This window comes from Eleutherodactylus coqui, chromosome 6, assembly GCF_035609145.1.
Source record: "Eleutherodactylus coqui strain aEleCoq1 chromosome 6, aEleCoq1.hap1, whole genome shotgun sequence".
NCBI lineage: Eukaryota > Metazoa > Chordata > Amphibia > Anura > Eleutherodactylidae > Eleutherodactylus > Eleutherodactylus coqui.
The window spans coordinates 29,401,388-29,545,566 of NC_089842.1; the positions used below are offsets into that span (position 1 = coordinate 29,401,388).

At 47.1% G+C, this 144,179-nt stretch overlaps 3 protein-coding genes across 5 annotated transcripts; 1 reads left to right on the top strand and 2 right to left on the bottom strand.

Annotated features, from left to right (window-relative positions):
• Window positions 1-442: 442 nt before the first annotated feature.
• LOC136631989 (dual specificity tyrosine-phosphorylation-regulated kinase 1B-like) lies at window positions 443-74,242 on the top strand. Of its 3 annotated transcripts, none has more exons than XM_066606512.1 (11): window positions 443-629; window positions 52,344-52,486; window positions 53,727-53,846; window positions 55,309-55,497; window positions 56,522-56,669; window positions 58,698-58,984; window positions 62,558-62,704; window positions 62,968-63,108; window positions 63,320-63,623; window positions 69,100-69,203; window positions 71,360-74,242. In XM_066606512.1, exons 2-11 carry the CDS (start codon window positions 52,424-52,426, stop codon window positions 71,870-71,872), a joined length of 2,016 nt encoding a protein of 671 aa, XP_066462609.1. In that variant the 5' UTR covers window positions 443-629; window positions 52,344-52,423; the 3' UTR covers window positions 71,873-74,242. The 3 variants fall into 3 exon arrangements, with proteins under 3 accessions (XP_066462609.1, XP_066462608.1, XP_066462610.1); XM_066606511.1 differs by lacking the exon at window positions 443-629 and adding an exon at window positions 28,576-29,705; XM_066606513.1 differs by lacking the exon at window positions 443-629 and adding an exon at window positions 29,628-29,709.
• Window positions 74,243-89,277: 15,035 nt separating this feature from the next.
• Window positions 89,278-97,811, bottom strand: FBL (fibrillarin). The gene is made up of 9 exons (XM_066606514.1): window positions 97,664-97,811; window positions 95,132-95,329; window positions 94,931-95,029; window positions 94,752-94,846; window positions 94,083-94,253; window positions 92,925-93,057; window positions 92,727-92,839; window positions 89,922-90,067; window positions 89,278-89,827 (listed from the first exon to the last, which is right to left on the bottom strand). Exons 1-9 carry the CDS (start codon window positions 97,671-97,673, stop codon window positions 89,803-89,805), a joined length of 990 nt encoding a protein of 329 aa, XP_066462611.1. The 5' UTR covers window positions 97,674-97,811; the 3' UTR covers window positions 89,278-89,802.
• A 10,403-nt stretch (window positions 97,812-108,214) lies between these two features.
• LOC136631991 (cytochrome c oxidase subunit NDUFA4-like) lies at window positions 108,215-111,148 on the bottom strand. The gene is made up of 4 exons (XM_066606515.1): window positions 110,991-111,148; window positions 109,684-109,772; window positions 109,528-109,588; window positions 108,215-108,484 (listed from the first exon to the last, which is right to left on the bottom strand). Exons 1-4 carry the CDS (start codon window positions 111,030-111,032, stop codon window positions 108,428-108,430), a joined length of 249 nt encoding a protein of 82 aa, XP_066462612.1. The 5' UTR covers window positions 111,033-111,148; the 3' UTR covers window positions 108,215-108,427.
• Window positions 111,149-144,179: the final 33,031 nt, after the last annotated feature.

Sequence of the window (144,179 nt, forward strand, 5' to 3'; positions counted from 1 at the left end):
CACTCCCACAGTCTATAATACATGACACAAGTAGTGTACAACTGAGAAAGTTCCAAATTCTGAGCATAAAAAGGTATATGCCAAAATCTGCCGTTTTTTGATGCAATTTTATCTTTAAGTCTTCCCTACTTCAAACTTGGGATTCCCTAATTCTAACTTCACTCTTGCGGCTTTATGTTTCTGACTTCTGCCTGACTTCACAGTTACGACGTGATTGCCGTGACGTCATACTCCGCCCGGCTGTAACCAACGTTTCGGCTCCGTAGCTTGACTGCAGTACGAGCAGGGGGCGTGGCTAGTGGCCGAGGGCGGGGCTCTGGTCGCCAGGGGGCGGGGTCGCGCGTGTGACGCAGCCTCTAATCCCCACAGCGGAGGCGGTGGAGCGCTGGCTGCCGCTCAGCGGGGCTCTGCGCATGCGCACTCACGTGACTTCTCCTCAGCGGCTGTTGCGTCGGTTTGTTTTCGCAGCCATTTTGTGTTGCATTACTGGGAAAAAAAACCCTGAGCGGCGGAGAGCGGGGAGCGGCGGCGAGTGCAGAGCCGGGCCTCCCCCTCAGCTGCTGCCGGGGGGCGACACCCAACACAGCCCGCCAGGATGTGCGTCCGCCCGACCAGCCGCGGCGCCTGAGGTAAGAGCGCCGCATCCGGGGGCTGCAGAGTGCGGGACCGGCCGGGAGTGATATGGACAGGAGAGCGAATCCCAGATATGTGTAACGTGTGTGTGCTGTGTAATATATGGGGGGATGGAGGATACGGGCAGTGTGATATTAGAGAGGATGTAACTGTATATGACCTGTACAATATGTCTGCATGTGATATGTACAGCAGATATACTCACCATATATGTCATGTATGTGCTGTGTAATATATGGGAGGATACGGGCAGTGTGATATTAGAGAGGATGTAACTGTATATGACCTGTACAATATGTCTGCATGTGATATGTCCAGCAGATAGAATCACCATATATATGTTATGTATGTGCTGTGTAACATATGGGGGGATGGAGGATACGGGCAGTGTGATATCAGAGAGGATGTAACTATATGACCTGTACAATATGTCTGCATGTGATATGTCCAGGAGATATAATCACCATGTATATCATGTATGTGCTGTGTAATATATGGGGGGATGGAGGATTCGGGCAGTGTGATATCAGAGAGGATGTTACTGTATATGACCTATACAATATGTCTGCATGTGATATGTACAGCAGATATAATCACCATATATGTCATGTATGTGCTGTGTAATATATGGGAGGATACGGGCAGTGTGATATCAGAGAGGATGTAACTATATGACCTGTACAATATGTCTGCATGTGATATGTCCAGGAGATATAATCACCATGTATATCATGTATGTGCTGTGTAATATATGGGAGGATGGAGGATACGGGCAGTGTGATATCAGAGAGGATGTAACTGTATATGACCTGTACAATATGTCTGCATGTGATATGTACAGCAGATAGAATCACCATATATGTCATGTATGTGCTGTGTAATATATGGGGGGATGGAGGATTCGGGCAGTGTGATATCAGAGAGGATGTAACTCTATATGACCTGTACAATATGTCTGCATGTGATATGTACAGCAGATATACTCACCATATATGTCATGTATGTGCTGTGTAATATATGGGAGGATACGGGCAGTGTGATATTAGGGAGGATGTAACTGTATATGACCTGTACAATATGTCTGCATGTGATATGTACAGCAGATAGAATCACCATATATGTCATGTATGTGCCATGTAATATATGGGGGGATGGAGGATACGGGCAGTGTGATATCAGAGAGGATGTAACTGTATATGACTTGTCCAATATGTCTGCATGTGATATGTACAGCAGATATAATCACCATATATGTCATGTATGTGCTGTGTAGTATATGGGGGGATGGAGGATACGGGCAGTGTGATATTATAGAGGATGTAACTGTATATGACTTGTCCAATATGTCTGCATGTGATATGTACAGCAGATATAATCACCATATATGTCATGTATGTGCTGTGCAGTATATGGGAGGATGGAGGATAAGGGCAGTGTGATATCAGAGAGGATGTAACTGTATATGACCTGTACAATATGTCTGCATGTGATATGTCCAGCAGATATAATCACCATATATATATATCATGTATGTGCTGTGCAGTATATGGGAGGATGGAGGATAAGGGCAGTGTGATATCAGAGAGGATGTAACTACATATGACCTATACAATATGTCTGCATGTGATATGTCCAGGAGATATACTCACCATATATGTCATGTATGTGCTGTGCAGTATATGGGAGGATGGAGGATACGGGCAGTGTGATATCAGAGAGGATGTAACTGTATATGACCTGTACAATATGTCTGCATGTGATATGTACAGCAGATATAATCACCATATATGTCATGTATGTGCTGTGTAATATATGGGAGGATGGAGGATACGGGCAGTGTGATATTAGAGAGGATGTAACTGTATATGACCTGTACAATATGTCTGCATGTGATATGTCCAGCAGATATAATCACCATATATATCATGTATGTGCTATGGAGGATGCGGACAGTGTGATATTAGAGAGGATGTAACTGTATATGACCTGTACAATATGTCTGCATGTGATATGTACAGCAGATATAATCACCATATATGTTATGTATGTGCTGTGTAATGTATGGGGGGATGGAGGATACGGGCAGTGTGATATCAGGGAGGATGTAACTACATATGACCTGTACAATATGTCTGCATGTGATATGTACAGCAGATAGAATCACCATATATATATCATGTATGTGCTGTGTAATGTATGGGGGGATGGAGGATACGGGCAGTGTGATATTAGAGAGGATGTAACTGTATATGACCTGTACAATATGTCTGCATGTGATATGTCCAGCAGATATAATCACCATATATGTATCATGTATGTGCTGTGTAATGTATGGGGGGATGGAGGATACGGGCAGTGTGATATCAGAGAGGATGTAACTACATATGACCTGTACAATATGTCTGCATGTGATATGTCCAGGAGATAGAATTACCATATATATCATGTATGTGCTGTGTAAAATATAGGAGGATGGAGGATACGGGCAGTGTGATATCAGAGAGGATGTAACTGTATATGACCTATACAATATGTCTGCATGTGATATGTACAGCAGATATAATCACCATATATGTCATGTATGTGCCATGTAATATATGGGGGGATGGAGGATACGGGCAGTGTGATATCAGAGAGGATGTAACGGTATATGACCTATACAATATGTCTGCATGTGATATGTACAGCAGATATAATCACCATATATGTCATGTATGTGCCATGTAATATATGGGGGGATGGAGGATACGGGCAGTGTGATATCAGAGAGGATGTAACTGTATATGACTTGTCCAATATGTCTGCATGTGATATGTACAGCAGATATAATCACCATATATGTCATGTATGTGCTGTGCAGTATATGGGAGGATGGAGGATACGGGCAGTGTGATATCAGAGAGGATGTAACTGTATATGACCTGTACAATATGTCTGCATGTGATATGTCCAGCAGATATAATCACCATATATATATCATGTATGTGCTGTGCAGTATATGGGAGGATGGAGGATAAGGGCAGTGTGATATCAGAGAGGATGTAACTACATATGACCTATACAATATGTCTGCATGTGATATGTCCAGCAGATATAATCACCATATATGTCATGTATGTGCTGTGTAGTATATGGGGGGATGGAGGATACGGGCAGTGTGATATTATAGAGGATGTAACTGTATATGACCTGTACAATATGTCTGCATGTGATATGTCCAGCAGATATAATCACCATATATATATCATGTATGTGCTGTGCAGTATATGGGAGGATGGAGGATAAGGGCAGTGTGATATTATAGAGGATGTAACTGTATATGACCTGTACAATATGTCTGCATGTGATATGTCCAGCAGATATAATCACCATATATGTCATGTATGTGCTATGTAATATATGGGAGGATACGGGCAGTGTGATATTATAGAGGATGTAACTCTATATGACCTGTATGTCCAGCAGATATAATCACCATATATGTCATGTATGCGCTGTGTAATATATGGTGGGATGGAGGATACGGGCAGTGTGATATTATAGAGGATGTAACTGTATATGACCTGTACAATATGTCTGCATGTGATATGTCCAGCAGATATAATCACCATATATGTCATGTATGTGCTGTGCAGTATATGGGAGGATGGAAGATACGGGCAGTGTGATATTAGAGAGGATGTAACTGTATATGACCTGTACAATATGTCTGCATGTGATATGTACAGCAGATATACTCACCATATATGTCATGTATGTGCTGTGTAATATATGGGAGGATACGGGCAGTGTGATATTAGAGAGGATGTAACTGTATATGACCTGTACAATATGTCTGCATGTGATATGTCCAGCAGATAGAATCACCATATATATGTTATGTATGTGCTGTGTAACATATGGGGGGATGGAGGATACGGGCAGTGTGATATTAGAGAGGATGTAACTGTATATGACCTGTACAATATGTCTGCATGTGATATGTACAGCAGATATACTCACCATATATATCATGTATGTGCTGTGTAATATATGGGAGGATGGAGGATACGGGCAGTGTGATAGTAGAGAAGATGTAACTGTATATGACCTGTACAATATGTCTGCATGTGATATGTCCAGCAGATAGAATCACCATGTATGTGCTGTGTAATATATAGGAGGATACGGGCAGTGTGATATTAGAGAGAATGTGACTGTATATGACCTGTACAATATGTCTGCATGTGACATGTACAGGAGATAGAATCACCATATGTGTGTGTGTGCTGTGTAATATATGGGAGGATACGGGCAGTGTGATATTATAGAGGATGTAACTATATGACCTGTATGTCCAGGAGATATAATCACCATATATGTCATGTATATGCTGTGTAATATATGGGAGGATGGAGGATACAGACAGTGTGATATTAGAGAGGATGTAACTGTATATGAACTGTACAATATGTCCAGCAGATATAATCACCATATGTCATGTATGTGCTGTGTATTATATGGGTGGATGGAGGATACGGACAGTGTGATATTAGAGAGGATGTAACTGTATATGACCTGTACAATATGTCTGCATGTGATATGTCCAGGAGATATAATCACCATATATATCGTGTGTGCTGTGTAATATATGGGAGGGTGGAGGATACGGACAGTGTGATATTAGAGAGGATGTAACTATATTACCTGTACAATATGTCTGCATGTGATATGTCCAGCAGATAGAATCTTAGATTTGTATAACGTGTGTGTGTGTGTGTTATATTGTATTGTGAGTGTTATAAAATCTGTATTTAAGTGTGTCTATATAATACATATCGCTTATACAATATGTCTGCATGTAATATATATTTTCATATAGTGTGTGTGTGTGTGTATGTATATATGTCATATGCGCGTGACATAAAATCGGGATAGAATTGTGTGTATATCACTTAGTTTGTCTGCATGTAATATATGTACAGTAAATATAGTACACAGTAAGTGTATATAATGTACATGTTTATAATAAGTATGTATATATGAAATCTGATATGTGGTTGTGTGTGTATACAGTACATGTGGGTATATATAATACAGTGAATGTGTATCATACTGCTTATATGTAGTGTCTGCATGTAATATGTGCATGTCTTGTATATGGTGTGTTAGTTCATATATACAGTATATGTGGAGATATATAATACACGGCAAGTGTCTATATTTGCATGTTTTATAATAGATATATACAGTGAGATGTGTAGCTGATATATGTATTGTATGTGTAATATATTGTGTATACAGTACATGTGGGGGATATATAATATCTGGATTTATTGTATAGAAGGGCTCATTCACACGGCTGTATATGTAAAGCGAAGGTGTATATAGAGCGGTTCATAAACTCGGAGAAGAATAGGACTCTATCGCTTAATATGGGGCGACCCTGAAAATCAATGTATGTGAATGAGCCCTCAGCTGTATATGGTGGGTAAGCTACAGGTATACACAGTGTATACAGTATATGTGAGGATATATACAGTGTATGTCTATATAATACTCATTGTCAATGCCCCCGCCCCCCTAGAAGTTGTCATTTTGCTGCAGAGCCCGTCCTGCGGCTCCATCCCAGACAGATCTGTAAATGATGGGATTGTGGTGATTAGATGGACGGTCTTGTCACCGGAGGCCCTAAAAGTGACTCTCGGAGGCTCCTTGTGTGTAGTGACCTCTTCCGCTTGTGCAGAGCTTGTTTGCCACTAGACTCCTCTACGACGCAGAGAAGAGATTTTACCCCGTTACCAGAAGGGGGCGCATTATTGGGACGTGAGAAGCTGGATGGTCGCATTGATGAATTGTCCCCCACCGGGCCGTTGTGTCCAGACTGTTAGGAGGTGGTGGGACCAGTGGATGTGTGAGGGCACACAAGGTGACCAGGATCAGGACGCCCCCTACACACCACCAGTAGAGGAGCGTCTGACCAGACTGTTAGAGGTGATGGGACCAGTGGATGCGTGAGAGCACACAAGGTGACCGAGCTCAGGACGCCCCCTACAGACCACAAGTAGGGAGGAGCGTCTGACCAGACTGTTAGGAGGTGATGGGACCAATGGATGTGTGAGGGCACACAAAGTGACCGGGCTCAGGACGCCCCCTACAGACCACTAGTAGAGGAGCGTCTGACCATACTGTTAGGAGGTGGTGGGACCAGTAGATGTGTGAGGGCTCACAAGGTGACTGGGCTCAGGGCGCCCCCGACAGACCACCAGTAGAGAGGAGCGTCTGACCAGACTGTTAGAGGTGATGGGACCAGTGGATGTGTGAGGGCACGCAAGGTGACCGGGCTCAGGACCCCCCGACAGACCACCAGTAGAGAGGAGCGTCTGACCAGACTGTTAGAGGTGATGGGACCAGTGGATGCGTGAGGGCACGCAAGGTGACCGGGCTCAGGACCCCCCGACAGACCACCAGTGGAGAGGAGCGTCTGATCGTCAGACCTCGTGGTGAGCACCCAAATCCTGCCTTTGCTGTAGAGCGGCACACTGCCCGCTGCTGGTATGATGGTCTGGGAGGCCATCGCATACAACAGTCGATCACCCCTAATAGTAGTATGAGGGATGATGACAGCTCAGCGATATGTTCAGGACGTCCTGCAGCCACATGTGTTCCTCTCCTGGCGGCTTCCTAGAGGCAGCAGGATAATGCTCGGCCGCACACACAAGGGGGTCACAGGAGCCCCCACAACATTGTCACACTTCTGTGGTTGACCGGTCACCAGATATATAGCCAATAGCACATGTATGGGACCATCAGGGACACCAATTTCGACAGCCTATGCGTTTTCACGTTCTAGAGGCTCAGTTACAGCAAATGTGGAGCAATATGCCATATGTTACCATACAGAACCTGTATGCTTCCCACCCCCATATCGCATCTTGTATCCAAGCTAGAGGCAGTACAACAGGGTACTAGAGAGCTTCCCTGCTCCCGCTCCCCCGTATCACATCTTGTATCCAAGTTTGAGGCGGTACAACAGGGTACTAGAGCCTCCATGCCCGCCTGTATCACATCTTGTAGCCATGCTAGAGGCGGTACAACAGGGTACTAGAGCCTTCATGCCCCCCGTATCACATCTTGTATCCATGCTAGAGGCGGTACAACAGGGTACTAGAGCCTTCATGCCCGCCTGTATCACATCTTGTATCCATGCTAGAGGAGGTACAACAGGGTACTAGAGCCTCAATGCCCCCCACATCACATCTTGTATCCAAGCTAGAGGAGGTACAACAGGGTACTAGAGCCTTCATGCCCACCCGTATCACATCTTGTATCCATGCTAGAGGAGGTACAACAGGGTACTAGAGCCTCCATGCCCGCCTGTATCACATCTTGTATCCATGCTAGAGGAGGTACAACAGGGTACTAGAGCCTTCATGCCCACCCGTATCACATCTTGTATCCATGCTAGAGGCGGCACAACAGGGTCCTAGAGCCTCCCTACGAGGGGTCGGTTCTCCACAATATGTTCTCCTTTTGCTCTGATATGGTAATCACTTCTTACAATGTTACGATCGGCGTGTCGCCCGTCCGGCAGCTTCCAGGGGAGGGAGGTGACTGTTTCTCTGGATGTAATGTGTATATTTATTGTGTGCATATATATATATATAATATAGTATGGCCATATAATGGAGTGTATTCAGTACATATTATACATACAGGGTATGTAATGGATATTATACAATGTCCCTAGATATGTATACACCCCTCCATAGTGGTTATTTATACCCGATCACCCATTATGGCAGCGATATGTAGCATCATCCTTTTCTCGAATGATGTCAGTAGTTGGTAAAGCCACCCTGTGCCCGTCAGGCGAGTCAAAATGCCGGTGGCTGGCTTAAGTTTTGAGCACCAGTGTTGTTCGTGCCGTGGTTCGCCGCAATGAGAAGTTAATGGCGGCTGCTCTGAGCGCCTGCTGTGACTTGCGTACATCTAGTAGTAAAGCTTCTTGCCAGTATTCTTCGTGGTGAAGTATACGGTTCTGGTTCACCCTGTGTGTATCTTCTAGTGCCGGCCGTCTCTTGCCCGCAGCGCTGAGGTTACAAGACTGGGTGACTCCAAAATACAGCTGTGCATGATTGTGAAGGGTTTGCTGGCATGATGCATCCAATATGGCGGCGTTTGGTCACCGTGGCGCTGTAGGTATAACTGTAGCTCCCACTGAGGATGCGGGCAGCCCAGATCCTGGCAGGGGGCAGTGCCGCAGTCAGCCCGTTCCCCCAAAACGTTGTTGCTGGTCTCGTGCCTCGGCCCGCATTGGCTGAGGATGGGGACGACTCTGCTTCTTACTGGAGGTTGCTTTGGCATTGAGAATTAAAATGGGTTTACATGCCACCACTATGATGTTCAGATGTCTGTGAAGAAACTCTGTGGTTAGCGGGCATGGCGGGTGCGCAGCGCCCCCTATAGAGCTCCCTGCAGACTGGCAGGGACAGAGATAATACCTGGGTCTCATGTTGTGGCGCTGCTCCCGCACAGCCGGCTCAGCTACTCCAGGTGTAGTGCGCAGGATCGCAGCTTGTGGTGTTCTATTTGGTAACTCGTCAGTCTGTGTCCGCTCCAACGTGGGAGCAGGAACACTGGAGCCGTCTGATGCCAAATGGACCCCGCTGCTGGTTCTGGGGTCTGCGCTGCTCGGTCATTGGCCTCCGACGTCTGGTGTTGGAGGCTCCTGGCACAGATGACATATACTTCATATTCCTGCTGTCCTGTGGGCCACTTGTAGGTGGATGTGGGAAATGTTGGTTCTCGGATCTGTAAGGTTGTCGCTAGTAAGGATTCCGCTGTGGTCATTTTCTCCGAGGGTGAGGTCTTCACAAAGTCCCCTAAAGGGCAGCAGCCTTTCACTTCTCTTCCCATTGGCCTTTTGGATGGTTGGCAGATCCCCATAGCGGTCACCTGTGTAATGCCCACGGGTGGTATTACTTCCAACCCAACCGCTGGGCTGCCTTCTTGTGCCATCTGTGGACCTGGTGTTTGTTGTGCAGCGTATATGGAGGCCTCTTGCCGGGTAGCTGCCATCCACATCTCGCGGACTGGCACACCAAGATGCTGCAGGCCTTCACTGGTGATAAGTTTAAGGTTCTCTTTTATTGGAAGTGTTTTAACTTCAATTTCTGCTCTCTAAAACCTGTCTAGTCATCCTGGATTGATGCCGGCGGCCCGAAGTGGTAACATGCTGTGCCTGTTGCTGGGGTCCGACATGATCTGTGTCCCCACATAGGAGAATATGGACTCCTCACTTAGAGCTACCTATGTTGTATTGGAAGTCCTGCAGCGTTATATCTGACCTGTCTGTATTGGCGCCGGGGTCTCCTGACGGCGCTGCGTCTGTCCATACGTATTGGTTTGCATTGAGGAGTCCTGGACGCCGGGTCAGAATCCACATCCAAACCACCATGCGGTTTTTGCCACAGATCTGTAGCAGATTTCACCCTTTCAGTTGAAGAGGTGAAGCCTCCGGCTCCGTGAACGTTCCCTTGTGTCGGTCCGTGTCCTCCTCGCACAATTCTGATGTGTCTGGTGAAAACATATACAGTACCGCATATACTGAAGTATAAGCCGAGTCAATAAGTTTTACCACAATAAAACTGCTAAAACTTAATGACTTGAGTGTGAGCCTAGCTGTACTCGAGTATATACTAGATTAAAAAAAACAAAACGCAATACTGACCTCCCAGTCGGCGTCTGTGTCCCCGGTACGATTGTCTTCTTGGCGGTACAGCAAGCTGCTTGAAAATTCTCCCTGCTCGGCTTTGAATTCCCACGCCGTCAGCGCTGTGATTGGATCGAGCGCCAGCCAATCGCAGCCAGCGCTCGACTATTCACAGCCATTCAGTGAATTACATCATTGCCTGTGATTGGTTTATCAAGCGCCACCTGTGATTGGCTGGCGCTCAATCCAATCACAGCGCTGACGGTGGGGAAATTTAAAGCCGAGCAGGGAGCTGACAGCGGGAAGAAGTCTCAAGCAGGTTGCCGCACCGCTGAGGAGACCATCGCGTCGGGGACACAGACGCCGACAGATCAGTATTGCAGGGTTTTTTTTTCCTATTATATACTCTAGTATAGCTTGGCTTATACTCGAGTCTAAGTTGTTTTTTTTTTTGTTTTTTTTAGCAGTTGTCTAAAAAAATTTTGTGTGGTAAAACTTATTGACTCGGCTAATACTTGAGTATATATGGTATATCCCTCAGAGTGGCTTTATTTTTCTTGTGTCAATTACTTTGCTTTTCCCGGAGACGGGCAGCTGCCAGACTGTTGTGGCACTGCTTATCTCTGAAGTAACATGCTCACTTGGTGACCCGGTCTGATAACGGAGAGGCCGGGCTGGTGGCGCTAAACTTCTATGTTCTTAGTTGTCCATGGCTGCCCCCTCCCCGCCAGATCTTCACCGCGGATCCTTAAATCTGACGTTGGTCGGGGCAACTTTCGAGCGGGGGGAGGGGGAAACCATAAAGGTTTAATGAGGGTAAAGGGCAAATAAGAACGGAAAGACCAGCTAGTGCGGTGCAACCTCTTACCATGGCATGGTCCCATTATTGGCTGCTGCGGTGTGTAACCTCATGTAGGATTATTCCTCTGACCGGCTCCTGAGGCATATAACCTTGTACTACAGCATGATACTGTGTATGGAGGGGCATGTGACATTGGTTAGAGGAATATACCGCCGTTCTATGGAAGGAGGCTGCTGACTGAGGGGATGTACGGCTTCAGCAATTCAGAAGTATTAAACAGAACTTGTTTTGGTTTTATACATTTTGAGATTTAAAGGGGCTGCCCAGTTGTAAGCCACTGATGGACTAACATTGGAGGTCTGTTACCCGGAACCCCCTCTGATCAGGAGTTTGCTGGGGTGCTTGTGCATTGAGCTGATTTCTGTAGGAAACGGACAACTCCATTCTCACTGCAGTGGCCAGGCTTCATATTACAGGCAAAGTTCCTATTGATGGGAATAGGAACATCGCTTGCAATGCTATGCTCGGACACTGCAGTAGTAATGGCGCTGTCTGTTTCCTGCAGAAACTTGCTCAACGCACGAGCTCATCTGCAAAGGTCCCAGGTGGTGAACCCCTGCCTTCGAATGGGCTGCCGCTCGTTTACAACTGAAGAAACCTTCTAACCCTAAAGTGGCCAAACCCATTGAACTGTTCCTAATGAGTGAAATATAATTCACTGCAGCAGAGGGGTCTAATATAGTTATTTAGACCATCAGAAAACAGCTGACCCCTTTTACAACAAAAGTTTATTAATACCTCTGAAATGGAGCTAATGAGGAGTAACGGACAGGTGTGGGTATCTGTAGGATTAGGAAAAAGGTGCGAAGTACACAGGACAACCCAAAGATGACAAATATGGGTATGTCCGCCTACTAAGGCCTCCTTCTCACGAACGGATTTACGCCGCGTAAATCCGCGGCAAAAATCCGCTGCGTTGCCCCATGCTATTAGGTTCTATTGAACCTAATAGCACAATGCACACGATGCGTAATTCCACCGCGGAATTACGCACCGTGAAATCTCCCGTTCTCACCCGCAGCATGTTCTATTTGCTGCGGGTGTAATCGCGGACGGCTTCCATTGCAGTCAATGGAAGCCGTCCGTTCACGCTATCTCCCGCTGCAACCAGCGGAAGATAGCGTGAAAAAACGCTTCCCCGCCTACCGCCGCGCGTCATATGACGCGGCCGGTTGCGTCACGTGACGCGGTGGGCGTGTCACATGACGCGACGGCGGTGGGCGGGGAAGCGTCTTCACGCGATCTTCCGCTGGTAAGTATGGGGTCTCTGGGGGGCGCCGTGACGGGCTTCACTGCGTAATATTACGCGGCGGAGCCCGTCACACTCGTGGGAAGGAGGCCTAATTCTCAAGGAATGCCCAAATATGCACAGCACACACCAACAACAAATAGGGGGGGGGGAGGCCTTACACTATTCTGGTACATCATACACATGATATAGCACATTTTGTTGATTTTAATATTATTCCTAGTTCTAGTGAAGTCTTGGTCTTGATAATCCCGGTTCGACTCGTTTCCTTGGTATAACCAATTCATCAGGAACTCTGGTACTAAAAAATACACTAATCAGAGTCAACTAACACGTGATTACCCAAGTCAAAAAAGATACTTCGGACCCAACTGATGCATAGCCGGTGCCATAGCTTGATAAGGGTTAAGGTAACCAGCAGCAACCTGGGTACAATATCCAGAAAAAGGGCTAATAAAATGGGCCGACACCAAAAGTGGGTTCTAACAGACTTGGGAAACACCCCTGGGGCACGACCCACGGGCTAGAAAATAGAATATAGAGACATATCCCCTACCCCAAAAGAAAACCAAAACTGGGCATAAAACAGTCAGCCCTGATGGTGGACTGACGGCTGGTTCCTAACGAGTAATGTGGTTGTATATTGTGCTTTACTGCACCTGCTGTTGGGTAACCTCAGAGCTGGCTGCCATGTGTGTACATGAGGCACAACCTGTATCTGGGCATTGAAGCCTACATTTTTCACTGGGTTACCACTATGCCGGCTCCATTTCTTAGTCTAGGGCTACATGGTAATTTTGGTTGTGCGACCCATTTCAAGGCCAAAGATTGCAGTGTAGTCTTGTAATCTAATAGAAGTGAATGCGGTCATGTTGCGACTCACGAGCCACCGCCACCCACAGATTGCAAAACATCCAGCCTTGGATTATTTTTATGATCTGCGGGTTACAGCCGCAACTAGTTGTAATGTGACTGTTGGCTTTTATGAGATTGCAAGTTTGCATAGCTACCCTGTAAACTTTGGTCATGTGATCTGTGTCGTGGCCAAACTTGTAATGTAGCCCTCGTTTAATTTTCAGTTGTTCCTGAGCTGGTGGGTGTAGACTGTCGCTATATTCTGAAATATTAGAGAACAGGATCTCTCTTTCTCTGTAGCACACCCTCATAAGTCACAGTAGCGTGGAGAGCATTATACAGTAATACTGAGCAGTGTAGATGTGAATCCGATGGCTGTGACCAAGCACATGCTATTTGCTACAGCAGCATCCGTCTCTTCTTCATATCCCCATAGATGTCTGTGGGCAGCAGACGTTCTCACTCTACATTTCCCGTTCTGTGAACGGTTGACAGCAAATTGGGAGGAAGAGAGACCCCTAGTGGCCAGCACTTCAGAGGGATTTTCACCACAAGGGTCATATAAGTGATTTGTACTTTAGCTCATTATCAGATTGGCATAAGTTGTTTGAAAAGTCAGTGATCATTTAAAGGGAAGAATTCCACAGGCCTGAATAATACAGGGACCCACCGCTGATCCCTACGGCTGCTGTCACTGCAGGAAGCAGAATGTGCTCACCATAGCGCTGTGGCCTGGGTTGGTACTACAGCACAGCTCGCATTAAGTGCCTGTTGGTCGTCAATAAAATATAATTTTTTTTTTTTTTATCCTCTAGTCCCAGAAATCCCCTTTAATTGGGAGTGAGAAGCTGGACTGGTTAATTCCCCATCTGAGCAGTGCACCCATATTGTTCGCTATTAGACATACACTGCAAAGTGCCTACAATGATTGGAGAGTAGGGGTAAAAACTTTATTTCGTATAAGGAACACTATATGGTCTGTCCCTAGCCTGAAATGCTGATAACAGGGAGCAATAGATTGCATTCAACTGCACAAGTGGAGGTTAAGGCCAAGAGGAAAGAAGTCCTCCATAAAACCCAAGGAATTATAATTTTTTTTGCAGACTTCTCCCACCTTGTATGTGCAGTGTACTTATTACATGGTCTTGTTGGATCTGCTGTGTATCTCCTATGTATTATTATATGATCTTGTACTTGGGGTTTGTTCACATCAGTGTCAGGTTTAGTTGGACCCGCCATCGCTGATTTCTGCTAGAAAAGGGGTTGAAATGGCACCGCAGGCTGCACCATTGTATCCTGTAAACGCTGGTGACATGCCGGACTGCTGACTGGACATTGAATGGACCCCCATTATAGTCAAAAGGGGGCATTCAGGGCTGTTTTGTCATAAGAGCAGGAAAAAGGAATCCACTACCGCTGATGTGACCGAGCCCTTACATGTGGTGTATCTGCTGTGTGGTATATGGCCAGTCCCTTACATGTGGTGTATCTGCTGTGTGGTATATGGCCAGTCCCTTACATGTGGTGTATCTGCTGTGTGGTATATGGCCAGTCTGTGTTATAATCTTGTACCAGGTCTCTCGTATCGCGGCTCTGACTCCTGCCCTATGTTAGATGCTTTTTTTGCCGTCGTACCCCCTATGCACCCTGTAAAGTACCTTCTTTGTAAATGGCTCAGTGCGCTGACTGAGGATGGCGCCATCACCATTATTTGTGCTCTGTGATTAATTACTGCATTTAGCTTATAATGGATATGTTTTAATTTCCACCCCGTGTCCTTATGAAATAAAGATGTGAAGTATTTCCGAGTGTTGGCGATGCGCTTCCCTTGGACTATCAGATCGGGTCACTGGCGTTTATGGAGTCTGTTGGGGGCGGCACATATTGCCTTCCACACGGGTCTGATCGCGGTGGGGGTGACTTGATCGGGGGTGAGTTCTGTGATTGTCCTGAACTGCCCTTATTACACTAAATTCTGTTTCCTTTACGTTTAAGTGGGTAAAGTGAGGGCTGAGCGCTGGTGCTGCCAACTGGGAAGCAGCAGACAAGAAGCTCTGCCAATGGGCAGAAGGAATTTGGGTCCTTTTACATGGGACGACCTATTGGCCGCAGATGCTGACAGGTCACATCATTGATCGTTCCGATGCTTTTACACGGGAGCGATAACTGTGAGGGGCTGAAGGCGGAGTGCCCGGGCGTCGTGCCAGTCTACTTCCATTCATCAGCCAATTTGGTCATTTTGGGTTTTTAGTAATTCTGAAAGTTGGCGTTCCCCTTACCCGAGTTGGGGTCTGTATGGTGAGTGGGCATAAAGGCACACGAGTCTGGCATCTGCCTGGAAGCTGCTGATCTGATATTTAGCGGTTTCTTTGCAATTTGGGAGAATTTGTCCCAACTCTTCATGGCCATGATGGGAAAGCAAGACCTCTCTGCTCTGACCACCTGCCGGAAGAAGCCGAGCGCTTGGCGCAGCAATGCTTCCGTAACTCCCTTCCACTTCAATGAGCGCTACGGAAACGGCGCTAAGCGTTTGACTCTTTTTGTAGGCTGTAGCCGGATGGCCAGTAGCCATGGCAGTGGTTTCCCATCTCTGCTATGAACCCACAATCCCCCCCTTGATGTGTATGCAGGTCTGCTGCAGAAGATGCATGTCCATCCATCATTATCTGTATGTGATGGACCAGGACCGGACAAGTCTTCTAGCAACTTAATTTTACCATGTACTGAAGTCTGCCAAAGTGGTCTTCCTGGCACCTTACAGAGGTGTTCATGAGGGGTCCACCTGGCCCCTAAATCTTACTGTAGCCGTAGGACATTCTGTCCTTCTGTCCTGACATGTGTGCCTAGGGGTTCAGAGATAAGTGCCCATAGTAGCTGGTGTGCCCCCCACTATTACATTGGTGCATTGGTGGTTCTGCTGGCGCTGTATGTGGCGGTGGTGCCGAGCTCTTGTCACGTTGTATTATACGCGGAGCAGGAAGTCCTCGCAGATTCCCTGTTACTAGGGAATAATAGCCAGCGTTCTGTGCAGACTGCGTGCCTTTGATCTAGTGCGGTGTGGCGGTGAAGGAGTTAAGGCGAGCGCTGCTGCGGACTGTTGCTGGAAATAGATGTAGTTGCAGTGCATTTTGCAGCAAGTTCCAGTCCACGTGCTCAACCTGGTTTTCAGGATGGTGGAGGGGGGCGGGGGGGGGATACGGGAAGGAGGGGAGAAGGACACTTGATCTGAGAGCACTTTAACATGTCTGTTTAAGATGGCAACGTGCCAGTGGAAAATTTTGGCTGACAGGGCCACCTCGGATTGGTTTGGATATTGGTTACGGATCGGGATTGGTAACTGCAGTGCGTTATTTATATCTGCATGTTCCTGGAAGGAACGGTGGCTTTGAAAAAGAGGGGTATTTTTGGAGAGCCTGAACTGCTCCGGCTTCTCTCTTTGTTTGGGCATAATCATTCACTGCATCATATATAACCTAGCAACATGCATCACCGCCGAGCGGCTCCCGGGATTGGCTGGAAGTAGCATTTGTGGCAGCCAATGGGGAGCCTGTTACCATAGCAGAGGAAATGTTAGAGGTGAGTCTGCAGAGGCATGCACGGGAACATTCGTGCCCTTCTGCTCGGGGAATCTGCCATACTTACAAAAGGCTGATTGATAGTGCTCGGAGCCCAGCAAAATAAAAGGGGGCTACGTGCACGTGCACAGCGGCGAAAATATGGACCCCCACCCACCCTTCATCCTGTCTAATTATAGAAGAGACTTAACCCCCTAAACGCTGCCGCCTCTGTCCTGCCACCATGAAGCCCACTACTTTCTAGTTGTGATTATTACATGTTTTATAGGATGTGGCAAGGAAAAGGGGAGTAGTGAGGCTGTGTTTTATTAACCCCTGCCATGCCAGGAATAGCTTGGTGTGCCATACATCCTCCCCCTTTTTTACACTGATCTGTGCGGAGTGGACCGGTGACCTGCAGCTGTCAGGTACACTGCAAACCCTGTAAGCTTCAGGCGTCCTGCATGTCGCTGCCGTTGACAGAGGGGGGGTTGTGTGTATTTGATTTGCAGGGTCGGAGTCGCATTAGCTGCAGTGTGCAGAGGGGTGCTGCGCTGCTGCAACTGACTGAGCTAGTCGTCGTGTATTATACTCTGCTTGCATCATCTTTCTGAAGATACGGCAATAATGGTTACCTGTACACTGTTGGGTTTTTTTTGGGGGGGGGGGGGGGGGATCACTTGCCCGTTCCGAACTAACTGATCTGACGAACGACGCCGGTTGTTGTTAGGTGAAGAGGAAACGCGCCTGTGCTTCTAAATTGAAATGCACCAATAGAGCGCTCGCTCGCTTTTTTTTTTTTTAAGTACCACTCAGATTTTAGGAAATCCGATTTCAGTTTTCCAAGCCGTTTTCCTTTTGCTGGTTTCTGTCGGTCTCCCCTCAGGTCTGTAGTTTGGGGTTACAATAGACGAACGGATGAGATTGTTCTGCTCCAGTCTAGTAATGGGAACGCTGTTTTAGGTTCTAACTTTTGTAGTAGCGTTATTATTGACCATATTAACCATTCGTTGGGATTGTCGAGTCATGAAAGGTCTCTGGACTTTGCTATTAAGGGGGCCTGCCTTCTTCCCAACCTGCTGTGGTTTACAGAGCTAATCTCTGAGCCATTTGGCTGCTACTATAGACATATAGACATGACACAAAGTTTTGAGTGACACAAATTTTGGTTTCCACAAAGTTTGATGCTGAAGTTCTTCCAGCTTTTAGTCAGATGTTTCTATGGTTACTGAAGTACAATTATAAGCATTTAACATTTTATTAGCAAATATATCAGGCTTGGGCAAAGACTTAATATTTGTAGTGTTGGCCCATATTTTTAAAGACTTCTGCAGTTCGTCCTGGAATGCTGGATGTCCGCTTCTGGCCCAAATTCCGACTGATGGCAACCCATCCTTCCTAATCTGTGCTCAGACTTTGACCGTTTTTGTCTGCCTGCTTTTTGAGGATTGAGCACAGGTTCTCGAGGGGAAAGCATTGTTCATGACCAGGTTGCTCCTGGATGGTTGTTCTTGGAGGATGTGTTGATCCCATTCTTTAATTATGGCGGTGTTCTTGGGCTGTATGTGAGCCCACCTCCTTGGAAGGAAAGCAATCCCTCAGGATGCTATACTGTTGGCATGACACATGACACATGGTATGGCTCACCTTTTCTTCTCCACACAACCATTCTTCCAGATGTCCCAAAGAGTCTGAATGGGCTTCATTAGAGAAAATAACTTTTCCCCCAGTCCTCTGCCGGCCAATTCCTGTACAGCATTTTCTTTGAAAACCCGTTCAGCTCTTCAGATGCTATAATTCATTATTGGTCATCATTCTGGGGGGTCCAGTACGGTCCGAGGCTTCATCTGAGGTTATGACTCCACCTTATATTTTGACTGCTTTGCAGTCGTATTACTTGGTGGCTTGACAAGTCATTTACCAAATTTTGAGAGGTTGTGAGACGTTTGCTCTTCCAAGTGGGAGCCGAGATTGCAAACTTCAGCTTGGAGACTTGGGTTCGGTAAGCCAATAAATATGGTGACCCTTCCTCCTGTACAGATTTGCTGCCCCAGTTTTCATTTGACCTTACTATAACAGCACTACTACTCTGATATCTAGGCTACACAGCTGAGACCTAATCAAATAAGTGGGAAATTGTGGCATCTACAACACTAATGTGGCAATAGTACGGGAAATATTTGCTTCCACGGGTTAAGAAGCTGTATTTTGTATGATAAAATACTTAAGCACATTATGTTTAAGTTGATTGAAGAGCACCAAGGAAGTGTACAAAGTTAGGGCCCATTTACACACAAAGATGATCCCTTAAAAGATGGCTTTTGAGCGATCATTTTGCCTACACTACTACTTGGAACTAATGCCTATTAGTACCATTAGTAACCTGTGAGCCAACGGGAGCTGTATTCAGAGAACAGACCACCCGCTGTTTTCTGAATAAATTTCCTTTGTTCTGCCACGGGGCTGACAGCTGAGGCAATGTTATCAGCGCTCCCCGGGAAGAACACAGCGTGGTGTCCGTCTCATCAGCCCTTCTGACGAACTGTGGATTTCATGCCAACAGAAAATCATCGTTCGGCAGAAAATTGAAAGATGAGCATATTTACACCCAATGATTATTGCTGAAAAGATTTGTAAAAGGGCCTTCAAATTACACTTTGTTAAAAAGAAGAAAAAAAGCCCCTAGAAGAAGTTGCCATTTTGCTACAAGCCTAGGCATGCAGTTACATCTCAGGTAGATGAGTTTGGTGTAAACTGTCTTGTCACCGGAGGCCCTAAATATTACTCTTCTCTCCCCCCCCCCCCCCCCCCCCCCCCCCGGCCTATAAAAGGCTCTCTGAGGCTCCTTCTGTGTAGTGACCTCTTCTTCCGCTTGTGTGGAGTTTGTTGGCCACTAGACGCCTCTACGACGCAGAGAAGAGATGTTACCCCGTTACCAGAAGGGGGCGCATTATTGGGATGTGAGAAGCTTGGATGGTTGTATCGACTAATTGTCCCCACTGGCTGTTCTGACCAGACTGTTAGATGTTGGGACCAGGGAATGTGTGAGGGCACACAAGGCGACCGGGCTCAGGACGCTCCTGACAAACCACCAGTAGAGGGAAGCGTCTGATTGTCCGACAAGCACGAGCAGCTCCAACTGTTTTGCTGTCTGTCGTCCAGAGACGGGTGGCTCCATCGTTGCACCCCGGTGTCTCTTGGAACTGTTTCCAGGCGCTTGGCTGAAGGACATTTGTTCTCACAGGCCCCATTACGTTTACAGTCTTTGTCACCCACGGTTGCCTCAATGAGCAGTGGTGTCACGAACAATGAAACTGGATGCTACAGAGGCAACCAGGTTGTCTCCAGTGATGAATCCAGGTTTAGTTTGGGCGCTGACGATGGCCGTGTTCCTGTCTGGAGACCTCGGGGTGAGCTGCTCAATCCTGCCTTTGCGGTGGAGCGGCACACTGCCCCCTGCTGGTGTGATGGTCAGGGGGTCCATCACATAGGACAATCAATCACCCCTAATAGTGGTATGAGGGTCGATGACAGCTCAGCGATATGTTCAGGACATCCTGCAGCCACATGTGTTCCTCTTAGGACTGCTTCCTAGAGGCAGCAGGATAATGCTCGGCCGCACACACAAGGGGGTCACAGGAAGCCCCCACAACATTGTCACACTTCCGTGGTTGCCAGGTCGTCAGATTTATCGCCAATGGAACATGTATGAGACCATCTGGGACTCCAACTTCGACAGTTTGAGTTTGCACATGCTCAATTACTGTTAATGTGGATATATGTGATGTAAGATGCCATATGGACCCTATATGCCTCCATGCCCACCTGTATCACCTCTTGTATCCAAGCTAGGGTCAGTTTTCTGCAATAAATCATCCTTTTTCTCTGATATTGTAATTATATCAATGTTACAATCCACACAGAGAAAAACTTCATCCCTTTCTGACAACTTCTGGGTGCTAGACTTTTTTTCTGACAAGGAGTGTAGACCTTCTTCTTTTTTGGTTTCTAACCTTTTAACTAAGGATTGCTTTGACTCCCACAGTATGTAGTGGTATATAGCTAAAATTGTCCAAGAAAGGACAACTGTTGACAGGGTTGTGGGTGCCCAGATCTCATTTATGTGTTGGGTGAAGGCCACCCTTTTGATCCCATAGAAGCTAGTGTAGGGCAAATGACTGATCATGTTCCTGCTGGTGGTGGTAGAAAGTGTCGGTTCACACAGGGCATCACAGCTTGTGTATGGCATAGCAGACCAGTCAGAGTACTTGTATAACCCCTGAAAGTGCCTATAATGGGCACGTTAGCATCAGAACTGAATCGGGTTGTAATGGTAGAAGGTGGCCCGATGAGTCACATGTTGTATCATGTGGATGGCCAGGTGGGTCCCTTACCTGGGGAGGACAAGCCAGCAGTGGCAATGTTCTGCTGAGGACTTGGATCCTGCCATCATGTGGATGTGACAAACATTGTACCTCCTTCATGGCAACATGGTTCACTACTGGTCGTATCCCCGGCAGGTTGACTGCACTGCAGGAACATGACGGATGAAGGTGATGTTTCTCTCAGACGGATGAGACCTGGGAAGAGGACAAGTCCAATCCATGGAGGCCTATAGAATATGCTGCTGATACCACAGGACGCTGCAGAGTTTGGTTAAAGGGATTGTGGGTTTAAATAGGACTTCCTGTAGTAAAATAATAGATGTCATGACCCCTCCGCCAGGATCCAGCACTGCAGCCCCGCTGTGGTCCCGGTGTTTGTTGTGACAGATGTCACGGGAAATCGGGTGACCACAACTGCCAATCACAGGCCGCAGCATCATGTTTCCGAACCACTGGCATTGTAGTGCTGATGACAGGAGAACGAGCGATCACCTGATTACCTGAGACATCTGTCACAACAACCGCCGGGACCGCAGCTGGACTGCAGCGCTGGTTTCCGGTGGAGGCAGAGGGGTAAATACAGCTGTTTGTTCTATTACCATGGGCATCCCTATTGAAGGGTAACGTGACAACCCTTTTAAGTCTTGGCTCTGTCAAACGATAGTGATGCTAGACACATTGGATATGGCTGAAACTTTTGCTCTCATCTCCCTGACTCCCCATAAACAATTGATTGCACGTTTATTTCTATGGAGAAAGGGAGGTAAGCCATTGATAAATACCCTGGGCAACTCTTTTCTCCAGGTGGAACAATGAAGGTGCTGTACTACAACCTGCCTGAACCTTCTCTGTACCCACACGTCAGATGTTTGGTTGGATATTTAATATGCATGGCCATCCTATTTCAGATGAGTCAGTCGATGTGACGACTAAAGGGGTTTCATGGGTTTAAGAGAAACTGCATCTCCTCTTACAAACTGACGATCGCCGATGAACTTGCTAATACTTCAAGGATCTCCCTCAACCTCATGGGGTAAGGACACGGTCTGGTTCTGCGTATGATGTAAACACCACCACGGGTGGCCGAGGTTTGGGCGCAGCAAGGAAGTTTACATCAGAATTATCCCGAAGTTTACTGCACATAGAAAGTCGACGTCATTGATTGTCCTCTGGACCAAAAAAAACCCTTTGTTTTAAACAAACTGTTTTTCCTTTTATCCCATAACTCTCTGAACCTCTGACAATCCTGTAATGTAACTCATCAGCCATAATAGTAACACTCTTGTAGTATACACTGTTGTATCTGCGGTGATGACCCCCCATGTACATGGACCTAAAAGACCCAGAGGAGGGATGAGCTATATTAAGCCACAAGTTATTTGGCGACAGTCCTAAAGGTGTTTGAGGTGACTCTTAATACTATGAATGGGAGGCCGAGGGGGGGGGGGGGGGGTGTAAGCGTCCCCTTGTACACAGTATGCTCTCATAGGCGCCGGCAGTTCATGTCCCTACAGTCAGGCCTGGAATGGGATTCCAGTGCTACAAGACGAGAGTTTTAAAAGGGTTCTTTAAGATTCCTTGTAAACACATAAGGCAAAGTGGAAACCTTGCATCCATATGGACCCCTCAGGATGAGAGAGTGGAGAGTCACGGGTGAGCTGGGCAGAGTTCAGTGACCAACTGGCATCACCAACTTAAGCCATGTGACCTTTGCCAAGAAGCTGATTCAGTTTGGATAACCTTGAACACTTGTCGGCACCTACTTCCCATCCCTGGCATCTGTTTTCACCGGAAAAAAGGATGTGGGACATGTTGGATTTTAACATGGCTAATTCTATGTACCATGGGGGCATCTTATCGTCCACCCTGTGACGGTTATCACACATTTGAGCTTTCACATATATGAGGAGGTGGAGGAGATGGCATTTAGCATGGCGTTGTATAGTCGGCGCTGCAGACCTCAGAACCTAATTGGTTAAACCATGGTCAGTTCCATCTTTTCCAGCAGCATTGTGTGGGACCTGTTCACACCCGCATCATGGCTTCAGATCATAAGGAGTTGTGTTGGATCAGTTTTCAGACAAATCCAGATGGATCCCGTTGACTTCTAATGGGGTTTACGTTTGTGTTCTGGTTGTTTTTGCTGACCAGTAGTCCTGGAACCACGGTATTTTTTTCCTCTAAGTAACAAAAGGAAAGAGAAATGCCAGCGCGAACCAAGATTTACTCCTCGCATGTAGACATTAGTGGTTCTTTAAAGTCCTCTGCCCACAGGATAGGGGATAAATATCTGGAGGGAGCCCCCTGCTGGGAGCCCAGGGGGCCATAAGAATAGGGTTTTGAAAGTCGCTGAATAAATGGAGGCGCTGATCACTTGTGCAGTCCTGATGACGTTGTCGCTCTGGCAGTCCCATTGAAATGAGTGGAGCCGTAGCGTGTAGGTGTGATCACCTTTTCATTCATTGAGCAACCTTTGGAAGACCCATTCTCATGATTGGTGGAGGTCTGACCGCTACCACCAATCAGATGCTTATCCCCAGCCCTGTGGATAGGGGACCACCACTTTAATGCAGCAATGAACTGATGGTGGTTTGTGGACCGTGTACAGAGTCTTCTCATTAGTGGAAGGCTCCCATCAGGCACAACTTGTCTTTTACCCTGCGGTCGTTGAGGGGCCAGCTATTGGTTATACAGTATGGTGGTCCGCCATCCACACAAGATACCAGGAGGCGGGTAAAGCTGATGTCTGGCGGTTATTTGTGGATTGTCAGTCATAGGTGTCACTGCAGTGGGTGGCTTATAGTACATACTGCGTGGTTTGTAGAGTGCTAGTGTGCCTTACATGGGGGGAGGTGTTAGTGTTGTTTTTTGTTTTGTTTTTAAAGGGTGCCTCAGTGCTGATGCTCAGTACAAGTGTGCAGTGTTGGGGTGCAGTATTTGGGAGGGTCAGTGTATAATGATGGGGCGCGTCTGTTGTATATAATGCCATGCTTGCCAACAAATGTTGCATCATACATACAGGGGGGTGTAGTGTAGTAGCCGCCCTGCCAGGGTTGTGTAGGATAGTGAATAGCCTGACAAGGTTTAGCTCAGTATGGTATCTGCCTGGCAGTGTGGGGCTTCAGTATCTCTGGCCCTGGTAGTGTTGGGGTACGGAGTAGATTAGTAGTTGGATTTGGATTAATTTGTGGGATGCAGTGTATTAAACTACCTGGCAGTGGGGGGCTACAGTGTGAATTAGCAGTTGGATTCATTTATGGGGTGCAGTGTATTAAACTGCCTGGCAGGGTTATAGCACAATATGGTATGATCTTGGCAGTGCGGATTATCTGGCAGTGTGAGGGGTGCAGGATTAGAGCAAAATATGGTATCTACTTGGCAGTGACGGGGTCCAGTGTGGCTTCAGTGGCAGAAGCGAGGTCCAGTGTGGCTTCAGTGGTAGTAGCGAGGTGCAGTGTGGCTCTTCTCTGGCAATGGGAGGGTGCAGTGTGGCTCTTCTCTGGCAATGGGAGGGTGCAGTGTGGCTCTTCTCTGGCAATGGGAGGGTGCAGTGTGGCTCTTCTCTGGCAATGGGAGGGTGCAGTGTGGCTCTTCTCTGGCAATGGGAGGGTGCAGTGTGGCTCTTCTCTGGCAATGGGAGGGTGCAGTGTGGCTCTTCTCTGGCAATGGGAGGGTGCAGTGTGGCTCTTCTCTGGCAATGGGAGGGTGCAGTGTGGCTCTTCTCTGGCAATGGGAGGGTGCAGTGTGGCTCTTCTCTGGCAATGGGAGGGTGCAGTGTGGCTCTTCTCTGGCAATGGGAGGGTGCGGTGTGGCTCTTCTCTGGCAATGGGAGGGTGCGGTGTGGCTCTTCTCTGGCAATGGGAGGGTGCGGTGTGGCTCTTCTCTGGCAATGGGAGGGTGCGGTGTGGCTCTTCTCTGGCAATGGGAGGGTGCGGTGTGGCTCTTCTCTGGCAATGGGAGGGTGCGGTGTGGCTCTTCTCTGGCAATGGGAGGGTGCGGTGTGGCTCTTCTCTGGCAATGGGAGGGTGCGGTGTGGCTCTTCTCTGGCAATGGGAGGGTGCGGTGTGGCTCTTCTCTGGCAATGGGAGGGTGCGGTGTGGCTCTTCTCTGGCAATGGGAGGGTGCGGTGTGGCTCTTCTCTGGCAATGGGAGGGTGCGGTGTGGCTCTTCTCTGGCAATGGGAGGGTGCGGTGTGGCTCTTCTCTGGCAATGGGAGGGTGCGGTGTGGCTCTTCTCTGGCAATGGGAGGGTGCGGTGTGGCTCTTCTCTGGCAATGGGAGGGTGCGGTGTGGCTCTTCTCTGGCAATGGGAGGGTGCGGTGTGGCTCTTCTCTGGCAATGGGAGGGTGCGGTGTGGCTCTTCTCTGGCAATGGGAGGGTGCGGTGTGGCTCTTCTCTGGCAATGGGAGGGTGCGGTGTGGCTCTTCTCTGGCAATGGGAGGGTGCGGTGTGGCTCTTCTCTGGCAATGGGAGGGTGCGGTGTGGCTCTTCTCTGGCAATGGGAGGGTGCGGTGTGGCTCTTCTCTGGCAATGGGAGGGTGCGGTGTGGCTCTTCTCTGGCAATGGGAGGGTGCGGTGTGGCTCTTCTCTGGCAATGGGAGGGTGCGGTGTGGCTCTTCTCTGGCAATGGGAGGGTGCGGTGTGGCTCTTCTCTGGCAATGGGAGGGTGCGGTGTGGCTCTTCTCTGGCAATGGGAGGGTGCGGTGTGGCTCTTCTCTGGCAATGGGAGGGTGCGGTGTGGCTCTTCTCTGGCAATGGGAGGGTGCGGTGTGGCTCTTCTCTGGCAATGGGAGGGTGCGGTGTGGCTCTTCTCTGGCAATGGGAGGGTGCGGTGTGGCTCTTCTCTGGCAATGGGAGGGTGCGGTGTGGCTCTTCTGGCAATGGGAGGGTGCGGTGTGGCTCTTCTCTGGCAATGGGAGGGTGCGGTGTGGCTCTTTGGCAATGGGGGGGGTGCGGTGTGGCTCTTTGGCAATGGGGGGGGTGCGGTGTGGCTCTTTGGCAATGGGGGGGGGTGCGGTGTGGCTCTTTGGCAATGGGGGGGGGGGTGCGGTGTGGCTCTTTTCTGGCAATGGGGGGGGTGCGGTGTGGCTCTTCTCTGGCTAGGAGGGGGGGGGGGTGCAGTGTGGCTCTTCTCTGGCTAGGAGGGGGGGGGGGTGCAGTGTGGCTCTTCTCTGGCTAGGGGGGGGTGCAGTGTGGCTCTTCTCTGGCTAGGAGGGGGGGTGCAGTGTGGCTCTTTGGCTAGGAGGGGGGGTGCAGTGTGGCTCTTTGGCTAGGAGGGGGGGTGCAGTGTGGCTCTTCTCTGGCTAGGAGGGGGGTGCGCAGTGTGGCTCTTTGGCTAGGAGGGGGGTGCGCAGTGTGGCTCTTTGGCTAGGAGGGGGGTGCGCAGTGTGGCTCTTTGGCTAGGAGGGGGGTGCGCAGTGTGGCTCTTTGGCTAGGAGGGGGGTGCGCAGTGTGGCTCTTTGGCTAGGAGGGGGGTGCGCAGTGTGGCTCTTTGGCTAGGAGGGGGGTGCGCAGTGTGGCTCTTTGGCTAGGAGGGGGGTGCGCAGTGTGGCTCTTTGGCTAGGAGGGGGGTGCGCAGTGTGGCTCTTTGGCTAGGAGGGGGGTGCGCAGTGTGGCTCTTTGGCTAGGAGGGGGGGTGCAGTGTGGCTCTTCTCTGGCTAGGAGGGGGGGGTGCAGTGTGGCTCTTCTCTGGCTAGGAGGGGGGGTGCAGTGTGGCTCTTCTCTGGCTAGGAGGGGGGGGTGCAGTGTGGCTCTTCTCTGGCTAGGAGGGGGGGGGTGCAGTGTGGCTCTTCTCTGGCTAGGAGGGGGGGGTGCAGTGTGGCTCTTCTCTGGCTAGGAGGGGGGTGCAGTGTGGCTCTTCTCTGGCTGGGGAGGGGGGTGCAGTGTGGCTCTTTGGCAATGAGGGGGAGGGGTTTAGTGTGGTTCATCTGGCAGTTGTGGGGTGCAGTGTGGCTCCTCTCTGGCAATGAAGGGGGGGGCAGTGTGGCTCCTCTCTGGCAATGAAGGGGGGGGCAGTGTGGCTCCTCTCTGGCAATGAAGGGGGGGGCAGTGTGGCTCCTTTCTGGCAATGAAGGGGGGGGGCAGTGTGGCTCCTTTCTGGCAATGAAGGGTGCGCAGTGTGGCTCTTTGGCTAGGAGGGGGGTGCGCAGTGTGGCTCTTTGGCTAGGAGGGGGGTGCGCAGTGTGGCTCTTTGGCTAGGAGGGGGGTGCGCAGTGTGGCTCTTTGGCTAGGAGGGGGGTGCGCAGTGTGGCTCTTTGGCTAGGAGGGGGGTGCGCAGTGTGGCTCTTTGGCTAGGAGGGGGGTGCGCAGTGTGGCTCTTTGGCTAGGAGGGGGGTGCGCAGTGTGGCTCTTTGGCTAGGAGGGGGGTGCGCAGTGTGGCTCTTTGGCTAGGAGGGGGGTGCGCAGTGTGGCTCTTTGGCTAGGAGGGGGGGTGCAGTGTGGCTCTTCTCTGGCTAGGAGGGGGGGGGTGCAGTGTGGCTCTTCTCTGGCTAGGAGGGGGGGTGCAGTGTGGCTCTTCTCTGGCTAGGAGGGGGGGGTGCAGTGTGGCTCTTCTCTGGCTAGGAGGGGGGGGGTGCAGTGTGGCTCTTCTCTGGCTAGGAGGGGGGGGGTGCAGTGTGGCTCTTCTCTGGCTAGGAGGGGGGTGCAGTGTGGCTCTTCTCTGGCTGGGGAGGGGGGTGCAGTGTGGCTCTTTGGCAATGAGGGGGAGGGGTTTAGTGTGGTTCATCTGGCAGTTGTGGGGTGCAGTGTGGCTCCTCTCTGGCAATGAAGGGGGGGGCAGTGTGGCTCCTCTCTGGCAATGAAGGGGGGGGCAGTGTGGCTCCTCTCTGGCAATGAAGGGGGGGGCAGTGTGGCTCCTTTCTGGCAATGAAGGGGGGGGGGGCAGTGTGGCTCCTTTCTGGCAATGAAGGGGGGGCAGTGTGGCTCTTTGGCAATCAGGGGGGTGCAGTGTAGTTCATCTGGCAGTTGTGGGGTGCAGTGTGGCTTTTCTCTGGCAGTGAAGGGGTGCAGTGTAGCTCTTCCCTGGCAGTTGCTGGGTGCAGTGTGGTTTATCTGGCAGTTGCGGGGTGCAGGGCGTTTATACATTGCACTGCGAGCTCAGGTTCTCCTATCAAACTCCCCCATGGTTGCGCCTGTTTCACTTGCTGCTTTATCAGCTGCTTCACGGAGTCCCTGCGAAATCAGCCAATCGGCGTTCGGCAGCCGGGCTCTTCAGCCAATGGCAGGTCCCCCTCTCCCGTTCCCGCTGTGCGCGCCAGCCAATCGGCGTCTTGTTACTAAGGCGTTGGTGCAGCTTGGGGCAGTGCTGGCGATCCCCCCTCCCGCAGTTGGACACGTCCGCCGAGCGCCTCAGAGACGGGCGGGTGACTCAGCAGAATCAAACATGTCTCTGTCAGTTTAGAGCTGAGCCCTCCTCCTCCTCACCGCCCACACAGCCCGGCTCTAGAGCTCAGCCAGGGGAAGCGTCGGAGCTCCCAGCGCCGGTCCTACTAGAATGTCTTCTTACCGGCAGCCGGAGCGGCCGTCCTCACACCCAGCGGGCCGTTCTGACAGATAAGCGCCCGGGGAGGAGGGGGCTGGGGTATTTTTTCCCCCCTCTTTTCCCGCCCGTTTTGAAACGGAAGCCGCGGGGCCGCGCACGGCGGGAGTGCGCCCCCTCCTGACACGGAGCCGTTACTATAAATGGTGTGAAGAGGCGGCAGCAGTAGCGGCGGCGGCCGGGGCGCTCGCACATACAGCCCGCTGCGGGGGGTGGACGAGAGGCCGGGCCTCAGGAAGTCACCTATTATTGTGTCTGTGACGCGCCTCCCCCCGCGCTGGTGGCTGCAGTGGTACATCCCAGGGTGTGGAGCCTCAGACCTCGGAGAGCACAAGAGTTTCCAGAGCCGGGGATCGTGTCATCATCCGGCCCGGGACGTCCTGACGAGCGCAGCGGCGTAGGCCTCCTCCCTGGCCGGGTGTGCGCGGCGCCGAGCCGCCGGAGTCTCCGGGACGTGACCTTCCATGACCCGCCTTCACCTTGCCCTGGGTCCCGGGCTCCTGGACTGGCGGTCGGTGGAGCGGAGCCTCCTCCTCCCAGCGCTGCGCCGCGCCTGCCCGCTGCCGTCCGGCTGCAGCATGCGTCCCCGAAGATAAGGCCCGGCGCCGGCCTAGTGGTGGAGCGGGGTCCTCCATGACTGGATTATCCTCCTCATTGTGACCTGGAGTGTGCCCCCATAGCAGGCCCTCTCTGATGACCCGGATGGCCGTGCTCCCTGGATGACCCCCCGCACTAACAGGATTTATACCCCCGTTTGATTTCTATATATATATTTTTTCGTTCTCGCATTTGTGTGACTCCCCCGAGCCGCTGGAGCTATCGATGGTGATTACGTCCAGCTCTGAAGAGGCGCCCCCTCAGAGAATGCTCACGGCCTTACCCACAGAATGGGCCAGTAAGGATCCGGCGTGCCCCTGCAGCAAGAAGCCTTCCAGAAGTTGGTATACCTACCTGCACCCTGTTATTGCTGCATGTGTGCCCGCCGTCATTTCACCCCACCCCATGCCTAATTTTGACCCCCATCTGCTGCACCGCAGTACCTGGTAGGAAGGACTGCTGTTGGTGGTAAGGGGCGTGTGTGACATGGCACAGGACTGGTGGAGGTGTTGGGCATGGCATTATAGTGCCTGGTAGGGATGTGGCACAGATGGGATTGGCAGTGGTGTTGGTTATTGGATGGCACCACAGTGTCAGTTAGGACTGGTGGCAGGAAGGGATACATGTGTGACATGGCATGGATAAAATTGGCCAGGTGTTGGGACTGGCATCCCAGTACTTGATGGGGTTGCTGGCAGGAAGGAATGGTACAGATGGGACTGGTAGAGGTGTTGGGGATGGCATCACAGTACCTGTTGGCGTTGCTGGTAGGTAGAGATATGTGACATGGCACAGGACTGGTGGAGGTGTCTGATATGGCAATGCAATGGCAGCATTCCAGGCGTGTCAAGTGGAAAAAATACTTACTGCTACGTTTCGACCCTCTCGGGGTCTTTGTCAAAGACCCCAAGAGGGTCGAAACGTAGCAGTGTATGGAGGAATAAAGTGTTTTTTTTCACTTTACACGCCTGGAATGCTGCCATTGCATTGCTGCTTTGACACATTGGATTATACCTAGGGGGTATCTGGAGGCTCTGACCCCCTCGCTTTGGCGGGCATCTGTTGGACTTGTAAGTCCCTTTCCTGAGGGGTGCTGCGGGCTATTGGAGTGGATTACGGTGTCTGATATGGCAACGGCCGCAACAGGACTTATTAAGACTGCTGATAGTAAGGAATGTGTGATGTGGTACAAATCGGACTGGGTGGTGGTGTTGGGCATGTGGTTGGCAACACAGTACCTGTTAATACTGCATCCGGTAGGTAGAGATATGTGACATGGCAAAAGACTGGTGGAGTTGTTGGGTTTGGGGATAGCACCAAGAGTGCCTATTAGGACTGCTGGTAGCAGGATGTGTGTGACATGGCATAGATGGGTGGCACCACAGGACCTGTTAGGACTGCCGCTGGTAATAAGGGATGTGGCACTGCACAGATAGGTCTAGCAGGGGTGTTGGGCATTGGGATGGTAGGATTGCAGGTAGTAAAGGGTGGGACATGGCACAGATGGGCCTGGTGGAGGTGTTGGGCATGATGATGGCACCATAGTAGCTGTTGGGACTGTTGCTGGTAGTAAGGGATGTGTGATACGGCGCAGGACTGGCGAACATGTTGCTTATGGGGATGGCACCACAGTTACTGTTAGGACTGCTGCTTGTAGAAAAGGATGTGGCATGGCATAAATGGGACTAGTAGTGATGTGGGCATGACTTCACAGTGCCTGTTAGGATTGCTGGTATTACGGAATATGTGTGACATGGCACAGGTAGGACTGGCAGAGGTGTTGGCCGTGAGTATGGCATCATGGTACTTGTAAGGATTGCTGCTGCTAATAAGGGATAGGACATGACACATGACTGGTGAGGTGTTGGGCATGGAGATGGCACCGCAGTGCCTGTCAGGACTGGGGATACTAAACGGGTGTGTGACATGGTATAAAAAGGACTGGTGGAGATGTTTGCATAGGGATGGCATTAGAACTGCTTCTGGTAATCGGGGATGTGACATGGCATAGATGGGACTGGTAAGGGTGGCATCAATGTTAGGAATACTGGTAATAAAGGATGTGTGTGACATGGCACAACTAGACTGGTAGAGATGTTGGGCTTGGCTTCAGTGTCTGTTAGGACTGGTAGGAAAAGGCTTCATGTGAAGTGGATGAGACTGATGGAGGTATTATGCATGAGTATCTCGCCACAGTTCATGTTGGCACTGCTGTTGGTAGTAAGGGATGTTGGGCATTGGGATGGCACCACAGAAACTGTTAAAACTGCTGCTAGTTAGTGGTGTGTGTAACATGGCACAGGACTGGCGGCGGTGTTGGGCATTGGTGCAGCTAGATAAAACTTGTACATTTTGGAGTACATGGGTTATGGGTGGCAGGCTGGAGGGGTCGGGGCGGTTGTGCCTCTGTCATGTCCCAAACTGCAACATAGTAACACAACTGGCAAGTACATTTTACACTTGGTAAGATCCGACTCACAGGGCAGAAGGGTTGTCATTACTGGAAGAAATATATATATATATATATATCGAAACTTAGATGCCATTGAAGCTGCTCTGCTGCCTTCAGGGAGACTGTCTAATATTTGCTGGTTCCTAAATTGTTTAAGGTGGAGTTGTCTTCAGTGTATCCGCCCCGGGAGGTGAAGGTTAGAGGAACGGGGAGGAAGGGGCTGCCTTGTTTTGGGGGGTTGGATGGTATTTCTAGGCCTTCTCTGCAGATATTACCAGGCTTGTTGGCTGGGGTCTGAGTACATCTGAAGGCCATACAATGCCTCTATATATCCTCATGTAGGATCCATCAGCAGGGTGGGTTACAAGGATTATCCCCCTCCGCAGCTCTTCGGATTATTCTATCCTGGTAAAGGTACTGGATCGTGTATGTCTGACCCACACGTTAGTCCATATTTGATTATGTTCACTTGACTCCAAATGTGTTGCATTGGGGGATTTTGTGGCTCTGAAGGTTTTGCATTCTAAGCAGAGGTCTGATGAGATTTCGGCGCTGCAGGAAAGTGAGGTACTGATCCACACGATCTGATGGCTTGTAGAGAAAGGACGATCCCCTCCTTCTAAAAGTCTAATTTCTCTCCTCCTTGCTTCTGCACATAGTGTTAGTCATTGACTTTGTAAGGTTTTTCACACTGAGCGGGGAGGTGTCTTGAGCAGACAGAGCTTTAGTCTCCCATAGACTGGATATAATGTGCAGGAAAACTGAGACAAGAACAGAATAGGTGTCATAAGGGTTGGACTAGACGCCCTGGAGGGAAGCAGCCGTTGCCCTTTGACCTATATAGAAGAAACTGGATGGCCTGTCTATTCACTTGTGTAGCCAACTTGGATCCTATTGCTTGTCCATGGGAATGCGTGGCAAGGACATGACTTTTAGTAATGCTTTACTAATCCATGTTGTAACTAATATGCTGATGTTTAGTCCAGGAGGGTCATTGGAATACATGGTGGGTTCACTTCACATTTGCTGTCACTGTAAAGGTTAGGACCCTTCACCTTTTTTTTGGATGTTTCAAAAGGTATCATTTAAAACAGCCCTCCGTGCTTAGGACATATTTTGTCGTGGGACTGAAGGAGGCAGTTACTCTACATGCTGTTGGTCTTCTGTGCCGATGCCCCTGCGACCCGCTAGTTCTGGGTCTTGTTTTCGGCCATACAATATGGCCAATACAATCTTTAGACTACTTAACCCCCACAGTGCATTGGTAGTGTCAGACTACAAAAGAGCTCTAGCTGCTCTGATTGGCTAGCACGGCTCATGTGATCAGTGCTAGCCAAGCACAGTGTGCATCAGGTGGCTAGAAAGTACACAAAAAACTAAATGGCTATTCACCGGTTTAATTAATACTGCGTTTTCCGGCATAGGTGTATACTAGTACATTGCAGAACAAATCCAGCTCCATAAAAGAATCATTTTATTATATATATATATATACATGTGGTTTACCTTGTCATGATTCTGTGCCCACGCTGCCATCTTGGACAGCAGCTGGTAACCCACTCCAACCTCTGGACAGAAATTTTGTCTCGAAACTGGAGGGTTACTTTAAAGGGTTTTCTAGGACTAAAAATATATAACAGTCAGTGTAATGGGGAAATAAAACATACGGCTGAAAGCCGCTACTTAATGCATTGAGCGTTGCGCTAAGTAGTCCGCCCGTTCCGATTTTATAATGGGCGGATTACTTAGCAGCGCTGCTCCATGCACTACAGTGGCGGTTTTCAGGGGGAATGATGGCAGGTATAACACATAGGGGTAAAAGTAGTTGGAGTCTCTTTAAATCGACCCACTGGGCCAGAAGAAACAAGAATGGCTGAACTGTTTCTCTGAATACCTGATGCACACTGTGCATAGAATACTTGCTGATCTGTCTGGCCGGCACTGATCACTAGCTAAGCAGGTGTACGGTCTTAGACCAGTGATACGAACTAATGCACAGTGTATATCAGGTAGTCTAAGAAGCTGGTGTGGCCATCTTTGTTTTTTCCAAGCCTAAAGGGTCGCTTTAATGGATCCCTGGTCCCCGCTTCTCCAATCCCAGAGGAAGCTTCAGTGGTCATACGCCGTCCACGGCAGAATCTCTGCTGAAGCCTGTGATTGGCTGAGCAGTCCTGTGTACAGTGAATGGCACACAATCGCTGCGGCTTGTTAGGGGGCCGGTGCGGGGTCAGGAGAGAGTTTGATTAAGTTGAGCTTTTTGAATCTCTGGAAACTGCATGCAATGGGCTGAAAGATCAGAACCCGTCATGTTTAACAGCAGGATGACAACATTATTCAACCTCCCACTGCAAATTAGGTTTATTTTGCTGAATTGACTAGGTTTTAGCTGAAAAAAAGAAACCTTCAACCCAACTAACCTAACAAATGGTTTCTCCAAATTCAACATAAAATGCCATCCCCAAATTGGTCACCCCCTTCATGACAAGCCTCTTTAGTACCCGGTAGAGCACCTTCTGCTGTAATGATCTTCTACAAACACGATTCTCAGCCATCCAGCAGCTTCTGGCGGCGTTCCTCATGGGCAAGCTGTAGTATGCAGTGAAGGGACACCAAACCCTATGACGTTTTATCAGTAGTCCTCATGTGCAGTGGCTTCCAGTTCACTAATGTTCTTGGGTCTACATGCTACAACTGCCTACAAATCCCAGCAAAGATTTTCTGTGGGGTTCAAGACGTGGCAACGGATGCCAATTCCAGAATCTCCCTTGACTTCTGAAACCAAGTCTGGGTGGACTTCGAGGTATATTTCAGGTCATTGTTCTGTTGGAAGGTCCAATGATTCCTGTGCTTCGGTTTTCTCACAGAAGACACGATCTTTTCTCCTAGGAATTCATGATACTTTGAATCCATCTTACCCTCCAAACGCTGCAGGTTTCTAGCGCCAGAACGTCACTGAGCCACCTCTATGCTTTACTGCGGGTTGCGTCTTCCTCCCATCAAAATGCTTCATTCTTCCTCCAGACATACCACTGATCCATAGGCCCAAAAAGGTTGCTTTGTTGCTCAACAGAACAGAATCCCCAAACCTCTGAAGCTTATTTATATGGTTTTCAGTATAGTGCAGCTGACTTCTTTTGTTACTTTGGGTCCGTAGAGGTATACGCCTTTAAGAATTCAGGCCTGGAGACCATCAGCGTTTTAGTATATGCCTTAGGCTGGGTTCACACAGGGCGGAGTTTCCATGCAGACTTTCTGGACAGAAAGTTCGCCCGCAATCTTAAACCAGAGATTAAGCAGCAAAGTGGACAAGATTTGCAAAAATCCCGGCCCCACACTGCGGACAGTCTGTTGCGTCCAAGCCACGCTGAAACTGACATGCTCTGCCCGGAATTCAAAGCCACGACATGTTAATTTTTTTTCGCAGTTCCCACTGCCGTCTCTCCCCTCCCTATGGGGAGAGATGGCCACAGCGGAACAAGCCGCTTTCAAAACCCGTGGGACTTCAGCTGCGGAAATCTCACCAGAATTTTCGTGTGGTCTTGCTGCGGGATTTACACCCCGTGCGAATCTTACTGTGCAAATGGAAAGCTTGGTGTCTGCTGCCCCAAATCTCTTTTGCTGTCACTATGCGATTTTTGCCGCCTCAGGAAGCCAGTGGCAACTAACAATGGCTCCTCTTCTTGTTACATCCGGGTAGTGTAGCCAATGTTTCTTTAACTTTGAACTTGCTTTCAACAGTTTCTCTAGGGAACATTTAGTGCCTTTGCTATCTTTTTGTATCCTTTCAAGTAAGTGAGGTGCTGAGTCCGGGGTAGTAAGTGTTGTACTTGCCTCACCGATCGTTCATTCCTGCAGTGTGAGCTCTGAAAGTTGCCACTGAATGCATTGAACGGCATGCAAAGTAGTCCGCCCATTGTAAAATTAGACCGGGTGAACTACTTGGCAGCACCTTTCAAAGCACTGTGCAGTGGCTTCCAGTGGTGACTGGGGGAACAACTGGGTAGGTTAGTGGAACACTTGCATCCCTGGACTCGTAGGTGACAAGTCTCACTAACTTTTTGGACCACTCTTGACTTGTCTGTATTTCTAACATGCAGTCTGACGTCCGTTAACAGATCCCTGGCCAGTCCAGGTATATTTGATGTTTTACCTTAAACATACCTGATGGAATAATGAAGCCCTTGATTAGTTGCATCAGGTGTGCTTCAGATAAGACCTGATTTGCAAATGTGTGCTGTTATGAGAGATTCAATTCAGAGGGTTTAATCATTCTGACACGGCTGTGCTCGGGAAAAGTGGCATTTTTGAGTCTGGAGAAACAACTTGTTAGTTGTGTTGAGCTATTTAAATTCTTTTATTTTATTTTTTTTTCTTTCAAACCGCTGAAAGGTTATAAATTTGGCAAATGCTAATTTGCAATGGGCGTTGAATAACTGATTGTTACTGTATAAAAGGCGGACTGCACACAAGTGTAATTCGCTGTGTGCCGCTGGCATGTGACGGTCATTGCGTACTTGCTGTGGCCCACTGATTGCCATGCACTATTTTGGTGTGTATGCTTGTGTAACATGCGACAAGATAGAATATTCTACAATGTTTGTTGGGCGCGCCGTGTGTGATCAACAGCATGGGAGCCTATGACGGACGCACGGAATACGCTGCAACAATACGGTCGTGTCTTGGACTGCATAGTTTATGTTCTGCTGATATTGTCCCACCTATGAACACTGTTTTATTTAAAGGGGTTGTTCAATTGCAAGCTATTGATGGCCTGTCCTCAGGATAGGTCAGTAGTAGAACGGTGGTGGTCTGTTGCCAGATATCCCTGCTGGTCAGCTGTTCTCTAGACAGGTGTGCTGGTGCACCAAGCTGATTTCTGCAGGAAGCAGATGGCTCTGTTCCCACTGCAGTGGCCAAGCTCCAGTATTGTAGGCAAAGTTCTCCATTGAAGTGAATGACTTGCAATACCAAGGCTGGCCACTGCAGTGGGAACAGAACCATCCACTTCCTCCAGAAATCTGCTCCATGCATGACTGCAATGACCATCTGTGGGTCTTGGGCAACAGACATGTGTTGACTTACTATTGATGGCCTAGTCTGAGGGTAGGCCATCAATTTACAATTTGGCTACCCCTTTTAAGATGAGCAATGACAAATCCTGGACAGATGTCAAGTTCTGATACTCCTGAGTAGGAGCTGTGAGTTTTTTTGTTTTGTTTTTTTTTGATTGATCTGGAACCTGAAAAAAAAAAAGGTTTTCTTGTTTTAATAATCCTGTAAATTGGGACCTTGGCTTGTTTTTGTTTTTCATTTTCTGGTTGAGAGGAGTCTGCAGTGGTGACTATTTAGTAATCCGCGGGGGTCCTGTGATGGACCTCACTGGTGAAATGCTGATAGTTGTGCAAGTTTCAAGTACTGAGGAAGGGGCGTAACAGCCCCAAAACACGTCTCTTATATGCTGTATTAACTTTTATTAAAAACAGAGTCCTCGGGCTTAAAAACACGTCTCGTGCCTCTTTGAATCCAAAGGGATTGCGCCTACTACCACACTTCACTCCTACAACGTTTAGGCTGCCGGGGCTTCCTTAGTCGGGGTTGTACACAAGATCTAGCTGCTTATGGCCAGCTGCAGTAATCTTTGTGTGGGTTGTGTACAACAGTGATCTTCTCCAAGCTGTAGATTTTAGGAGTCAAATGAGTTCGGGAGTGAATATGAGCTTGTATTTAGTGGTCATAGGGAAGCGGTACATTAGCTGCCAGCAGGAATATTGGCTCTTGTTGTGAAGTGACCGACTCTCCGGTTTCCGTATAAAATTGTGTCTAGCGGTAGATTACCTGCAGTTGTTCTTCTCTGCCGTACATCGGTTCCAGGTACTGTTTTCAACCATCCAAGATGGCTGCAGGTAATATAATCCCATCTTTTCCAGGACGGAACTTTGTCCTGAAACCGGAGGGTCATTCTCCATACCTGTGCTTTACGGAGCTGAAGTGGGGCGCCTGATCAGCTGGTTGTCCGAGGTCTCAAGTGGCAGACCCCAGCTATCAATGATTGATGACCTATCCTGAAGATGGGTCATCAGTTGTAGTTCCTTGACAAAACCCTTTACTATTCACCTGATACAGGGAGAGTTTGAGGGGTAGTATTGGGCTCTGTGGCAGATTCGGTGCAAAATGGCACAGCATGCCAGTTGACATGGCAAAAACTTGACAAACCACTAGTCAGTGGGGTCCGTCGGGTGTCATTAACATCACTTAAATCTGTTTTATGACCAAAAGAAGTTGGCCACTATGCACATGTGCATTTTAATGGGACTGCTGGGCATAACCGCTCACTGGTACGCCATCTCCAGCAGTCCCATTGCAACAAATCTAATGGTGTGCATGTTCTAGTCTTTCTGGGCCCCTGCTCTCGTGATCTGTGCGAGTCCCAGCTTTTATCCACAGCATAGGGGATAACTTCTTTTGATGGGACAATCCCAATTAAATTCTGCATCCTGCACTTATGTCATTTTTGTTGTTTGGCACCTACGACAGAACTGAAGAATGGAAACACCTAGGGCAGGTGTGAGCAGAGCCGATTACCAAAGCCGCTCACTTTGTTTTCCCAGTGTCTCTTGCGTTGTTGTTGTGGCTTTTTTTTTCTCTCTCTCTCAATTTCTAAGGCTTTATTAACATAACGGCATCACCTAGAGCAGTGTTTCCCAACCTTTTTCATCTCACAGCACACCTTGTCCCAAAATTTTTAATTTTATGCCTGCCATTTGCGACAACCTGGTTGGGAATCGCTGACCTAGAGACCATCAGCCTCATCACCAATCAGTACAGGCGAGCAGCCTTGTAAATATACAGTGCAGTAGTTGTAATGACCAGAGTACAAAATCACATCTCCACCACTAGTCCTATCTGGTTATCCAGTGGATGTGTACTGACCCCGCGCATGGCTGTCATGTTGGGGGGATTTCACAAATACTGGAAGAAAAAGCGTTGCATGCAGCACTTTTTCTTCAGTAACAAAATCGGGCGGCTGAGAGGAAAGCAGGCGGGCACATTATAGTCAATGGGGTCTATCCGCTGCTATTCAGATCTGTCCAAAGATGGAACCGTTCTGCAGGGATTCCCTTTTCCTGATCCACGAACTGAGGAGGAAAGCGGAATCTCCAGCGCGAGTGTGAAAGCAGTCTTACTCTGGGTTTACTGGTCACAGGACTGGCGCCATGTTTTAGTCCTATTTGGTTATCCTATAGATGCGTTAGACAGGACTAGTTCAGTGCCGGTACCATTCTGCTGTGCAGGTTTTGCCAACTGCACAGATACGACAAAGGATACAGAAGCAGAATAATAAATACTCCTGTTAGTAAAGTGATTTCTTAGCTTATAAAGAAATAAGAACCGGAGCGCCCATTTAACTTCCCTCTGAAGTCCGGCTGCCATCCATTGGCTTACAGTAGCCAGACTAGATGGACCATGTACACCCCTCCTGCCGGCAAGCTTCTATATGTGTGGTATAAGCCGTTGGTATAAACTGAACAGCCCAGAAAGCCCTAGATAGCCGCAGTCTGACATCTACTGATTTCTTCTCTGGTTCGGAGGTAAATTGATAACTTTCTTAAATGTTTCAAGAAAGTTGGAGCAGGAAACGTCCCCGTTTTCTCTTTCATCCTACCGGTGGTTTTATTTTCAGCTATTCATAGCATCAGACCTTGTGTTCAGTTCAGACCTTAAATGAACCCACTGTATCACCAGGCAATTAAAGACCACTTGGCACGGTTTCCGTAATCGGTCACAGAAGACCGGCGTAACTTTAAGGGACTGACTTTAAACTTTGATTCTTTCTGCTCACAACTGCACAGTCCAGGTCCTGGGGAAAAGGGAACACTGAGACGGGAACAAATGCTAAAACTTCACCGTTCACCTCTGCAATCAGCGCAGCCGGTCACCACAGGAACCATGATGCCAGTAACATGGTGCTTGACTCCTGTGGCCACTGATGGGCAGCATACAAATACAGCCGACAGGGATTAAGGCCTCATGTCCACGGGCGGATTTGAATTGCAGAATCTGTGCGGATGATCCACAATTCAAGCCACCCATAGGAAGACATGGACGTCCGCAGCCTAATTAAAGCATGCAGATTTGCTTTGCGGACCTTCTGGTCCAGAAAACAAGTCACAGCATGCTCCGTTTTACTGCAGATCCCGCACTTATGGCGTCCATTGAATTGCGGATGGGCTGCAAATTCTGCGGGAAAAAAGATTTAAAAAAAAAAAAATCTCCAATGCCCATGTGCGGCGGCGCGCCCACATACATCCGCAGACGAGAAAATGAAGACCCGGACGGGTAAGTAGAGAACCCGCAGTACCCTCGGGCAGGGTCTGATTCCGTTGCGGGTTCCTGCATGTAGAATCCGATCCGCTCATGGACATGAGGCCTAAAGAGAAGAGTTGCACCTCCCCAAATTTTAAACATTGCTGGTTTCTTTGGAAAAATGACAGGTTTTCACCCATTGGCTAAAATAGTTACTGTATGTAACTTTTACCAATTTTGGTTAAAGTGTGTTTTGATCCGCTTTGGACTGTGTGGCTATTTTTAGGGTTAATGGGGTCATCAATTGGAGTGGAAGTGTAATAGAAGGCATCACTCCCATTTGAAGTCCATGAAAGTGATGCCTTGTACTACACACTTGTTTCCGACTCGAACGTGGACCTCCTTCTTGGCTTCACTGATTGGCTGGGAATCCCAAGCGGCGGACCCCTGCTGATCATCTGCTAATGGCCTATCCTGAGTATATGTTACCAGAAGTAAACTCCCCAGAAAAAAAACTTTAATTTAGTTTTCAGAAAAATCCATACAACATGTGACTATAAACGGAGCAATGGCTGGGGGGACCTGTGATATTCTCATGTCAGTGGGGCTCCTTGTACAGCTCTTTAGAATAGGCTATTGATATGTGATTTGGAGGGGAGACTCCTATCAATCCCAGCGATCAGCTGTATGTAGGGCCCGAGCCTCTCCACTGTATTAATCGGTTCCCCACACTGGACTCCAACCCTGTACTCTTTGTAGCAGTTGTTTGAATGTTGTGGCGTTCTCCCATTGACTGGAAAAGCACAAAGCTGCACTACTGAGAGCGGACACTAGGAAACGTACAGCGTTCTGAGCAGCGAGTAGGCTGCGGCGCACACATGTGGGGGTGTTAGGAGTCTGCCCCCCCTTCCACTGATCAGATGTTGATGGCCTGTCCTAGTGATCGGCCATCTGCTTTAACAGTTAACTCCTTTCAGGGGAACCTATGGGCCTTGTAAACTCACTCATTGGACCTGTGCTGCTGTGTTTGGGGCTATTGTTATAGTTGCATTTCCCTTTCCCAGTTTCAGCGCTGTTGGCTTGTAAACTCGCTGCTTGTACAGGACGGACTTCGGTGCACGCGACGTCCTCTCGCAGTGATCTGAGAAGGCTGCGCATTGTGGGAGTCTATTACAGCGTAAATGGGCTGATATAGATATGGCAGTAATAAACAGATCGGTGGTCACGAGAAAGTATAGTAGTAAATACAAGTTTGTGTGATGAGGGAAGGAGGCTCATATGTGCGGTGCTGATTCACGGTAACCGACTGCTAGGCAAATATTTATTTCATATACTGTTATTGACTATGACTAAGGAGTCCAGTAACGTCTGATTCATTCAGAGATGGCTGTTGGATTACCTTTTTCTTTCTTTGAACCTCCTGTGCTAGTCCCTATTGCATGTGTAATAAAGATTTGGGAGATGACCTAGCATCGGCATATACTGCAGTATATAGTCATGCCAGATTGCGCCACTGACTGACCTCATTGGTCTAGTATCGTATAGTGTTACTCCGGGCCTCACTGGTCTGGGAGCACGACCAGCAGGTTTATACCTGGTTTAGTTGGAGTTTTTCTTCTAACCTTCTTTTAAGCTAAAGGGGCATCCAGAAATCTTAGAGGCTTTCTGGCTTTTTTTTTTTTTCTGCAACAGACAACCTATCCTGGATAGGTCATTAGTAGTTAGAAGGGGGGCCGCTACTTGGCACTCCACGAGTTAACTGTCCGGCCCTCTGTCCAGCACAACAGCATCAGCGGACCGGGAAGGACATGGGAGCAGTGGCTTCACGCCAATTCAATCAATGTGAGCGCCGCACTACTATTTCGCTTCCTGCTCTTTTTATGGGCATCCTGTCCTGGGCAGGAAGGGAAATAGCAGCGCAGCGCTCCCATTGACTTCAGTGGGTGTGAAGCCACTGCTCCCACTTCCTCCTGTATGCTGATGACAGCGGGCTACACTATCAGTTGATAGATGGTGGTTCCGCGTGATGGACCCCACAGTCCATCAACTACTGATGACCTATGGGGTTTATGGGAGAACTAGCTGTCGGATGAGCAAATGTCGAAGTGTATGGGCACCTTTTAAAGGACTTTGTCTGTCCCTGGTATAGAGGATTTGTGATGGTGCAGTAATTGGTACATTTCATCGCTTTGGACCAACAAAGCTGGCCACATCCTGACTAGCTGATACAGACTTTACACTGCTCTTCCTGGCTAGTGCTGCTCACACAGACAACGTTAGCCAATCAAAGCGTTTGCAGTGTCTTAAGGCCCATTTAGACACTGTGATTATCACTCAAAATCCATCATTTGAGTGATAATTGCTGTGTCTGTATATGTGCGCCCATCGTGCACTATTCGTTAATCGCTGACTTTAAGCAAGCTAAAGTCAGCGAGGAGCCTTATCAGCGCCGCACGCTGAGTTTTCAGCGGGATACCTCTGATAGTACTCTTTCAGCTGGTATCCCGCTCGGAGTTCTCAGCGGGATACTACTGATGGCTCAGAGAAAAAAGCAGCTGTTTGCAGATAACAGCGCTCCTGTTGTCATCTGCATACAGCAGGAGCCCTCATGTACACACTAATAAACTCTTAAGTAGCTAATTAGCTACATAAGAGTTTATGCAAAGTGATCGCTCAAAACTGTCACTCAACCTGCCGTTTGAGCAATCCTCTTTCAGTGTAAATGGGCCTTTAGACTAATGAAGAGGGTACATCAGATAGTCAGAGAAGCGGTGCGGACATTTTTGTTGATCCAGGACTGAGGGGTCTCTTTAAAGTGGCTCTGGAACTCGGACTCTTGAGCCCAGTGTCCACGGGTGGATTTTATTTATGGAATCCTTGCAGGTCTCATGCAGCTCTAGCCGCCCATAGAGAAGCACTGGGCATCCGCCCTTCATTAAAGTCCTGCGGATTTGATTTTGAAATGATTTGTGGAGGCCACGATAATAAATCGTTGATATGGCTCCATTCATCTCTATGGGAGCTTAGGATCCGTAAATACATCTGCAGATCCGCTGTGGATTTGAAGGTTAAAAGCTATTAGAGAGGTTGGGAAAAGGCAGGGAGGTGGGGGTTGTGGGGGGGGGGGGGGGTTCTGTGCAGAAAAAAATCTGCAATCTCACGCAAGGAAAAAAAAATATTTAAGATGACTTGCCAGTGCATCTACTGCAGAAATCCGCATGCAATATCTGCATGTGCCGTGGACATGAGGCCTTAGTATTTTCTGCAAGCTGGTGCCATTGTTGGCCACGTTAGGGAAGAGCCGCCTTCTGTCAGCTAACCTGTGTAGGGCCATTCTCTGCCCTTATCTATATTGTGGATGACTTCTATGCTGTCCCCTGACTCTTATGTCATGAGAAAGGCATGTCTACATTGAGACAGAACTGCCCGACAATCTTGGAACTTGCAATGTAAACAACACTAAGCGTTCCTGAGGTCAAATCCCATTAAAAAGTGCTCCGAAAATTAGGTATGGAGTTGACAGAACTCGCTGAATAGCATTTAGCAGTCACAAAGGAAGTGACGTCTTAAATAAAGTCAACATTGTCCTGGAAAGTTCTCCCCATCCCCCAATAACTTGTGCAAAGAAGGGTCGAGCTTTAAAGGAGTACATATTTTTAGTCCTTGTTCTATAAATACCCGGTGAAGCAGCGCTCGCTCCCCTGTGCTCAGTCCTTACTTGCCTTCTTTGGCATCACAGTGAGTTACAAACCCTGTGAGCGCCGAACACGGGGCGGTGTATTGTGTAGGTGAATGGCACAGTCCGTGTGTGTCTCTGGGAGTACGGTACAAATGAATGGCGCGGTCTCGGGATGGTGCAAAAGTTGTGTAATGAGATTCTGCAGTAAAAATGAGTCAACTTCAAAGTAGACACACGACACAAGCGCAGACTGGATCGTAACGATGAATGAGTTTAACTTGCAGGTAACAAGGAATTTGTTACTAAGGTGGTGAATTCTGGATTTAAAATTTTTTTGGACCACTGGGATTAGGATTCTGCCATCTGTTATTCATCAATCAACTTTTTGGACTGTCGGCGGGGGACACTTACAGTTCGTCATGTGAAAGGTCTATTTCCGTCACATTGATATGCTAGAATAGTTTTGCACAATGACATAAATCACCTAAAACGTACAGAAACTGGCAAAAACCAAAGCCCGAAGCATGAAATAATAAAAGTTGGGAAGTATACTGCCATTTATTCACTATACTGCCTCAAACTATGGACCCCAAGTCGAAAAGGGGGAAATTTAAAGGGAGCCTGACTCCTTGCAACAGCACCATAAGCTAAGTTATGGTGCGGTCTGGAAATTGTCCGATACAGACCGCACACGATCTTCAGCGGGGAAAAATGTAATTCCCCCGATTCTTTGTCACCTCCTCGAGCAGCACCACAACTTATGTATAGTGATGTTCTGAGGTGACAGGTTCCCTTTAAGGAGCAGAGAGGGACACAGGGGTTCTGGTCAGAAGTAGGGACACTTGGGAGGAGAATGCTGAACTGTCAGGGCTGCAAATCCTAAGATTGTTCACGCAATGTCCTTGCACCACAGGTCATAGATTTCACCAAGCTCAGGTGCTACCTACACCCTCTGCATTGAAAGTGCATCTATGCCGGCCCTTAATCTGGGGTTACTAGCCTTGTGGGCACCTGAGGCTGCACCTTGTATTCTGGATCAAGTAGCTGCCATATTCAAGGGTGCTTTTTACATGGGACGATCTGTCGGCCAACAGATGCCTCAAAATGATTATACTGGATCCAGCAGCTCAAAATCCTAAATCCCAAAAAGGGGAGAGGTACAAGGAACAGATGCCAAGCCATCTGAGGGATTGTGAAGCAACAATCCCAAAATTACATATCTATGGAAAAGTGGCCGCATAAATGGTGTAGAACTTTTCAAATGACACAATCCTTAATTGCTCCATAATCAGATACAGGCAACGTTTCGACCGATAGGGTCTTTTTCAAGCCTAAAACAGACATACAACATATAAATATACATATACAGATATAAAACATAATATTTTACAAAAAAATTAACAGTAAGGAGGCAGGTGTTCATAAATCAACGACTACCAGTTTACATGGGCCAATACCTTGTTCACTTTTCTCCATGCATAAACTAAATGTGAAAGACCCCTCGTTCGTTACTTGGTTGGTGCATGCATCTACACTGACCGATAATAATTCAGATTCTCACTGGATACTGGGAATATAAGCCCTACCCTAAAAAAGAAGTCCTAACTGCAGAAATTTGTTAAGTGTATACTTTTGCCTAGAAGCGCTGTCCAGTAAAGATGAGCGAGCGTACTCGGAAAAGCACTACTCGAGTAATTTGCTTTATCCGAGTATCGCTGTGCTCGTCCCTGAAGATTCGGGTGCCGCTGCGGCTGACAGGTGAGTCGCAGGGGAGAGAGGGAGAGAAAGATCTCCCCTCCGTTCCCTCCCCCCCCCCCCCCCCACAGCGATACTCGGATAAAGCAAATTACTCGAGCGAGTAGTGCTTTTCCGAGTACGCTCGCTCATCCCTACTGTCCAGGTCTCCGCTGCAGCAGCTTCCTGGTCCTTGGCACTGGTCTTCACCTCTTCTGGCCGGAAATTAAAAAATATCTCAGCTTCCTGAAAGCACTAGCTGTGATTGGCTTAGCCAATCAGAGCCAGCGCTTGAATGGCTGTGACTGGTTCGAGCGCTGGCTGTGATTGACTGACGCTTAGCCAATCAGAGCCGGCGCTTCCAGTAGGCGGGGGTTTTTCAATCCGCGACTAGAAGAGATGAAGGAGAATAGTGTCAGGAAGAAGATGCAGCTGGGCGGACAGCGCTTCTAAGGTGATGTATACAGTTTTATTTATTTTTTTTTCCTGCAGCCAGGGCTTATTAGGGCTTTGACAGTAGGATTTCCTATTGTCAAAGTTGGCAGCGCACCGCACGAAAGTTGTGTGGTTTTTATTTTTTTTTATGTGATGCAACAGGGAGTAAGGCTCCATAGGGAATCGTGAGCTACTAAACCTCACAAGTTGCGGGCATATCGCTGGACCCACGAGGGTTTTATGTTGGGATGTCGCATGCTCCAAAACATCGCATGTGTGAATTTAACTCTCTGAGGAAAGCATGGGCTTCTCATACATGCGATTTTGTATCAACACGACAAAATTACATGACTTTGTCGCCCGTGTGAAGGAGGCCTTGGGGTATGTTCACCTTGTGCAATTAACAGTTTTCTTTTTTTTTTTTTTGCAATAACCAGGTAAACGTTTTGGGGTGTTTGGGGTTTTTGCTGTGAATAGGCATGCAGAATTTTGATGCTGAAACTAAAAAAAGTGACATGGGGCCAATTCCGCATGCTTATCTGCAGCAACCCCCCCCCCCCCCCCCCCAAAGACATGGCTTTTGACTTAGCCCTGCAGTCACGCGCCATTCACCTTTCATGTTACCGCTGCAGCAGTAATATGCCAATACTCTGGGATGCTGCGATTGCCACAACTATCCAGAGCAACTTTTTATTACATTGACTAGGAGTGGGCCAAGTGCTTGCGGTGGGTTTTGTTCTCTTCCACTTGCGGTTCCGCTGCTGGCACAGTGACTTCATTTCTGTAGCTTCCATATAGATTTGTAGTATTTGCCTTATTCTTAAAGGTCGTCGTACACCATAGATGGCTTATGGAGTGGAGCATGCGTGTGTTTTCGAAGGGGAGAAGGAGTGAACCACTACCGTAAACCTCAGATGCTAAGACATGCTGACAGCGGGGCTGCAACTTCTGTAGAAAGAACCAACTCCAGCGTGCTAGTCATTCATTACACTGTTACCATTTACTGCAATACATCCATTGGCCTGGAGATAAAGGCTGATCGTGCCAATCTCACAGCTGAGAACCTCCCTAAACTGGAGAGTGGGTGGGAGAAAGCATCCCTACAGTGGCGAGAAAAGTGGAACACTGAACCCCCAGTGTAGCAACACCCATCCACAGTGACATTGGAACAAATAGAGCTGTGCATGTGCACCCACCATTCATTTCAGTGGGGCTGACAGAACTATCGGAGTGCTTGTACTCTTATCTCTGGCAGTCCCAGTGAAAATAATTGGTGTGGTATTGCTCATGAGCAGCTATAGTTCAATTCAATTTCCTTCTCTGCGGCGGTGCAGTGAGGGGGGAGGGGTGGAGGGAACGGGACAGAACAGAACAGAACCCCCATTATTGGGACCAGTGGTGGGACCCCCCACCGCTCAGACTTAGCACCTACCATGGTACAACCCATTTCAACATCCCAGTATAATCCCAAGTCACTTAAGGTGCGGTTAGACTAAATGATGATTTATTTTTTTTTGGAATGATAATCCTTCCAATAAACATAAGTAAACAATAATTGTTCGGTCCAAACCGAGCCAACGACTGAACGAATGAGGATCGTTCACTTCTTGTCATTCCGATTCTGCAGCACCGAATATCGTTGGCTCATGCACTCCTCATTCCATTTTTAAACACTTCTTGATGAATCTGACTGTCTAAACAAGCAGGCGATGACGTCACCAGTTCGTGCAAACGACAATCCTGCGGTGTAAAAGCAGCCGCACGCTTCTTGGATATCAGTCTGTCCAGAAGTAATTTTGAATCCATTACACCTTATTTGGTGCAAATAAATGACAACGGGCTCACTAGAGGGGCAAGAAAAGCCTTAAAATGGGACCAGAGACAGTCACCGCCGCCGCCTTATACTTCCTGACTGATTCTACTCTAGTCCTACATTTTACTGGTGTCCTTGTTACGGCTGGTAGCCTGCAGCCCAATCAGGTTGCCAAGAAGTCCTGCATCCATGCATGCCTTTACGAGAGAACTTGTGTCTCGGCACAGTCTCCAGCATGGAGTAGAGACCAGTACACAGAAGGAGCGCTGGACTGGGCTGTAGAAGGACATCAACCCAGTCTATCAGAAACAGACTCCATAGGCCTCATGCCCAAGGCTGGGTCAGATTCTGCCTGCGAAATATCGCAGCGAAATCCGACCCGGCGCCCCCCAGAGACTCTATACTCTCCTCTCCAGATCCAGCATGCATGCGCAGCGCATGTCGTGCCGGCACTGGGCTCTGACACGGATTCCCGCGATACATCTGCAGTGCTCACACTGCAGAAGTATCACGGGATGGACGGCTTCCATTGACTGCAATGGAAGCCATCTGCGTGATTTTCCGTGCCAATCCCCCCTCCTCCCCAGGAGCAGAAAATCGCGGTTGATTTCCATAGCATGTCTATGGACGGACATTGCTGTAGAATTCGCGGCGGATGTCTGGTGGCGAATTCTGCAGCGATAATCCGTCCGTGAGCATTCGGTCATAATGGTGGCATGACCACCTGATGGCCTGTAGTGCAACTTATGCTCACAGCCCCGCACAATTGGCAACAACACAGGAGGATAGACAGGCTGGACTAGATGGACATTGTCTTCATTCGGCCTTACAAACTGTTACTATTTGCCAGAGAACACCAGAATTGACCGGCCCACCAGGGACGCCGAGTTCTTTTTACAGATGAGCGCAGGTTCGCAGTGAGCACCTAGGGCAGTTTCAGCTGACAGTTATCTAATATGTATGGCACCTTTAGAGTTGGGTAATCGCTGACCCACATCTGATAAACTTTATGTATAAGAGGGCGGGCGCTGCTGCTCATCCTGGAAATGAGAAATGTTGACAGTCGGGTTTTAACATTCCACTTGTGGACAGTATGTGTCCTATTGTCATTGCTGATTGGACTGCGGCATTAAAGGAGATGTCCCGAGGCAGCAAGTGGGGTTATACACTTCTGCATGGCCATAATAATGCACTTTGTAATATACATTGTGCATTAATTATGAGCCAAACAGAAGTTATAAAAAGTTTTTTACTTACCTGCTCCGTTGCTAGCGTCCTCGTCTCCATGGTGCCGACTAATTTTTGGCCTCCGATGGCCAAATTAGCCGCGCTTGCGCAGTCCGGGTCTTCTGCTGTTCTCTATGGGGCTCCGTGTAGCTCCGCCCCGTCACGTGCCGATTCCAGCCAATCAGGAGGCTGGAATCGGCAGTGGACCGCACAGAAGAGCTGCGGTCCACGAAGATAGAGGATCCCGGCGGCCATCTTCAGCGGTAAGTATTGAAGTCACCGGACCGCCGGGATTCAGGTAAGCGCTGTGCGGGTGGTTTTTTTAACCCCTGCATCGGGGTTGTCTCGCGCCGAACGGGGGGGGGGTTTAAAAAAAAAAAAACCCGTTTCGGCGCGGGACATCTCCTTTAATGTCCGCACACATTTTGTTGAATAAGGGAATGATGACGTCTATTTGTCAATGGAGTCATTTCCTGGAAGCACAATGGAGGAACAGCACAATGTTTTAAGAAAAGATCCTGTTGCATGAGGAATATAACAATTTATTATTAACTCTACATGGAGGCTCCTCCTCTGCTATATGGCGCGGGAGAGCCGGCGGCGCCTCTGTGCTGTGCGGCCCCGGTGCGGGAGAGCCGGCGGCGCCTCTGTGCTGTGCGGCCCCGGTGCGGGAGAGCCGGCGGCGCCTCTGTGCTGTGCGGCCCCGGTGCGGGAGAGCCGGCGGCGCCTCTGTGCTGTGCGGCCCCGGTGCGGGAGAGCCGGCGGCGCCTCTGTGCTGTGCGGCCCCGGTGCGGGAGAGCCGGCGGCGCCTCTGTGCTGTGCGGCCCCGGTGCGGGAGAGCCGGCGGCGCCTCTGTGCTGTGCGGCCCCGGTGCGGGAGAGCCGGCGGCGCCTCTGTGCTGTGCGGTCCCCCGCGCGGGAGATCCGGGGGCGCCTCTTGCACCTTAGCAGAAGATATGTCTACTTGTGATATCTGCAGTAGATTGCTAAACTGCCGGACCATGAGGTCTGTGGTGATTGCATACATTTCAGTTTGCTGTCTATTGTTGCCTTTTCCTGTGGGGTCTGCCGCTGGGGGTGTACAGGTGTGTGCGTCTGTGTTCTTTTATTGATTCCTTGCGGTGTACATCGGGATGGGGTGGGAGGGTAGGGGGTGTATACTTTGTAAATATAGAGGCTGCAGCCCAGGTATTCAGGAGGGTTTTGCTGCTGCAGATCCGTTCCCTTCTCTTACGGGGAGGAGATCTCTGGTTTCCTTGCCAACCATGAACCGGCTGCTGGCAGCTGTGTTTAGTCAGCTGTGTGCACGGTGGTATTACGGGCACCGCCGCTGCTGAGACAGCACAGCTGACTTTTTTTCTTATTTTTAGCCTCACCCGGCCCATAGATACGAGTTCTTCATTGGATACCTGTACAGCTGGTTGAACCAATTAGATGAGGAAATGAGAAGTACTTTCGGACTGGAGAGCGGCGTGTCTGTTGTTCCCCAGTGAAAAGACATAAATTTGTGTTGGCTAAGTGCGTTATGTAAGGCAGGAAGTTTGCTTTGCTAGAGAAATGTATTGCCTTTCTCTTCAGATGGAGGAGCTGCCCAAAGCTAAATTAAGCCAAATCGCCTCCCAGAAAGCGCCGGGGTAATCCCTTATTGGTTATCAGTATGTGGCGGCATTTACAGCTGTTCAAGTGTCATGGCAACAATTCTAGTTCTGTAGTTGGCTGCGCTGAAGTTATGCTGAATGTTGTAGTGCATTCTTGTTTCGGGTGGGGATGTGAGCTCTAGCAATGCGGTTACACTGCGCACATCACCTTCCTGCTGGTTTTGGACTTTTTTTTTACCATGGATCCTAAACTACTGAAATATGTCTTCAGCATACTGGGAATGTGCGTGTTTGTCGACGTTCACATCAGCGATCTCTTTTGCGTTGTTTTGGCACCATTTTTGGAGCTAAACAGAAAAACCGGAAGCGCCAGACGTACCCCAGTGCCAATAATGGAGTCCGTCCGGTGTGTAGGTAAAACGTGGTCCAGATGAAATGGCGCAGCATGTTGCACTATTTTGTCGAGGAACACAGTCTCCGCTGCAGGTTCGAACATATTTATTTGAAGACTAAGGTTTAAAAGGCTTCTCCCACCATGCACCTTTCTCACCCATCCATAGGATTGTCTGATTTTTTGGGGGGGAGGGGGGACTAACTCTTAAGACCCCCATCTATCACCATATTGCATGGCCCCAGTGAAGAGTTCGAATAACAGAACAGTGGCTCATGCGCTCTCCTCAATGTCCGAGACTGACCCAAAAAAGGGTGCACTATACTCTGCCTTCTGCATCAGCCCCATAGAGATTGAACAGGATAGAAAGATGTATGCTGGACCACTGCGTCATTTCACCTCCTCACTGGGGCCGTGTAAGTAGTCGATGGGCCCCTATAGATATGTGGTAAATGTCATTAGTAGGCTGCCATAGCACATTTTTTTCAGGGGTTATTGTCTCTTGGTGTTTTGGTCACACAAATGTGGGTTTTTTTTTTAAGCTTTGTGAGCTTGCCGAACCAGGTCCGCTGAGGTAGGGTGTGGTTTTTTTGTTTGTTTGTTTTTTTTTGTTGTTGGTTGGTTGTTTATTTTTTTAAATACCAACCTCCCTGTTACCTCGTCTGTCCAGAAAGTTGGTGCTTGGTCCATGCACTGGGTGCACACCACACACACCCATAGAGAACAGTGTGTGTGTGCATGCTTCAATGGACGCACCAAGCGCCGACTTGCGGGGTGAATAGGAAGGCCGATAAGTGTGTAATAAAACAAAAACAATGCAGCCTTGGTCCTATCTGATCAGAAACCTAGTTTATGATGATTGCATGCTCCAAGTAGCAGACTTTTAGGGCAGCCTTCTGAATTTACTTGATACGTTTGCATCATTACTTTGTGTATTTTAATTCAGCATGGGTAATAGTCCATGAGTTGGTGGCAGTAAGCCTTGGATGAACTGTCACCTGTGTAGTCCTAGCTTTGATTTTTGCCAGCGCAGTTCTATAGTGTATGACTGAATCCTATGAATTGCGATCAGTGGAGAATATCCTAGCTGTATGTGATGCAGAGCCAAGTAGTAAACCTGCCCAGACTAATAGAGCCACCTTCCTGGGGTCAGTCTCACATCTCGGCATACTGATGGTGCTGCTAAATTCTATGCAAGCGGTCTCCAGCCTCGCGTAGTGTCCTCTGTGCTTGTAAATTCTACTGATGCCACAAACTGCGCAGTACGTTGCATATATTAACACTGTGGCAGGTTTTATGCTCATTCAGGAGTGCTTAACACTTTCCTATATTTTTCTATCTTCCAGGTGGCAGCAGTACAGGATGCAAGTCCTCCTCTTCTTTCTGTCTGGCTGCCCCTTTTGCCTTTGTCCCCACTGAGGCAAGCATGTCGAGCCAGCACAGCCACGCTCCGTTCTCCAGCCTTCAATCAATGGCTGATCATCAGCAGGTAACTATATAAGACCTCTTCACCTCTCCGATGAGCCGTATAAGAATTTCTTTAGGTTATGTACACACGTGACAGATTTGCTGTGAGTTATCCTCAACGGAAAAAAAGCCTGCAATGAATCCGCACTAAATGACTTCATCCTCTTTAATAGGATGGAGGTAAAATCCATGGCAAATCCACACAGTAACCATGTCAAACTCTGCATCCTTTGGTGCGGATTTGCCATGAATTGTTTCATTGATTATGGTACAGATATGCGGTGCGTTTCGCCCCTTCAATTGAAGGGATGAAATCTGGCGCATCCTCACCAAATGAGGTAGGTTTTGGAGCAAATTGTCTGCATGTGAACAAACCCCCAAAGGGTACATTCACATGGGGGAAAGATTGAAATTCTGCATCAGAAAACTCACATTCACCAAAGCTTTCTGATACGCATTTCGTATGCAGAGCTGAGGCTCAAACATGTACATGTAGTGCCGTCTGGGACGGAATCTGCATGTGGATTTTCAATGTGGGATGTGCATTAAGTTATAGGTCACCATTCTCTCCCCCCACGTTTACATGAATTTTAGGCCTCATTCACACTGGTGATAGCGATGTCGTCACAAGAAAATCACAGCGGTGTTCTGTGCGATATTGCTGCTTTTTCTTGCGACAATATCGCAATTTTTTTTTTTTTTTTGGGCGGCCTTTTGCCAGGGTTTTCGGTGTGTGGGGGGGAGCTTGAAATATAAGCCCTAGCTGCTTTAAAACAAACATCACCTAACAGGCGCTATCCGCTCCGCCGCACTTCTTCGAAGCTCCGACACACTTGTCAGCAGTCTTCAGCCAGCTCTTCCTGATATGGGGGTTCATATTTCCAGCCCCCAGGAAGTGCTGGCGCTGATTGGGTAAAGTTAACAATCTGGGCAATTTATGGAATAATGAACTGTGGTACTGAAAGAGGAGGATCCACTCCATTGGTTCAGACACTTAAAATTCAGGCTTCAGTGGCTGGTGAACATTTGTTAATACTTATTGTACTTGCGGTCTGTGGCTGGCCAGTACCTGTGTGCTGGATTTGCACGTGATAAGTAGAATGTTATTAGCATTATGGGAAATATCACCCTGTGTATGGCTCAAGCATTCACCAGATGTTGGATGACTTCTGCAATTTGCCTTTTATCATACTGGTTCATCATTGGGACGCTTTGAACACTGATCTTCTTTTGGTTTACATGATTTTTATCTGCTCAAACAGGTCCTGCCAGATATGACAATTTTACAACGGCGGATTCCATTAACCTTCCGAGATTCGGCAGCTGCACCTCTACGGAAGCTTTCAGTGGACTTGATAAAGACTTACAAGCACATAAATGAGGTAAGCTGACAAAGCACGTGCAGCCGGACTACAGACTGTTCACATCGGGGTTTTCCTTCCAAGTTTTTTTCAAAAGAAATTATGCGATTTGTGAAAGAAAAAAAAATGCTTGAAAATTGTGGTGTGAATGCCGCAGTCTGAAGAGTTCACCGCTATACACTTGGAAGCTCCTCAGGCAACTCATGATGATCCACTTTAGAGTACCTGCACTTTCAGGCTGAAGCGCTCATGCTCAGCCGTTTCCGGCTCCCTGTTGCTGAAGACTGCCCCATATAGCACCATTGCAGATCAGTGGGTTATCGCTGATATTCGCTATCACTTTCACCACTGTAATAAAGTATGCCAATTGTGCATTGAGATAACATAACAATCTATTCCTGTACAACCCTCCAATCCGGCTTCTTTCTAGTAACTTGGCATAGGTTGCCCAGATTTAGTACTGCACTGTGATGATATAGTGCGGGGTGTAGTTTGCTGGTGGACGCAGTATAGCTCACTAACTTAGTATTGTTGGGGCATCTTATTATAGGGAATACCTGTCGTCTTTACATTTCTGAATTCACATTTTGAGCTTTTTCCACATTGCTCTAGTTTTGAGCTGTGGGAGGATGCCTTTCATAGACTGGTAGTGTTGGAAGGGACCTCCGGGGTCGTCGAGTCCAACCCCCTGCTCAGTGCAGGATTCACTAAATCCTCCCAGACAGATATTTGTCCAGCCTTTGTTTGAACACTTCCATTGAAGGAGAACTCACCACCTCCCTTGGTAACCTGTTCCACTCATTGATCACCCTTACTGTTTAATATCTAATTTGTGTCTCCTCCCTTTCAGTTTCATCCCATTACTTCTAGTCTTTCCTTGAGCCGATGAGAATAGGGCTGATCCCTCTGCACTGTGACAGCCCTTCAGATATTTGTAGACAGCTATTAAGTCTCCTCTCAGCCACCTTTTTTGCAAGCTAAACATTCCCAGATCCTTTAACCGTTCCTCATAGGACATGATTTGCTAGTCCTTTAAATGGAACCTGTCCTATCCGCTAAGTACCATAAACTACATTATGGTGCTTATAGGACAGGGACTGAAGTCTGGGAATGTACTACTTACCTGGCTCCCCATTACCTCGCTGTCACCCCTGGAGGCTGGCGCTTGGTCTGTGAGTACGACTCTCCTTTAGTTAGTGCGTGCACACACTGTTTTCTATGGGAGTATATGCACACAGACTGAAGAAAAATTTCTGACTGAGTTTGACTTTCAGGGGTGACAGCGAGGGAGCAGTGTTCCCTGTTATATAAGCACCATAACGTAGTCTAAGAGCATGCTTTTAGGCTTCAGTAGTTATGTGAGATAACAGAGCGGCTCTCTGCTGTGGATTGTCAGTAGTGACGATGCTTAGTTTGGGGTAACGGAGCTGTTCTCTGCTGTAGATCGTTAGCAGTGATAAGAAAATCTTTTTTGGCATTTCAGGTTTATTATGCTAAAAAGAAGCGCCGTGCCCAACAAGTGCCGCCTGAAGACTCTAGCACGAAGAAGGAAAGGAAAGTGTTCAACGATGGATTTGATGATGATAATTACGATTATATAGTTAAAAATGGAGAAAAGTGGATGGATCGATATGAGATAGATTCACTGATTGGGAAAGGATCTTTTGGACAGGTAAGAAATTTGGCAAAATTTGTCTTCTTCATAAAAGCCTTCTGAAAAACTATCATCTTCATATCGTACACGGGTGACATGGCTCACCTTCACCTCATTAGTTTAATCCCCAAGTGGCTTTTGCTGTTAATCTTGCAGTACGTGTGTGAATTTTTTAACATTTATATTTTATAGCCAGAAAGGTGTGGTTTTTGTGCTTAGTTGATGCTCCCGCTTCTGGGCTTTGTAGATCAACTGGTGATCTTGTATTTCTCCCAGGCACCCTTCCTACTACATACCTCAGCTGTGTGAGCATTGCAGTCCGAACCTTTCTTGTTACCAAAAGTAATGATCTGTTGTCTCAGTCCTAAAAATAGTTAAAAGGAACCGGTCGCCGAACCCTGGACAGATCTACACAATGCCCCTAAGTAAGGTGCAGAACATACACTTTGAAGTTTTGCCTGTTTGACTCGGGAACACAGCTCTGAAGTCAAGAGGCAGGCCACGCCGGGCTCTCCCCGCGCGCAGCATGAAGAATGACTGCTCTCTCCATCTTTTTGTATAGGAAGAGGGCTATCGGTCAGCATGCTGCAGGCAGGTCCCAATGCAGCCCGCCTCTTTGACTCGAAAGTTTCGTTCCAGAGTCAGACAGGAAGACTTCAAAGTGTGTATATTCTGAAATGCTGCAGCGTCACAAAACAGTAGTTGCATGGGGACACTGTACAGATCTGTCCTGGTGACGAGTTCCCTGTAAGCTTATACAGCTGCAATTGGACAATTGCTCTCTTCTGTTTTACACACAGCAATATTGTCTCAGGGATTTATATCTGTATCCGTAAGTAAATGTAACTAAAGTGTAGTCGTCTACATAGGAGTACTAATAAGGGTCACTTATGTACTATTATACGGAATATCTCCCCGATTCCATGGTCAATAGCTAAAGAGAGGTGCATTCTGTATATCAATACATATGTCATAATTTCTGTGCTGTAATTGTTGTTCCAGGTTTAACCATGTACAATTAAACCTACAACGTGTTTTTCAGGTGGTGAAGGCGTATGATCATCATGATCAAGAATGGGTGGCCATTAAAATCATTAAAAATAAGAAGGCTTTTCTGAACCAGGCGCAGATAGAGTTGAGACTACTCGAGCTTATGAACAAACATGACACCGAAATGAAGTATTACATTGGTGAGTATAGTCGGGACCTGATTTCCTCTGAAGTAATGTGCCAACCTCAGTTAGTCTAAAGTGCCTGTTCTTTATGCCTCATTTTTTGTCATCTTTACAAAAATTGTTCTCCGTACTGATTTATTTATTTATTTTGCTGTTCGCTTAGAGTTCTGTTCAAGTTTCTGTTCTTTTTGACTTTGTTCACATGGGTCGGATTTTCTGCTCATCTGCATGGAAAACGTGCTTTTCAGATCTGCAGCTAATGTTGCAGATTTTGCAGCACGTTTTCTGCATCTTTTCCATACAGAAAATCTGCTGTAGAAAATACACATGAAATCTGCAGCTTCCTTTGCAGATTTGATGCGGATTTATTGTGAATTGCATCATCTCCATTGAAGTATATTGGATGGAAGTACGCAGCGAATTCGTTCTATACTTGATATGTCGTGGATTTAAAATCTACATTGTTAGTTCCCTCACTGGTTTTGTGCAGATTTTTTCCACAGTGTATGAAAGAGATTTTGAAAAATCTCATCCACTTCTCTTGGTGCCCTCTGTGTGAACGTAGTCCTAATGGGCAGAATCTCATGCTATACTGTGAAATATAAAAAGGGTATATCTTAATAAGGCTGCTGTCCTCTGAGGAGCATAGTCACACTTGGCAGATTTGTCACAAATTGCTGTGACTGTCCACTTCATGTAAAGGTAGCTTGTAAAAGTCCACCTGCTTGCTATCGAAACAATTTCTGCCTGAAAGGCCCTTTTACACAGCACAAGTATTTTCTGAAAGATTGTCTATCCGGTCATCGGGCCTTATATGGGGCTAAGCATACTGACTTTTCTTGTATCAGTTCAGTGTAGGTACTTCTGAAGTCTGTTCCGGCTTGACCGCAAGTCTCCAGACACGAACTCCGAGTATCATACACGCATGTGGTACTTGGAGTTCGGTCCAGAAATCCATGGTCAGGCCAGGGTACACTTCCAAAGCCTGTATAAGATAAATTTAAACAAATGCAATTTGACTTACTTTGATTTTGGTGCTTGTTACATTGGGCCAAGGAAAAAAAACTCTTAACTGTACATTCACACAATATGTAACTTCACCTCAGAAATGTGCAGTGAATCCATAGCTGAAACTTCCTGAGCTCTAAGTTCTATGCAGATTTTACCTCTCGTTGAAAGGGGTGGTAATCTGCTGCATGAGATAGGATTTTTGCACTGGCCGTGCGGATGAGATCTGATAAATTCATTCACTTTGCTTCTACTGTAAACACTGTATTTCTTATTTGCAATACTGGGCCAGTATATCTGGGATGTATCCGTCCCGTGCATATATACCCTTAGCCTACCTACACATGGGTAAGCATGATATCGGGCCGTGAAACTCTGCCTAATATCGCGCTCGTGAACATGCAATGTATCCATAATTGCGAGGCGTTTTTCAGGCAAAAACTCGCATTGCTGAATTTCTGATCCTCTCCGCAATGGAGGATCGGAATTGTTTACCATTGATTTCAATGGGAAACCTCACATCGCATTCACATCACACGGGGAACGCCCGGGCCACGCGAGGTATTGCATCACCCATTGAAATCAGTAGGTGATGCATTCTGAGGAATGCGAAAATTTTGAATATGCCATGATTTTTTTCACCAAAAGAATAGGGTTCATGTTCGCGGAAGATTTTTGTGTCTCGCCACGCACAAATCTTGTGTGATTTTTTTTTTTTTCTCGGCCGCGTGAAAGTGGCCTGAAGTTCCCATTCTAGTCTACTAAAAATCAGTCTGGCAGAAGCCGTGAGGTTGGAGTCAACAGGGCCTGGTGCGATTTCATGTTTGTTAGCGCTATAGCACAATCTATTTACTTCAAGAAAATTACAATTTCAGTATTGAGGTCAACGAGGAAATATGCAGTAAAAAATGTAACTGCTTTTTCCTCTACCAAGAAGTAGGCACTGGATGCCATGTATCAATACGTTCATATAGCGGCACTAAATGTATGTTCCATGTTCTGAAATTTCACAAGCTTTTTCTTTTCCTTTTGCAGTGCATTTAAAGCGGCACTTTATGTTTCGGAACCATCTTTGTTTGGTGTTCGAGCTGCTGTCCTACAACTTATACGACCTTTTGAGAAATACGAACTTCCGTGGAGTCTCTTTAAACTTGACCCGAAAGTTTGCTCAGCAACTCTGCACTGCTCTGCTCTTCTTGGCAACTCCTGAGCTCAGTATCATTCATTGTGACCTGAAACCTGAGAACATACTCCTGTGTAACCCAAAACGCAGTGCCATCAAAATTGTGGACTTTGGCAGCTCCTGTCAGCTTGGACAAAGGGTACGTGTAATCTAGGAAGTCTGCCGCTGGCATTTCGTATAGTGGGATTCTAGTGATTGCTCGTAGATCTGCCATTTTGAGAGATTGTCATTAACGCCAAGATAGCAACTGCCGTGGAATTGACTTATCTCGGTGATCTCTTGGTTACACAAAAGGATATTTCAAGAGAGTCTGTCGCAGCAAAATCACTGCTGAACTACGCAACGGTGCATTGGCGCTCCGGTCATAAGCGGTATCATACATCCTCTTTTGTATAACTGCCGTTGTCCGGACTGCATGAGCATTTACAGTTTTCTCCCACTGTGTGCAAATCGGCTGTAATCCATTTGACAGGTGGACTTGCAGCTCTTTCTGATCAAGGATATCTTTCTCTGGTTTTCCTCAACCTTTGCTGTTGTCTAATGATTGGTGCTGTAGACGACAATCATGATTTATGGGGAGGGTCTGAGAAGGACCCAGCGGCGGACATCCCAGAAGAGAATGAGCGGCAAGTGCACCAATCGGATGAATTGCAGTGGATTTGCATATAGCATGGGGAACCTGTAAATGCTCATAACTCCCAGGCAGCTGCAGCTCTACAAAAAGAGGAGGTGGTATACTACTTGCCATCAGTGCACAGTTGGGGTAGTTTGAAGGCAATTTTGCAGTGATAAACTTCCTTCTAACTTCTCTATTGATTTAGAACTTCTGGTCACATGGTCATCGAGCCTTCATAGCGATTTGAGTTTGGTAAACCCATGGTACTTCAGATGTAACACTCAGACCCCCAGCACTGCTACATGGCGCTCTTGTAAATGACATTGGCTATTGTCCAAATTGTAGCTACACACCAGTCATTGCTGCATGTGAACAGGGCAGGGACCAGCTGACAAATTGGCGCTCTTTCATTTGTCAGTTGATTTGCATGTCTTATGCGCCCACTGGCTATAATGAAAGTGCATGGGGGATGAGCGATTGTATTTAAATCAGGGTTATGTAAAGGCCAGCGTCCATCTTTGTTATATTGTGAATAAACATTAGTCGTTGGCCCTTGTGAAAGTGCAGTAAGTTGTTTCTGGTTGGATTAGCCCAAGACAGCAGGCTGCTTACTGATTGGTCAAAATCATTTAGTGGAATTCATTAAAGCGACCCTCCTGTTTCGGGTCAAAATTCTGTCTGTGGACGGGAGGGGGTTGGGGGTATATTAACTGCAGCTACTCTTCTTCGCTGCCTCTTATCCACCGGTTCCAGGTCCCGTTTCTGGTTGTCCTAGGTGTACACTATGCATTGCTCTCTGATTTACGAGCTAGTTATGTGATCAGAACTGGCCAATCAAAGAGCATACATAGTGCATTGGTAGTCTTGCACTATTGTGTGGACTAGATAGTCTGAAGACCGTGTCCGCTATTTTGGACGACTGAAAATGTGACCCAGAGCCAGCGCAACGGAGGGATTGCAGAGAACTGCAAGAAATATACCCTCCTCCCCGTTCAATCCTGGTACAGCATTTTGTGCTACAATTAGAGGGTCACTTGAAAACCGGATTTTATACACTGATTTTGGGGTAACTCTCAGCCGTATTTTGAGGCCATGTGTTGTCTGTGTATCCTTCGGACAGTGTGCCCCCTCCCCAGTTTTTCCAGTGTGGCTATGCACACATGATATTTTTTTTTCATACAGCCCAAAGGTTCTTGTGAAAATAATTCCTGCAGGTCCTATTGTCATCCTTGAAGACAAGCGAGAATATGACATGCAGTGTCCATGTGTTGTCTGCTCCACCTAATGCCTGAGTTCGTCTGATGCAACACCGGATGCATCAAGTGAATTCAGCCTAAGCGCAAAATCTACCACAGGAACATGCGCCAAATGTGCTAAGACACCCAAACCTCTTAATATACGCTCATTGTGTTAAAAAACAAATTGAGCACCTAGAAGTTGTTTGAATCGAATGAAACTTTTTCTATGTCTGATTAATGTTTACGAAAAGGTGTTACAATATTGGAACAGGATATTTTTATTTTTTTGTGGAAAACTAACCCCTTGAAGGGATACAGGTGGGCATAAAGGCTCTAGTTCCCCGTGTACCATCTCTAGCTTGGATACAAGATGTAATACCTGCAGACATGGAGGCTCTAGTATCCTATTGGGTCGCCTCTAGCTTGGATACAAGATGTGATCTGGCGGGCATGAAGGTATACAGTTTCCATATGGTATCCTGCGGCACATTGATCCACATTTAATGCAACTGAACCTCTAGATTGTGAAAACTCGCAGGCTGTCGACGTTGGAGTTGCAGATGGTCCCATGCATGTTCTATTGGTGATAAATCTGGTGACCGGGCAGCCATAAAGAAGTGACAATGTTATGGGGGCTCCTGTGTGTGCGGCAAGGCATTATCCTACTGCCTCTTGGAAGCCGCCATGAGAGGAGCGCATGTGGCTGCAGGATGTCCTGAACATGTCACTGAGCTGTCATTGACCCTCGTACCACTACTAGGGGTTACTGACTGTCATATGCGATGGCCTCCCAGACCAGCAGTGCAGGCAGTGTGCCGCTCCACAGCAAAGGAAGGATTAAGGAACTCAACCAGAGGCCCCCAGAAACTAACACAGCCGTCATCGATGCCCAAACTAAACCTGGATTTGTCACTGAAGGCAACCTGGTTCCTCTCCATAGCGTCAAGTTTCGTCGTACACGACACCACTGCAAACGGAGACGATGGTGGGTGTCAAAGGCCGTACACGTAATTGGCGCCGTGAGACCAAATGTCCTTCAGCGAAGTGCCTGGAAATGGTTCAGACAGACACCGGGGGTGTAACGATGGCGCCACCTGTCTCTGGATGGCGGACAATGAAACAGTTGGAGCTGCTGGTGCTTGTCAAATGATCCTCTTTATTGGTGGTCTGTCGAGGAGTCCTGAGCCCACTTGTCTTGTGTCCCGCACCTCCTAACAGTCTGGTCAGAACAGCCTAGATGGCGGGCAGTTTGTCAATGCAACCATCAAGCTTCTCACATCCCAATACTGCGCTCCTCTCAGACTCTGCTAATGGCTGAAATCTCTTCTCTGCGTTGTAGCCAACAAGCTCTACACAAGCGGAAGGAGGTCACTACACACAAGGAGTCTCTGAGAGCCGCCTTATAGGTCAAGGGTGGAACCACGTGGAGTTCTTCAGATCTAATAACGCCCCCAACTCTAATCCTTTGCATATCTGTCTGAGACTCTAACTGCATGCTGAGTTTCGCAGCAACTTCTTCTAGGGGCTGGATATATACACACCAGAAACTAAAATCTATGCCACTTAAATGCCGTTGGGGATTCTCACCTTAATTTATGGTGTAAATACCTTGGGCCACAGGTAGCCCTGCCCACTCTGCTATGCCCCACCCACATGTTTATCTTTCCTCTCAAAATAATTGGTTAAATAGAAATGACTCATTTTGTAGTTTGATCTAGATGTTGACGGCGACTAATGCAATTTCTCGCTCCCTAGGCTGCTGTTTAGGTTGCCTAGTGGAAAGACTAGTTTTGTTCACTAGTAGAAGTGTAGAAAAACAAATGTGTACTTTCTAGTAATTGCCACTGATATTTTACAGATCTACCAGTATATTCAAAGCCGCTTTTATCGGTCGCCTGAGGTGTTACTGGGGATGCCGTACGACCTGGCAATAGACATGTGGTCTTTAGGGTGTATTTTGGTGGAGATGCACACGGGAGAACCTCTATTCAGCGGCTCCAATGAGGTAAGAACACGTCCTATTCCTATGTAGTGACTGTATTTCCAGTATGGTGACCTATTGCTTCACTACTTGTCCTCATCTTAAGTAGAATGTTTTTTTTTGTTTTTTTGGTCATTTTACGTTTACCTTTGTTTTAAAGTTTGACCGTGTTTCATGCTGTTTAACTTCTTAAAGACAGCTCTTTCATGGATGGTCTGCTTCCTCATTTTGAGTGCTTTTCTGCTATTCTGAAGTTTCTGTGCTAATAAACCTGTTTGACACACCAGGTGGACCAGATGAACAAAATAGTAGAAGTCTTGGGAACTCCCCCGAACCACATGTTGGATCAGGCCCCAAAGGCACGAAAATACTTTGACAAACTTCCTGAAGGAACGTGGACGGTAAAGAAAAATAAAGATATCAAGAAGGTAAATCCATACGATACACTGTGTGTTTGCTGCTGATCACATGATCAGAATTCGGAGGTACATGCATGGTTCTAATTACTGACTTTGAAACATATTGGATTTCATGGCTAAAGCTCAGAGTGTCTCTTCAATAAAGAAATGGGCAGAAGTTGTACCTCCCAGGCTACTGGATTTTATATTTCACGTGTTCTCTTTTGGTTCTGTGTTTTAGGACTACAAAGTGCCAGGAACTCGTAGGCTCCATGAAGTTCTGGGAGTAGAGACTGGAGGTCCTGGTGGACGCAGAGGAGGAGAACAGGGACATTCGCCATCCGATTATCTCAAATTTAAAGATTTAATTTTACGGATGTTGGATTATGACCCTAAAACTAGGATTACCCCTTTTTATGCGCTCCAGCACAATTTCTTCAAGAAAACGACAGATGAAGGGACAAATACAAGTAACAGTAACTCTACAAGCCCTGCAATGGACCATAGTCACTCAACCAGTACAACTAGTTCTGTGTCCAGCTCAGGTGAGGCATCGCATGTGCTGGCCAAAATCAGCTAACGGGTGTATTCACCTCTCAATATCTGTAGCACACCAAAGGGGCTTTAATATGTAGCCTCTAATAATTGGGATGCCCTACTTGGAATTGAAATACATGATGGATATTAGGTGCTCCACAAATTGTGGCCCTTTTTTCACATTTGGACAGTATTTTGGAACCAAAACGCAAAGTGGATCTCCTACACACAGATTAACTACAGTGGAAGGGTTTTTACTTCTCCTGATTTTGGCTTCCGAATACTGATCAAATTTGTGATGTGATTTTTGATGTCGTTTCCTGAAACTGAAAAAAGAGGAAGTTAAAGATCTGAGTGCGTAACATGGGAAGTATATCGTCAAGGTGTTATCCAGGCAGTTAAAATACTTACCTGCTCCAGCGGTGCCAGCGCCGCCTCTCTCAGCCTAGTGCTGGTCACATGATTGCGAGTCTTTCTCCACCTTCCAATTATCAGGGATTTCCTTACTGGCGGTTTAGATAATGTCAATAACTAAGCCAGCCCCTTCTTGCATTTTTACGCTGGCCGTGATAGAAGGGGACTGGCTTAGTTTCTGAAATGATCAGTCAGCCAGTTCACCTGTAATGATGTCACTGACAATGAAAGAGGGAGGAAGACTACATACCCCATGAGCCGAAACCGGTCTGGAAATAAAGATGCCGGCACTGCTGGACCTGAACTGGATCAGGTAACTTTTTTTTATTTTTTAGCCTTGGACAACCCTTTTAATCGAACTCTCAACTTGAGTTCACCTGATGGTGAAATAAATATCCATCAGCAAGACCCAATACCTGCTGTCTGGGCTTATGTGGGTGACACTGGCCCTAGTCACCCTCCTTATTGGTGTGCACCCACTTTTAGACACTGGCTTGAAAATATTTAGCAGTTGCCTAGTTGAAGAGGGAAAAAATATTAGTTTATTACAGTCTGGACTTCCCAATGTGCAACTGCAGCAGGAAACTGGTTAGAAGTGGGTATTGCACAGAGGGAAGAAAGTTGGTTGAAAAATACACCAAATGGCCCCTTTGTTAGAGGACCCCATCTAACAGTGCATTGGACGTCGTTCAGCCTTCCAAATCACAGCAGCTGCTCATGACGTCCATCAACAGGTATCGTAGGACCACAGTGTGCGCAAAGAAATCACTCCTCACACCATTACTCCACTAGCCGGCCACGAAAGGTTCATCAATTCATGCGGCCTGTGCCAAATTCTGACCTTCCCATCAGTGTGGTGCAACAGAAATCTGATGTCATCTGACCAGGCTTTTTTTTTTTCCCCCTTCACTGTTTAGCAATCCAAGTCTTGTACTTTTTTTTGTCTACCCGGGGTCTGTCTTTTTCAGTTTCTCTTAGATACAATGGCGCTGGCCTGCCGTTCTAGTCCATCCGTTCTAAAGAACGACTAGTTGTGCATTCAGACACATGACTTGGAGCACTGGCGTTTTACTTGGCTGTTCTTTTCACCTGTTAGAATGATTCTTGACATCCTCCTCTAACCCCTCTAAGTAACAAGTTGTTTCTGTCCACAGGATCCTGCTTTCCTGGAGGTTTATCCTCATTCACACCATTCTCTGTATACACAGTTACATGAGAGAACCCCACAAGTTTGGCCGTGAGCTCCTTGCCCCGGCTAGTCTAGCATCGATTATCAGGCCTTTTTTTGGAAGTTGTTCAGATCACTGGATTTTCCATAATATGAATTCAAACTGAAACCAATCCATGGAAAACGCGTCCAGTGATTTCATGTGGCTTTTCAGGGTCATGGGTTTAATTGCCATACACAGTAGCTCCAATCGTTAAAGGGCTGGGGGTCTCCAATAAATTGGTTTTTCAGTGTATACAGCTATGCCTGCCTTTCCTAAATGATTAATGAATAGAAACCCTATTCTCCTACGTTTCGGGACGCCTTCACAAGTGGTTCTTAAATTCAGTAGTGAGGATGCTGTTTTTGTTAGTTTTTTTTTTATTTCTTGTGTTGCACATTAGTTGGGGTCGCCCTCCTCCCAGGAAGTAGACTGCTGTGACCAGGAGCGAAAACTTTCTTAGGCTAGGGGCACACGAGTGTAACTTTTCTGTGCCCGAGAGACTTGGGCACATAGCATATGGACAACAATCCGTGTGCTGTCTGATTTATGTGGACACGGCACCTTCGGATGCATCGGCGTGTCACATAAATTGTCTGTATGGGAAAAAAATGTATGTCCTGTGCTGCTCCTGTCCATGGGTCCAAGTTTATAGCTTCGTAGGCTATAATGGGGCCTTGTGCCATGACAGTAGTGCATACTGAGGCCGTGGTCACACTCTGGTTTAGATGCAGTTTTTTTTTTTTTTTTCAAGTCAGAAGTGTCTTTTTTTTTTTTCTTTTTTTTTTTTTTAAAGGGAGCCTGTCACCTCCCTACAATGTTATAAATTAGGGTAGGGTCCTGTTAGGGGAGGTGATGGGCAGCCAGATGATAGATATACATATATATATCTATCTAATTTATTTTTTTTTTTAAATTCTCGCCCACTGTCCCAGTTCCAGTGCTGTCGCCCACTGAAGATCGCGTGCTACAGGTTTTAAAGTGTTTTTACCAAAACCAGAAGTGAATTCAAAAAGGAATATCCCTAATTCACATCTACTTTGCCCGCTGTTACAACTTTGTCCTGTTATAGAAGCGGAGCAACGAAATTACCAGCAGTGCTGCATCCAGCACCATCAGTCGCCGACCGTGCTCAGCTTTATTATGGTGTCCCAACTTATTTATTGCCAGAAAAAAAACCCTGTTTGGTGTGCAATTTTTTTCCCCCAGTATTTTAGTGAAATGTGTGATGGAGACTCCGAGTGGAATCTCCCAGATGTCAGCGAAGTCTGCTGGATTCACTTCTGGGTAAAAAAAACACTCTTTCGATAAAGGATATCTTTTTGCCAACAAAACTGCATTTTTTTCGTGTGACAAGTTGTAGTTTCGATTAATAGGGTTTCTATTTTAGGGTTCTTGCCCTTTTTTTTGCCTTTTTATTGCATTTTTGTGAAGAGGGTGAACAGTAAACAGCAATTCTGGTTCCCCCCACCCCCACCCCCACCCCCTTCAACCACTTGCTCAGGTTGCTATTGACTGCAGCATTTGTTTAACGGTGCCAAGTGGGGTGTATTGGTGGTCAGGTTTTTAAATACCCTGTTAAAAAAAAAAATTAGAATTGATAGTCCCGCATTTATAACCTCTATTAGTCAAGATCTCTGCCAGACTAACTTCATTTCTAGTTCATTCTGGCACCACCAGAGGCAATCGGTCCGCCAGCTCCCCACAGGTTGTAGACTATTGCTCTGGTCCCAACAGTGGGATCATACAGGGAATGTGGGAACAGCCCTTTAACCGCTTCCTTACCTCACCATTCCCTGGTCTTGCATTTATGGATTCTGGCTGTAATCTCTGACTAATTAGTAAACTCGTCACCCATACAGGATGAGCTTTGTAGTGCTGTTTACAATCTCCACTTTTATACCTTCATAGGGAAGTATGTTTACTTTTTGTAATGTCTGACGGCAGCCATATACATTAGATACAAACAGGTTGATGGTTGGATGACTGTTGGAACAATAAAGCGCCTGGTGATCGATTGTTTCACAAACCCGGCCGTGCAACGCTCTAGTTGTATTGGTGGGTACAGTTCTTCGAATCCGCCTTACATGTTCGGTGACACCAGGTGGTACATAGGAAAGATCCTCCATAAATGAAACTTCTTTTGTCGGACAGCCGTCAGACTTCTCTCCAGATGATGGTCTGTCGTCGGTCAGCTGAAACCATCATTCATTGTTCTATTTTCCCAGCAAATAATCGCTTTGCTTGAAATTGTCCATTTTCATCAACTTGTATGGAGACCTTTAAATTGGTTCTGCAGCTGGACAGAAATGCTTGAGACAAGTGCCAAGATTTTGTGATGGATTTGCAAGGCATGCACATATATGTATGTTTATGTTGTCCTGTCCCCTTCTTATAAAGCACTGTATAATTCATATTAGCCTATCCCACTGGGATCGGAGACTAATCTCCACAACATACATGTTCTGTTAAACGGTTTCCTATATAGTTTGCCCTATCATTATAGAGGGATCAGCCCTATTCTCATCTGCACAAGGAAAGACTAGAAGCAATGGGATGAAACTGAAAGGGAGGAGACACAGATTAGATATTAGAAAAAACTTTGTAGGAATATGAACTCTGTTTTTTTAATGAAGTCATACACATGAGCGATGTTTTCCCTTGCAGCAATGGGAAGCACTTACCGATTCTCTGCGTGTAAAACAAGCGTTGAGAATCGCAATTTCAGAGAAGTGATGCAAGGTGTTTTTGCATAAATAATGCCTCGTAACCACGGTTAAAATGCTCGTTGGCAAGCGCAATATCAGCCTGGGTTACTCGGCCCAATATCGCGCTCGCCTGTGTAAAGGAGGGTGTTTGGCTTCTCTCCCCCCCCCCCCCCCCCCCCCAAAAAAAAAAAATCCTGCGCACGCAATGGGGGAGACCTGCAACTCCAAGCAGATTTTGCTCTGTCACGTTCCAACCCGAATCTGACTGCTGCAAGATAACTGTGCCGACCTCGAGGGGCAAACTGTAAGCCACCAGTTTACCTAACCTTCTTATGGCAATTCTTGACCCGTTCCTGACATTTCAGTTACCTGCAGTACTCTTAGACTGGTACTAATAAGACACTTTTTTTTTTATTTTTTTTTTTAATTTTTTTAAAGGGCCACTCCAAAAAAACCCACACCTTTTACTATCCCTGCACCCCTACCTGATTGTCTTGTCACACTCTGGTGGTCTTCTAATGTATATTGCAGTAACTTCCATGCAGTGCAGCCTCCTGTCTTATACTTATCAGGCACCATCTTGATGCTGAGATTTCTCCCTGCTCACTTTTCTCTATGCTTTGCTAACACTCCCATGATGCATCAGCACAGCGTCACATGACCATCTAGAACAAGTAGAAATCTCTTCCTTTTGCATGGGCACTGCTATTACCCTCTATGTCCACCTAAATTAGCTACAGACAGGAAGATGAGCTGTGATCTCCTGTAATAGAACTATGTAACAGGAGTGTGGTAGGAGTATTTGTGTCCCCCGGTAAAGAGCTTGTGCGGTAGGGTCTATCGTAGGAATTGTGCCGACTGCAAAGCGGACTAATTTGACAACCTATAAGTCCAAGTAGCTCCGACCTAGTCAGAATGAGATCACATGACCATCTGACGAGGAGGACTTTTGGGAGTCTCTGAATCCTCTGTTTCATTCATAGTCCACAGTGCCAAATGCTATCCAAGAGGTCCCCAATACTTAAAAAGGGCATTTGGGAAAAGGTGATTAAAAAGGCATCCCTTCCTCTAGGAGGCTATAGCCACCATTCGTAGTCTCCCCAGATGTGTAATATGCTGTACGCTCCTCTAACGCATGTTCTGTCTGTCTGCAGGAGGATCAAGTGGCTCTTCTAATGATAACCGCAATTACCGGTACAGCAACAGATACTATAACAGTGCCGTTGCTCACACAGATTATGAGATGCAGAGTCCGCAGGTAAGTGCTACACGAAGAGAAGGTAATGGTTATAAGATTCTGGCGTTTTACATTCCTTATTTGCCACTAATATGTTCGTTTGAGAAGGAACATCACCTTTACAGCAGTAAAGACTGTACTGATGGTGACAGCGGTAATAGTCCTGTACTGATCCTCAGCATATGGATTACCTGCCTTATTCTCTGCAGAAATACTGTTTCCCTGAAAATAAGACAGGGTCTTATAATAATTTTTGTCCCAAAAGAGGTGCTAGGGCTTATTTTCGGGGAATGTCTTATTTTACCTACCCAGCAGGCTCTGTCCAGGTCCTTCCCACTACTTTCGAGAGCTCCAGTGTGGTTCCCGCAGTCCTCGGCTGCCGACACAGCATGACTTCATGGTTACAGGATTCATAAATCCCGCCTCTACAACGCGATGGCAAGTGATTGGTTCTTCGAGTGCTCCGTTGATTGGTTCTTTGGACTCCATGGCTCAGCTAATTCCAGCCATCGTGTCGTTGAGGCAGGATTTTTTTAATTGGCTGAGCCGCTGCCGAGTATCCTGGGGACCATGTCGGGGTTCTGCAAAGCAGTGGGAGAGACCTGGATGGAGCCTGTTAGGCAAGTGACTCGGCTGATGTGGAAAAGCACTGGAAATATGCAGCAATTGCATTGTTACGGCCCTTTTACGCATCCAATGGACAAGACCTCATTCGCGGATTCTTGCCTTTTTTTTTTTTATAAGCGATTTGGTGTCTTTTTTGCAGACTTTTGTGTCGTGCGGCTACATGACAGTGTGCATGATTTTTTTCCTACTGTGGGTTTGCACAGATGCCTGATTTACACACAGCTCAACAAAAGGTGGAATTTTGAAGGTTGATGGGCACTGCACTCGGTGCACGTGTATATAATCGCCCTTCATAGGTGAGCCGTCTCATGCTTGTATATAGTGCTATACAAGAGGGATGATTCTTGACCCTACATGGCCCATAATGGGGAGCGGTCTCTTCTGACGGGCCTGTTTAAAACACATGCATATTTGCATTCGCCATCTTTTCTTAGAGCTCTGCATGGTCCCCTTCCTTTTTTTTCCTTCTAGAAATTTTTGACTAAGTAGACAATTGGTGCTCCCCTTGTGTCCTTACACTGACTGGCACTGCCATATTGAGCAGAACCCCCCCCCCCCCCTTCCCCAACTGATAACCCCCAGATGTCTGTATTTATCACAGATGAGCAGCACATATAAGGGGAGACTCTCCAGGGATTACTCTATCATGGAGAATACAATTCTTTACAGACCTCTCCGGACAGCCGGCTGCTCCTCTCTAAAGGGAATAGTTTAGTTTCTCTTTCCACTCTTGGGCTGTGGAAAGCCCTGCTGTGATGTCTCTGCCTCACAATCGCTGCCTGCTTGCGTAGAGTGGTGTTTGAAAGTTTGGGAACCCTACAGAATTTTCCATATTTCTGCTTATTTTTGACCTAAATCTACAGAAAGTCAAAAATATTAAACTTGGTCATTTATTAAGGAAAACGATCCAATATCACCTGTCTGTGAGGAGCAAAGGGGTGTAAAACTTCAGGATTAGCAATTTAAAGGAAAAATTGGAGTTGGGTGTTTTCAATCAATGGGATGACGATCAAGTGGGAGTGAGCTTTATATAAAGAATCTATAATCTTCACAACACGGTTTGTGGACGTTCTTGGCACGAACAAGAGTTTTCTGAGGACCTTGAAAGAAGAGTTGTTGATGCTCATCAGGCTGAAAGCCAAGGTTATAGATTTCTGACACTCCCAGATATTTTCCTCAATAAATAAATGACAAAGTCTACAAATTTTGTCACTTTGTTTGATTTGGTTCTTTTTATCTACTTTTTAGGGGTGATGTGCAAAATTTGTGGGTTTTTTTTTCTTTGTTTTTTGTTGTGTTTTTTTTTGGTTAAGTAGAAACAAAAATATGTAACATTCTGAAAATTTCACAAACTTTCTGGCCCCACTGTGTCCCCAAGCACATCCGTATGGCAGCCTCTCGTATACTAGAATGCGGCAAAATCTAGATCAAGACCAAAAGAAACATCTAAAATGAGAAAGCGCTGAATGTAGTACATTGATGAATGTAGATCTGTCAGTGTCCGTCTCTCACTGCGTCATCTGATGTGTCGTCGTCTTCTCTTTCCACAGACTCATTCTCAGCAGCAGATAAGACTGTGGGCCGGCGGAGATGTTCCCATCACAAACAGCGATTCGTACCCTCAGATCTTACCTCACAAGCCTACTCCCAGTCAGCCGCAGCATTTTCATGGAAACGAACCACATCACCCTCACCCGCTGTATCATCACGTTAACCGGCCACACTACCATCGGCAGCTCATCACCTCCTCTTCTCCGCAAATCCCAGAGTCTATGGAGCTCAGCTTGGGACACAGACACCCCCAGTCTTCCTCTTCATTGCACCCACATCACCCTAGCTTAGACTGCACTCCGTTTGGCTCCTCAAACTTACACTTAGGGGTTTCTGCTTTTCGGACTAGAACAGTCAGCGGGCATAACGATTCTGGCGTGCCTCTGAATTATCCCTACTCTAGCAACACATCCAGCATGGTTGGACCACCTCATATCCGAAACAGGACGGAAACTGAAGAGAGTGCGATGTTAGGCGTTTGTGTCCCTCAGAGTACGGCAGCAAGCTCTTGATGATTCTTACATGTAAAATTAAAGCCATACCAATAATAGAAAAATACTGAATTTCGGAGGAGGGCTGACAGGCTGCAGGGTGGGTTGTGGAAAAGGGTGAGCTGGCTTTTATCACAACCATCAAACAAAAAAAAAAAAAAATGTCGCGGTGTAGCTGTTAATGTGAATTGTTAATTTATTAAAAAATCACTACGAGAGGAGTGTGACGTGTGTGTTCCCATGAGAAGCCGCTCTAACAAGACTTCGATTGGACTGCTCTTTTTTTATTTTCTTTTTCCTTTTGTATTGCTTTTTTTTTTTTTTCTTTTTCTTTTTTCTTTTTTTTTTTTTTTTTGACACACTGGTAGAAGTTTAACCTGTGCAAAGACTTCAAGACATTTCCAATGCTTCCATTTCTATCATAAGGTCCTCTTCAGAAGAAGCGGGAGAATCCAGACTTACTTTGCACGTCAGTGAACTCGTTTACAGGCCAAACGTCACTCTGCAAAACACTGTCTGTGCCAGTTGCCCTACGCTGCCATTTTAACCATTCATCCAGATTCCTGTGTTGCCCCCCTCCCCACTTTATACCAACCTTTGCTAGGGTGCAGATTTATGCACTTCACTGGAATAACCTTGGCTGCTAACTCCACTCTCTCAACTGGAATTGCTGCTAAAACTCTTTAACAGTTTTGCTTTCTTAAAAACCTGAAGGTTCCCCGTGTCTTTTATTTATGACTTCGTACTCGGTCGGTTTTTAGCTGTTTCAGGAAAGATTTTTAGGAGTCATTTTTTTTTTTTTTTCCTCTTCTTCGTTGATCCAGAAGTTCAGTGTCTCTCATTACCCACCTTCACTTTTAGGTTCTCGTCATCCTCTCAGTTTGACATCCTTTTTTTGTTTTGCACACTGAATTCTGGTTTTTCACACTACAATTTTTAACTTTTTTTTTTTTTTTTTCCTCCCCCTAATTGTTTTTAATCTCTCGGCCTCTTTCAATTCAGTGTGACCAGTAATGGCGCATCTTCATGGGTTATTGTAAGACACTAAGCCCTTGCTTCAGTATTAACCCTTTACAGTGCTCCGTGCTGTAACGGTAGGTTTTTTTAAAACATTTTTTTTTATTTTTTTTCTTAATGTAAAGACGGCCCTGTCCTTTTCTCATATCTCTGTGGATAGTAACGTACCGTTTTTAATTTTTTTAAATTTTTTTTTCCTTTTTTTTAATTTTAATTTTTTTTTTTTCTTTATTTATTGTACCAAAGATGGTATTGAGGCATCACTTTTAAGATATCAGACATGTAAAATGATTGTCTTTTATGAAATGTTTCCTTTTTCTGTTCTTGCGTGTTTAATTGGGCTTACAATTCTGAAATCATGTGTAGTTGCTGTTGGACTCCAAGGCCTTTCACATTCATGTTTGTTTCAAGTATTGTGGGTGATTTGGAGGATCCTAAAAATAAAGTAATAGACAGCTACAGAAGAGCGAGAGGTCATTGTTGATTGTGTCTCTGAAACAAAAACCGAAAAAAAAACAACAAAACACAACTTTTTTGAGACTGTGAGACGTGAAGAGCATCGCATTCGCCATCCTGTAATATATGTTCACAATGCTTTGGTGAATAAAACGCAACTCGACCCCACCGTGGATGTAGATGGCTCCTATACTTTGCTGCCAGTGATGCCTTCAGTGTAACGGGCCGGAAGGGTTGGTGGTAGCAAAGCATTGAACCAAGCATTGGGGGTGTATCCATACGAGGAGAGATCATGACCTTTTTTTCTAAGCTTTTTCCAAGACGTCTTCTGTACTGTCTGGCTTGCTGTCGCCCGTTTTATCTTTTTCTTTTACTGCTTTATTGTTAATTGCACATTTTCTTCTGGTTTGTTTTCTCTTAAAGCCTCTAAATTAATCATGTCGAACATTGTGGTGTCATTTGGCTTTAAGTATTTGTTTCATTCGTTTCAACTTTTTACACTTAACTTTTTTTCCCCCCCTTTTGGAAGCGGCCTGGAGAGTCAATTTGTGAAGTGATATAAATATATAGATATATACACCCCACCCCGCCCCCCCAGGGTTTTTACTATTGTTAAAGGATGAACGCTTAACCCATGGAAGGACTTTGCTCTTTCTCTGCTCTGTAACTTATAGAGATATTTATCTAATATTTTTATCTGTTTCCAAAAAGTTACAAAAATTGCTGTATGGAAATAATGAAGCAGAAAGTACAAGACTATCGGTTGCTTCTTTTAGCCCTGTGTTTTTGGTTTTTTTTCTTTTTTCTTTTTTTTTTTTTTTTGCTTTTCTATTTACTGACTTATGTCCCTACTGTTAAAGTACAGAGCAGGTTTGTACTGCACAAGAGATCAATAAATGAGGCTCTACTTTGGACTAATGCACTTTGATGTGTGTAAGGGGGAGGGGGTTGGTTGCTGACCGCTCCGAGCTTGGCTCATGAGTGACACCTGAGTAATGGTGAGCGCATGTCGAGGATATAATATACAGATTGTGCAATGTGGAGAAGTCTGCTGGTCATCTCTGCAATCACACGGCTCGGTTACATTCATCTGTCATTGCACAAGGATCTGTCTTATGATTGTGCCTAAGGGACACCGTGATCAGGTTTGTATGTGAGATCAAGTTTTCTATTGCAGGATGTTTGATATTTGCTGTGGTTTTCAGTTCTCTACAGGGTATAGGTTTGACTTTGTAAAGCGGTAGAGGTCCTGTCCATACATCACGGTATTAGCCATTCTGTCAGTTGAGAGTAGAGCAACTATTTCCTCAGTCGGTGACTAGGATCACAAAGATTACACAGTAAGCTGTAACTGATTTGTACAGCAGCTTGGTGTAAAGGTTATAGTGTAACCACATGTCGAAGGTCTAATTTTTTCTAAAATGTACAGAATAAGCATGTTATGTTAGCAATGTGTTTAATGGGCCTATTCTGTACATGTTTCATTGAAAATGCTATTTATCTATGTATCTGTCCTTGCTAGAAAAATCAGACTACAGCTGGCTGCATAGCTAAACAATGGCGTTCCTGTCTCTGCTTTGCCTGCACTGTTGTCTCTAGGTCAAGCACAGCTGTTATCTATATTACGGTTTGTTAATAAAGCCTGCCTTACATTTTATTGGTTTTCAAATACAACTGTTCTAAAACTTTCCTGCCTCCTGTGCCCTGCTGATTGTTCCCCTGGTGCCCTTCTATTTTCCTGCCTCCTTTCATCTGGGCCCTGGCGCTGTGATGACAGTACAGCTGATGCACTGAGACCCTGACAGTGTATGGGGTCCAGCAGGGAACTGTGATGAGGAGAAGCTGTCAGCACAGAATAGCTTCTCCTTACAGTATTGGGGGCCAGATAAAAGGAGAGTGATACAAAGCGGCGCTGGGGAGGGGCACAAGAGCCAGAAAAGTTCCATAACTGTATGTGTAAACCAACTAAATGTATAAAGCGGGCTTTATTAGAAACTGCTAAGGGCCCATTCACACCTGTTTTAGGGTTTCGGTCACAGTTCTGTTTTTGGAGATGTCTGCAGCACTAGGTCTTGTCCTCTGGATTGGTCATCAGTAGTTGATCGAGGGGTATCTGACGATCGTCTGACCTGCTGTCAGTGCAGTTGGCCAGATGTAGTCGAAGGCAGTGAAAGTGCCAGCTTTATTACCATTGAAATAAATAAAAGCGCCGCACTTCTATCAGATTTTTCTGCTCCTCGTTACGGGCAAGACCCGATGTCCTGTTAGACTTCCTGCTCCTGTTATGCTCAGGACTGAGGTGCGGCGCTCCCGTTGACTTCAGTGGTTAATGAAGCCAGAGCTTTCATTTTCTCCTTGTCCATTGATGACTATGTCTGGCCTCGTCAATCAACTACTGCCGACTTATTAAGGGGATGGGTCCTCCGTTAGGCCCGGACACGCATTTAAATCCAGTAAGAACTTTGCTCCAGTTGCTTAACGGTTCTCGCCTTCAGTTTCACCCCGGCTCCTGTCCAGGCACGAGCTGCCATCAGGCTTGCAAATCCATAATGTAATACATTTGGCTATGTTACAGCGAAATATAAGGTCATTAGACAGTGGCTGGGGAAAATACTTCTCCCACAATACATCACAGCAGAATACACCGTGTGCCGATACGAAGTTCATGGTTTTAAAATTTGGTTTCTTCAGTGCCGAAACATAATGCTATTGCCTATACTGTTGCCTCTCCATTCTCTGCTGCAGCAGCAGAGAATCACAGATCCTCTGTGCCTGAGCATTGAGGTCTGTGATTCCAGGCTGCCGCGGTCAGCAGGAGCATCGGGGCACAAGAAGTATAGTTTTCCTCATGACAAAACATCATAAAAGGGCCTCCCCTCCCCTCCTGCACTTTACCTTTGACCCCAACAATAAGGGTGTCTGCACCCAGGCCTTAAATCGAGCCTCAGACTTCAGGATATAATTCTGTGGCAGGGCGGGTATATGATCTGCAGTTCTTTCCTGTTGATGCTTCACTCGAGTCCTGTTTTTGGCTGTCCAACTACCTAATGCACACTGCTCTGCGATTGGCCAGTGCTGATCACATGAGCAGCCGAAGAATGATACGGGTCTCCCTTGAATCACTGGACTTGCTGTGTAATTTGTGAAGGGGGAGCCTACTTGAGAGATACTTGTCAGAGAGGGTCCTGGTTGTGGATTCTGCTCTGTGAGCCCAAAAGAGTTCACTAGTTGGGGGTTTAAAGTGAGATGGTTTAGAAATCTGTAGTCAGTCCGGAAGACGGGTGCCCTCAGAAGAGGGCCGGCTGTGGGAAGCAAGTGATCATTGGGGAACAGGTTTTCGCTGAATATTTATTAATTGTCAATGTCACTCTTTAGATTTAAAAAAAAAACACGCAGTTCTCCCACTGCCCACTAGGGCTGCATTGTGATGTGGATCACTGAAGCAGTGGTTTTCCATAGGACTTCATAGCCATTTTCATGTGCTTTTGCAATACAAATGTGCTTTATCAGACTTATCTGTTTTTCACATGTGAAAATAAAACCTGTTTATTTTCTATGGGAGCGTGGCAAAAAAAAAAAAAAAAAGAAATGTGTGATTTCTGGAAGTATTGCCCAAAAGTAGGACTTGCAGCAATTTTCTAACCCGATCGGTCAAAGAGAAAAATGGCTTGTGTGAATTAACTCTTCAAATGAATGGAGTCTTAGACTTCTGCCCGCCACAGAATTGGCACTGTGTTCCCACCAGCAGTCGTCTGTATGTATGTAGTGTGTCCGTGTTTTGTAGCATTTTACTTCACCTGATAGTGTGGGGTAAACTTTTTTAATTTACCCCTTTGCATGTTTCTAAATTATGGGAGGAAACCTCTGCAACCCCGAGGCCCACATACAGACTCCATGCAGATGTCCTCCTTGGGCTGCCTCCACCCAGGGGAGCGTGACATCGGGCCATAAAACGCTGCCAACGGGCGATTTACCTGCAGATGTCTAAAACGCCTTCCGTCACTTCAGTAAAAAAGTGATGCTCCGGCGCGGCAACTGTTCCCAATATTTTTTAGCGGTAAACCTCGTGTCGCACTCCGTATTTTTCTGTCCCATTGAGAACAATGGGTGATGCTTTCAAAAGAACACAAAATATAGAACACGCTACAAGTTTTCCCTGCGCTGCGGGGAAGAAAATAATCACTCATAGATGACGCCAGTGGGGTTTATATTTGTGCATTTCGGAGAGCGCAAATCTTGTGCCGTTTTCTTGGCTGTGTGACAGCGGCTTTAGGCTGGGCTCACACGACTGGGTCGGATGCTGCAGTAGGTTTCTGCTCTGAGCCCCGCCGGTCACCCTGCGGGATGGTGTGTAACTGTATTGTGTATGACCGTGTAGGCACACAGGCGCTCATTCACATTACAGCTTTTTTTTTTTTTTTGTATCCCTCACATATGGGATAAATAACTGCATATTAGCTGCAGTATATCCGCAACAAAATAGAGCATGCTGCGCGTTTTCTTCTCGCGGAATACGCAATTCGCACCTGCTGGGGTGAAGAAAAATGTGAAAGAATGTGCCTTTAAATGCCTGCGGATCGTCGCATGTGGACAGCGAACGCAGAATCTGCAAGTCAACACGTGCTTGGTCCTAGGACCGCAGCGCTGCAAGGCAACAGCTCTCATCACTGAGCCACCACACTTCCTGTTATGTAGGGATTGCTTCATTCATCACCACAGGCCTGGATTACAATGAATGGTGACGCCTATAGATAACAGGTTCACAGGCGGTGATCATCACAGCTCACCTCTTCCCCCTCCCCGCACAGGTCACAACACGGGCTGCAGAGAAAATGGACGGGTGAGAATTCATGAACTGCAGCTCAACCAAAACTACTGCTGGCCAACCCTCTAAGGTACAAACACGGCAAAAGCTCTACTAAAACAAAGCTTGCCCGTTCTTTTCCCCAGTAACGGAGTATAGATGCTGCTGTGATCTCAGGGACAACTACTGCTAGCGCCACTCAGTGGTATGATATAGACACCGCATAGTCTAGGTGCGTCCTGGGGCCAACTTGCATCGCGCTGTCCAGGTGCTGTCTGATACAACTGCCTGTGAAAGCTGCATCGATGTCCGGTTTATGGACAAGAATAGGACGTGCCTTGAGGGGGTTTTTTTTGCGTGGGCATTGGGTTCATGGAAGAAACCGCCGCGCTCCCTAGACTAACATGGGACCGTGTTCTGTATGTGGGATTAGACGGCGCATGGACCCAAAAGTACAGGAGTGCTCAGGAGGCCTTCATATCTACCCACCCTGAACACCATGTACATTCTATATGTAAACTGCAAGAAAGTTATACCACTTGATAAATAGTGTTCTGATCTTGAGTTACATACAGGATGTAACTCAGGATCAGTACAGCATAAGTAATGTATGTACACAGTGACTCCACCAGCAGAATAGTGAGTGCAGCTCTGGAGTATAATACAGGATGTAACTCAGGATCAGTACAGAATAAGTAACGTATGTACACAGTGACTCCACCAGCAGAATAGTGAGTGCAGCTCTGGAGTATAATACAGCATGTAACTCAGGATCAGTACAGCATAAGTAATGTATGTACACAGTGACTCCACCAGCAGAATAGTGAGTGCAGCTCTGGAGTATAATACGGGATGTAACTCAGGATCAGTACAGAATAAGTAACGTATGTACACAGTGACTCCACCAGCAGAATAGTGAGCGCAGCTCTGGAGTATAATACAGGATGTAACTCAGGATAAGTACAGGATTAGTAATGTATGTACACAGTGACCACCAGCAGAATAGTGAGTGCAGCTCTGGAGTATAATATAGTATGTAGCTCAGGATCAGTACAGGATAAGTAATGTATGTACACTGTGACTCCACCAGCAGAATAGTGAGTGCAGCTCTGGAGTATAATATAGGATGTAACTCAGGATCAGTACAGGATAAGTAATGTATGTACACAGTGACTCCACCAGCAGAATAGTGAGTGCAGCTTTGGAGTATAATACAGGATAAATAATATGTACACAGTAACCACCTTTTTATAAGGCTCTTTTACATGCTGTTAAATTGTTTGTCCACTCTTTACAGTTTTTCTTGAGTTGTGGGGTCGGACGTTGTACAATGAGGGGCTGCCGGTACTAATCCTGCGTGTTCTGTTCCTTCATCTGTTATTAGATGCCTGATCAGTGTCAGTGACATGGTTGGTGGGTTATGAGACTGACATCATTACTATGGACAGACTTGGCCATGGACTATACCATTCTACTGTGCCAATAGGGGCCACTGCACTGATATAAGGATGGTATATGCGAAGAAGAATAAATATATGAATATTCTAAAATTTAAGCGATTTCCTCTTTTAGTTGTAGACGTCCACAACCCCTTTATTAGAGGTTCTGTTATATATGATTACCAGGAGATGCTTTTGACGAACACAACTAATGGATCCCGCGTCCGCCTCCTACGGGTATACAGTCACCCAGGTGAGCGCAATTTGGGGCAGTGAAAAACTGATTGCTTACCTCTGTGTGTTGTTGTGTTAACATGAATTTCACAAGTGTGGAAAGAACAAAAGGCCCAACTGATGTCATTAACAACGAAAACCAAACCTGCAGAATAGTGCGTTCATGTCAAGGGGGGTGCGACTGGGAAAACCAGGAAGCGTGCGTGATATGCGACATTTAGTCCAGTTTTTTTTATTAATGCACCCAGTGACCTGACCGGCACCAGAATAGGACGGGCTGGGATATTTTTGTACCATTTACTAGTCTGCGCATTCACACAGATTTCACACATGCAGGTTAGGGCTTAGTCACATGGACAATTTTAGCAGTATGCATATTGTGGCATCCTGTACAACAAAAGGGCGGAAGGGGTAACCTCACTCCTTAGGGAGAGCACCAAGAAGGTGAGTGAGGAGACTATAAGGCCATGCATAATCCTCTGGGTAATCATTACATTTGTAGTGCCACCTATTGGATGGTAGCATTCCTGCAAATCAATGCTTGACCCTTTATACAGGTCTGTAGAGCAATGATTGGGAATTGAAAACCAAGCCAGAATCCACACACAGGTAGCTGTTTCAGGGTTTTTCCCCTCATCAAGCCAGGATCCTACTGCACACTGATGTGGGGCAAAACCCCCGAAACAGCTGCCTGTGTGTGGATTCTGGCTTGGTTTTCAATTCCCAATCATTGCTCTACAGACCTGTATAAAAGGTCAAGCATTGATTTGCAGGAATGCATCCCATAGGGGGCGCTGCAGAGGTATTGTTCCATTTTCTATTTTGACTTCTCTACCTGGAACCTTCCCGCCATATACTGTATGTCAAATAGATGACAAAAGGAGTGTAAAAGTAGCCGAAGCTGACCAGAACGCTTCCTGACATTTAACCCCAAGAGCCTGGCTGTAAGGCAGGTTTCACACGAGCGACTATTGTGCGATTTTTCTCGTAATGTGACAGTGCTACAAATTGTGTGTGTGTATGAAGCCCGTGCTTTACAAGGGGTTCCTTCACGTTGGCGATGTTTTGTAGCCTGCCAATGAGAAAAAAAGTAGCTGAATATTGCCGTAATTTTTCTTATGGAGCCTTTATGTTGTATTGCACGAAAACGCTGGTTTCATGTGATGCGATGCAACTTTTACAGTAGGCAGTCCTACTGTAAAAGCCCTAAAATAAGCCCTAGCTGCATAAAAAAACAGCTAATCACCTAACAGCCGCTGTCGTGTCTGCCGCGCGTCTCCTCTTCAGCTATGGCAGACTTGCTTGTAGTTTTCAGCAAGCGCTTCCTGGTTTGGAGGTTTAAAATCCCCACCTTCAGGAAGTGCTGGCTGTGATTGGCTGAGCTGTGGTGCTCCATAACCAATCACAGCCAGCAATTCCTGAAGGTGGGGCTTTTGAACCTCCAAACCATGAAGTGCTTGCTGAAAACTACAAACAGGTTCGTTGGAGCTGACAGTGGTTGTTAGATTATGTTTTGGTTTTTTTTGTTTTATTTTTATGGAGCTAGGGCTTTTTTGGGGGGGTAGGGCTAATACTTTAAGCCCCACCCCCTTCCCACCACCCCCCCTTCCCGAAAATCCTGGCAAAATAGCGCAACAGCAGGTATACAAGCATTTGGTTCCTGTTAGTAATCAATAGAGAAAAAAAAAAAATATATATATATATATAGTCTTGGAATATCCCTTTAAGTGTAGCGTGCAGCAGCATTGAGGCACCTTGTGCTGCCTGTCCTTTTACTGAACAAACCCGCATGGTATGCTGCACTGTTTTGGTGTGGAATTTGGGATGGAGCCTTAAACTAGATCCTTGGATTACATGCTGCCATAGATGCCTGTGCAGCTTGTCATAGACTTGTGGCTGCAGCTCACTGCTAGAATCACATCTACACTGCTCAGTACTGCTGTGTTCCTGCATAGCAGAAAGAGCAATATGGAAACAGCAGTCTCCACCCACCAGCTCACAGAGAGGAGATCCTGATCTACTCTAGGTGCACTCTATAGAGCTCATAGTAGCTTGTCTAATGTATAGAGCCTGCAGTGGGGACAAATGGATACAAAGCGTAGTCACGAGTATAATGACCACATGCAATTTTATTCCCTATATACACGGCCACTTGTTCTGCAGCGCCATCTGTAAGGCTGCCAGATTCTTCCTGATTCCTATACGCATGTAGGTTCTCTCTTTCAAACAAAAGGAAATCCAACTTCCCATTTCTTTGCCATCGGGGACAAGCAGGAAATCCCCATATGCAATGCATCAGACCCCAGCCATGGTAAAGGAAACTCAGAGCGGGTTCAGAGGATGAATAGTAGAGTTTGTGCATGACTGATTCTTCACACGGTGCCAACTTCATATTTCACAGATGCTGGAAGGTGTGTCACACAGGATCTGGGTGGTGCGGGCTATGGAGGGGCTCACAAATGATGTACCTAAAGAATGTTTGTGTGTAGACTACAGTCACACTGTATATCAGGAAGCATTCTTCATCGCCAGGGAGGAGAATCTACAACTATTTACAAGTTCCTATAACCAGAAGCTGCATACACCAACTGCTGCAGAGATCGATGAGTGGGCTTGCAGCATTAACCCCTTACACACAGCTTAATTTTTTAAAGGTGGGAAGGAGGAGAGAAAAAAAAAAAATGTCCATTGTTTTGTAGCTGGCTGAGGGCTTGTTTTTTGGAGGAAGAGTTGTATATTTGAAATGCTACTATATGAGATACTTAAAAAAAATGGAAGAACTGAGTGTTTTTATGGCATATACACTCCCGCAAAAAAAAAAATTATTGGACAGTACTACTACAATACCCTTTTTTTTAAATGTATAACTTGACGCTACTGCCCCTCTTGACCTCGGTGGGACAGGAAGAGGATACTGCTTAAGGCCACCTCCCACCACCATCTCCGGTGGCTTCATATCACAACGGATACGTGGCCCAATGGTTTTATTGTTGCTGAAAGACCAACCTACTGTTATGTTTACATGCACAATACACAGTAGTTTATAAGGGAAGGTAAGTCTGTGCTGTCATGATGGACTCATGGAAGAGGAATTAAAGGTAAGAATAATTCTGGTTTTACCGTTCCGTCCATCCTGATGGCACACATGGAGGCAATATCAGATTATCACCGTAACCCTAGGGGGGGTCAGGACTGCCTGGAGGACCTTCCGGCCGAAGGCCAGTTCTTTACCGCAGTGGAGATCCAACCGATAGTGCTTAGAAAATATGTGGGCACTAGACAAATCTGCTCTGTAGAGCTTCCCTACGTTCAGCCCATTATGAAGAGTGAGCCCCCCCCCCCCCCCCCAGAAATGCACTTTTTCAATCACCCTGTCTCCCAGAAAAAATGCAATAAAAAGCGATCAAAAAGTCGTATGTATTCCAAATTAGTACTAACAGAAACTACAGGGCATCCCGCAAAAAATGAGCCCTTGCTGAACTACGTTGATGGAAAAATAAAAAAGTTATTGCGCGCACAAAATGACCGCAGAAAATAATTGAAAAAAATGTCTTTGAAAAAAAAAAAGTACAGTAAAAAATATAACTATACAAGTTTGGTATCGTAGCAATCGCACCGACCCATAGAATAAAGCTATGTTGTTTTTGTTGCAGTTTGTGCGCCGTAGAAACAAGACGCACTGAAAGATGTCGGAATGATATTTTTTTTTTATTTTACTCCACTTAGAATTTTGTAAAAGTTTTTCAGTACATTATATGGTACATTACCAAATCCTGCAAAAAACAAGCCTTCATACAGCGACATCGATGGATAAATAAAGGTATTACAATTTTTTTTTTAAAGGGGAAAGGAAAAAACAAAAATGGGAAAAAAAGGAGCCGCGTCATTAAGGGGTTAAGTAGGGTTCCCTACAAGATATTGCCCGTATCTCACCAATTCGTCTAGTGGTTGTGATGGCTACCAAAAAGCTCTTTTAATAGATAGGGTTTTAAGAGATATCGAATGCATGGACTCAAAGGGAAGTTCACAGAGACTGCCTAACAACACATTAAGGTCTCCAGAGGGAACAGATTTCCTACCAACTGGTTTAAGTCCATCTGCTCCCCATAAAAACCTGTGTAACTTTCTGTTTTCTATCAGTTGGACATCAGAAAAGGCACTAGGAGCCGCCACCTGTACTCGCAGGGTTCTAGGGCTATGTCTCTTATCTAGACCTTGTAAGAAATCTAGGATCTTCGTAAGGTCTGGATTATTCAGATCTGGACTCTCTGATCCATACCAGAGGCAAAATTTCCTCCATAACCTAAAATAAATAATGGGGGTCGTCTCCTTTTGACTCTTTTTAAAGAGTGTGTTTATTACCTTAGACGATAGCCCTGGGTCCCTCAATCTCTGCCGCTCCTTAGCCAGGCTGCCAGCTTCATCCAACAGATCTCCTGGCGGAACACCACACTTGGGGACAGAAGGGCCTGCCTGAGGGGCAGTGTTATTGGAGTCTGTATTGCCAATGAGGTCAATAACAGGAACCAAGGCCTTTTTGGCCACACTACTAGGGCAATGAAAATAACGGTGGCTCGACAGTTCTGGATCTTTTGAAGAGACCGGGAAATCAAAGGAACGGGGTGGGGGAAAAGGCATATGCCAGTTCCATATCCCAATCCTGGGAGAGTGCAGCCAGAGCCACAGGATTGTTTGTAGGGTTCAGGGAAAAGAATTTGCGGCATTTTGAATGTCCTTCCCGCAAAGAGGTCGTCTTGGGGGTAGCTCCCTCTGAGACATCAAAAAATGGACCGCTTCCATGTTTAACCCCTTAATGACGCGGCCCTTTTTCTTTTTCCATTTTCGTTTTTTCCTCCCCCCTTTAAAAAAAATCGTAGCTCCTTTATCTATCCATCCTTGTTTTTTGCGGGCTGAGTTGTGTTTTTCAATGGTGCTATTTAAAGTACCATATAATGTACTGAAAAACTGAAAACATTCTAAGTGGCGAAAAATGAAAAAAAAAAAACGACATTCCGCCATCTTTTAGTGCGTTTTGTTTCTACGGCGCGCAAACGGCAACAAAAACAACAACATAACTTTATTCTATGAGTCGGTACGATTGCTACGATACCAAACTTGTATAGTTTTTTTTTACTATACTCCTTTTTTTCAAAGACATGAAATTTTTTTCAATTATTTTCTGCGGTCATCTTGTGCGCGCAATAACTTTTATTTTTCCGTCGACGTAGTTCAGCGAGGTCTCATTTTTTGCGTAATATCCTGTGGTTTCCGTTAGTACCAATTTGGAACACATACGACTTTTTGATCGCTTTTTATTGCGTTTTTTTCTGGGAGACAGGGTAACTAAAAAAGTGTATTTCTGGCGTTAGTTTTTTTTTTCCGGACAACGTTCACTGTGCGGGAAAAATAATGCGCTACTTTGATAGATCGGACTTTTACGGACGCGGTGATATTAAATACATATTTTTAATTTATTATTTAGATTTTTTAATAATAGATATGGCAAAAGGGGGGTGATTTAAACTTTATTCAATTAAAAAAAACTTCATTGATTTTTTTTTTTTACATTACTTTGAAGTCCCCCTGGGGGACTTTAACATGCGATACTTCGATCGCTCCTGCAGTATGACGAAATGCTATAGCTATAGCATTACGTCATACTGCTTTTTGACAGGCAGTCTATCATGCCACCCCACGGGGGCCTTTCATTAGGCCCCCGCCTACCATGACACCTGCACGGCTCCCCCGATCTCACCGCGGGGGTGCCGTGTGGGTTCGGGGGATTTAAATGCCGCTGTCAGAATTGACAGCGTCATTTCAATGGTTAATAGCCGTGATCAGCCGCGCACGGCTATTACCCACAGGCGTCAGCTGTTTAAATGATGGCACGGCGAGGGACAAGAACTCAAATTTGTACGCTAAAGATACCATCTGCAAAACCCAGGGTTCCATCTCCCTGATAACAGAGAGCCTATCCCCTACAGGACCTGTAGTTTCATCTAGATTTGGGTCTGGGGGAAAAGAGAGAACTCTTACCTCCTTTAGGATATGACCACCTGCCCATTTTGCCCTTACTTTTCTCCCTTGGCTGAGATGCTTGTTTCTGAAAGGACAAGCTCTTTGTGGGCAGATAATTGGTTGTGAATCCTCTTTTTATCCCGCTTTCTCTAGGATCTTATCTAATTCTTGACCAAACTGATATCCGCCTTGAAAACATAGTTTGTTCTTAGAGCCTGCGCAGGGGGACACGGACGCATAATGTCATAATGCCCGCCTGGGGGAATTCCCAAGTACCACATGGCAGAAAAGCGCACATATTCCGCTGGAGCATCCGCCAGGAAAGCTGTAGCCTTCTTAAGCAGTGGAACACACTTCAATATCTCCTCTCTAGAAGCCTTTTGTTTCACCTGTGATTCAAGCTGTGTGAGCCACAAGTACATGGATCGTGCGACGGCCATAGATGCTATATTGGCTTCTACTCCAGTAGACTAGGATTCCCAAGCATCCACTTTCCTGTTCATAGCTTCCTTTAATTGTGACGCATCCTCAAAAGGTCAGGGAAGTCTTTTTGATTAGCTTCGCCACCTGGATGTCTACCTTTAGCTCCTTGTCCCACAAACTTATGTCTTCAGGTGCAAGCAAGAGTCTATCTTTGAACTCCCTGGAGATAGCCTTCTTTCAGCTTTTCCCCCATTCTTCCTTCACGAGTTGTTTTAAAGTCTCGTTCATCAGAAAGCATTTCCTACGCCGAGACCTCCTAACATCTCTTCCTGAACTGATCACGGTTGGCGGACATCTACCACCTCCATGGTGGTGCAAACTGCAGATGTTAATTCCTCAAGATCTTGATAAGAAATATTTGTTATCATTATCCACTATTGTGAGTGCTGACAAAGCAGATGATTCAGAGTCATCCATATCAGGTGGCTGAGACGAGGAGGACATATAATCCTGAGTTTTGGCCCTTTTTGCTGGCCTAGAAGGTCCAGGCTGGGAGATTGGTCCTGTTCAGATAGCTTGAACCTCCTGCCCTTCCATTAGGCGGAGACCATACGTTAAGGATTGCTGCTCCTCTGGAACAATTGTAGCAGTACAATCAGCATAAAGAAGCTTTTTTGCATTTTCATAGCACACAATACGCATCTTTGTCAGGTTTCGGTTTTAATGCTTCCTTCTGCAATATAGGAGAAGGCATTCTACCAACAAACATAGCCTGTCACTGGTTTTCGTTTGTCCAAGCAGACTACTCAGTTGATGGATTCTCCCGGTCACCATCCATGCTGTCCATAGAGGTGATCCAGAGCTTGTATTCCACAGGGTAAGCGCTCATGGAATTCAAAGCCACCTCTTTTCTTTAAATTTGGCACGGCTGATGCCACCAGAGCGTGCGTCTGACGTCATCTGCTAGACGCCGGACCCAAGTGCAGAGCTGCCACAGCATTTGCTGAGGGTCAACGATCCACAGACTGCCACTACTCTCCTGAACGGGCACCGGCTCCAGACTCTGGTGAGCGCTTCCTTCATCCATTCTCCGGCATACACGGAGAACTGCCTCTGTCAGGACAGAAAGAACCACTGGAGAATGGTGGTAGGAGGTGGCCTGTTGAACTCTCCTCCTTTTACTGCCATCTTTTGACCATCATAACTTTATTTTTGTGTTGCTGCAGCTGTGGGAGGGCTGCTTTCTTGCCGAACAACCTTTGGGTTCTATTGGTAACATTTTAGGTTGCATAGAAATAGGTTATGGTGATGCCTGCACTCCGAGGAGGAAGAGCAACGAAGTGCATGACAAAAAAAAATCCAAATGGTAAATATAGTTGGGCTGTCCTGAGGTGGAGCCTGGAGGGTGACAGCGCTCCACCCCTATGATCTGAGCTGGCTGTCAAAATGTAACCCAAACAAGTAATCCCATCAGTTGTTAGCTGCAGGACCCCGTCAGACAACGGACGAGATACAGAGTGAAAGAAATTACAGCGCTACAATATGCTTTGGGATCTCCTAGAGGTATAGATAGGACCTGCTGCACCAGGGGGAACTCAAAATGCCATAAGGCTCCCCCAATCCTCATGTGAGTAAGGTGGCGTTTCAGATGCTGTAAGTAATTTCCATTAATTCATTCTAGACTATTTGTTTATACTTAAACATAAAACAGAAATAAAATCCTGGCAATGCATTTCAGAGTATAGAAAACTCCAGTTTCAAGCAGGCTAAAAAAAAAAAAAAAAAGTTTACTATATGACCCTGAAATGTGTTGGAATGATTTTGTTTGTTTTTACACAAAACTGGAAATAATCAAAGTTTTAAAAAGTTTAGTATTATAAATACTTGTGGGCCCCCAATGTCCACGGCTGGATCCGGATAAGTAACGGTTTATGTCCGCGGGCACGCAGGGATTCACCAGTGGACAAGAGCCCTTACTTATACACAACCTCATTTATGTTAGTCCACATAGGGGACTTACTGCAGGCCACCTATTAACAGACCCCAGGCACATCTTACATTTTTCAGCGATATCTCTGCTGCTTTGTGAGAATCTCATCGTTTGCAATAAAATCTTTTTTTTTTTTATTGTGAAACTCAAAAGGATTTTTGAAGGTTAAACACATTGCGCGAAAATCGCAAGTTCGTGCGATAAATAATACGGCTCCGTGGAGACACATGGGCTAAAAAGAACTGCAAGTCACGGCAACATCGAGCGTGCCCTGATTTTTTTTTTCTCACAAGATGGCATCAGAGAACATTGCTAATGTGAAGGTAAGCCTGGGCTTTCTCACGCCATCGCAGCGCCAGAAAATCGTGCCTTTTGTTGTTGCCTGTGAAAGCGGCCTTAATTGTATTTGTTTTACCTCCGTTTCTGCTTCAAAAACAGCAGGAACCAATCTAAGACTGATGAGGTTCGGGGCTCGCTCACACTTTTAAGTCCCTTTTAGACAGGGATGAGAGTCGGGTAAACGACTGCACCAGCGCTGATGGCACCGCTACAGTCGTTGGCACTTGTGCAGAGCGTTTAGACAGATCACCGCTGGAGCGCGGGCTTCAGTGTTATGTGGTGCAGCTAAACTTGTGCTTTTTCTACAGAATGCACGTTGCGGACGGCCCGCGGCGTACGAGAAAAAAATAATTGTGGCACGTTTTATCTTTGGGCGTGCTCACATCACCTCACCCGTTCTCAGCATTGTTCCACATGCTAGATGCATGCAGTGTGATGCGGGGTTTCCCCATTAAAAGAAAGAAAATGGGCGAGACTCCGCAATCCTCTTTCACGGCTGTCAGTCGCGATTCTGTAGCAAAAGCACGAGTTTAAAACCATGCGGACCATCCCCAGTATAAAAACCTGTAAGAGTTCCGCACGGACACAGTCTACACACAGGTCACCTGCCGCGGTTACAGCCGGAACCCCACACGGAATCCGTGCTTGCCGTGTGCATTAGGCCTTACAGTGAGAGGCTACTACAGATAAAGCAGACGCAGGCAGATGTAAAGAGAAGGTTTATGTTACCGCTCCAGATACATAACTGCTGGAAACACGAATATAAAAACCGCTGCAACAACCTCATAACTCCAACCAACCATTTAATAGGGAATGGACAGAATAGTTTAGGCTCCTCCCCATAGACGATGCAGCAGAGCACTTCTAGGGAGTGTGGGAACCCAACAACAAACACTGGCGCCCCCTGCAGGGCTTCACAGAGCCCTATGCCAAGGGGTGAGGGCAGTGCACAAACTTGTCAATGCCCTATTAAATGGATATTAACCCCCCACTGACGGAACTGTCCCTCTGTAGAAGTCTTCAGGAGGGGGCGGAGCTTAGACTCATGCAGGAATCTGCGGAACATCCATCCAAGCGCATCCACCTGTGAGGAGGGTCTCCAGGAAGGGCCAAAGCTTATGTCAATGCAGTATCCTGCGGGGTCTTCACTGCCAAGAGGGGGGAGGGGGGCTGTAATTCAGTAGGATCCTTTATATATAAAAATAAAGTCTTAAAGAAAATAAAAGGAAAATCATTTCTTCTGTTTGGCCGGAGGCCTGCAAGAGAAAACAGAAACAGATTAGTGGATGAGCAGGCGGACGGGCGCAGGTTGCTTCTCCTCCCCTGCAAGCGGCCTTGTAATACACGCACCTGTACACACCAACCACCACCGCGTGGTCTCGCTCGTACGGCTCAAGCGTCAGCTGTTCCTGGGGTTTCATGTTCTCTTGTTGCATTTTCTTTACTTCTGAAGCAAACACGGCCTCCGGGGACGCTGTGGAGTCAATGCAGTTTGCCTACAGAACACGGAGGGAATCAATAAGCAAGTTTAGTACATTCATCTTGTACATAGGGAGCAGTATTATAGTAGTTATATTCTTGTACATAGGAGGCAGTATTATAGTAGTTATATTCTTGTACATAGGGGGCAGTATTATAGTAGTTATATTCTTGTACATAGGGGGCAGTATTATAGTAGTTATATTCTTGTACATAGGGGGCAGTATTATAGTAGTTATATTCTTGTACATAGGGGGCAGTATTATAGTAGTTATATTCTTGTACATAGGGGGCAGTATTATAGTAGTTATATTCTTGTACATAGGGGGCAGTATTATAGTAGTTATATTCTTGTACATAGGGAGCAGTATTATAGTAGTTATATTCTTGTACATAGGGAGCAGTATTATAGTAGTTATATTCTTGTACATAGGGAGCAGTATTATAGTAGTTATATTCTTGTACATAGGGGGCAGTATTATAGTAGTTATATTCTTGCACATAGGGGGCAGTATTATAGTAGTTATATTCTTGTACATAGGGGGCAGTATTATAGTAGTTATATTCTTGTACATAGGGGGCAGTATTATAGTAGTTATATTCTTGTACATAGGGGGCAGTATTATAGTAGTTATATTCTTGTACATAGGGGGCAGTATTATAGTAGTTATATTCTTGTACATAGGGGGCAGTATTATAGTAGTTATATTCTTGTACATAGGTGGCAGTATTATAGTAGTTATATTCTTGTACATAGGGGGCAGTATTATAGTTATATTCTTGTACATAGGGGGCAGTATTATAGTTATATTCTTGTACATAGGGGGCAGTATTATAGTAGTTATATTCGTGTACATAGGGGGCAGTATTATAGTAGTTATATTCTTGTACATAGGGGGCAGTATTATAGTAGTTATATTCTTGTACATAGGAGGCAGTATTATAGTAGTTATATTCTTGTACATAGGAGGCAGTATTATAGTAGTTATATTCTTGTACATAGGAGGCAGTATTATATTAGTTATATTCTTGTACATTGAGGCAGTATTATAGTAGTTATATTCTTGTACACAGGGGGCAGTATTATAGTAGTTATATTCTTGTACATAGGGGCAGTATTATAGTAGTTATATTCTTGTACATAGGGGGCAGTATTATAGTAGTTATATTCTTGTACATAGGGGGCAGTATTATAGTAGTTATATTCTTGTACATAGGGGGCAGTATTATAGTAGTTATATTCTTGTACATAGGAGGCAGTGTTATAGTAGTTATATTCTTGTACATAGGGGGCAGTGTTATAGTAGTTATATTCTTGTACATAGGGGCAGTGTTATAGTAGTTATATCCTGGTACATAGGGGGCAGTATTATAGTAGTTATATCCTTGTACATAGGGAGCAGTATTATAGCAGTTATATTCTTGTACATAGGAGGCAGTATTATAGAAGTTATATTCCTGTACATAGTGGCAGTATTATAGTAGTTATATTCTTGTACATAGGGGGCAGTATTATAGCAGTTATATTCTGGTACATAGGAGGCAGTATTCTAGTAGTTATATTCTTGTACATAGGAGGCAGTATTATAGTAGTTATTCTTGTTCACATGGGCAATATTATAGTAGTTATATTCTTGTACATAGGAGGTAGTATTATAGCAGTTATATTCCTGTACATAGTGGCAGTATTATAGTAGTTATATTCTTGTACATAGGGGACAGTATTATAGTAGTTATATTCTTATACATAGGAGCAGTATTATAGTAGTTATATTCCTGTACATAAAGGCAGTATTATAGTAGTTATATTCTTGTACATAGGGGGCAGTATTATAGTAGTTATATTCTTGTACATAGGCGGCAGTATTATAGTAGTTGTACTCTTGTACATAAGGGGCAGTATTATAGTAGTTATATTCTTGTACATAGGGAGCAGTATTATAGTAGTTATATTCTTGTACATAGGAGCAGTATTATAGTAGTTATATTCTTGTACATAGGGGGCAGTATTATAGTAGTTATATTCTTGTACATAGGGGCAGTATTATAGTAGTTATATTCTTGTACATAGAGAACAGTATTATAGTAGTTATATTCTTATACATAGGCTGCAGTATTATAGTTATATTCCTGTACATAGGGGGACAGTATTATAATAGTTATATTCTTGTACATAGGAGGCAGTATTATAGTAGTTATATTCTTGTACATAGGGGGCAGTATTATAGTAGTTATATTCTTGTACATAGGGGGCAGTATTATAGTAGTTATATTCTTGTACATAGGGGGCAGTATTATAGTAGTTATATTCTTGTACATAGGGGCAGTATTATAGTAGTTATATTCCTGTACATAGGGGGCAGTATTACAGTAGTTATATTCCTGTACATAGGTGGCAGTATTATAGTAGTTATATTCTTGTACATAGGGAGCAGTATTATAGTTATATTCTTGTACATAGGGGGCAGTATTATAGTAGTTATATTCTTGTACATAGGGGGCAGTATTATAGTAGTTATATTCTTGTACATAGGGGGCAGTATTATAGTAGTTATATTCTTGTTCACATGGGCAGTATTATAGTAGTTCTATTCTTGTACATAGGGGGCAGTATTATAGTAGTTCTATTCTTGTACATAGGGGGCAGTATTATAGACGTTATATTCTTGTATATACCTTTATGGAGATGACAAAATGGCCTCCATTCTTCAGGAAGTTGTGGGCATTGAGAGCAACAATTCTTGTCTGATCGGGCTGAGCTACATCTGCGAAAATCACATCAACCATACCTGGGAAGACAATGGTTCATTGGTTACCTGCATTATGCCAAAGTTCCCACCAACAGCAGTAGTCTGCATTATGTGGCCTAATTACCTAGCAACATGCGATACTTGTGCGGGTGTCTGGCGTCCTCAATCACAGGGATGATGTTTGTACGCTTCTTGGCTACGTTAATAAGATCACGTCCGGACCTGTGTGAGAATTCAACAGCGTAGACGAGTCCTTCCTGTTAAACGGAAACATTAAGCATATATCCAACTTTAGAGGGTTTTCTAGTAATATATTCGATTGTAATATTATATTTCATATGTTTCTCACATCATCTTACGCAAACAGAATAGTTAGCATATAAAGGTTTAATTTGTTCACGTTCTGTATGTATTAGATGCAGGCTTATACTCCCCCATATCCTTCCCTGGCTTAGGAATGTCCTGAGACAGCGGCTTCTGACCCTCTCAATTCAAAGAGGAGCTATTAGAAGAATGGGCACTGAATGAGCGTATTCTCCGTTTTGAGTTTAGTTTCTTAGGCATCGTGTTTAGTAGTAACACACACCTTAAGGCGTTGATATATTTTAATGATTAGTCATTACAAATTAGGCCAAGTGTGTAGATCATATCCACCCCAACTCTTGCTTAGGTAAGTGAATGTATATATACAGGTATCTGCCTTGTAATAAGACAGAAGCACTCATTGCCGTATGATACTAGCTGATGTCATGTGTCAGTGATTTGTGTACACAACCTCTCACATAATACAGAGCAGGCAATGATACGCTGTATGGAGTTCTTTAGAGCTCCGACAACAGAGGGCGCTTCTTAAGAGACCTTTATCATATATCTGCAGAACAGGTGTGATTGCTGGAACCCCCATAATCACTGGAACAGGCGTTCTGTGCCCCATTTTCATCACTGCAGAGCCGAAGGGAAAAGCTTGAATACAGCGTTTGTCACGCAAGTGTGTAATATGTCTATGGAGCTGCTGGAGATAATCAGGTACAGAGCTCCCGCTTGCCTCATAGCTATTGAATGGCGGGTCCTCTGTAGCAACAGATCCTCAGGACCCCTTTTTCTAGTGTTTGGTGGGGGGTCTCAGCAATTGTATTTATCACCATATCTAAAGTCCATTATGAGAAAACTGTTTCAAGAAAAATGTCCAACTCGCCACAGATGACTTGTCAGGCCAGCCCACCGCAGCCCTCCGCTCCCCCTTCCTACATCTGTCTGGAGCAGATTATGTAGATTCACTTACCGGGCCGACCAAATCCGACACATGAGATACCGTTGTCCCAGACGCCGCTCCGAGGTACAGGACTTTGGTTCCAGGCTTTATGTGAATCTGGTCAATGCCACCCAAAATGGCTGCTGCGAGCTTCGATCTGAAGGGGTTCCAGGCTCTGTATTCAGTTTTAATTTCTCCATCCTAAAGAATCATCAGAGACAATCTGTTACAGTCCTGCGATACGCTTGGACCGCAGCGCATCAGCAGCTAGGAAGACTAAATGTCATCTATAAGCACTGCAGATTGAGGTGCCATCAATTCTATGGCAAATGTAGAAATCTATATGTAGAGAGCGCCACCTGGTGGCGTCAGTAGACTACCACCTAGTGTGTTCTTGCAGCTTTGCCTGCCTGAGGGGAAGCCGGGAATTAATGGATCTGTAAAACAGCTACAACCTTCTCTAGGAGATGCTCAGGACAGAGTTCTGGACACATCGGTCCTTGTCCTGCCTGGTGGATCACCAACAAGTAGAGTAGCTTGCAGATCCAAGCGTAGGATGAATCACATGTAGTAACCCATGGTCAGCAGCACGTGGCTCAAGGGGTCATGTGACTACTGTGCCACAGCAACCCAAAATGGTCTGATTTAAAGGGGTCCCTCAGCCAAACTGCAGGTTTCCAGGCCACCAAGACTACAAACCTCCACGGAGATCCTCTTCTCCCCGTAGACAGCTTCTCCAGGCACTAGGTTCTTGGTCACCAGCGCATCCTCCTTTCCTCTGCAGATAAAGACTCCTGGAACAGAAAGCGGACAGATACTCAGCATGAAGCCACCACGGCGGTCACATCGGGGAGATCACGATCTGTAGCCACCCTTACCTTCATGTCTGTGAGGCTCCACAATCACTTTCCTTCCTGCTCCGAATCCTCCTCTTCCCCCGCGGCCGCCTCTGCCTCGGGGTCCGCCCCTGAACCCACCTGCAAAAGGAAAAAGATTTCCCACTTCTGTCCGCTACAACTTGGGAGCAACAACCCTCAACGCTCCTCCATCCCACGGCTCATCCCTTGTAGAGCCCTAACCTCTTCCTCCAAATCCGCCTCTTCCTCCGCGGTCACCAAACCCGCCTCTTCCTCCACGGTCACCAAATCCGCCTCTTCCTCTTCCTCCACGGTCACCGAACCCGCCTCTTCCTCCGCGGTCACCAGACCCGCCTCTCCCATATCCTCTGCCGAAACCTCGGCCGCGGTCACCAAATCCTCCTCCTCTAGGACTGAATCCTGAAAAACAAATAGTTAATAGAAGTTATAACAATGGCGCAGCCTCAGAGCGTGCGCGCCAATACTGGAGAAAGGTGACGGGTCTCGCCTGTCCGTAGGGACAACGCTCCCTGATCCCTCACTACCTGCGGCGCTCAGTGTGCCTTGATGCAAGTGTGCGCACAACCAACAGATGCTGTGGATTTTCCCGCGTGGATGACGGCGCCGGCCATACGTTTAAGGCCGCCTATCCACGGGCGAGATGTCATAGCGAGATCCGCAGCCATAAATCGCCCGCGGAGCTTACATGACACTTTTCATAGGATAACTATAGAAAGCGCAGCCCGCCTCTCTGCTCGCATGATAAAGATGGCGGCATGCTGTGATTCTCCGCGGTGAGCCTATCGATTACATAGATCACCGCGGAGACCTTACAGCGCTCCCTTCTCCTCCCACGCAGCAGAATATCGCCAGCGATTTTCCGTCGCGGCCGCGAACAGTCATCCTAGGAAATCTCATCCAGGTGATGCCAGAATTTCTCTGTACGGAATTTGACCTGCAATGCGAATTCTTAAACTTGCAACACGCCATTGTGGAGGAAGGAAGCCCACATCCGTAAGACGGCCGACGCCTGCAGAGACTGGTGGGATCTATAGCCCTGGACTCCACCCTCTCGCTGTAATACCCAAGATAAACACTTGGGGGCAAACCTGGCAGGGCAGGGATCCTGTTTATATCCAGCCGCCTGAAGACCCCCCCCGCCATACATATGGGGGACGTCAGCCGAGCCCCCCGTTATCATGGGCGCCCAGACTGTCGGGTGGGGAAAGGAGACTAGGATTCCAACCCCCAATATTTCTGGTTTAGTAAGGGGGGCAGACTGTCCGGCTGCGGCTTCCTCCGCCGGCCCCCTGGAGAACACATGACGCTCCGGTGAACCTTCCTGTCTGGCAGAGAACCGATGGAAGGTGTACGGAAAATACAGAAGGCGCGGCGCTCCTAGAATACGCCAAATAACCGGTGGGCGCTGAACTGTTTACCGGAGTCTCGGATCAAGCTGCGCCAGAAGGATCGCTAAGCGCGGAGTACTGCAGACACAGCGCCCGGACCCCGTGTAACGAGGAGTCGCACTACAGGTCTAGCGCCACGGAGCCCCTCTAGTGCGCCCCCTCCAGGACGGCCCATAGTAGTCGGCACCTGACCACAACTCTTCTGATGCCGATTGTATGGGAGGAAGATGAGGGGCAACATATATAGGAGGGGGAACCCCAAACAAACAGGAGGGCGGGAAATAACCAGCAGCGGCTTCTGCCCAGTGATCATCTGCGGACCCTCCTGAGCCGCTGCGCCAGCCGACGTTGTGTTTTTTTTTTTAAACTCTTCTGTTTCCCCCTCCCCCCCCCATTTTGTGTCTCATACCAACAGCGTGCGGCGGGGAAATCTGGTTTCCTTCTCCACGGCTCAGAGCGCTTAAAAAAAGGCACGGCGCGAAATTGGGTGGAAGGAGGGCAAACCGGTTACGGTACATGATGCACAGCGCTGAGCGGCAAGTAATTTTAGACAAAATATGGCACGGTCCTCGTACGCCCGCCCCCAACAACTCATTCTGAGGTTGATTAAACTGCTGCGAAGAAACGCACAAACGGCGGTTCTTCACACCCGGAAGCCGCTGCGCAGCGCCACCCTCTGCCCCGCCACACGGGCGGACGTGTGCAACAGCAGCCCTGCTGACAGCGGTTCGCTCGCACGCCGGGATTATCCTGCACAAAGTCCCCATATAAGTCAATGGGGTGCGCCAATGTGATGCGTGAAACGTATAATTGTGCGGGAACATCTGGAACGCATTCGAACACGTACCGCTCCAGCGGGTCTTCACTGCGCACAAATATACAGACCGCGGGGGCAAACGGCGCAATACACTAGTATGTGCGCAAAAATGCATCACTCATTACGCAGACGCACTGCGATCAGGCCTGCGCAAATACGCACCCAGATGTGTGAACGGGGCTCAACCACACGGGCGTACGCCAGTCTGCCGATACACAGACCAGAACACGCCAGTGCCCTGCGGATCTCTGCCCGTTCGCATTTTTGATTCTACGTGCGGAAATTCAGGGCGTATTTACAAAACAAAAAACACACAAGAGCGCTGGCAGCGCAACACGCTTTTTGCAAATCACCTAAAAAATATATACAGATCTCAGAGAAACCATTAACTAGGGTTCCATTCACTGCGTGATATACGGCGTATCTGCATTAGCTGATATCACGTGCAGCAGAGACTCCCGGCAGCCAGAGCTGTAACCGACGGAGCCGGCCTCCCCGTGTGCCCCGCTTCTCCCTCCCGCCGCTCACCTGGCCTCATGTCCGCTTCTCACGCAGCTCCAAATGACTCCAACACGTGTCGGCCGCACTAAGAAGCGAACGTCCCGGCAGCCTCCGCGATAAAAGGAAGAGGCGGGGGACGCGCATGCGCCATACGAATAGTGCAGCAACCGGAAGTGTGCGCCCGCCATGTCTGTTTCGGGCAAGGTCACATGGAACGGTCTATGTGCGGTTTCCATGGTTACGACTGCAGTGATTTATCGCAGCCGCTCCTAAAAGCATGTGCAGCTTTGAAGCAACCCAATATTAGCGCTAAAATAGCCTCATCCAAACCCCAATTGCGCTCCACATCGTCTGAACGAGTTCCCCAGCATTGAGGGACTACAACTCCCAGCACACGTTGGGGAATGTAGTTCAGTAGTAGCCGGAGGAGTTCACCCTGTAGATTTATCAAAAGTAAAAGTGTAAACAAGCCAATCAGCTTTCATCGTTCGTGCTCTGCCCAGGATCTAATTGGTCACCGAGGGCAACTAAAACATCCCGTATTGATGGCAGATCTCTGGGATACGACCTCTATATCCGACCTCCCCCACCTGATAATAATTAGACCACTAGGAAAGGTTGTGCCCTTACAGCTTCAGACCACAGAGGTGACAGTGGCAGCACTTTGGGGTAGCGATCATGTGACCTATTCACACCGCTGTTGAATAGTGATCATGTGACACGTTTACACCGCCGTTGGGTAGTGATCATGTGACCCATTCACACCGCCAATGGGTAGTGATCACGTGACCCATTCACACGGCCACTGGGTAGTGATCACGTGACCCATTCACACGGCCGCTGAGTAGTGATCACGTGACCCATTCACACCTCTGTTGGGTAGTGATCACGTGACCAATTCACACCACCGTTAGGTAGTGATCACGTGACCCATTCACACGGCCGCTGGGTAGTGATCACGTGACCCATTCACACGGCCGCTGGGTAGTGATCACGTGACCCATTCACACCACCGTTGGGTAGTGATCACATGACCCATTCACACCGCTGTTGGGTGGTGATCACGTGACCCATTCACACCGCTGTTGGGTGGTGATCACGTGACCCATTCACACCGCTGTTGGGTGGTGATCACGTGACCCATTCACACTGCTGTTGGGTTCTCTTCACAGACTGCAACATCAGTCTTAGCATCAACTTATCAATCACAATCAGTGGTTTCTCGCTTTCCCGCTGCATTGGCTCCGCCCTCTTCTCCAGACCGCACGCACAAGCCCTTGCCACTTCCAGCTCAGAAACATCTTTCGAATACGATCTCTCCTCAAAATACTAGTAGAGCCCTCATCATCTGCCACCTAAACTACTGCAACGTCCTCCTCCATGGCCTCCCATCCAATATCATCGCTCCCCCAGTCCATCACAGGATGAATGAGACCGACTGAACGAGCGCCGGGTAAACCAAACTAGTCAACGAGCCAACAAGGGTTTTTTTGCCTGCATAAAATGAACAACGAACAAACATATAACAACCTAATATCTTGATACCTCCCTACATTTAATCTCCTACATACAAACTGCCCCCTCCATCCATCTCTGACGTAATCTCCTATATAAAACCTGTCCCCTCCATCCAACTTTGATTTAATATCCTGATACCCCCCACAAGTAATCTATATACCTGTCCCCTCTATTCATCTTTGATCAAATATCCTGATACCCTCCACATGTAATCTATATACAACCTGTCCCCTCCATCTCTGATCTAATATCCTGATAGCTCCCATATGTAATCTCCACTATACAACCTGTCCCCACCATCCATATCTGACCAAATATAATGATGCCTCTCAAACATAAACTATATACAACCTGTCCCTTCCATCCATCTCTGACTTAATGTCCTGATACCTCCCACATGTAATCTATATACAACCTGTCTGCTCCATACATCTCTGGCCTAATATCCCAATACTCCCCATGTAATCTCCTGTATACAACCTGTCCCCTCCATCCATCTTTGACCTAATATCTTGATACCTCCCTACATTTAATCTCCTACATACAAACTGTCCCCTCCATCTATCTCTGACGTAATCTCCTAAATAATACCTGTCCCCTTTATCCAACTTTGATTTAATATCCTAATACCTGCCACATGTGATCTATTAACAATCTGTTGGCTCCATACATCTCTAACCTAATATCCTGATACCCCCACATGTAATCTATATACAACCTGTCCCCACATCTGTGACCTAATATCCTGACACACCTACATGTAATCTCCTGTATACAACCTGTCCCCTCCATCCATCTCTGATTTAATATCCCAATACCTCTCCACATGTAATCTATATACAACCTGTCCCCTCCATCCATATCTGACTAAATATCCTGATATTTCCCACATGTAATCTATATACTACTTGTCCCCTCCATACATCTCTGACCTAATATTCTGATACCTCCCCACATGTAATCGCTTATATATATCCTGTCCCTTCCATCCATCTCTGACCTAAGATCCCGATACCCCCACATGTAATCTATATACAACCTCTCCCCTCCATGCATCTCTAACCTAATATCCTGATACCTCCCACATGTAACCAATATACAACTTGTCCTCTCCATACATCTCTGACCTAACATCCCAATGCCTATCCACATATAATCTATATACAACTTGTCCCCTCCATACATCTCTGATCTAATATCCTGATACCCCCACATGTAATTTCCTGTATACAACCTGGCCCCTCCATCCATCTTTGACCTAATATCTTGATACCTCCCTACATACAAACTGTCCCCTCCATCTATCTCTGACGTAATCTCCTACATACAAACTGCCCCCTCCATCTATCTCTGACGTAATCTCCTAAATAATACCTGTCCCCTTTATCCAACTTTGATTTAATATCCTAATACCTGCCACATGTGATCTATTAACAACCTGTTGGCTCCATACATCTCTAACCTAATATCCTTATATCCCCACATGTAATCTATATACAACCTGTCCCCTCCATACATCTGTGACCTAATATCCTGACACACACACATGTAATCTCCTGTATACAACCTGTCCCCTTCATCCATCTCTGATTTAATATCCCAATACTTCTCCACATGTAATCTATATACAACCTGTCCCCTCCATCCATATCTGACTAAATATCCTGATATTTCCCACATGTAATCTATATACTACTTGTCCCCTCCATACATCTCTGACCTAATATTCTGATACCTCCCCACATGTAATCGCTTATATATATCCTGTCCCTTCCATCCATCTCTGACCTAAGATCCCGATACCCCCACATGTAATCTATATACAACCTGTCCCCTCCATGCATCTCTAACCTAATATCCTGATACCTCCCACATGTAACCAATATACAACTTGTCCTCTCCATACATCTCTGACCTAACATCCCAATGCCTATCCACATATAATCTCCTATATACAACTTGTCCCCTCCATACATCTCTGATCTAATATCCTGATACCCCCACATGTAATCTCCACTATACAACCTGTCTGTCCAGAGATCTCCGACCCAATATATCTCCACATGTTACCAATATACAACCTGTCACTCCACACATCTCTAATCCCTCCATCCATCTCTGACCTAATATTCTGATACCTCCATACATGTAATCTGTATGCAACCTGTTCCCTCCAACTTTGACCAAATATCCTGATACACCCCCCCCCCCGCATGCAATCTCCTGTATACAACCTGTCACCTCCATCCACATATGACTAAATATCCTGATACCTTCCCACATATAATCTCCTATATACAACTTGTCCCCTCCATACATCTCTGATCTAATATCCTGATACCCCCACATGTAATTTCCACTATACAACCTGTCCCCTCAATCCATCTCTGACCTCATATCCTGATACCTCCCCACATGTAATCTCCCGTATACAACCTGTCCCTTCCATCTATCCATCTCTAACCCAATATCCTGATACCTCCCACATATAATCTATATACAACCTGTCCTCTCCATACATATCCTGATACCTCCCCATATGTAATCTGTATACAACCTGCTCCCTCCAACTCTGACCTAATACCCCAATACCTCTCCGCATGTAATCTATATACAACCTGTCCCCTCCATCTCTGATCTAATATCCTGATACCTCCCATATGTAATCTCCACTATACAACCTGTCCCCTCCATCCATCTCTGACCAAATATAATACTTCTCAAACGTAAACTATATACAACCTGCCCCTTCCATCCATCTCTGACCTAATATTCTGATACCCCCACATGAAATCTCGTATATACAACCTGTCCCCTCCATCCATCTCAGACTTAATGTCCTGATACCCCCCATGTAATCTCCTGTATACAACCTGTCCCCTCCATCCATCTCTGACTTAATAACCCAATACCTCCCTACATGTAATCTGTATACAACCTGTTTCCGCCATCCATCTCTGACCTGCTATCCTGATACCCACACAGGTAATCTATATACAACTCGACCTCTCCATTCATCTGTGATCTAACATCCCGATACCCCCTATACGTAAACTATATACAACCTGCCCCTTCCATACATCTCTGATATAATATCCTGATGCTCATTCATATGTAATTGCCTATACACAACCTGTCCCCTCCATCCATCTCAGTCCTAATATCTTGATACCCCCACATGTAATCGATATATAACCTGTCCCCTCCATACATCTGTGACCTAATATCCTGATACCCCCACATGTAATCTATATACAACCTGCCCCCTCCATCTCTGACCTAATAGCCTGATACTTCCCAACATGTAATCTTTCAGATAAAACCTGTCCCCTCCATCCATATCTGCCCTAATATCCTGATACCTCCCCACATGTAATCTTCTGTATACAATTTTTCCCCTCCATCCATCTCTAACCTAATATCCTCATACCCCCCACATGTAATCTATATACAACCTGTCCCCTCCATGCATATCTGACCTATTATCCTGATATTTCCCCACATGTAATCTCCTATATACAACTTGTCCCCTCTATACATCTCTAACCTAATATCCTGATACCCCCACATGTAATCTCCACTATACAACCTGACCCTCAATCCATCTCTGACCTCATATCCTGATACCTCCCCACATGTAATCTCCTGTATATAACCTGTCCCTTCCATCCATCTCTAACCTTATATCCTGACACCTCCAACATATAATCTATATTCAACCTGTCCTCTCCATACATTCCTGACCTAATACCCTGATACCTCCCTACATGTAATCTCCTATATACAATGTGTCCTATCCATACAACTCTAACCTAATATCCTGATACGGCCTGACATGTAATCTCCTATATATATCCTGTCCCCTCCATTAACCCCTTGAGTGGCGGGTTTCCTACCACCCTGTCGTGCCCACCAGGGCAGATTTTTTAAAATGGTCTAATCATTAAATTTCAACTAATTTTGCAGTTGCGTCTCAAGAGCCATAACTTTTTCATTTCTCCATAGACATGGCCATATAAGGGCTTGTTTTTTGTGGGACAAGTTGTGATTTTTTTAAACAGGGGGGAGGAAAAAAAGAAATGGGGAAAAAAGAAAAAAAGGGGCCATGTCATTAAGGGGTTAAATAATGTATTAACTTCCTTCACGCATGGATACCACATGTGTGATTTTATTTTTGATTTTCTTACAAAGTAAAGGGAGACAAGTGTTTTTATAATTTTTTTACTTTTGTTTTGTTTTTTTTGTCCCTTTAGGAGACTTCCACAGGGACCCATCAGGACCCCCTGATCACATTCCGGGGGTCCGATGGTGACAGCCCTTTACATGCTGCAGTCACATAGACTGCAGCATGTAAAGGGTTAACACAGCAGAGATCAGAGGTTTTCTCTGATCTCTGCTGTAAGAGCTGCTACCTAGCTGTCCTCTGACAGCTAACAACCAGCTCTCCCTGCCACAGAGACCATCAGCTTGCTTCTGACAAGCCGATGGTCTCTATGGCAACCTGTAAACAAAGCAGGAGATTGCCGGCAGATCAGCAATATCTTCTGCTGGTTTTTCAAAGCCCTTGCACTGCTCTGTGTGGGTCTCTGCAGGCAGAGCACAATGTCACAGCTTGTGGCATTGTGCTCTGCAGCTCCCATAGTGATACATAGCCTGGAAATCCTCCGGGCTATATCACTATCAGCAGTGGAGCTCGTCCCGGAAAATTTCTGGGCGTGCCACTCAAGGGGTTAATCTCTGACCTAATATCCTGATACCCCCACATGTAATCTATATACAACATGTCCCCTCCATCTCTGACCTAATAGCCTGATACTTCCCCACATGTAATCTTTATATACAACCTGTCCCTTCCATCCATATCTGACCAAATATCCTGATACCCCCAAACGTAATCTCTGGTATACAACCTGTCCCCTCCATCTATCTCTGACCTAATATTCCAATACCTCCCTAAATGTGATGTGTATACAACCTGTTTCCTCCAACTCTGACCAAATATCCTGATACCCCCACACTCCTATATAAAACCTGCCCCCTTCATCCATCTCTGACCTAATATCCTGATACCCCCCATACGTAAACTATATACACCCTGACCCCTCCATACATCTCTGATCTAATATTCTGATACCTCTTCACATGTAATCTATATACAATCTGTCCCTGCCATCTCTGACCTAATAGCCTCATACTTCCCCACATGTAAACTTTTATATACATGTCCCCTTCATCCATCTCTGACCTAATATCCTGATACCCCCCATACGTAAACTATATACACCCTGACACTTCCATACATCTCTGATCTAATATTCTGATACCTCTTCACATGTAATCTATATACAATCTGTCCCTGCCATCTCTGACCTAATAGCCTCATACTTCCCCACATGTAAACTTTTATATACATGTCCCCTACATCCATATCTGACCAGATATCCTGATCCCTACCACATATAATCTCCTATATGCAACTTGTCCCCATTCCTACATCTCTAACCTGATACCCCCCCCCCATCCCACATGTAATCTCCTATATACAACTTGTCCCCTCCATCCATCTCTGTCCTAATATCCTGATACCCCCCATATGTAATCTATATGCAACATGCTGTGAGCCCTTATGACGGATCTATGTGATCGCAGCAGCCACATTCGTTCCTGTCGCTCCGCTGTCCCGGGGATGACGAACAGATAGGAGATATCCATGTCTTCCTGCACCATAACCTGTAGCCCCCCCGCACCTGCAATGTCTGGTCCAGTCCTGAGGAGAATGTACCCCAAAACAGCTGGTCCCCCCAACACTACTTGTGCACCGTCTGACCATCCGTGGCCGGAGCCTTCCCATTAGTACTTTACACCACCCACTCCAGAACTGCAGGTGGTGTAGCTGCAAGCGGTGCACAGAAGTCGGGTCCAAGGAGCCCTCCAAGGCTTTAGTCACACAAGCCAGTCCGCGATGTCTGTAGAATACAGCAGACTGGATGCCGACTCCGTATGTCCACAGGCGCCTAACCTTGCATGGGCCGATCTGCTCCGTGATAATGCCCCATATTAGTGTGTGTCGTCTCAGGGACGGAATTAGTCCGCACAAGACATTTCTGTGCCCCAATGTTATCCCAATGGGGCTTGAATTCTGCACCTGTTAAAATCCATCCGTCTTTACTTCAAAGCCCCAAGATTAAACTCCGCAGAGGAAAAGCTTTCTGCTGTGGAATTACCTGCACATCCTATAGCGGTGAGGGGTTATGTCCAGCAGCTTCAGGGTATGGATGAAGGACGTTCGCAGGGCAATCCCACTCCATGCAACGCCAGTGCCGGCTGTTTAACCCGCCCGTGACAGCTCCGATAAGTTGTGCCACTCATCGGAGCTGTTTACCCTTTAAATGCCCCAGTCAATTCTGAGTGCGGCATTTAAATCCCCCGCCCGAGGTTCATTTTTTTTCCCAATTAGAACTTTTTTAGTTATGTGGTTCATTATATAGTAAACTACAACTCGTCCTGCAAATATCAGGCCCTCAGACCGCTACGTCGATGGATACTTTTTTTTTTTTAAAGAGAGGAGAAAAACGGAAAAAGGGCCGCATCCTTAGGGACGCCTTGCAGAATTGTTGCAGATTTCGAACACGCTTTGTATACCGATCATTCAGCGTTTCATTCTGAAGTTGCCTTGGAGGGACCTATAAATTACCGCAGTTTGGAAACTTGATCCCTCAAGGAACTCAGTTTATCGGTCTGGTGAATGGTCTGACCACACATGCAAGTTATAAAATTGGACCAGGAACGTGACAGATTGCTCCAGCCCAAAAGTCTTCATTACGAGGCAATAGCCAAGAGGAGAAAACAAACAAAAAAAAAAAGCATAAAATTTAAACCCCTACTTGTAGTTTCTCCTGGGTACAAACTGCTCTTTGGGTTTAACAGCGGGGCTCACCCAGGGCAAGGAACACTACTTGGTGCATTTATTTCTGGCGCCATGCTGCATTTGCTGAGCCCCCCAGTAACCAGCGCAGTGGAGATCCCTAAAAAGTTACTCATTATAGAAAGGCTGTGTGGAACGAGGTAACATCGAGCCATGAAAAATAATTTTACAATATTACATTGTTTTTGCCCCGTTTCAGGAGGGGCGGTAAGAGACGGGAGAAATTTGAGAAGCAAATTGTGTCTAAGTCCAGAAATGTCCTACAGGTGGATGTAAACGCTGTTTGCATGGCCGAAGGAGCTCCAGTTCTTGGGGAATCATTTTTCAGACCCCCAAAATATTATATTTTGTATATTATATGACATTTGCAGGAGCCCCCGAGGTGCCAAAAAAAAAGTAAGCGCAGACATTACATAGATTTTCTGCAAGTAAATTTGCACTTTGTTGTGGATTTTGCTCATTGCGCTGCGATGCCTGAAGTCCGCCACTTCACCCCGACTGCGGGATCGTGTGGCGGATGTGAAGATCTCCAGCATGCCTACATACCACTGAAGATTCCTTTTGCTGCCTGTAAAGGCAGGTTCCCCAGTAGGGTGAATTAGGGAGTCCCTCCCTCTCTGGTCAGCACCGATCAGAGCCTCCAAGTGCTTAAACAGCCGGGATCAGACCTGTTCTAATCCCAGCAGGACCCTGACAGTCAGTTACAGACAGGCTCCGATGCCAACTGCACAGGCTCCACTTTGGGCCCATACACGTATAGCAGGATGCAGGAATGGTATACTTCGCTGATGTACATGTATATAGCAGAGGAGCTCAGCTGTCACTCAGCTAAGACCAAACACATGATCGGCAGGAGGTCCAGCACTCAGGACCCTTGGCGCTGCCATTACTGCAGACAGCAGATTGTGCTGACCATAGTGCAGTGGCCCAGTTTAGTACTGCAGCCATAGTTCCAATTCAATAGCATTGCAATCCCAACCCAGATCACTGCGCTATGGCTGCAGTACTGAGAATCAAGGGATGAGCAGGTATCCTTACTGGTGACAACCCAACTGCTCCCCCCCTCCCCCAAAATGGAAGGGAAGTGGTTTCAATAGCTGTGATTGGTTCATCAAGCGCTGCAATGATTGGCTGGCTGAGCCGTGGTGCTCAAGAACCAAATTGAAGCCAGTGCTTCCTGGAGGTGGGGGATTGAACCTCCAAACCAGGAGGAGTTAGCTGAAAACTACAAGCAAGTCTGCCGGAGCGGGCTGCGCCTGTTTGGCCTTATTTTAGGTCTTTTACAGCAGGATTTCCTACTGTAAACGTTGCATCGCACGGCAAGAAAACTGCATTTACATGCGATGCAACAGGATGAAGGCTCCATAGGGAAACATGGGCCACAAAACATCACAAGTTCTGGCAATATTCAGCAGGCCGCAAGATTTCCTTCTTGCAATGTGGCAGCCTACATCACTAATGTGAGAGAACCCGTTGGTAAGCATGGGCCTCACATACAGGCGGGTCAGTAGCGCCGTCGCATCGCAAGAAAAAAAACAAAACACAAAGCACAATTGTGTCCCCTGTGTGAAAGCAGCCTAAGGGTGCTGATTCAGCTCTGCAGCCCCCAGACACAATACACCCCACACATACCACTTCAGTAGAGGATCTGTCTTCTCACTGATGCTATAGACACAGGGGAAGCAGCATGGGTGGGCATCTGTGACTCTTACTGGTCTGCAGAAGAACAGCGCCCCTTCAGGTAGGTCATTGACATGCAGTAAAGCATTGAAAAGAACGGGGACACTTATGGCCCTTTTACGCGGGCTGATAAGTCGGGTAAACAGCTGCACAAGTGCTGAGGTCACAGTTAAGGTCGCCGGCGCTTGTGCAGAGTGTTTACACTGACCACTTCACCGCTGGATCGCGGGCATCTCACTGCTATGTGCGGCACACGGCGTTTAAACGACGCGCCCGCAACCCAGCGATTGATTTAATGCTGACTGACAGGGATAGCGACGTGGATGGATAGCGGTCATTTGTTTGCATTCACACGGCACCATTATCGCTTCATTTCATCCGTGTCAATTAATTTTGAGCGATGATCGCCCCGTGTAAACGGCCAGAAAAAGACAATAAGAGCACAGGAGCCGCGGTCACACGTTGAAATCAATGTATTGTGCAAGTCAGTGGCTGGGGCGAGCGCGGCCTGCGATGACAAGCAGACGCGCTCCACACCGCAGTAATTACATTAAGCTCAAGGAAATACATTAATCACCAAAGCAGCCGAGCGACACGCAATTATCAGGGCTGATCTGATTACAGCGGGAATGGACATTCCTGGACAGAGCGATGGCGGCGAGACCTCCTTAGAAGTCGGGACCTTCCTTCTTCAGGTTCTTGTAGTCGATTGTCTCGTTGTAAAACTGTGGGAAGATGACAAAGGGTTAATGGGTCCGCTCCTACAGCTGGGGGATAACAACTTATACTTGGGTTTAAAGGGAAAGTCTGGAAGGTTTACGAGAGGCGATCAGATGCTACAAATGTCCAGAGCTAAAAGTCATATGTGAGCGCAGCCCCCTCCGGTCGGCTGTGGGGGTCCACAGCCGGACATCCGACTATCAGCACACAGATAGGAGACGGTCTTTGCTTAGACTAGAACTTGTACTCCTCCCTCATCCATAAAGCGCTGCACTGCTATAGCTCCTCTGTCTACCATCCTACCCACGCTCTCCACTCCGCTAATAGCCTTAAGGCCCTTTTACATGCAACAATTATCTCTCAAAAAACATCTTTGTGTGTAAATGTGTGTCCATCCCGCACTCTTTGGCCATTGCTGACTTCAGGTTCACATGAAATCCTCGTCTCTGAAAAAAAAAAACAAATGACCGTACGCCGAGTTCTTTGCGGGCAGCGCTGATAACATTCTTTAACACCTGTTAACAGTTACTGTCCCCTGGAGACTAGCGGTGTATTTAGAGAACAGACCACCTGCTGTTCTCTAAATACATGCAATGAAGTATTAAAGGACTGATTAGCCCATTAGTACCCATGCAAAATGATGGCTCAAAACTGTCAGTTTCTGACGAATTTTGTTCGATCCTCTGTGTGTAAATGGACCTTTAGACTAACGGTGGCGTTACCTGGACGGCCGGCGACTAGTCACTTGAAAGAGCAAAGCAGAGAGCGGTCATTACGTGTAAACAGCCAAAATACAGATGAGCAATAACCCCCCCCCAGTCGCGGTATAACAGCATCTTGTGCGCTGGAAGCACCGGTAAACGATACAAGCGCCTCCACCGTATACAGACGCTACAGCTGGCGGCAGCGCTGCCCACCAAGTCACATGACAGCAGCCAACACAACGGGAGGGTCTGGGGGCCCGCCACTGCCCAGATGAAGTCCCAAACCACATAGCAGCATCCCCCACCTGTGGCGACACTACAAGTCCCAGCATGCATCTAGTTACCTTGTACTGGTGGGTGGGGCCCTTCTTGTTCCAGGGGTCCGGGTTGTTCTTCCTGTCCCAGCTGTAGGATAAGCAGAGTGTTAGCCGTCGGCGTCCGATAATCCAGAACCAGCTGTGCCGGATCAAAGGGATAAACCCAACGCAGGTTCAACTTACGAGATTTCAGGGCTGGCGAGGGCGGTTCTGCCAAGGTAGTAGACTGCGCCCACCGCGCCGAACCCCACGAACAGGAAGAGGGGTGCCAGCTGCAAAGACAAGACACATCCGCCGCGTCATTACATGTCTGCTGCTCTCTGTTATCAGCCTCTTCAGCAGGGGGGAAGGGCAGAGCGTTTCATGAGAGACACATCGCAGCATTGGGGTTTATTCTGCAGGAAGTTCACCTATAATTCCCTAGAGGGGCAGACCAGCATGTTTTCGCGCGTCTCCGCGAGCGCGGCGCCATTTTTTTTTCTCCTTTAGCTCCCGTGGGACAGAACGCTCGATATCGCCTGAAAACAAGAAGCGACGCAATCTGTCCTCACACCGCGTCCGGCCGCTCCGGGAAAAGAAAAGTCACATGTGACCAGACCGTATAAGACGGCGGGCATTACCCTGAGCAGCGCACCAAGCGTGCAAGAACCCCCCACCCCTCCCCCGCAGATGACTTTTACCATTTTTAGACCCTCTTCAGACGTATTTTCGGATGACTTTGCAAGTGCGAAAAATCCCCACCTGCTACATCGGAGACGCCGGGGGCTTCATTCTCACGCACCCATCTTCCCGTTTTTTTTTTTGTTCGTGTGAAATAGTGTAAAGTTTGACTTGTCAAAAAAAAAAAAAAAAACCCGCCCCGAAATCTTCCTGCGCAGAGGCGCTTGGTAGCGGCGGCCATGTTTACGCACATCTGAAGCAGCCCTTAAAGTACAAGAAACGCACCATTTTTTTCACTCGCATGGAAAAAAAAACAAAAGCTCGCGCTCTCACGGGGAAACGTCCCATCTCCAGGCAGGATCCTGCGCTCGCTCTGCGTCGGGGTCACCTACAGGCGCAGCGCCGGCCATTCACCTCCCAAGGAAGAACCAGCGCGGCCGCCGACTCCTCCGCAGGCGCCCACGGTCACCGTCTAGCAGTCTGGCCGCCATTTAGGCGGTTTCCGTTTTTATTAGTTTGTTTCCTGCAGACCGGCGAGAGCCTGAGCACGGCGGGCGCTGTTTATGGCGGCAGCATATAGGAGGCGCCATCAGCCTCAGGAGAAGAGGTGAAGAAACCACCCAACGTCAGACAGACAAAAACACCACAAGTCCCAGCAGCACGTGGAGGCGGCAGGCATGCTGGGATCTGTAGTACCCAGCACCTCCAGGTGTACACAGAGCTTCTCCCAACTACAACCCCAGCATCCTGCAGACCCCAGGCACCCCCTGCAGGAGGGGCAGTGCATTAACCCGCAGGGTCTGCGGCGGGCGTACACCCGGCTCACTCACACTGGGGTGTTTCCGAGCGTGGGAGAGCATCGTCCGGAACATGATGGCGGCGACCACGGAGACTCCTCTATGCACGGATTCCTTTACTGCAACACAATGTCATAAGAACACGAGAAGGACCCCTCTTACGTCATCAGGGGGCCTCGCACGGGCTGCCCCTGCTGAATGCCGGAGCGTTCCCTCACAGCGGCGGGCTGCCCCGGGGAATGCCTGAACGTGCCGGTACACAAGACGAGGGAAAGGCGGCCGGCGCACGTCATGTATGTACAGAAGACGGAAACATGCGTGTCTAGAAAACATTATAGGGTAAGACACACTGCGCATGCGCACTAGAGGCTCCCCACCTTGCGGAGATTACACCACGTGACTGTGTCCGTGCTGGCTATCACGGCTTCTTCGGGCAGGCGCATGCGCAAATACACTCGCCGCAACGGAGCGCAGGAACCGGTGAAAAGTACTTTTTTTTCTCTTTTTTTTATTTTATTAAACCGTGCAACTATAAAAACTGCGTGCGAGAAAGATGGGCCAAGGACGATTTTTCTCTCACGTAGTAACATCGCGCGAATCACATAGTACCGTACTTTGTGCGCACGCACGGCGCTCCCGTGGATTTCACAACCATTTAAAGCGTAATAACGTCCCGCTGTCTTCTTTTCCCTGCAGTTTCGTGCTTTTTATAGACTTCCACGGACTTTTGCTGCGCAAAACGCGAGTAAACAGAACAGGTCCTACTTTTCCCCGTGCGTGGGAAGCGCTGCGCAAAGCGTGCTTGTGAGAACCGATTCATTGGAGTCAATGGGATCTATCCTCCGTGTTTAGCGCGAGCAGATTTTGCGTCCACAAACACCTGCGCAAATACAGTCTATTAGTTGGTTTAGATTTCAGCAAAATTTTAGCGCCATTCTGGCTACGCTCCTGTTTACAAAGCCGCGTCCGCTCTTTGGATGAATCAGGTCTTTACAAACGCTTGGACAAAGTGGCGCAAAGCACGGAAGACGGTTATCTGGGTAATTTACACCAATAAAAATGATTGTATTCGGAATGGTGAATCGTCCCGCTGCGTGCGTTCACACCTGCGATTATTTTTTAATGCAAGAATAATTTGCGCAAAAGAATTGCCGCACGTCCCGTTCTTGTGCGATTCGTAGACCAGACTTGTCCATCCCAGTCAATGGAGCTTCAGCGGGAGTTTTACCCGTTAATCAGGCCACTTCCATTTTTATGACACGCATAAAAACACGACGACACCTGCGCACTAAAAATGCAGAAACCGATGTAAAACGCACAGATGCTCGCGGTGACCGAAACGTAACAGAGCCGTGTAAACAGAACCTTCAGGCCGCTCTCACAAACGCCTGTCACAGAGGCATTCAAAACGCCCGTAATCGCCGTAGAATGCTTCCATTACGTCTCACAAACGCCGCGGTTTTCGAGCGCCGTCTGCTTTATTTTTCCACCCTCAGCACACTCATCACCCATCACAATGACGGCGGGCGCTGAAACCCGCCATCGGCCACAGGAACCTGCAGCCGAAAACGAGAGTAAAATCACGGCAAAACGCCGCAATTGAAATCATGGCGTTCCGCCATGTTTAAGAGCGTCCATCGCAGACTACAGGGAAGCAGCACCCAAAAAAACTCATCACATTCACCTTTCTGACCCATTTTAGGGACGAGATTCAGCCATGTTTTTTTTACGTAAGTGAGCACCGACCTCACTCCCAGACTGCGATCCAAATCCCTTGTGAGGCATTTCTAGTAACCGTACTGAACCCCACAGGTGCCCGATGGCAGCAGAGCCGTGGATTCATATTAAACGGGGGTACCTTTAGGGTGGATTCACACAAGGTGTCATTTACACAATGGCCAAAGCGGACAAAAGACCCAAATGTGTGAATCCTGACTACATTTCAGGGACCCAACGTGTGGCATGTCTTCTGCATTGTGCTCGTTCATCCTATAATACCGGACCCTTATCTCATACACAGCCTCCAGCGTCAGGGGCCATATAGTGAGGAGGGCCAGTATGGAGGCCCCTATATGACACATAGCATTCAGCGTCACAACCGTGGAGCAAGGAGGGTCAGTATAGAGGCGGTTCATCCTTCCTGACCGTGTAAGGAGGTGGGGTAACTGTGACGCGCTCCGCCTTACATACGGCAGTGGCTGCAAGCACCTGTACGGCGGCTATAGGTGGCACATCAGGTCCCTCTCCCTCCCGGTCCGAAACAGGTCCTGGAGGTTTGTTCATGTCCAGCAGCAGAGATACTAAAAATTACAACTGTATCAGGGGGTCAAAAGCCGCTACAATTATGGGCAGAAGGCTGTACAGCACTGAGCGGCACAGCTGGCAACAGACTGAGGAAGCAGCACAGGGACTGCTGTATGGCGAGGGATCAGTAATGCTGCACAGGGACTGCTGTATGGCGAGGGATCAGTAAAGCTGCACAGGGACTGCTGTATGGCGAGGGATCAGTAAAGCTGCACAGGGACTGCTGTATGCCGAGGGATCAGTAAAGCAGCACAGGGACTGCTGTATGTCGAGGGATCAGTAAAGCAGCACAGGGACTGCTGTATGGCGAGGGATCAGTAACGCTGCACAGGGACTGCTGTATGGCGAGGGATCAGTAACGCTGCACAGGGACTGCTGTATGGCGAGGGATCAGTAACGCTGCACAGGGACTGCTGTATGGTGAGGGATCAGTAACGCTGCACAGGGACTGCTGTATGGCGAGGGATCAGTAACGCTGCACAGGGACTGCTGTATGGTGAGGGATCACTAACGCTGCACTGGGACTGCTGTATGGCGAGGGATCAGTAACGCTGCACAGGGACTGCTGTATGGCGAGGGATCAGTAACGCTGCACAGGGACTGCTGTATGGCGAGGGATCAGTAACGCTGCACAGGGACTGCTGTATGGCGAGGGATCAGTAAAGCAGCACAGGGACTGCTGTATGGTGAGGGATCACTAACGCTGCACTGGGACTGCTGTATGGCGAGGGATCAGTAACGCTGCACAGGGACTGCTGTATGGCGAGGGATCAGTAACGCTGCACAGGGACTGCTGTATGGCGAGGGATCAGTAACGCTGCACAGGGACTGCTGTATGGCGAGGGATCAGTAACGCTGCACAGGGACTGCTGTATGGCGAGGGATCAGTAACGCTGCACAGGGACTGCTGTATGGCGAGGGATCAGTAACGCTGCTCAGGGACTGCTGTATGGCGAGGGATCAGTAAAGCTGCACAGGGACTGCTGTATGGCGAGGGATCAGTAAAGCTGCACAGGGACTGCTGTATGCCGAGGGATCAGTAAAGCAGCACAGGGACTGCTGTATGGTGAGGGATCACTAACGCTGCACTGGGACTGCTGTATGGCGAGGGATCAGTAACGCTGCACAGGGACTGCTGTATGCCGAGGGATCAGTAAAGCTGCACACGGACTGCTGTATGGCGAGGGATCAGTAAAGCTGCACAGGGACTGCTGTATGGCGAGGGATCAGTAAAGCTGCACAGGGACCACTGTATGGCGAGGATCAGTAAAGCTGCACAGGGACTGCTGTATGGTGAGGGATCAGTAACGCTGCACAGGGACTGCTGTATGGCGAGGGATCAGTAAAGCTGCACAGGGACTGCTGTATGGCGAGGGATCAGTAATGCTGCACAGGGACTGCTGTATGGCGAGCGATCAGTAACGCTGCACAGGGACTGCTGTATGGCGAGGGATCAGTAATGCTGCACAGGGACTGCTGTATGGCGAGGGATCAGTAACACTGCACAGGGACTGCTGTATGCTGAGGGATCAGTAAAGCAGCACAGGGACTGCTGTATGGTGAGGGATCACTAACGCTGCACAGGGACTGCTGTATGGCGAGGGATCAGTAACGCTGCACAGGGACCGCTGTATGGCGAGGGATCAGTAAAGCTGCACAGGGACTGCTGTATGGCGAGGGATCAGTAAAGCTGCACAGGGACTGCTGTATGGCGAGGGATCAGTAACGCTGCACAGGGACCACTGTATGGTGAGGGATCAGTAACGCTGCACAGGGACTGCTGTATGGCGAGGGATCAGTAAAGCTGCACAGGGACTGCTGTATGGCGAGGGATCAGTAACGCTGCACAGGGACTGCTGTATGGCGAGGGATCAGTAACGCTGCACAGGGACTGCTGTATGGCGAGGGATCAGTAACGCTGCACAGGGACTGCTGTATGGCGAGGGATCAGTAACGCTGCACAGGGACTGCTGTATGGCGAGGGATCAGTAAAGCTGCACAGGGACTGCTGTATGGCGAGGGATTAGTAACGCTGCACAGGGACTGCTGTATGGCGAGGGATCAGTAACGCTGCACAGGGACTGCTGTATGGCGGGGATCAGTAACGCTGCACAGGGACTGCTGTATGGTGAGGGATCAGTAACGCTGCACTGGGACTGCTGTATGGTGAGGGATCAGTAACGCTGCACAGGGACTGCTGTATGGTGAGGGATCAGTAACGCTGCACTGGGACTGCTGTATGGTGAGGGATCAGTAACGCTGCACAGGGACTGCTGTATGGTGAGGGATCAGTAACGCTGCACAGGGACTGCTGTATGCCGAGGGATCAGTAAAGCAGCACAGGGACTGCTGTATGTCGAGGGATCAGTAACGCTGCACAGGGACTGCTGTATGGTGAGGGATCAGTAACGCTGCACAGGGACTGCTGTATGCCGAGGGATCAGTAAAGCAGCACAGGGACTGCTGTATGGCGAGGGATCAGTAACGCTGCACAGGGACTGCTGTATGGTGAGGGATCAGTAACGCTGCACAGGGACTGCTGTATGGCGAGGGATCAGTAACGCTGCACTGGGACTGCTGTATGGCGAGGGATCAGTAACGCTGCACAGGGACTGCTGTATGGCGAGGGATCAGTAACGCTGCACTGGGACTGCTGTATGGCGAGGGATCAGTAAAGCTGCACAGGGACTGCTGTATGGTGAGGGATCAGTAACGCTGCACAGGGACTGCTGTATGGCGAGGGATCAGTAACGCTGCACAGGGACTGCTGTATGGCGAGGGATCAGTAAAGCAGCACAGGGACTGCTGTATGGTGAGGGATCAGTAACGCTGCACAGGGACTGCTGTATGGCGAGGGATCAGTAACGCTGCACAGGGACTGCTGTATGGCGAGGGATCAGTAACGCTGCACAGGGACTGCTGTATGGCGAGGGATCAGTAAAGCAGCACAGGGACTGCTGTATGGTGAGGGATCACTAACGCTGCACTGGGACTGCTGTATGGCGAGGGATCAGTAACGCTGCACAGGGACTGCTGTATGGCGAGGGATCAGTAACGCTGCACAGGGACTGCTGTATGGTGAGGGATCAGTAACGCTGCACAGGGACTGCTGTATGGCGAGGGATCAGTAAAGTAGCAGAGGGACTGCTGTATGGTGAGGGATCACTAACGCTGCACTGGGACTGCTGTATGGCGAGGGATCAGTAACGCTGCACAGGGACTGCTGTATGGCGAGGGATCAGTAACGCTGCACAGGGACTGCTGTATGGCGAGGGATCAGTAACGCTGCACAGGGACTGCTGTATGGCGAGGGATCAGTAAAGCAGCACAGGGACTGCTGTATGGTGAGGGATCACTAACGCTGCACTGGGACTGCTGTATGGCGAGGGATCAGTAACGCTGCACAGGGACTGCTGTATGGCGAGGGATCAGTAACGCTGCACAGGGACTGCTGTATGGCGAGGGATCAGTAACGCTGCACAGGGACTGCTGTATGGCGAGGGATCAGTAACGCTGCACAGGGACTGCTGTATGGCGAGGGATCAGTAATGCTGCACAGGGACTGCTGTATGGCGAGCGATCAGTAACGCTGCACAGGGACTGCTGTATGGCGAGGGATCAGTAACGCTGCACAGGGACTGCTGTATGGCGAGGGATCAGTAACGCTGCACAGGGACTGCTGTATGGCGAGGGATCAGTAACGCTGCACAGGGACTGCTGTATGCCGAGGGATCAGTAAAGCTGCACAGGGACTGCTGTATGGTGAGGGATCAGTAATGCTGCACAGGGACTGCTGTATGGCGAGGGATCAGTAAAGCTGCACAGGGACTGCTGTATGCCGAGGGATCAGTAAAGCAGCACAGGGACTGCTGTATGGTGAGGGATCACTAACGCTGCACTGGGACTGCTGTATGGCGAGGGATCAGTAACGCTGCACAGGGACTGCTGTATGGCGAGGGATCAGTAAAGCTGCACACGGACTGCTGTATGGCGAGGGATCAGTAAAGCTGCACAGGGACTGCTGTATGGCGAGGGATCAGTAAAGCTGCACAGGGACTGCTGTATGGCGAGGATCAGTAAAGCTGCACAGGGACTGCTGTATGGTGAGGGATCAGTAACGCTGCACAGGGACTGCTGTATGGCGAGGGATCAGTAAAGCTGCACAGGGACTGCTGTATGGCGAGGGATCAGTAATGCTGCACAGGGACTGCTGTATGGCGAGCGATCAGTAACGCTGCACAGGGACTGCTGTATGGCGAGGGATCAGTAATGCTGCACAGGGACTGCTGTATGGCGAGGGATCAGTAACACTGCACAGGGACTGCTGTATGCTGAGGGATCAGTAAAGCAGCACAGGGACTGCTGTATGGTGAGGGATCACTAACGCTGCACAGGGACTGCTGTATGGCGAGGGATCAGTAACGCTGCACAGGGACCGCTGTATGGCGAGGGATCAGTAAAGCTGCACAGGGACTGCTGTATGGCGAGGGATCAGTAAAGCTGCACAGGGACTGCTGTATGGCGAGGGATCAGTAACGCTGCACAGGGACCACTGTATGGTGAGGGATCAGTAACGCTGCACAGGGACTGCTGTATGGCGAGGGATCAGTAACGCTGCACAGGGACTGCTGTATGGCGAGGGATCAGTAATGCTGCACAGGGACTGCTGTATGGCGAGGGATCAGTAACGCTGCACAGGGACTGCTGTATGGCGAGGGATCAGTAACGCTGCACAGGGACTGCTGTATGGCGAGGGATCAGTAACGCTGCACAGGGACTGCTGTATGGCGGGGATCAGTAACGCTGCACAGGGACTGCTGTATGGTGAGGGATCAGTAACGCTGCACAGGGACTGCTGTATGGTGAGGGATCAGTAACGCTGCACAGGGACTGCTGTATGGCTAGGGATCAGTAAAGCAGCACAGGGACTGCTGTATGGTGAGGGATCAGTAACGCTGCACAGGGACTGTGTTTTACATGTTTATTTTTATTTACAGATTTAGTGGATCCACTGGACCAACCACCAAGGCTGAAGACAATCCTGGAGTGGCTGGTAGCTGACTCCTCCGATAGGTGGACTGTAGACAGGAATACGGAGCCAACCCAGAGACAGGAATACAGACAGAACTGAGAAGGTATAGACGGAACTCAGAACACAGGAAGGGAGACTGACCCTTGGCTGCAGGGAAGATAGCAGGACCCTACCTATAAGCGGAGCGATCGCCTCGACAAAGGCGGCCCCGCGCTGGAACCTCGGGCTTGACAATCCCTGAAGGGGTAATACACACACAGAACCAGGCAGGGCTGGCACTCAAACGAAAGTCAGACTGCAAGACAGAACCCAGGGAGCGGGCGGGCAGAGCTGACAGACAGATGCAGGACAGAATGGAGACAAACCGACAGAAACTAAACGTAAGAACAGACGCAGATTTACAGGAAGCCTCATGCAGAACAGAAGGTCAGGAAACAGACCCAAGACAGAGAGGCAGACGGGACCAGACAAGACAGAAGTCTGACTGCAAGACAGAACCCAGAGAGCGAGCGAGTGGGCAGAGCTGACACAGACAGAATGATCAGGGAGGCTGAATGTCCGAGTGACAAGCAACAATTCAAGTAGTGGGAGTAATACCTAATTAACCACACAGATGAACCGAGAGGCAAAGACCTGATTAACCCTCTCAGTGCTGGACAGAAGCAGAAAGGAAGGGCAGAGACCTTACAGACTGCTACTGTATGCCATGCTAGAGTGGCTGTAGCCATAGAGAGAGTGCAATCGCTCATAGCTGCTAACACAGAGGCCTTTACTTAAAGAGTACCTGCACTTTCAGTTCGGAGCACTCCATCGGCCCTTTCGTCTTTTTCCAGAAGCTGAAGACGTCCCCAAATTAATCAATAAGGCACCATCTTCAGCTGCTGGATGGAGCCAAAAACAGCCGACAGTGCAGGAGCGCTCCGAAGTGAAAGTGCAGGCACTCCTTAAGGGAGAACTGCTGAAACACAGATACGTTCTATGGCTTTAGCCTCATGTCCACAGGGAAAATCAGGCTCGCACGGATTTCTGCTGCAGATTTCTGAGAGCTGACGGAAAAGGGAGGTGGGAGAGAGTTTAGCAGCGACCCTCGTTGCTAAAGTCCCTCCCCCACCCCTTGCCGGCAGCTCCCATAGGCTGGGGAGGGAGAGACTAGCTCTGCTAAGCTCCCGCCCTATCCAACCCCCTCCCCTTGCCAGCAAGGGGCAGAAAGGGAGTTTAGAAGAGCTGAATTCCCTTCTCGCGGCCGACGGTATCTTGGGCTGCGGTGCATATACGCCACAGACGCTCGTCTGCACAGGTGAAAATTGCAGCGCTGGTGTGAACAGCCCTCAGCGTTTACACGAACAGAGACACCAACAGGGGCTACGAAGATCTGCTAGTCACTACACGTTATTTAGTTGGACTAAAGGAAACCCATTGGCTCTTTTTTTAAATAGTAACTTAGTATGTAAGGCCGAATGGAGACAATGTCCATCTAGTTCAGCCTATTTATCCCCCTAAGTTGTTGATCCAGAGGAAGGCAAAAAAAACCCCAAGAGCAGAAGCCAATTAGCCTTTGTGGGGGGAAAATTCCTTCCTGACTCCCTAATGGCAGTCAGACTGTTCCCTGGATCAACCCCTAATAGTTCCTACCTGCCTGTATACCCGGATTAACAACCTAAGATTTATATCCTGTAATATCCTTCCGCTCCAGAAAGACATCAAGTCTCCTTTTAAACTCCTCTATGGATTTTGCCATCACCACATCCTCAGGCAGAGAGTTCCACAGTCTAACTGCTTTTACAGTAAAGAACCCTTTTCTGTGTTGTTGATGAAAACTGCTTTCCTCTAGACGTAGTGGATGCCCTCTCGTTACCATCGCAGCTAGAGATGAGCGAGCATTGTCCTTAGCGAATACCTGCCCGCTTGGAAGAAAAGGTTCGGCTGCCGGCGCGGGTGAGATGTGAGTTGTGGCAGTGAGCAGGGGGGAGCGGGGGGAGAGAGAGATCTCCCCTCTGTTCCCCCCTTCCCGCCGCTCCCTGCCCGCCACCGGCAGCCGAATCTTTTCTTCCGAGCGGGCAGGTACTCGCTAAGGGCAATGCTCGATCAAGTAATTGCCCTTAGCGAGTATACTCGCTCATCTCTAATCGCAGCCCTGGGTATAAACAGATCATGGGAGAGATCCCTGTATTGTCCCCTCATGTATTTATACATAGTTATTTGGTCGTCCCTTAGTTGTCTTGTTTCTAGAGTAAATAGTCCCAATTTGGATAGCCTCTCTGGGTATTCCAGTCCCGTCATTCCATGTATTAGTTTAGTTGCCCTTCTTTGAATCCCCTCCAGTACTGTAACATCTTTCCTGAGCACCGGTGACCAGAACTGTGCGCAGTATTCCATGTGAGGCCTGACAAGTGCCTTATATAATGGAAAGATAATGTTCTCGGCCCTCGCCCCTATACCTCTTTTAATGCACACCAAGACTTTATTAGCTTTTGCAGCAGCTGACTGGCATTGGTTACTCCAGTTTAGTCTACAGTCCACTAGTACCCCCAGGTCTTTTTTCCATATCACTTTTCCCTAGCAGTACCCCATTTAGTGTATATTGGTAATATCTGTTTCTCCTGCCCATGTGCATAACCTTACATTTATCAACATTAAACTTCATTTGCCATTTTTCTGCCCAAGCCCCCAGCTTATCTAGGTCAGTTTGTAGCTGTACCTTGTCTGCCGTTGCATTAATTATATTGTATAATTTTGTGTCATCTGCAAATATTGATATTTTATTGTGCAGCCCCTCTATCAGGTCGTTGATCTCTGAGCCCATTCTTTACCCAGATACACACGTTTTCGCCCAGTCCGAGCTGTCTCATTTTATATATCAGCCTATTATGTGGCACGGTGTCAAATGCTTTAGAGAAGTCCAGATATACGAGATCAATAGATTCTCCGAGGTCCAGCTTAGAGCTTACTTCATCGTAGAAGCTGATCAGAGTGGTCTGACATGATCGACCTTTCATGAACCCATGCTGGTGAGGAGTTATTCCGTTGTTCTCCTTGAGGTATTCTTGGATGGCATGTCTCAGAAACCCCTCGAATATTTTTCCCGTTACTGAAGTGAGACTTACCGGCCTGTAGTTACCAGGCTCACTTTTGCTCCCCTTTTTGTAAATTGGAACCACGTTGGCAATGCGCCAATCCAATGGTACAATCCCGGTCTTGATAGTATCCAGAAATATTAGATATAGCGGCCTAGCTATCTTGTCACTTAGTTCCCTTAGTATTCTTGGGTGTAATCCATCTGGGTCTGGCGATTTATCGATTTTAATATTCTTTAACCGGTTCCACACCTCCTCCTGCGTTAGGTATGAGATATTTTGTGAGGGGTTCATTTTATTCTCCTGCATCTCGTGTGGCATTTCCTTTTCGTTTGTGAATACGCTTGAAAAGAAACTATTTAATAGATTTGCCTTCCCTCCATCATCTCCAATGATTTCTCCTGCATTATTTGTTAAAGGGCCAGTGCTCTCGGTGCAAATCCTTTTGCTGTTAATATAGTTGAAAAATAGTTTCGGGTTGTTTTTGCTCTCTTTGGTGATCAGTCTTTCTGCCTCCTCCTTAGCAGTTTTATGGTCAAAATATGTTTTTATTCAAAGCAATACTTGTAACATACATTGTGGTTCGTTCCAGAAGCGGACCATATGATTAACTTAATATAATATAATGTGACTATAACTACCATTCTCGGCTCAATAAAGATTGAGAAAGTCATCAGACAAAGATGGTCTTAATGGTGGTAGGGATGACTAATTGCCTATGCTTGAGTCAGTGCATACATGTCACCCTGAACATTTATTACTACTTAGCTGACTTATCTGTGTTGTGTTCCTTGGTCGGCTCGGGAATGTGTAGATTGCTTCTTTTTCCGAGAAATCAAAATGAATATTTATAACTCAACTATAATCAAAAACATGGGATCGTACCCGATCGATCCCTAAACTGGGGTGGGTATAGAGGAGTTGACGGGGTGGGGTGGGGGTGGGGGGGGTAGGGTAGGTTGGGGCGTCAGGGTGGGGAGGGAAAAGGGGGTAAGAGAGAGAAAGAGAAAGAGAGAGTGTCTCGTTTCGTGGAAGCTTCTGAAGGAGTCCCGTTCTTCAGCTTCATTCAGGTTGGCACTGTACCATTTTCGGCCCATAGGTCAAATCCGTTGGAGCTACGGAAGGAGATCCATACCTCCCACGTGGCGTAGTATGTTGTCCATTTGTCATTATCTTTGGCTCTTAATTCCTCCATGTATCTAATTTCGTCTAATGCCGTTGCCCAATTCAGGCGTGTCGGAGTCGTCCTGGTTTTCCACAGTCTGGGGATCAAAGTCCGCATGGCTAGAAGGAAAAACCTAAGGACATCCTTTTTGTTAGCAGAAATGTTTCCTGGCAGGATTGACAGGAAGCCATCTCTGCTGTAAAGGTTAAGCATTTTCTTCTCAAGGCATTGTATATGTCTTCTATTTCTACCCATAATCTAGCGATACCCGGGCAGGACCACCAGATGTGTACAAACGTACCTAGCCCATTCAAGCATCTCCAGCATGCTGAGGAGGTACCAGGGTATATTTTGGCCAGTAGTGCCGGGGTACGGTACCATCTCATGATAAGTTTATAATTCATCTCGTGGTGTCTGCCCGCAACCGACATCTTGTGGGTCAAGACAACCCCTTTGGCCCAGTCTTCCTCTGTCAGGGGTTGACCCAGCTCACCCTCCCAAGCTCCGCGAGCTCCTCGCTCCGGGCCCGGAGCCCCCCTGGCCACCTGCATATTGTAGACCTTGGTGATCTCTCCCCTTGGTTCATGGGGATTAGCACATAACTGCTCGAAGGGAGTAGCTGGGGCTGACAGATCTGCAATTGAGCCCAGTGTTTTTATGTAATGGCATAATTGTAAGTATTGGAACCATGCACCCGTCTCCGGGCGCCTCTCCCCCGTGAGCGCGTCTAGGGTCTTAATTCCATTTTCTTGGAGACAGTCGTGTAACCTTGGGATGGGAGCCCCAAGGTTGGTTAGGAACGTCATACCCCAGTCTCCCGCAGGGAAGTCCGGGTTGCCGACCAGAGGGGTCCAGGGTCCCGGCACCGATACCATCCCACATCTGTGTGCGAAACTGTCCCAGATCCTTAATATAGTGTTCAGAAATGGCGACACCTTTATGCCCCGTCTGCCCAGTCCTCCTTTAAGCCAGAATAGGCCCTGCGCCCCGTACGGGGCGGAGTTCTGTTCCAGTTCCACCCATAATTTAGAGTGTCCCCTGTGCATGAGGTCCAGGACTACTCTGCATATTGCGGATCTATAGTAGAGGAGCATATCGGGTAAGCCCACTCCACCCCTCTCTTTCTTTTGGGTGAGGAGCTTGTAGCTCAGTCGAGCCCTGGCCCTCCCCCCCATACGAATCTCATCAAGGCTCTTCGTAACTTAGTGAAATAAATGCGTGGAATTTGGATAGGCACCGCCTGGAAAAGATACAGGAATTTTGGGAGGGAATTCATTTTGATGGAGTTTATTCTGCCGAACCATGATAATGTTAAAGGTCTCCATCTTTCGAGATCTTTTATCAGGGAGGAGTAGATGGGTTCGTAGTTTAGGTTAAACAGTTGGGCTGGGTTGGGCGATATTTTTACTCCTAGATATTTGATGTTGTCTTCACGCCACGAGAGTGGGAATAGGGGTTTAAGTTGGGCCAGTTCCGCTTGCTGTATTGTTATGTTTAGGATTTCTGACTTGCGTAGATTAATTTTAAAGTTGCTAACCTTGCTGTAATTGTCGAATTCTCGTAATATGGCTGGTAGGGCCTGTCTGGGGTTTGTGATATAGACTAGGAGATCGTCAGCATATATCGCCACCTTGTGTTCGGTTTGTGCCGTGCTGTATCCCTGGATTTCTGGATTTGCTCTGATTGCTTTAGCGAGTGACTCCATAACTAAGATATATAGGGTTGGGGATAGCGGGCATCCCTGGCGTGTCCCGTTTTTTATATTGATTGGGTGTGAGAGTTTCCCATTCACTCGTATTTGAGCCGTGGGGTTTTTGTAGAGGGCCATTATCCAGTTTCTTAATCTATTTCCCAGGCCGATTTTTTGTAAAGTGGCTTCAAGGAATCTCCAGTTAACACGATCGAATGCCTTCTCGGCATCTACTGATAGAAGGCAAAAGGGGCTGTTGGAGTCGCGTACCCTGTGTATCAAGGCAAGAGTTCTTATGGTGTTATCTCTTGCCTCTCGACCGTGGACGAAGCCCACCTGGTCTTTATGAATGATTCTAGGGATCAGTGACCCAAGGCGTGTGGCTAGTGTTCTGGCAAAAATTTTTGTGTCCACATTAAGTAAGGATATGTGCCTATAGTTCCCACAAGAAAGGGGGTCCCTTCCGGGTTTTGGGATAACGGTAATTGTGGCTTGTAATGCCTGCCGAGGGAAGGGGCAGTTTGCTGAGATCGCATTGAAAGCTTTGCATAGTATTGGCGTTAATTGGGTCTCGAGGGTTTTGTAAAAGCGGGGGGTGAAGCCGTCAGGCCCGGGGCTTTTGCCCACTTTTAAGTTCCGGATCTCCTCCAGAATTTCCTGCTCCATTATGTCATTTTCGAGCGTCTCAGCCTCCTGCGAGGGGATCTTTTGGGGGGCAAAATTGTGTAAGTATGCCTCTATGGTGTCATGATTATCATTTGGGTTCGCCTCTGGGGGGGCCGGGATGTTGTATAGTTCTTCATAATATTTTCTGAAGCATTCTAATATGTCTTCCGTGGCGTGTACCTTCCCCTCCTTAGGTGCATTCAGCGCAAATACGTAGGACTGGCTTTCCCGAGGGTTTAAGGCCTTTGCCAGCCAACTGCTGCATTTGTTACCATATTCATAGTAGCCTCCTCTAATCCTATCTCTCATGCACAGGTGGGCCTGGTCCAGTACCGCCAGTATCTGCTGGCGGAGGGAGGTTATCTCTGTGTTCAAATGGGCGGAGGCCTTAGTTTTATTGGCCTGTTCAGCTATCCCCAAGCGGGTGTTGAGGTCTGTCAGTTTGCCTATTCTATCTTTTTTGAGCCTCGCCCCGTGGGATATGAAGACCCCTCTTAACACACACTTAAGTGCTTCCCATTGTGTTGGTGGGGATGTCGTGTCTCTACTATGGGTTTCTACAAATGTCTCGATGGTTCTGTTAATCTCGTCACGGCAGAGCACGTCCGTCAGGAGGTTGTCATTTAGGCGCCAGGTGTTGGCTCCGACCCTATGGTCGTGCTTCAGTAGGGCCCCGAAGACAGGCGCATGGTCCGACCAGATGATATTGCCTATTGTGCTTCTTGGGGCCAGATCTAGAAGACCGTGTGTGATGAATAGGTAGTCCAGTCTCCCGTAGCTGTTATGTGCTGTGGAGTGGTGACTGTAGTCCTTGACCCCTGGATGAAGAATCCTCCAGAGGTCAACGAGTCTCAGTCCTTGTAAACATCTCCTTAGTCTACGTGTGGCGACCAGGGAAACCCCGGACTTACCCGAAGACGAGTCCAGATCAGGGTCCATCGTCAGGTTGAAATCCCCACCGAGGATGATGCCGGTTCCTGCTGCGAATTGCTCTAGTTCTCTCAGGGCGGTAATCCCGAAGCCGACTTGTCCTGTGTTGGGGAAATATAAATTAGCTAACGTCAGGATACGGTGTCCGAGGTCAAGTTTGAGAAATATATACCGTCCCTCTGGGTCCTCTTTTGTTGCCAGTACTTTGTGGGGGAGGTTCTTGTGGATCGCTATTGATACTCCACAAGCCTTTTTTTCGGGGTGGGTGCTATTGTACCACTTGGTGTAGTATTTGTTATTGCATTTGGGTGTGTGGCCTGTTTTAAAGTGCGTTTCCTGTAAGAAGGCAACTAGGGCCCGTTTTTTATGTAGGTGAGCCAAAATCTGGCCTCTTTTGGTGGGGTTATTAAGGCCTCTAGTATTAAATGTACAAAATGAGATACCAGTCATGGTGGTTGTGTAGTGGTGGGCGATGGGTCCTTCAGGGCTTCCGAGACACTAGAAAGCGGGAGTGGATGGGTGATAGGGGAGAGAGGGTTAGGTTGGGTTAGGAGGGATGGGTGACGGAGGACGTGTGTTCCGTCGATTGGGGAGACAAGTCCCAATCTCCTGAGGTGGGTTTCGGACCAGGGGTCCGTGTCAGACGGCACCATGGTGGCGTCTACCCGTTGGGGAGGGGGGTGAGAGCCGGAAACACGGGAGTCAAAATCGCTCCCGGTCTCCCTCGTCTATAACTGTAATTTTCAAACGTTAAGAAACATATGAGGAAAGCCTGTTTCTAAGGGGGGGAATAGAACATATGGTTAAACGACCATTTGGGGGAGTATAACTAAACAGAGGGGGTTGGTAAGTGCAGGTTGACACTCAGTAAGTTTGGCGGAGCCGGGGGGGTTGGGCTGACTGGTGACCCGGTGCCCAGCTTGCTAACTGTGGTTAAATGTGGATCGATGCGGGGGCAAATAGTGCAGGGCCGGATTAGTCGGACCCGTCCGCTGAAAGTTCGTTCGCGTATAGTCCGAGTAGTATCGGGTCTCGCAGGTGGTATCTTCAGCGTGTGGGGCCCGGGGGCATTTGGGTGGGATGGTTCCTGCTCCTCTGGCGTCTTGGTCTGGCTTCTTGCCAGGTGGTTTTGGGTGCCGTGACGGGCAGTGTTGGGATGTGCGGCCAGTCCGGGATCGCGACCATCGGGAGTTCCAGGACACTGAGGAATTTAGGTAGGTCCGCAGGTGATTTGAAGACCGCCGTCTTTCCATTTTTTGATGCTATTAGGATGAAGGGGTGTCCCCATCTGTAGATTATGTTGTTGGCTCGGAGAACTTCAAGAAGCGGTTTCACGGCTTTTCGGAGCTGAAGAGTGCGGCGGGCCAAATCAGGGAAGACCGCAATAGGGGAGCCATTGTGGGTGGGTGGATCCTTCCTGTCTCGGGCGCTTTTCAATATGGCTTCCTTGTCCTTATAGAAATGTATGCGGCATATAATGTCTCGTGGTTTCCCTGGGTCGTCGGGACGGGGGCCCAGGGTTCTGTGTATGCAGTCTATCTCTATAGGTCGGTCTGGTGGGCGTTGAAGCAAGGAGACGAAAAAGTTGCGGGCCCAGTCTTCTAGCTGAGAAGGGGCGATCTCCTCAGATAGGCCTCTCAGGCGCAGGTTATTGCGTCTATGGCGGTTTTCTAAGTCGTCGAGATGAGACAGAATGTCCGCCATTTGTTGGGCTTGCGCTTTGATGATTTGGCTGTGGGATTCTAGTCTAGTGAGGACTTCGTCTTGTGTCTCCTCTACCGCATTTATGCGGCATCCCATCTCTTTAAGATCCTGGTGTATGAGGGATAGCGCTTCTTTCTGGGAGCATTCTAGTCGTTGGAAGTCCCTTTTGGTTGGGAGAGCTCTCAGATGTGCCTTCCAATCCCAGTCTTCATCTGATGACGACTCGTTATCAGTTCACGGGTTCGTTGGGGGTGCTGCTGCGGCTGCTGCGTGGCCCCTGTAGCTTTTCTGTTGGGAGGAACTACTACTCCTCTCGGACTGGGGGCTTCTGTTTTGTGCTGTTATTTTGCTGGGTGAGGTCTGTCTGCTGCTTGTGTGTCTTCTATCTTCCTTGCTTTGTATTTGGTCTGTGTTGCTACCCTCTTCATATACTGTGGGGCTCTGCTGTGTCCCAGGTACTAGGGTAGAGTGTACTGCATGGGGAGAACGGTGCCTGGAGGGAGACTCTGCGCTGCCTGCTTGGGGGCTGTGTGTCCCTGGTGTGTGGAGGCACTTATCTGTTAGGCTGCTGTCATCAGGTCTCTCCGTCTCCCGGTCTCTAGGTCCGCTGATCTCCGCTCTGCTGTTGCTGCGGGGAGCTGATGCCGAGCGCACATGGCCGGGCGCCATCTTGGGTGAAGGAGCTGCCGCGCTGTGTCTCCCGAAGAAGCGCTGGATGATCGGCGGTTCGCCTTCTCCCGCTGCCTCCTGTCTGTTGGGAGCCTTCTTCTTCCCCATCCTTGCTTTTGCGGTCGTTTGGGGTTATTTAAGGGGTGAGTAGCAGGCTTTTTACTGTGAGGGAGCTGGGAGCTCGGCAGGAGAGCGACTTAACCCTGCATCGGCAAGTCACGCCCCCCTCCTTAGCAGTGTTGATCCTATCTTTGCATATTTTGTTTTTTTCCCTGTATGATTTTAGCGCTTCTTCGCTGCCTTGTTGCTTTAGTAGTTTGAACGCTTTCTTTTTTTCGTTTATTGCCCCTCTTACCGTCTTATCGAGCCACATTGGTTTCCTTTTAGTTGAAGTTCTTTTATTTTTAAAGGGAATGAGCTGCTCACATGAGGTGGTTAGGATCCTTTTGAACTTTTCCCATTTATCCTCTGTACCGTTATTTTTGAGGATGTTGTCCCATTTAATGTTACCGATAGTAGTTCTGAGCTGATCAAATTTTGCTTTACTAAAGTTTAGTTTATTTGTCGCTCCCTGATAAGGCTTCTTATTGAATGACAGCTGGAAGTTGATTATATTGTGGTCACTGTTCCCCAAGTGCCCCTCAATCTGCACCCCCTTTATTCGGTCCGGTTTGTTAGTTAGTACTAAGTCCAGAGTTGCCCTCCATCTAGTTGGTTCCTGCACCAGTTGGGTAAGTTAGTTATCTTTAATTACTCTCAAGAACTTATCACCTCTATGAGATTTGCAGGTCTCATTTTCCCATATTATATCTGGATAATTAAAGTCCCCCATGATAATTACTTCTTTGCGGTTTGACACCTCTTCTATCTGCCTTAATAGTAAGTTTTCAGTTTCTTCTGTTGCTTTTGGTGGTCTATAGAAGACCCCTATCAGGATTTTGTTATTTTTTTCTCCCTGTATTTCTACCCACAGAGATTCCACCTGTTCATCTCCTGCACCTATATCTCCCCGTATTCTCGGCTTTAAGTTCGATTTAACGTACAGACATCCCCCTCCCCCTTTCTGGTTCCCACGGTCTCTTCTGAAGAGATTGTAACCCTGTAAATTCACTGCCCAATCACTCTTATCATCAAGCCATGTTTCTGTTATTCCAACTATATCATAATTTTCATTAGTCATTCTCGCTTCAAGCTCACCCACTTTACCGATCAGACTTCGTGCATTCGTGGTCATACAATTTATATTGTTTTTTTTGTTCTTTAAATTTGTTTTGTTGCTAATGGTACTGTTGGCTGATCTGTCAGTTCTAACTGTACTAACCCCCCCCCTGCTCGACCCCCCCTTCCCATTGCTTAGACCAGGTCGCTAGCTACACTGACTACCCCTATTTCTTTTTGCCGCCCCCCCAGTCGCTAGTTTAAACACTCCTCCAGCCTTCTGGCCATCTTATCCCCCAGCACAGCTGCACCCTCCCCATTAAGATGCAGCCCGTCCCTACGGTAGAGCCTGTAGCCCACAGCAAAGTCAGCCCAGTTCTCCAGGAACCCAAATCCCTCCTTCTTACACCAACTCCAGAATAGTGAAAGTAAGGACATTTCCACAGCCCAGTCAGTTCTTTCTAAGCTATTTCTTTTGGTTTACAGTTATGCCTGCCGTAGATACGTTTTCAGACATTTTTGAATATTTACATATTGTTTATTTGTTTGATGAGTGCCACCGATATTGTAATTACTGATTGCTAACTGTTGAAAACATACCAGACATTAGTGCTAGGACTTCAGTTCATGATCGTTCAAAATATGTACTTTTGTCAACTGCTTAATTTAGAAGAGTGACCAGCAGAGGGCTCCAAAGCCGTCATCCTGCTGACTAATAATAGAGAACTCCCGTGTACATGTGGCAGGGAGAAAGGTAAAAGCTTCGGTTCCTGCCACATTCAGGGCTCCTGCACACTGGTGAGAGCCATATCACAACGTGATTGATGCCCCCATATCGCTCTCGCAATCCTTCTTGAAGCCCTGAATGCAAGGCGTTTCCGAAGGAAAACAGCCTCCCATCCCTGCAGGGCTGAAGGAATCTCCTGCTGTGGCTGTCACAGCCATGGCAGGACATACTGTTCTTTTCCCATAGTTTCCAATAGGGCCGGCAGCAGTGCCAGCCCCATTGAAATCAATGGGAGATGATCGCAATCCTTTGCCACTGCTGTAACAGCTGTGGCAGGGGACTCTCTATGACAAGGATTTTTCGGGGGGGGGGGGGGGGTTTGAAATATAAGCCCTACACCGAAAATACATTACCTTAGTAGTGCTGTCGTCTCCGGCGCGTCTGCTTGCTGGTCCCCGCACTCTTCTTTTGCTGCTGTTCTTGCAGGTCCCCACACTCTTCTGCTGCTCTTCTTGCTGGGAAATAAAAATTCCCGGCTCCGGAAGCGCTGTCTCTGATTGGCTGAGCACTGTGACCAATCAGAGGCAGTGCTCAAGCTGTCAATCAATGCTGAGCGCTGTCTCTGATTGGTCACAGCGCTCAGCCACTCACAGGCAGCGCTTCAGGAGGTTGGGATTTTTCAATCACCAGTCAGAAGAGCAGCAAAAGAAGAGTGTCGGAGACCTGCAAGAGGACACGCCGGAGATGACAGTGGTGCTAAGGTGATGTATTCTTGTATTCTCCTTTTTTATTTTTTACAAATATTGATTATTTTTGGGGTAGGGCTTATATTTTAAGCACCCACCCTGAAACTCCTCTGCCACAACAGTGGCAGAGGATCGCGATCCTCACCCATTGATTTCAATAGGGCTGGCGCTGCTGCCGCCGGCCCCATTGGAAACAGTGGGCGAGATCGTAGAAAGAATGGACATGGCACGATTTTGTTTTAATGCTGCATTGCATTAAAACATCACAGATGTGCATGGAACCAGTGGAAGCCATTGGCTTCATTTTTGTGATTTCTCTCTCAATGCTGGAGGAGACTACCCTCTCTGGGATGAGGGCCTGTGAGGTCCCCGAGAGGAGGTTATATGTCTGCTGCCCTAAAATGGTTCCGGAGAGAACTCTTTCCTATGTAGTTGAAAATAAACTGACTTGCTTTAATTTCACCACAAACTGGCCTGTGCGGATTTTCTGAGTGCTGCCAACCGTCTTAGAAGACAGCGATAGTGAGCGAGTGCTAATCCCAGAGATGGTCACACCTGATACTTGTGTTACCCAACCCCTTCTGTGACAACTGTGTACTTAGTGTGCAGCTTATAGGAGTATAGAAGGTAATGATAATCATACTGTCCTCCCAATAAGCAGAGATGGTACAGGCTCTAGTTGGCCATGTGATGTTATGCTGATGCATCATGGAATTTCTAGCAGCTTTTCCAAATACTGCAAAGCTACAAAAAGTACCACATTCTGAGTACTAACGGAATCTCACTCAGATGTACGTATGGAGGTTGCCGGAGAGCTCGGACAAGCAATGCAACCCAGCTAATCGGAGTGGTGGATCCACCGCAGATATTGATGGCCTATTTTGAGGATAAGCCATGATTACTTCCATCAACTCTAATGGGGTAAACGGAAAATAATTTTACAGTTCTGACAATAAGTTTGGTGACCTGATAGCAGCAGAATAGTGAGCGCAGCTCTGGAGTATAATACAGGATGTAACTCAGGATCAGTACAGGATAAGTAATGTATGTACACAGTGACTCCACCAGCAGAATAGTGAGTGCAGCTCTGAAGTATAATGCAGGATGTAACTCAGGATTAGTACAGGATAAGTAATGTATGTACACAGTGACTCCACTAGCAGAATAGTGAGTGCAGCTCTGGAGTATAATACAGGATGTAACTCAGGATCAGTACAAGATAAGTAATGTATGTACACAGTGACTCCACCAGCAGAATAGTGAGTGCAGCTCTGGAGTATAATACAGGATATAGCTCAGGATCAGTGCAGGATAAGTGATGTATGTACACAGTGACTCCACCAGCAGAATAGTGAGTGCAGCTCTGGAGTATAATACAGGATGTAACTGAGGATCAGTACAGGATAAGTAATGTATGTACACAGTGACTCCACCAGCAGAATAGTGAGTGCAGCTCTGGAGTATAATACAGGATGTAACTCAAGAGCAGCACAGGACAAGTAATGTATGTACACAGTGACTCCACCAGCAGAATAGTGAGCGCAGCTCTGGAGTATAATACAGGATGTAACTCAGGATCAGTACAGGATAAGTAATGTATGTACACAGTGACTCCACCAGCAGAATAGTGAGTGCAGCTCTGAAGTATAATATAGGATGTAACTCAGGATCAGTAAAGGATAAGTAATATATTTACGCAGTGACTCCACCAGCAGAATAGTGAGTGCAGCTCTGAAGTATAATGCAGGATGTAACTCAGGATTAGTACAGGATAAGTAATGTATGTACACAGTGACTCCACTAGCAAAATAGTGAGTGCAGCTCTGGAGTATAATACAGGATGTAACTCAGGATCAGTACAGGATAAGTAATGTATGTACACAGTGACTCCACCAGCAGAATAGTGAGTGCAGCTCTGGAGTATAATACAGGATATAGCTCAGGATCAGTGCAGGATAAGTGATGTATGTACACAGTGACTCCACCAGCAGAATAGTGAGTGCAGCTCTGGAGTATAATACAGGATGTAACTCAGGATCAGTACAGGATAAGTAATGTATGTACACAGTGACTCCACCAGCAGAATAGTGAGTGCAGCTCTGGAGTATAATACAGGATGTAACTCAGGATCAGTGTAGGAGAAGAGCTCAGGGACATGTCTGTAAATCCCAACCGTCACTGTGTATCAATAGAGTTAAGCCCAGTGTCCACGGGCGGACTTGAATTGGGGCAGCCGCGCTGACGATTCACAGTTCAAGCCGCCAATAAAGAAACATAGGCGTCTATAGCTGAATGAAAGATGTGGATTTGAAGTCAATGGAAGCCGTTCGATCGGCAACCCGTTTGCAAATGAAATTGCAGACGGGCCAGTAGTTTAAAAAAAAAAAACCTCCACTGCATATGTGCGGTGGCGCGCCGACCGGATATTCCGCAAACATCCACAGGGAAGCAAATAGAAGACCCGGACAGGTCCGCAGTGTCCTCGGCTGCGGCCAGGGTTGGATTATGCTGCGGGCTCCCGCATGCGGAATCCGATCCAGCCGTGGACATGAGGCCTTAGCGGGGCCAGAACTGAAACCATAATACATATACTAACGTGATCACATTATGGTCATCTGGATGAGGCGCACGTAATATAACACATCTAGATAAGGGACTTATGTAACATTACTTAAAGCAAAACATTTGTATGTGCTTTTCTCTCAAGTGTCTCCTCTGTAAAACCTGGACCTCTCGGGGTTCAAGAGAATCAAATTTACATCACCATAAGGCCGGGCTTACACTGGCGAGTTGGATTCCGCATGTGGAAGGCCTGCTGTGCGTCCGGCCGGTGACCCTGCGTACGCCACTTTACTGTATTGCGTATTACTGTTGAGGCACGCAGGCGGTCTTGTGAGGTACAGGGGTTTTTTGTCTGTATTTCCAGCAAAAACGCAGGTACCTGCAGCATATAATCACTGTTAATGGCGAATGAGCTGTGGGTTGTACGCCTCTATTGACATCAATGGAGGCCGTCCACACGGATTCCACGGTACAATACAGCATGCTGCAATTTTTCTTCCACTCTTGGAATACGCAATTCGTACTCACGAGTGTGAAGGAAAATTTGAAAATGCATGCCTGTCAATGCCCGCATCTTACCGCGGGATCCGCAATTCAAATCCGGTCGTGTGAGACCGGCCTAAGGCTCTAGGGTAAATTGTGTTACCTTGTGCTGTGGGTGGTCCAGATCTTGTGGCTGCGATACAGATAATAGGCATTCACATGGCTGCAATCTGGCCGCATATCTCCATGTTGGACCGCTTGCACGCGGCCGAGAAAATCGTGCAAGATTTGTGCATTGCGAGACACACAAGTCTTGCATGAATATGAACCCCATTCATTTGAGTAAAGTATATATACACGTGTGATTTTTTTTTCCCGTACCGTAGCATGTCCTATATTTCCGCATTCCTCGGAACGCATCGCCCGTTGGCTTTAATAGGACACTTGCCAAACGTCTGACGTGGCTGAAAGCCGCAGTGGAGGATCACAACTTTACTGAAGTCATGGGAGGCATTTCTGACAGAAAATACCAGTGTAAACCGCCCACTGGCGAACACGATATCGGGCAGAGTTTCACGGACAGATATCGCACGTGCCTGTGTGTAGGAAGCCTTTAAGAGCTTTTAGATGAAACGATTACACCAGGCAACGAGATTTTTGTATCTAAGAAAAGTTTATATGTTCCAGTTCGCTTATTGTAAAATCTAATAGAAAATAACTTTCATTTCGAAAAAAAGTTTGCTTGTGTAGTCAGGAAAAATTAAAAATATATGATTTTGAATTTCAAATGTTTCAAAAGGGCATACAGTGAGAACGGAAATGACTTCAATCATAAGCCAGTCATTCTACAATGCAGAGTATGTGCAAATGTCCATACAGTTCAAAAGTAATGAAAATGGCTTTTCGATTGACGATTGTGTACTTGGTTACTTTCACGTTCGAGCCCCTAGATGTAGTCGCCCATCATATTCACGTTGTATTGTCCTTCATAGCGACACTCAAACTGCTGCGTATCTTAGTGGAACCTTTCTTCTTGTTCCTCGGAGTATGCTCCCATGTAGATGAGAATCCAGGATATGAACCTTGAGTGACGTCCTGCAGCCCATAGAGTGGTATTTCTTCACTATCGTTTTCACCAACTCCACATAGTTGTCTGCTTTGTGATTTCCCGAGAACCCCTGAACCGCGGCAACAGAACTGTTCCAAGCTGCTTTCTGTACTTCTCTGAGCAGGTCAGGAAATTTCGGACATTCTATGATGCTCTTGATTTGTGGTCCAACAAATATGCCAGCTTTTACCTTGGCCTCAGTCAGCTTCGGGAAGAAGTTTAGTAGATGTTTCATCGCTGTAGATTCTTTATCTAGAGCTGTGACAAACTGTTTCATAAGCCCGAGTTTTATGTGAAGAGGTGGCATCAGAATCATCTTAGGATCTACTAGGGGTTCTCATTTGACATTGCTTCGTCTGACAGTGAAGTCAGTACGTTCAGGCCAGTCTCGTCGATGGTAGTGTTCTGTATTGGCTCTTCTACCCCAAAGATAAAATTAACTTTGTGAAAGAAAACTTTGTGAAACCACCCTGAAGACCCATTATGAAAGCAACCATCTTGAAGTCTCCAATTACCTCCCAACAATACGGATCGTACTTCAGAACTTCTAACAGGAATGTGACACTACTGTACTCCTCCTTAAGATGTGCAGAGTGAGCTGCTGGAAGGGACTAATGGAAAGAACCAGACATTTTCATTCATTTTGAACTGTATGGACATTTGCACATACTCTGCATTGTAGAATGACTTTGGCTCATGATTGTCTCATTTCTTTTCTCACTGTGTATGTCCTTGAAACATTCAAAATCATACATTTTTTATTACACTGCCCAACGTTGATTTTGTTTCAGGCTCAAAATTAGCGTATTATTATGTATTTCCATCTGCTGAATTCAAAAATCACCATAAAAATGACCGATTAGCTCTTGCTTTGGAGATACAGTGACATGTCATTTTTTAGAGTTTACATTTTTATTTTATAGGAATTTTTTGGGGGGGCGGGAGTTGTCACACCTCTCAAATGACATAACACAATGTTCTCCGTATGTTTGTAGGTTATGAAAATAATAAATCTTGCTAGGACTGAGTTTCATATTGTTTCTGTTTTTCTTTGTTTCAGAATTTCTGGTTTTGAAGTGTAAAATTTGTTATATCAAAATGCCACGAAAATGTGTAAATTTAGTGAATACGTTTTGTTACATTCGTGGTAAAATAATATTTTTGTCACAGAAACGCAATCTGACGCCTCTTGTGAAGAATGGCTATCATCATTATTTTGGTATGAAGGTAGGGCACCAGGATAAGTCATGGGCTCCACATATATGTTGTAACTCTTGTTCAGTTAAACTATGAGAATGGCTGAAAAATAAAAACCATCTATGGCTTTTGCCGTGCCTATGGTTTTGCAGGAGCCTACAAACCATACAGATGACTATTTCTGCTTGACTCCACCGATAAAGGCAGGATTGTCAATGAAGAAAACAGGAACAGTTCAATACCCGAATCTTCCATCTGCTATTCGACCTATTCCACATTCAGATAGTTTACCAGTTCCTACTTCACCCCAACATTATGAGCTTGAAGTAGAAAATGGAGAAAGTGTGGAGAGAGAAGAACCCAACAAGCCTTCCACATCCCATGAGCCTGACTTTGAGGTAAAAGATGATACACCGCACAGACGGAGCCAAGCGGAATTGAGTGATCTAATTTGAGACCTTGACTTGTCAAAGGAAAAGGCAGAACTTCTAGGGTCAAGACTACAGCAATGGAATCTTATCCAACGTGATGTCAGGGTCTCACAGTACAGAGAACGTCAGAGAGATCTGCTTCCTTTTTTGAGAAGAAAAGCAATCTGGTTGTTTGTTGTGACATTAATGGCCTGATGAAATGTTTGAATTTGAACCATGATCCAACTGAATGGAGGCTATTCATAGACTCCTCTAAGCTTAGTTTGAAATCTGTATTACTTCACAACGGCAACCGTCTTCCTTCTATTCGTGTTGGTCATGCAGTTCACATGAAGGAGGCTTATGCAAACATGACAGCCCTCCTCGACTCAATCAAATATGCTGAACACAAGTGGAAAATCTGTGGCGATCTAAAAGCCATGGCTGTACTCTTAGGAATCCAACTGGGGTACACTAAATACTGTTGCTTTTTATGTATGTGGGACAGTAGGGATAGGAAAACGGGAATTTTTCTTACTGATAATTCCCTTTCTTGAAGACATCATGACAGCATACGCCCGAGGTTGCTCCCCTGCTGACCTGGAGGGACAGGAAGAGGCAGAGCATAAAAGAAACCTCCCCTCCACCAACACCAGTGTGTTTTAAATCACCACAGTGACAGTATACTTAACCAGAAGGTGTGTTTTTATTGACTTCACTCGTCAGACAATGAAATTATATACATACACAATATCTCATGTAAAAATTAAACATGTTGATGGGGGGGGGGGAGCCCGTATGCTGGCATGATGGCTTTAAGAAAGGGAATTGTCGCTAAGAAAAATTCCCGTTTTCCCTACAAGATCATGACAGCATACGCTGGAGGAATACCAAATAACTGGCATGGGCTTTTTCAGGAGGGACTACTGCTTGCAGCACCTTACTCCCAAAGGTTGCATCCTGACTAGCTTTGAAGTCCAGCTTATAATGTTTAATAAATGTGGGGCTAGAGGCCCACGTGGCTGCATTACAAATTTGTTCAAATGAGATATATGCTCTTTCTGCCCAGGAACACGCCACCACATGGGCAGAGTGGGCTGTCAGTCCTTTTGGGGGAGGGATGCCTTTGGCCTTGTAAGCCTTCTGGGCGATTCGCCTGAGTCAATGGCGACCGAGTCTCTAGAAGAGGCCCTTCCTTTGGCCTGCCCCTGAAATTGAACGAAAAGTTTGTCAGTCTTCCTGAAACTTTGTTGCCTCAAGGTACGCTAATACTGCTCTTTTTATGTCTAAATTATGGTGCTTTTGCTCCTTCTCATTTTTGAAATCCTGACAAAAGAATTAAATAACAATTGTCTGTCTTCTATGGAAATCCGACAAGACTTTGGGCTGGAAGGATGGGTCCAAAGTAAATGAAGGATGGGTGATTAATCGTATGGGGCCCTCTGTGATAGGGCCTGGATTTCACCCACCTGCCTAGACGACGTAACAAGAAGGACTACCCTATACGTCAGCATGGTGATGGATAGGTCTCTAGGAGGTTCAAATGGGGGTTCGCAAAAGGCCTAGAGGACTATAGTGAAATCCAAGGGGGGTGCAGTAAGTCTTATGAATGGATGGAGTCTACTCGCCCCTTTAAGAAATTTTTTAACCGTGCTGTGTTCCAGAAGAGAGAGATCAAAGAATACCCCCAAGGCCGCCACTTGAACCTTGAGAGTATTTGGACTTAGCCCTTTATCCAGGCCCTCCTGGAGAAAAATCCAGGATTCTGGGGATATCTGGTTGTTCTAAATGCTGAATATTTTGACCCATTCACTCCGAGACTTTTTTCCAATTCTTGAATAAATCTTTTTGGTTGAAGGCTTAAGTCTCTAACAAATAGTGGAAACCGCATTACTAGATAGGCCCTTTCCTAAAAATTTTACCCGTTCAACATCCAGGCCGCCAGCCTGAATTTGTGAACCTCCAGGTAAAGAAGAGGGCCCTGCTGAAATAGATCCGGTCTTGGCGGGAGGTGAAAAGGCTCTACCACTAAAAAGGATCTCAGGAGAGGGAACCAGGGTCTTTTGGGCCAGTAAGGAGCTACCAGAATTACTGACAAGCTTGACTTCAGTAACTTCCTTAGAAGGAGCGTGATCAGAGGCAAAGGGGGAAAAGCGTACGCTAAGTCCCAAACCCAGGGGTTAGAGAGGGCATCCGTGCCTAAGGCTTGTTTCTCTGAGCCTCGGGAAAATGCCACTTGGCATTTGCGCTTGACGCAAATAGGTCTATCTCAGGTTCCCTGTCATTTCATTATGAGTAAACAGAACACCTCGGGACGAAACTCCCACTCTTCTGGATCCACTTTCTTCCTGCTGAGAAAGTCCGCTGCTGTATTCTCGGCTCCTTTTATATGGAAAGCCGACAGTGACCTGGTTGTAAGTTCCGCCCAATGAAGGATCTTTCCCGCTAGAAGTTGAAGGAGAGGATTCCAGGTGGTACCCTGGTGGCGAATGAGTGACACTGCAGTCATGGTTCCTGAGAAAATCCTACCGTGCTTCATCCCTAATTCTGTTTGCAGACTATGTAGGGTTTTCAACGGCATTAAGTTCTCTAAAATTAGATGAACTACTTCTCTCCTGGGGGTCCTAGACACCCTGTCTGTGACCTCCCTCAAAGTGAGCCCCCCGCCTCTTAGCACTGGCATCAGTCGTTATTACTATTGCGGAGATTCAGATTCTATTCAGATGCCCGAGAAAGGTTGTCTGAGGACAACCACCAGCGAAGGGCGGACCTAGCCCTGGAGGAAATAAGGATTGTTTTATCAAGTGAAGCCTGTGACTTGTCCCATCCCAGAGGATAAGTGCCTGAAGATCACGGCTGTGGAACTGGGCCGAGGGAACCACATTAATGCATGAAGTCATTAACCCCAGGATCTGCATAGCTTCCCTGATTGACACTTGACACCCTCAGATTTCCTATATAGAGCTGAACATTCTTCTAGAATGAGTTGTTTCCTTAGGGGAGGTAGGGACGAATATTGGAGACAAGAATCCAAAATGATTCCCAAGAATTTTTTTCGAGTTTCTGGCTCCATGTTGGATTTCAGATCATTAATAATTCAGCCCAGGTCTCGTAGTAACTAAAATGTGGTACTTAAAGGGGTTGTCTCACGCCGAAACGGGTTTTTTTATTCAATAGGCCCCCCGTTCGGTGCGAGACAAACCCAAGGGATGGGTTAAAAAAAAAAAAAAAAAGTTTATTACTTATCCGAATCCCCGCGCTGCGGCGACTTCTTTCTTCATTTACCAAGATGGCCGCCGGGATCTTCACCCACGATGCACCGCGGGTCTTCTTCCATGGTGCACCGTGGGCTCTGTGCGGTCCATTGCCGATTCCAGCCTCCTGATTGGCTGGAATCGGCACACGTGACGTGGCGGAGCTACGAGTGCCAGCTCTCCGGCACGAGCGGCCCCATTCACCAGGCAGAAGACCGGACTGCGCAAGCGCGTCTAAAAACGCCAGAAGACAGCGAATTTAGACGGATCCATGGCGACAGGGACGCCAGCAACGGAGCAGGTAAGTGAATAACTTCTGTATGGCTCATAATTAATGCACGATGTATATTACAAAGTGCATTAATATGGCCATACAGAAGTGCTGAACCCCACTTGATTTCACGAGACAACCCCTTTAAGTGTGACTTCAGAATTGTCAGAGAATCCGCCACCAAAAGGAAGTCATCCAAATATGGGATGATAATATTTCCCAGATTATGCAGAAAGGCTATAATTTCAATAACAACCTTGGAAAAATCCTGCGGAGCGGAGGAAATTCCTGAAAAAGCAAATAAACGAGTAGTGATGAATTACCCGTTTAATTTTTAGCGCAAAATTTATGAATTTTTGCAAGTTAGCATAGATGGGGATGTGATAATACACATCCTTCAGGTCGATAGTAGCCATCACACTATCCGGACCAATTAGTGGGGGGGTTTAGAGTTCTGATCGTCTCCATCTTAGATTTCCTGTACTCTATGAAATTATTTAGGTCTTTAAGGTTGATTATGGTGCGGTGATACCCATCTGGTTTAGAAACCAGAAATAGTGGGGAGTAAAACCCTCCCCCATTCCCTTCTGGGAACAGGGGTGACAGCACCAAGGTTCAACAGGTTCTGCACTCCTTTAAGGAGAGCCTGTTATAGAATTGGAGACTGCAAAGGGGTTAACACAAACCTAACCGGGGGACAAGATTCTAGCTCAATCTTGTAACCCTCGTCTAACAAATGTAAAACTCATTCGCTGGTGGTTATATTCTGCCAATTGGTATGAAAATAGGCTAATCTTCCGCCTACCGGACACAGAGATGTAGACTGAGGAACAATAGTAAGGACCTTCCCCATTCCTCCCTTCGGATAAGACCATCTCCCGGTCTTTCCTTTCCCTGTATAGGCCAGAACCGAGGGATGCAGGGTGAAGGGTCTTTTAGGAGGTCTGATAGCTGGAAGTTCCTGGCTCTTGTCTGCTGCCTTTTCTAGCAGACGATCAAGGTCTGGTCCAAATATGCGTAGACCCTGAAAGGGTAAAGTACACAGTTTGTTTATAGAGTTAACGTCTCCTGACCATTCTTTTACCCAGACTGTCCCTCTGGCCATGTTGGATAAGACTACCATACGGGCCCCAAAGCAGACTGATTCAATGGAAGCATCTGCTAGGAATCCTGTGGCCATCTAAAGTAAAGAAACGCCACTGGCAATTTATTCTCTTGAGGCTTTTTGATCAATTAGAGGTAAGCTGATACAGCCAGACCGCCATAGAGCGTGCTACCGAAGTGGCCGCAATGTTGGTTTTCATGACCAAACTTGATGTGGACCAGGCCTTCCGCATGGCCATATCCACCTTGTTGTCCATCGGATGTTTCAAGTGGGACGTATCCTCAAAGGGTAGCTGTTTTCTTTGCCACCATAAAGATGGCTGTATCTATCTTTGGACTTTTCGTCAAAGGTAGCAACGTCTTCATCCGAAAATAAGAGTCGCTCTTTAAATTCCTTGGAAATCAAAGGACTTGATTCACACATTTTCAATCATTTAGAATCAACTGTTTAAGTGTGATGGTCACACGAAACATGGATCTGCGTTGAGGTAAAATGCCTGAAAATATGTCATCTTGTGCTGTGCGAGGTTGTTGTACTTCCTCCTCAACTTGCATGGTCTTACGAACCGCTTTTAATAATTGATCCATGTTAGCGGTGGAGAATAGATATTTTTTCTCCTGCTGCGCCACTTCGCTTAATTCCCCCAGAGCGAATTCCTCAGCCATGTCAGAGTCAGACTGACACTAGCATAGCTGATCTTTTTGTGGCCCCCGAGGGCCCTGGCTGGAGATCAGAAAGAGAAGATTGGACTTCCCGGACGACCATCCGGATCTCAGCTATAAGGGAAGATTTTTCTTCCTGTAGACTCTTTGCTGAACACGCAACACAAAGTGTTTTAGTATGTGTCATCCAGTTTCGCTAAGCAAACGGGACACTTTACTTCTCCTTCTAGCCTTCCTAGGTTTTTGAGTATCCCTGTCCTAAAATGACAAGGGAGAACTTCATTAGTAGAGGAAGTGTAGTGCAGGTGTTTATAGGTTGGCCCACAGGACCACTTAACAGTTTGGAGGTTTTCTGGGTCTTCTGTGGCCGACATCCTGCACTGTGAACTCAGTGTCCTTAGAAGCCGATCTCCGCTTTTAATAGTCACCTGCAATGACCTCGTGGTGCAGGGGCTTTTGAATTTGGCACCAAGCACCCCCTTCCCCCCAGCCCCATACGTGCGTGCACTCCGGCCGAAGCCCCACCCCCCTGTGGGCATCTGCTGTCAGCTGCGAGTGTCGGGGAGCAGATATAGCAGCCGCGGTGGTGCCAGAAAGCCCGTACTTGGACCCAGGCCCACGCAGTCCCTGGTTAGGTCCCAGGGGAGGTACTTCCCACTGGGATAGCGGGGGCTGCCAGAACGGATGCCGTCTCAGTGAGTCCTGAATCTGGCAGCAGGTGACAGCAGACACTGGAGCTCTGCCGCTGCTATCCTGAAGGAACAGGAAAAAAAACTGGTGTTTTGGGGGGGGGGGGGGGGGTTTCTCTTATGCTCTGCCTCTTCCTGTCCCTTGAGGTCAGGAGGGGAGCAACATTTAGCATATGATGTTGTAGAGAAATCACATTACATTCAAGCGGACTGGCCTGCAAGAAAACTTGACGCTACCGAGAAAAATGTCATTGCCAAGGCTCTCGTAGACCCAAAAGATGTTCTTCTTCTGTGAGGGTATATGTATATATTGCCATATGTTTTTTATGCTTTATACCTATATGCAAGTTCTATTCAATTCCAAATGAGAAAAAACTTAATCTGTCGCCTTACATCAGATATTCCAAAGGCCTTGCGAGACAAAGACAAAATGTATCTTAAAACCCAGCAAAGGAAGAACCAGAGACAAGGACGCGTACTTGGCTGTTTTTCCAGAGGCGCCGTAGCAAGATAACGACTGTTCAACTATGCATCTGAACTTTCACTGTCTCAGGCCGGAAATCCGGACTTCCCATATATGGTTATGCTGTGAATTTTAGCCAATGAGCCCATCACCCATTCCTGGTGATGAGACAAAAGGGTATAAGATCTCATGTAATCTGTAATAAGGCAGCGCAGTCATGTCCCCTTGTGAGAAATTATACCAGACCTCCGTGTGGTGTTTTCTTCTTTCCGCCGGCAGCGGGGCGGGCCTGATTGGTGCTGTACTTAGAATTACCCTGACACTTCCACCCTTGTATATAAAGCTGCGTTTAATGAAAAATGTTGTCAAAGGTATGAACCAAGAACGACAGGCATTTACGTACAAGAGACAAATTTCCTAGATTGAGTGATGCAAAGGTTAAGGAAGACATTTTTTGTTGGTCCACAAATTTGACAACTTGTAAAGGATCCTGCGTTTGACCACGTTTTGGAGGGAAAAGAAAAAGGAAGCTTGGCAGCCTTAAAGGGAGTTATTCATGGATTCTTAGACAAAAGAGATAACTACACTCAGTTGGTGACAGGAATTCTGGGACAATACCATCAACTCGGATGCAACATGTCCCTTAAAATCCATTTTCTCCACTCCCACCTAGACTTTTTCCCTCCTAGTTGTGGAGCTGTGGGTGATGAACACTGAGAAAGATTCCACCAGGATAATTCTGTAATGGAACAGAGATATCAGGGCCGTTGGAATGAAGTAATGCTTGCAGATTACTGCTGGTCAGTCTATAGGGATGCTCCGGAACTCACAAGAGGCAAGCCAAAAGAAAAAGATCTCATGAAGTCACCACATGATTCTCTTCTCACCAGAGCATCTGCCAGGAATTCTTCCAGCAATTTAGAACTCTTAGAACAGAACAGTCATTAAAAAAATGTTTCAAATGCACTTTCAATGTTGTTAGTATATGTAATTAAAATGTATTATTTTCTCTTAATCCGTTAAAATCCGTATATCCCAAAAACTAGAGCTAATAAATTTGTCCTATTCGTTTTTCTCACCCCAAATTTAGTAAGATTTGACTCATGAAGTTAAGGAAACATTCCAAAAGATTTTTTTTTGTTGGCCAGCGCTG

Excerpts from the sequence above, each read along its gene's own strand:
- LOC136631991 (XM_066606515.1), bottom strand. The coding sequence starts at position 111,032 with ATGTTCCGGACGATGCTCTCCCACGCTCGGAAACACCCCAGT. Across the intron at positions 109,589-109,683 it reads CTCGCCAGCCCTGAAATCTC|CTGGGACAGGAAGAACAACC; the intron begins GTAAGTTGAACC and ends CTTATCCTACAG. Across the intron at positions 108,485-109,527 it reads GCCCCACCCACCAGTACAAG|TTTTACAACGAGACAATCGA; the intron begins GTAACTAGATGC and ends ATCTTCCCACAG.
- FBL (XM_066606514.1), bottom strand. Across the intron at positions 94,254-94,751 it reads AGAAGAGGATCTCCGTGGAG|GATGGAGAAATTAAAACTGA; the intron begins GTTTGTAGTCTT and ends ATGATTCTTTAG. Across the intron at positions 93,058-94,082 it reads TGTCGGATTTGGTCGGCCCG|GAAGGACTCGTCTACGCTGT; the intron begins GTAAGTGAATCT and ends TCCGTTTAACAG.
- LOC136631989 (XM_066606511.1), top strand. The coding sequence starts at position 29,591 with ATGGTGATTACGTCCAGCTCTGAAGAGGCGCCCCCTCAGAGAATGCTC. Across the intron at positions 53,847-55,308 it reads CTTACAAGCACATAAATGAG|GTTTATTATGCTAAAAAGAA; the intron begins GTAAGCTGACAA and ends TTGGCATTTCAG. Across the intron at positions 69,204-71,359 it reads ATGAGATGCAGAGTCCGCAG|ACTCATTCTCAGCAGCAGAT; the intron begins GTAAGTGCTACA and ends CTCTTTCCACAG.